This window comes from Tamandua tetradactyla, chromosome 17 (assembly GCF_023851605.1).
Source record: "Tamandua tetradactyla isolate mTamTet1 chromosome 17, mTamTet1.pri, whole genome shotgun sequence".
In the NCBI taxonomy this organism is placed as follows: Eukaryota; Metazoa; Chordata; class Mammalia; order Pilosa; family Myrmecophagidae; genus Tamandua; species Tamandua tetradactyla.
The window spans coordinates 72609213-72753391 of NC_135343.1; the positions used below are offsets into that span (position 1 = coordinate 72609213).

At 37.7% G+C, this 144179-nt stretch overlaps 1 long non-coding RNA gene and 1 pseudogene across 2 annotated transcripts; one reads left to right on the plus strand and one right to left on the minus strand.

Annotated features, from left to right (window-relative positions):
• Window positions 1-3157: 3157 nt before the first annotated feature.
• Window positions 3158-114566, minus strand: LOC143661751 (uncharacterized). Of its 2 annotated transcripts, none has more exons than XR_013164802.1 (5): window positions 114458-114566; window positions 113526-113683; window positions 31397-31568; window positions 29778-29861; window positions 3158-3611 (listed from the first exon to the last, which is right to left on the minus strand). It is a non-coding gene; the product is annotated as an uncharacterized LOC143661751 (long non-coding RNA). The 2 variants fall into 2 exon arrangements; XR_013164801.1 differs by lacking the exon at window positions 3158-3611 and adding an exon at window positions 14786-15866.
• Window positions 114567-131352: 16786 nt separating this feature from the next.
• Window positions 131353-132795, plus strand: LOC143661750 (FAS-associated factor 2 pseudogene; annotated as a pseudogene).
• Window positions 132796-144179: the final 11384 nt, after the last annotated feature.

The following is a 144179-nucleotide window of genomic DNA, read 5'->3' on the forward strand; positions in this document are numbered from 1 at the left end:
AAATTAAAATAATGAAAGAAGGTGAAGTGAAATGAAATGAAAAAAACTTGAGGTGAAATAAATTTAATAAAATAAATGACATTTGAAAAAATTAAAAAGCTAAGTAGCCATTGCAAAAGCTTGCACTCATTGTGTAGTGGATATTCTCAACCCTATTGTATCCAATGTCTCCTTCTTATAATAAATATTGTGTAATGCTCCATTTTACTGCCCAAAATGAAATCCATGGATAATTTAACCTTCCAGAGCTGAGTGTATTAAAACCAAGCAAGAGAGATATTACCTTTACATGTAATACTGCATTAAGTTCCAGGTTCAGATGATTATGAACAGATTCCCATGATGCATTCAAAAGTCCTGTGGAATACAGGAAAACTGTGCAGAACTGCCCTGCCCACTTCAGAGTTTCTAATATGCCAAGCCCACTAAATGCCAGTGGTGCCCACCCCCCTTCATTGTGAACACCAAAGACAACCCTCAAAATGTTCAAAACATCAGGGTTTTGCAGATAGAATCAGGGTTTTGTAGGTAGTAAATGGGAAAGATTTCCAGGTATATTATGAAGACAAGAAAGCAAGCTTCTAAGCAGTATTATGGTATAATACCTTTTTTTTTGCTTTAAAAAGTCCATTTCATTAAGTATGAGGGTTCAAGGAACATGATATATGCAACCTACTCTCAAATGTTTAGAAAACAGATTAATAGATAGATAGATAAATATGATAGATAAATGATTAGATAGATAGATAGATAGATAGATAGATAGAGATAATTACATGGATTGATGGACAGATGGACAGACAGATGGATGGATGATGGTTAGAATGAAATAGCAAATGTGGCAAGATGCAAAATTTAAAAGTAGATGGATGTGGGTATCCAGGTAAGGGTATATCTCTGTATAGGTTTTGTATTATTTTTGCAATTGTCTTTTGTTTGAAATCATTTCAAAATAGACAATTAAAAAAATGAATATGGATCTTATTCTGATACTGAGATGTTCACTGTCTACGGGAAAATACTAAGCATATCTATCACCTTTGATTCAACCACTGTATACTTTCCTAAAGAGGCTTAGTTGATCATCTAAAACATACTTCTAAAGCTTGAATATCATTCTATCAGCACAATATTTTTACTATACCTTTTATCCTCATGAATATTCCAGAGGCACCCACTCCCAAAAGCCCAATTTGGACACCTTTTCTTCTCCTAACCTAACTTTTCTGTCTAGAACTCCCAGTACTTTTTTTTTTCAGTATTGTTCCTTTTTTTCTTTTTTGCATGGCCAGGACTGGGAATCGAACTCAGATCTCCAACATGGCAGGTGAGAATTCTGCCTCTGAAGATTGTGTGGCATTTTTCTTCTTTCTGTTAATGCAAGGTTTTACATTAACTGATTATCTTATGTTGAAACATCCTTGCCTACTTGATCTTGGTGCACAAGTATTTTAATGGGTTGTTGGATTCAGTTTGCTAGTTCTGTATTGAAAATTTTTGCATCTATATTCATAAAAGATATTGTTCTATAATTTTCTTTCCTGTGGTATCCTCATCTGGCTTTGGAATTAGGATGATGTTAGCCTCATAGAACGGTTAGGAAGCACTAACTCTTCTTCAAATTTTTGGAAGAGTTTGAGGAGGATTGGTATTAATTCTTGTTGGAGGGTTGGTAAAATTCACCAGTAAAGTCATCCGGACCTGTTTTTTGTTGGGTGATTTTTATTGTTTATTTATTCCTAATTTCATTTATCTCCACTGTAATGTTTGTTATTTCCTTCCCTCTTCTTGCTTTGGGTTGAGTTTACTCTTCTTTTTCTAGATCCTCCAGTTGTTAAGTTAGTTCTCTGATTTGGGATCTTTCTTCTTTTTTAATGTAAGATTTAGAGTTATAAATTTCCCTCTCAGGATTGTCTTTGCTGCACCCCATAAGTTTGATATCCAATAAGGGTTTAATAGCCAGAATATATAAAGAAATCCTACAAGCCAACAGCAAAAAGACAAGCAACTCAATTAAAAAATGGGCAAAAATCTGAATAGACATTTCTCCAAAGAGGATATACAAAAGCCCAGAAAGCACATGAAAAGATGCTCACCATCATTAGCCATTAGGGAAGTAAAATTAAAACCACATTGAGATGCTATTTTACAACATAGAATGGCTACTATTTTTAAAAAGTGAAAAATAAGTTCTGGAAAGGATGCATAAAAATAGGAATACTCATTCATTATTGGTGGGAATGTAAAATGGTGCACCCTCTGTGGAAAATACTTTGGTAGTTCCTCAGAAAGTTAAGCATAGAATTACCGTATGACTTGGCAATCCCACCTCAAGATATACACCCAAAAGAATTGAAAGGAGGGAATTGAAACAATATTTGCAGATTGATGTTCACCATGACATCATTTGCGGTAGCTAAAAGATGGAAGAAACCTAAGCATCTATTAACAGATGAATGGATAAACAAAATGTGGTATTGCATGCAATGGAGTATTATTCAGCAGTGAAAAGGAATGAAGTTCTGATACATATGATAGCATGGATAAACCTTGAAGACAACATATTGAAGGACATAAGTCAGACACATAAGGACAAATATTGCATGATCTTGCTTATATGAAATAATTAGAATAAGCAAATTTATAGAGTCAGCAACCAGAACACAAGTCACCAGAGGCCAGGGTTGGGGCAGGGTATGGGAGGTTAATGCTTAATTGATACGAAGTTTCAGTTTGGGATGATGGGAAAGTTTTGATAATGGATGATGGTAATAGTAGCACAACAACATAAATGAAATAAATACCACTGAATTATATATTTGAATATGGTTTAAAAAGGGAAAATTTAGGTATATATGTATGTTACATGAATAAAAATGTTTTTTAAAAAACATGGAATTGTACAACAGTGAACCTTAGTGGAAACTATAGTCTAGAGTTAATAGCATAATTATAATACTGTTTCATCAATTGTAACAAAGTACTACACTAAGTAAGTGTTAATAATAGAGAAAGCTACAAGTGTGAGGGGATGGGTATGCAGGAACTCTATACTTCCTATATGATTTTTCTGTATCCCTACATATTTAACAATGTTTTTTTTAAAAAAGAAGCTACCAAAAAGTTTACAATTCTCATCTCAATAACTACTCCCGAATTATCTTTGCCTCAAACAATTTATTTGCCTGACACTACTTCAAAAGGAAAACTATTCACAACCCTAAACTTCTTCCCTTTTCCTGCATATGAACCAAGATTTCAGTTTTTACCTCTGAGATCTGCTGTGAACCATCTTGGCTTGAGCTAACAGAAAGCACACGTGTCATTTTGATTCCTGATCCATTGCCTCCAAGAACAACTGCTAGTATAATTCTGAGTCACCAGGGTTTTAATAACATTCGTGAGATTCTTTTTACTGCTCTTATTCTTCCTGCTCATTTCAAAAGACATTAGGGTTGCTGACGACTGCAATAAAACTCCACTATGAGGACTGGTGCTCTCTGAGATGTGGCTCTTTCTGAGGTGAGCGGCTCACTCGCCCAGCAGCCAGTTTCTTTTATGCTTTATTCCATCTCCTGAAACTGAGCGCCTGGTTGGAGGGAGGCTGTCAGCTGAAAAAATAAACAAACAGCCATTTACCCAGATTGCAAACCTTTCTAAAATGTAAACATCTCACCTGAGTGCCAAGACAGGAAGCTTTTTTTGTTGTTGCTATGTGTTATTTGTGTTTTCCTAATGTATTCCTATCATCAGAAGAAGCACAACTCCCCATGAATTTGCCTGTGGTGATAAAAGGGTTTGAATCTATCCCATGAAATGAGGGCCATATGGACAGCTTCTCTGAAGATAATGAATAGTTATATTTCAGAGAATTTCAAAGAATGTTCCAGCAGGAAAGGATACTAAGGGTTATCTAAGATCACCTGAGCTATTTTACACAAATCTAACTTTGAAATAAATCTTTTCTTCTCCCTTCTTATATACACTATGGCATCAGCATATTCGTGTTGAGATCCACAGTCTTTCTCACCAAGTCTTTGTTCTCTTGATTAAATTGTATGTGGGGCAAGGACTGGGGGGTAGGAGTGGAGGGGTTGGGTGGGTGGCTGGAGGAAAGGGAGGATTGGCTTTGGGAGAAGGAAGCTTTTTGACCTATTGCTGATCAGATGAGTCTCACAAACATCATTGAATAAGATGCTTTTTCTTCTAATTCTATTTTGAACTTTGCTTGGTTTCACCCTTGAATGCCATACATCAATTCATTACTTTAGTCAATTTAATTGGTGTCTCCTTGTTGCTTTTTTAATATCTCATTTCTAAGGTATTTAAATTTAGGACTTTGCTACCTAATAACTAAAGTCAAAAGTTAGTTAATTCAAATAAATTGGCATTATTTTGCCTCAATGACCAGATTTTTGCTTTAACATTTTTCTTTTTCTTGGCTTCAAAGACCTGTAGGCTTGGATTATTTACTTGATTTAATGATTAATTGATCAGAATCATCTTTACATTTGTAAAACATAGTAGAAATTGTTAATGTTGAAAGAAGCCTTTTAGGATAACATTTCAATATTCTCATTTTAAGTTGTATTGGGAACATTTCGATGACTTTACTAAAGGCATTTACTGGCAAACCTTAGACTAGAATCCATTCCTCATATTTTCTAGTTTTGTCCTCCACCAGTTGAAAAGGACTGCTTTCCTAAATACTTGATTCCTTTTTTTAAGTACAATAGTTAGTAGTAGGAGAAATGAGAAAAATCATTTAATGTTGCTGAAAACTGAAACTTATTTTCATTGGTAGTTTCCATAATTCATTAATATTTTGTGACTTAAGAAGTTAATAGTGACTATTTATAATGTTTGCTTTCAGAGCACCTTGTGGTCACAACACCCATTCCTGTGCATCATTTATCTTCAGAATAACCATATCAAAGCCTATATTTTCTATTTAATTTTGACCAAAACACCTTGAGTTTTCACTTCAAAATGCAGATCCTGAGTACTTGTGCCTTCCACGCGACCTGTTTTCCTTAACTGTTTGAAAACAGCAGGGCTCCACCTTTGTCTTCTATCACTTGGTACATAACATATTACAGGCATAGTTTTGGATTATCTGGGGCTCCTTTTTGTATCTGCCAAGATGCTGAGAACAGAAGTGTCCTCATCCTTTCCCTCAAGCCTATTTTCAAATTTCTAAAAAAAAACTTCCTTTTGAGATTCTCTACCAGCTTCAAGTGTTTAAAAATGCTACCTTCTTGGGCGGTGCAACAGTGGCTCAGTGGCCAAATTCTGACCCGCCATGTTTGAGACCCAGGTTTGATTTCCTGTGCCTGTTCTTGGAAAAAGAAAAAAAGGTTATCCTCTCTGAAGAAGCATCTATTAACTGGATAAGCAAGTGGATGCCATTAGAACACCTCACACGAGGTATTTTTTTTTTAAATACCTGGACATTGATTATTTTATTAAAAGCTCCAGGTGCAGCCAGGTTTGAGACTCCCTGAGTTACAGAAAAAGCTCCAACTTTGGTGTTGGAAAAACCTGGGTTTGAAACCCATACCTGCCATTTACCTATGCTATAAATTGGGGTCATTTACTAATTTCTCAGAACCTCAATTTTCTTATTCACAAAAAAATTGAAAAATAATTATCTCACAAAGTTAATGGAAGAATTAAACGAAATAGCATACATGAAGAAACCCAGCACAATAATTGGCAAGTAATAAGTTTTCAATAAATAATAGATCCCTACCTGCCTTACATAACAGTATCAAAAACATAGATACCTGCTTACATTTTCCATATAAGTTCTGAAATTTTCTAGAAAAGAAGGTGACTGCATGTTTTCCATATTACATTCGCAAATGATAAGTTACAAAAACACTTCTCCCAAACAACTAATTTAAAGCATGATTTGCCCAGTGGACAAGCTGATCTATTACTTAAGCACTAATACTTAAGAGCTTTTGGAGCTATATTTATCAGTAGCATAGTCAAATTCTATGATAAGTATCCTTTTGGGAAAGTTCCAGAAATGTACAGTAAGTCCTCATTCTGTGTGAACATGTCACAAAGCATATGAGGCTTAGGAACCAGACTGAAGCCAAATGGAGTTTCTGGGCCAAAGAAAATCTTGAAAAAGCACTTATGTGTCTAACCTAAGAGTCTGCAAAAGGTTTTTTCATCCATCATCTTATTTTTATTTTGTTACTTGATATTTATCATCTATAGCATGAGATGAGACCCATTAAAAGTTCCAGAAGTGGGAATAGACACAGAAATTGAAGACAATGGTAAAGAAAGTGATAAAGTACATTTATTCTGACTATGCTCTGAAAGTATGCAGCTATTATATCCAAGAATGATTGAAGTTACTAAACTGACTGATAGTATAATTGAGAAGACTGAATTTCACTTACTTAATAGGACAAGTTGATTTCAAGACCATGGTATGCATGTATAATTGATTACTTTCTTGGTATTCTAGTGATTATTGCACATTAAAACTGTATTCTGTAAAGTTTCTATGTCTGAGTTTATATAAAGTCAAGCTGGCCTTCTGCACCACCTCATTCAAAATGAGTGTCTTCAGTGCTGGTGATAATTTAGGTCACCCAAATGGGTAAACAATGACACAGGGAGGCAAAAAGTCTGGTGAGAATGCAGGGGAACTATGTAGCTGGTTCCCTCTTCCCCTGCTGATGCTCCTCAATGGAATTAATAGGAGCAATTACTTCTAGTTGGATGTTTCGCTGCCCATTTTAAATTACAACCATAACGTCAATTAATATTGGTCGTATATTACTTGTGATTGCCTGAAACCAGTAAGGAGTGGGGAAGCCTATTGCTTTTATCACTGCGTGTTTCAGACTGAGTTAGCAATTAATCATCCACTCCTATCCTTTTCTAAAGGGCAAGTCATCTATTTTACATGGGACAACAAAGGTACAATTCAGAACTTTTAAGGGAGGAAGCCCAAGAAGGGTTCCACGTCAGATTTTAACATCATTTGTCTTCCAACCTAAGTTTCAACCACCCCATATGCCTAATTTAGTCCCTATAGCAGAGGTTCTCAAAGTGTGTTCCCCTACCAGTGGCATCAGCATTACCTGGTGACTTCCTAGAAATAAAAATTCTCAGACTCAACCCTAAAACTACTAAGCAGTGACTCTGGGGTTCAGGTCAGAAATTTGGGATTTAACAATTCTTCCATGTGATCGTATTCATCTTAAAGGTTGAGAACCATTTCCTTAAGGCAAGATGATACTTAAAGATGTGCATTAACTGCTTTAAGCAATATAGAATGATCACAGAAACTCATAATTATAGACAATTGACTATGTTAATATTCCTTTTAATATTATCTGATATCCAAAGAGAAATAGGCTGTTCCATCATTCATTCAAAAACCATTTTGAAGCACTGGTTAATTGCATTCATATAGAAAAGAGGGCAATTACTACAAGCCCTTACCCTTGAAAGGAATTCACCAGAAATAACTGTAAAGGACAATAAAACATCATATTAATCACTACTGAAATGAGTCTAAATAAATGAACAATTCAGAACCAGCAAACACAATACATCACTTTATAAGAAACCTAGGGATTCATCGGGGTGGTTGCACGCATGATTTAAAGGGTTATGCAAGACGTGGGGATCCACCTTCATCTTCCATTCATTTAGGTCCAAAGGAATGCAGACTCAGTAGCCAAGAAGCCTCCTAGCATAGTGATTAGTTCTGCACCCAGGAGTAGTGGCACATGGGTTTGTATGACAATATCACCACAGGATTAACATGATCTGGACCAACCTGAACATTGCAACAAATTTTATCATCAGGCTCAGCCTCAGCCTCAATACCTTAGAGACTAGTCATAGGTTCTACTGCCACTGCTACTGCTCCTGATCTGTCTTCTGCTATCGGGAAGCCCTGGTGGCTCCATCCTGCTTGCAGGGTAGGACACTATTGGCCCTGCAATTCCCCCTCTCTCCATCACCACCACCCTAGCATTCATGATGTGAACTAAGCCTGCCCTTTATATAATGCAGCTGCGGCTCAGTGCATTTCCCCAGGCCCTGTTCTATTTGAACTTGATTTCATTTCCTTTTCAGCCTGCCCATAATGCTGGAATTTCAAAATGCCCCGTGCCCAAGCCCATCATGGTCTAAATATATCTCCCTTGCAAGCCTTGCCTGGCTATCTGGGATTTCCACATTACCAACTACTTTATTTGCAAGCATTGAAATTCCTTCTTAACCTGAAAATATCAAGTATAACCCAATAAGCCAATTCCAGCCTCTAGAACCTTAATTCAAGTAAAAGTATTGATTTAACAAGCCAGGCATTACGTAGAACAAATTGAACTCTAGACAGTATTCTCTCTGGACTCAACCGGTCAGTCTGGAAGGAGTCCTAAACACTAGAATTTGAAACAAGGGGTGGCGAAAGGTCTGAGAGGGAAGATGAGTAGTTCCTCCATGGACGCTAAGGAAGGGAAAGCTCTCAAGAGTTAGATGTGTTATTTTAAGAGCACTGTGGAAAAAGTTCAGACCTTGGAGTCAGATAAATCTGAGCTTCAATCTTAGTTTGCAGTACAACCTTGGGCTGTTTGAATCTTGGTTTCCTTATCTGCAAAAGTGTATATTATAATATCCACTTTGCAAGATTTCTGTCCAAATTAAATGGAAGAGAATATGGGACAATGTTCAACTTGCCTAGGAGAATAATTTAAGAACAACGAAGAAGTGGTTTCTTTCAACAGCTCTGCTATTACTTTTCCATCTTCTGCAGGCTGTAGACCCCAGTGCAGGTGATAAAATGAAATAATTAAAAATTAAAAAAGGAAAAGAAATAATCTAGCCCTTGAGAATCTTGCTCCCTACACAAGCAAGTCAACACTGTGAAATAACCCGAGTCATTTTAGCATCTCTGGAACCTCACATTGACTAGAAACAGAAACCGGTGAAATTTTCTTCCCCACATTTTCTGTCTCTGGCTAGCAGTGTTAAAGAATGGCCACACTGGGACTGCCAGTGGCTTGTCTGCTGAAATAGATGCTTCAGCAGAATTAACTTTAAAGTAATGCAAGCAAAGAGGAAACGCACATTACAAGTGCCTTAGATGGATTTGATCTATATATATAATATCTCCCTCCAATGCCTTGGTTTTATGACTTGGCAATTGAAGTCATTTTGACACAGGGTCTTAAATGACACTGGTGTTCTTCCGGATTATTCGATACACCCAATTAATATATTTGCAGATGATCTGTCACCCTGTGATGCTGCTAAATGAATCAAACTCATTAAGTGCTCTGCTTTTATTAATAGCACAAATAGCACTTCTGCAATGTAGAAAAGCTATTAGTAGAGCTGGTTTCTGTCTCTAGTAATCTTGTAAATAAGCCAGCACAGAAAGAGCTATGAATCAAGATAACTGGAGCCTGTCATGTAAACCTGAAACAAATGACTCCAGTCCTCATCTGAGGGTGAGTCGATACACAGCCTCAGCTGCTTTTGGCAAAATGGGTAACAGAGGGAGAAGTCCCGATGGAGAAGGACCCGCCGACTATTACATCAGTGTCTCTAAACAGCATCTTAGTATTAAACACCATTACTAAAAACTCCTTTCTAAGAAAAGAAAGCACAGAAGCACAGATGATTAGATTAGGAAAGACCAGAGTTATCTAGTACAGTGGTTCGCAACCCTGACTATAAATTAGAATTACCTGGTATCTTATTTTAAAAATGCCAGTGTCTCTCAAACAAGTGCCAATCAATTTCAAAGGATTGAAATGATAAGGTCTGTTCTATGACCATAATTGAATTAAACCAGAAATCAATAACAGAGAGCTTTTGGAAAGTTCCAAATACTTGTAAACTAATGAATACATTTTTAAAATAACCCACGGTTTAAAGAATAAATTGGAAGTAAATCAGAACATACTCTTAACTGACTGACAATGGATATACAACATATCGACATTCGTGGGATGTAATGAAAACTATGCTTAAAGATAAGTTTATGGATTTAGATGGCTATAATAGAAAAGAAAAAATATTTAAAATTCTACCTTAAGAAATTAAGAAGAGAAATTAAATCTAAAGCAAGTAAAAGAAAAGAAATACTTAATCTGAGTGGAAGTCAATGGAATAGAGCATGGACAAGCGATAGAGGAAATCAATGCAATAAAAAATTGCTTTTTTAGTTCTTTAAAAAAATCAACAAAATTGATAAGCCTCTATAAAGACTAATAAAAAGAGAAAAATTTTGACTCAATTACCACTGGGATTCCATAGATACTAAAAAGAAAACAAGGGAATATTATGACAACTTTATGTAATAAATTCAAAAACTTAGATGAAATTTATAAACTCCTTGAAATATACAAATAGCGAAAATTGATAGAAAGAGAAGTAGAAAACTTAAACATATCTTATCAGTTAAAGAAATTGAATGAGTAATTAAAACATTTCTATAAAGATTACTTCAAGCCAAGCTGGTTTCACTGGTAAATTCTATCAAACATTTAAGGGAAAAATACCAGTATTCTTACACAAGCTCTTTCAGAAAATAGAGGAAGAGTGACCACTACCCATCACAATTTCCAGAGCTTTCAGTATATAATCATAATAAAGTACCATACCCAAGTTCACCTCGTAGTCAGAATAGAGCAGTAAAATCACATGATCTTCTCAGATCATATATTTACTGATTAAAAAAAAAGCAACCAACCACATTCAATATCCATTCATGGTAAAAATTCTCAGCAAACTAGGAATTGATGAGAATTTCGTCGATTTTATAAAGAGCATTTTTGAAACATTCACAGGTAACAACATTTAAATTATGAAAATTAAATGTTTTCCTACTAAATTTGGAAATCTAAGTAGAACATATTAAGCCAACTAGGAAACGGCTTCTTTTGGAAGCCCAAAGGACTATTTAAAATAGCTCAGCCCCATACAGAGAGTAGACAAACTGTCTATAGCCAAACACGTCTCCTAGAGACGGCGCCCATTCAGGCAGAGGCTGGAAGATGAAGCCATCAGGCAAGATACTAAGTACTTTCCACACTTTCCACATGTTACAAATCACCAAGTGGGACAACCAAGCTGCCCCCATCCCTCATAATGCACTGCAAAGAGTCAGAGTGCAGAGTGCAGAGTGCAGGTTCCAAAACTGCATGAAAGGCAGCAATGGAACTGACTATGGGTCTTGTACTCTCCTTATCCCTGGCCCCACCCCCTTAACCCCACCTCAGATAATCTTACACCACACTGTCCTTAGCATAAAGTTTCCTGTAAACAAAGTCAGTGAAGAAGTAGGAGTGGAGGGTGATCCCAAAAGGAAAATTCCCTAAATAAAACCAAAGTCAGCCCCTTAGTCCAAAGGATTGGGCACTTGGCAGTAGTAGGACGTGCCAGATTTCTTACTCTAGAAGGATCAGAACAGAGGCAGAGGTCTCAGAGCCTCTCTGGGTGGAGATGACACAAACCTCACGTGGTGGGGGAAGGAATCCCCAAGGGCAGCTCAGGAGGGTGTTGGGTGCCTCTGAAAAATCATCCCTGAATAGGCAATTGAGTTTCAGGCTTGCGTTTCAATCCTAGGGAGATCGAAGCCAACTTTCAGCTTCGTCTCTACCCCTGACTGCCATGAAACTGTTAAAAGTGGAACTTTAAATGTAGTGGCTGGGGGTGTGGGCAGTGAGGAGAGGGAGGCTGTCTCTCCCTTTGAACTCTTTCTGCCACGTGTGACCCAGCAGTTGGCAGGTGCTTCAGAAAGAAGCTCTGCTGGGTAGCGGCTGCTCAGAGCTCCCTGGGACGATAAGGGAGCCTGAGAAAAAGGTGGATCATCCAACCCAGAGTGGAGGGAGAACCCAAGAGTTCACCTGGGCCTCTCCCTCTCTGTTTCTGGGGAGAACTGGCGAGGGCAGGAAGCTGGGGGAAAGGGGTAGGCCTAGATTCAAGCTGGCAGAATTTTAGATAGCATTTTTTTGGAGCAAGGCATGAGGAAAAAAACCCAGTAACACTGTATCCACCATGTTTGAGGGATTGGATAGATAAAAGCACAGCACAACGTGTAATCAGCCTTATCTCATCGCTCTGCAGAAAGGCTGCTCTGCATCAGTTTCCAAGGGCTTCTGTAACAAACTACCACAAACTTGGTGGCTTAAAACAATAGGAATTTACTATCTCATAGTTTCTGAGGCCTGGAAGGCCAAAATCAAGGTGGGAGCCGGGCTGCACTCCCTCCGAAGGCTCGAGGCAGAATCCTTCCCTGCCTCTTCAGCTTCCAGAGGTCCCAGGCGTTCTTTGGCCTGTGGAGGCATAACTCTAATCTCTGCCTTCACGTGGCCTCCTCCTCCTCTGCTCTATCCTCCTATCCTCTGTGTGTCTCCTGTAAGGACACTTGTCATTGGATTTAGGGCCCACCTAGAAAATACAATTCGATCTCATCTTGATGTCCCTGACTTGATTAGATCTGCAAAGATTCTTTTCCAGATAGGGTCACATTCTTAGGTTTGGGGGGGGGGGCATGGGCATATTTTTTGAGAGGCCACCATTTAACCCACCACAGTCCCTTTAAGTTTCTGAGGCTCATACCTAGAAACTCCTGTACCCTTACAGCAGATCTCCAGTCACAATTTTAGCCTCCTGTCTTTTATAAGAGGTGGATTTGGGGGGGGGGGGGGGGCAGTGTTTTGTTTTGTTTTTTCTGAGTTGCATGGTCCAGGAATTGAACCCGGGTCTCCCTCATGGCTGGCAAGAATTCTACCACTGAACTACCCTTTCACCACCTAGTCTCCTCTCTTTTAAACCCATGTCGCAACTTCTGTGGTCTTCAATGGATTTTACAGAGCAGCACTGTAAAGGAAGACTCCCTGAAGTCTAAAACCAAAGTGCAATCTGAAGCACTACCTTTTTCACCCACCTTCTTTTCAGAAAACTTTATGCTTAGCACAGAGGGTGGTATAAGAATATCTGAGGTAGGGGTTGAAGAGGTGGGGCTGGGGTTCAGGAGGTGTTGAAGTTCCAAGTACTTCTATTTGTTGTCCTGCTCCTCCACTGTGCACTAGGACACAAACGCTCTGCCACACTTTCACAGGAATTCTAAGCCAGATGAAGTGCCAGAAAAATCGGGGGAAAGAGAGAAGGAAAGCGGGGAGTTATTAGAGAAACAGAGACATTGGTAAGAGATTCCCTGGAAAGGGAAAAAAGAGATTTTGCTTTTTGACTATTTTGAAATGTAAAATTACCAAAAAAGAAGTCACAATCAATCACAGCAGAAGTATTAAAAGACCAGAAGAGATTTAGTAATGTGTGCATTAACTTGACACGAAGAAAAATATTATTAACACTGACATAGTGTGGTATGTTTCTTACAGTTGATAAAATAATCCTATTATAATTATGCTATTTACTATCATCCATAGTTTACATTAGGTTTCACTGTGTTGTGTAGTTCCTTTTTTTTCAAACTACTCTAGTAATATATATACAACTTAAAAGTTCTCCTTTTAACCACATTCAAATCTATAATGCAGTGGTCTTAATTACATTCACGATGTTGTCTAACATCACCACCATCCACCACAAACTTTTGCATCGCCCAAAACAGAAACTCTATACCAATCAAGTATTAACTCTCAATTTCCTACTACCACACTGGCCCCCAATCACTTATATTCTAGTTTCTATTTCCATGTATGTGCTTATTCTAATTATTTCATATTAGTGAGATCATGCCATATGTGTTCTCTTATGTCTGGTTTTTTTTACTCAACATGTTGTCCTCAAAGTTCATCCATGTTGTGACATGTATCAGAACTTGGCTCCTTTTTATGGCTGAATAATATCCCACTGGATATTCATGCAACATGTTTATCGACTCATCAGTTGACAGGCATTTGGGTTGCTTCTGTCTTTTTGCAACTGTAAATGTGCTGCTATGAACATTCGTGTACAAATAACAGTTTAATTTTTTGTGTATGTACCTAGATGTGGGACAGTCAGGTCATATGGTAATTCTATACTTAACTTTCTGAGAAAATGCCAAACTGTTTTCTACAGTGGCTGTACATTTTACATTTCCAGTAACAATGAATAAGTGTTCCTATTTCTCCACATACTCTCCAACACTTATTTTCCACCTTTTGTGGAAGCCATTTTAGTGGGTATGAAATGGTATCTCCTTGGGGCTTGGATTTGAATTTCCCTAATAGCTAATGATATTGAGCATCTTTTAATGTGCTATTGGCTATACGTATTTCTTCTTTAGAGAAATGTATATTCACGTTTTGCCCATTTTTACTTAGGTTGTTCGCCTTTTTGTTTTTGAGTTAAGATTTCTTTTATATATTCTGGATTCTAAACCTTTATCAGATAGTGGTTTCCAAATATTTTTTCCCATTCTGTAGACATCTTTTAATTTTCAGGATGAAGTGTGTTGAGGTACGTGCTTTCATAATGCTTAAGAAGTCCTATTTACTTATTTTTCTTTTATTGCTTATGCTTTTTGTGTAAATAAAGTCTAAGCAACCATTGCCTAATACAAGGTCCTGAAGACGCTTCTTTATGTTTCCTTGTAGGAATTTTATAGTTTTGCTTATTATGTTTATATCTTTAATCCATTTTAATTTAATTTTTGTATCTGATATGAGGAATGGGTCAACCTTCATTTATTTGCATACTGGCACCCAGATTTCCCAGCACCATTTGTTGAAGTGACTATTCTTCCCCCAAGAAAGACAAAAATCTTGACAAAAATCAATTAGCCATAAATACAAGCATTTATTTCTAAACTCTCAATGCAATTCCATTGGTCCATATGTCTTCCTTTGTGCCAGTACCAAACTGTTTTGATTACTGTGGTTTTGTAATAAGTCTTAAGATTGGGAAATGTAAATCTTCCAGCTTTGTTTCTCTTTTTCAAAATGGTTTTGGCTATTTGGGGCCTCTTACCCACCATAAAAACTTGATTGGCTTTTCCATTTTTGCAAAGAAGGCTGTTCAAATTTGGATTGGGATTGCGTTGAATCCATAAATTTTTTTGGGCTGAATTCACATCTTAACAATATTTAGTTTCCCAATCCATAGGTCTTCTTTGATTTTTTTGAACAGTTTTGTAGTTGTCAATATTTCAATTCTTTACATCCTTGGTTAAATGTATTCCTAGATAATTGATTCTTTTAGGTTATACTGTAAATGGAATTTTTTTCTTGATTTCTTCTTCAAATTGTTCATTACTGGTGAGTAGAAACACTACTGATTATTGCATGTTGACTTGAACCCTACTATTTTGCCGAATTTATTTATTAGCTATAGTAGCTTTGTTATACCTTTTCAGGATTTTCTATATATACAACCATGTAATCTGCAAATAGGGAAAGTTTTTCTTCTCCCTTTTCTATATGGATGTCTTTTGTTTCTTTTTCTTGCCTATTTTCTCTGGTTAGAACTACCAGTACAGTTTTGAATAACAGTGGTGACAGCAGGCATTCTCGTCTTATTCCTGATCTTAGAGGGGAAGTTTTCAGTATTTCACTATTATGATGTTAGATGTAGCTTCAGGATATATCAAGATGACAAAGTTTTCTTCCATTCCTACTTTCATAAGTGCTTGTATCAAGAAGTTGTGAAGATGATAGCATAGTGAGGTATGGAATTTATTTTATCCCCCAGAGCAGCTAGTAAGAAGCCAGGAATATTACAAAACAACTGCTGGGAGATCATCAGTGACAAGACACATAGCATAAACTAGTCTGGATCAGATGGAGTGGCCGAGATCCCATGCAGAACTGTAAGTCCCTCAAGCCGTGGAGGCCAGCATCCTTCCCCAGCAGGCACAGCAGGCTGGTTCCCTGAGGAGAAAGAAAGCAGACTTCATCAGCAGCAAGGGCTTTTCTCAATTAACCTTCAATTGCAGAATCAATTAACAAATTCTGACTATTGAAAAAAACACCCCAGCACAGATAAACCTGGAATAAGCACTAAATAAACTAGGAGCTTTCACCCTGGCAAAAAGGGGGTGGGCTGATGGAGAAAAAAAAAAACAGAGGCTTTTTTAAGTTAGTTTATCTAGCACAAAATACTGGGAAAGGGCTGGACCCCAAGGAAAGGGGGCACATAGAGCCTGGAGATACATAGAGCAAATACCAACTCAAGCTTTTGATTGACAAACCTGAGGAGCAGAGGTCCAGCTCTGGAAAGGTTTTTTTGCTTTATATATATATATATATATTCCATAAACAGCTCATTAGATAGAATTGGAAACACCTTTAGGATCCAGCACTGCCCCAGGCAAGGGCAGAATTAAGCTTGCCTGAGAGACAAAGCAACTAGTCAGGTGAAAGGAGTTAATTTCCTAAAAGGTATTATCTTCCCCAAGAAAACAGGGTGGATCCCAGCTCAAGTGGAATCCCTCCTTCAATGAATTCAGACCCCAGGGCTGGAAAGCAGAAGTAATAAAAGCCATCTTATTACCCCACCTCTGTCTCAACCATGCAGGGAGAGTCTGCTGAAATTAAAGGCACTATAATCACTTTAAGCTGGTTGGAAGCCATGAGCAGACAAACACCACATGCTGGGCAGGATAGGAAAAGCACAAAGTCTAGAGGCTTCATGGGAAAGTCTTTTGACCTGCTGGGTCTCACCCCCAGGGAAAACTGATGTTGGCTACTCTCTCCTCCTGAGATGTGGGCCTGTCTTGTCTGAGAAAATCTGACTGGGACCTATAATATCTGAGGAGACCCTCCTCAGGAAAAAAAAGTCTCCATATAGGCAGGGCAAGAAATAGGAAAACAAGGACTGAAAAATTCTAATCAGTTAAACAGAACTTATGCTAAAGGTCTAGAATAAATTGAACTAAATGTCAAATAACAGACAGAGAACAAAGCCATGCAACAAGAAAACCCTAGGGAAAACAGTAAAACCTCCAGAATATACTAATTCAGGAATTCAGATGCTTAGATGCCAACAAAAAATAAAGAGTAATACTAGGGAAATCAAAGATATGTCCCAGTCAAAGGAACAAACCAACATTTCAAATAAGATACAGGAGTTGAAACAACTAATTCAGGGTGTTCAAACAGAATGCAAAATCTCATCAAAAATCAAATCAATGAACTGAGAGAGGATATAAAGACAACTTTAGGCAAACAAAAAGAGCATTCAAAACTTTTAAAAACCAAATCAGAAAACTTATGGGACTGAAAGGCACAATAGAAGAGATTAAGAAAACCTACAACAGATTTGAAGAGGCAGAAAAAAGGATTAATAAATTAGAGGACTGGACATCTGAATTCTGACACACAAAAGAAAAGATAAGGAAAAGAACAGAAAAATATGAGAAAGATCTCAGGGAATTGAATGAAAACATGAAGAGCATGAATATGCCTGTTGTGGGTGTCCCAGAAGGAGAAGTGAAGGGAAAGGGAGGAGAAAGACTAGTGGAGGAAATAATCGCTGAAAACCTCCCATCTCTTATGAAAGGCATACAATTACAGATCCAAGAAGTACAGCATAGTCCAAACAGAATAGATCCAAACAGACATACTCTAAGACACTTACTAATCAGATTGCCAAATGTTAAAGACAAAGAGCGAATTCTGAATGCAACAAAAGAAAAGCAATCCATCACCTACAAAGGAAGCTCAATAAGACTATGTGTGGATTTCTCAGCAGAAACCATGGAGGTGAGATTTTTTCACTATAGAGTCAATCCCTTGTTATTGGTCTGTTGAGAGCTTCTATTTCTTCTCAAGTCATTGTAGGAAGATTGTGTATTTCTAGGACTTTATCCATTTGATCCAGTTTATTTGATTTGTTGACTTACAGTTCTTCAGAATATTCTTTTGTAATCTTTTTCATTTTTGAAAGGTCGGTAGTAATGTTTCCCCCTTTGAGTTCTGATTTTACTTATTTGTGTGCTATCGCTTTTTTAACTTCTATCAGTCTAGCTAAAAGTTTGTCTATAGTATTCATGTTTTCAAAGAACCAACTTTTGCTATCATTCATTCTCTCTATTTTTTATTCTCTATTTCATTTATCTCTGCTCCGATCTTCGTTATTTTGATCATTCTACTCACTTTGGATTAAGCTTGCTTTTCTTTTTCTAAATACTCCAGTTGTTAGGTTATGCCTCTGATTTAATAGTGATCTTTCTTTTTAATATAAACATTTAGAGCTATAAATTTTCCTCCTAACTTCTTTGAATGCATCCCCTAACTTTTAGTGTGTTGTGTTTTCATTTACATTCACCTTAAGATATTTCCTAATTTCCTTTGTGATTTCTTCTTCTTCCTTTTCATTAGAGAAGCTGTAGGTTTATAGAAAAAAAATCATTTAGAAAATACAGAATTCCCAATAACTCTCCATTATTAACATATTATATTAATGTAATACAGTTGTTACAACTGATGAAAGACTATTGTCATCATTGTACCATTAATATAGTACATGGTTTACTTTAGGGATTCACTTTTTGTGTTGTACAGTCCTATGTTGTCATTTTTTAAATTTTTATTCTAGTAACATACGTACAACCTAAAATTTCCTTTTTAACCAAGATTCCCATATATAATTCAGTGCTGTTAATTAAGTTCAAAATATTGTGCTACCATCACCACAAATCATTAATAAAACTTTTCTTTATAAAATTCCTTCCAAGTGCTCTTTTGTGTCTTAAAGTCACTAATTCTTTGCCCCAGATAGCTTTAACTTACTTGTTTCCTACACTGCATTAGCTATCAACAAACTGCCTCTACTGGCAGTCAAGTTCTGGGAAGTTGGGCCAGAGAAATTTCCTAGTTTATTCTTTCATGCTGCCACCCAATATAGTGGCACCAACATACAGGCACTCCAGTAAGCATACAGGACTCAATCTTCTCCCTCCAGAACTCAGCCAGAGACCCACAGTAGGTGTCAAGCCACCTCCACACTGCACTGAGGAGGACATGGATGTGGCCAGCAATGACACCATAAGATTATCCTACAGTTTTTAAGGCTGTGTTTTCTTTTTTTTTTCTTTTTTTTTTATTAATTAAAAAAAATTAACTAACACAACATTTAGAAATCATTCCATTCTACATATGCAATCAGTAATTCTTAATATCATCACATAGATGTATGATCATCATTTCTTAGTACATATGTATCGATTTAGAAAAAGAAATAGCAAGACAACAGAAAAAGAAATAAAATGATAATATAGAGAAAAAATAAAAATAAAAAATACAAATATATATAAAAAAATACTATAGCTCAGATGCAGCTTCATTCAGTGTTTTAACATAATTACATTACAATTAGGTAGTATTGTGCTGTCCTTATGCAATCAGTAATTCTTAACACCATCACATAGATGCATGATCATCGTTTCTTAGTACATTTGCATCGGTTTAGAAGAACTAGCAATATAACCGAAAAAGATATAGAATGTTAATATAGAGAAAAAAACTAAAAGTAATAATAGTAAGAACAAACAAAACAAAACAAAAGCCTATAGCTCGGATGCAGCTTCATTCAGTGTTTTAACATGATTACTTTACAATTAGGTATTATTGTGCTATGCATTTTTGAGTTTTTGTATCTAGTCCTATTGCACAGTCTGTATCCCATCAGCTCCAATTACCCATTATCTTACCCTGTTTCTAACTCCTGCTGAACTCTGTTACCAATGACATATTCCAAGTTTATTCTTGAGTGTCGATTCACATCATTGGGACCATACAGTATTTGTCTTTTAGTTTTTGGCTAGACTCACTCAGCATAATGTTCTCTAGGTCCATCCATGTTATTACATGCTTCATAAGTTTATCCTGCCTTAAAGCTGCATAATATTCCATCGTATGTATATACCACAGTTTGTTTAGCCACTCGTCTGTTGATGGACATTTTGGCTGTTTCCATCTCTATGCAATTGTAAATAACGCTGCTATAAACATTGGTGTGCAAATGTCCGTTTGAGTTTTTGCCCTTAAGTCCTTTAAGTAGATACCTAGCAACGGCACTGCTGGGTCATATGGCAATTCTATATTCAGCTTTTTGAGGAACCGCCAAACTGCCTTCCACAGTGGTTGCACCATTTGACATTCCCACCAACAGTGGATAAGTGTGCCTCTTTCTCCGCGTCCTCTCCAGCACTTGTCATTTTCTGTTTTGTTGATCATGGCCATTCTGGTGGGTGTGAGATGATATCTCATTGTTGTTTTGATTTGCATTTCTCTAATGGCCAGGGACATTGAGCATCTCTTCATGTGCCTTTTGGCCATTTGTATTTCCTCCTCTGAGAGGTGTCTATTCAAGTCTTTTTCCCATTTTGTAATTGGGTTGGCTGTCTTTTTGTTGTTGAGTTGAACAATCTCATTATAAATTCTGGATACTAGACATTTATCTGATATGTCGTTTCCAAATATTGATTCCCATTGTGTAGGCTGTCTTTCTAATTTCTTGATGAAGTTCTTTGATGCACAAAAGTGTTTAATTTTGAGGAGTTCCCATTTATTTATTTCCTTCTTCAGTGCTCTTGCTTTAGGTTTAAGGTCCATAAAACTGCCTATAATTGTAAGATTCATAAGATATCTCCCTACATTTTCCTCTAATTGTTTTATGGTCTTAGACCTAATGTTTAGATCTTTGATCCATTTTGAGTTAACTTTTGTGTAGGGTGTGAGATATGGGTCTTCTTTCATTCTTTTGCATATGGATATCCAGTTCTCTAGGCACCATTTGTTGAAGAGACTGTTCTGTCCCAGGTGAGTTGGCTTGACTGCCTTATCAAAGATCAAATGTCCATAGATGAGAGGGTCTATATCTGAGCACTCTATTCGATTCCATTGGTCAATATATCTATCTTTATGCCAATACCATGCTGTTTTGACCACTGTGGCTTCATAATATGCCTTAAATTCAGGTAGTGCAAGACCTCCAGTTTTGTTTTTTTTCCTCAAGATGTTTTTAGCAATTTGGGGCACCCTGCCCTTCCAGATAAATTTGCTTATTGGTTTTTCTATTTCTGAAAAATAAGTTGCTGGGATTTTGATTGGTATTGCATTGAATCTGTAAATCAATTTAGGTAGGATTGACATCTTAACTATATTTAGTCTTCCAATCCATGAACACGGTATGCCCTTCCATCTATTTAGGTCTTCTGTGATTTCTTTTAGCAGTTTTTTGTAGTTTTCTTTATATAGGTTTTTTGTCTCTTTAGTTAAATTTATTCCTAAGTATTTTATTCTTTTAGTTGCAATTGTAAATGGGATTCTTGATTCCCCCTCCACTTGTTCATTGCTAGTGTATAGAAATGCTACAGATTTTTGAACGTTGATCTTGTAACCTGCTAATTTGCTGTACTCATTTATTAGCTCTAGTAGTTTTGTTGTGGATTTTTCCGGGTTTTCGACGTATAGTATCATATCATCTGCAAACAGTGATAGTTTTACTTCTTCCTTTCCTATTTTGATGCCTTGTATTTCTTTTTCTTGTCTAATTGCTCTGACTAGAACATCCAACACAATGTTGAATAATAGTGGTGATAGTGGACATCCTTGTCTTGTTCCTGATCTTAGGGGGAAAGTTTTCAATTTTACCCCATTGAGGATGATATTAGCTGTGGGTTTTTCATATATTCCCTCTATCATTTTAAGGAAGTTCCCTTGTATTCCTATCTTTTGAAGTGTTTTCAACAGGAAAGGATGTTGAATCTTGTCAAATGCCTTCTCTGCATCAATTGAGATGATCATGTTATTTTTCTGCTTTGATTTGTTGATGTGGTGTATTACATTAATTGATTTTCTTTAGTTGAACCATCCTTGCATACCTGGGATGAATCCTACTTGGTCGTGATGTATAATTCTTTTAATGTGTTGTTGGATACGATTTGCTAGAATTTTATTGAGGATTTTTGCATCTATATTCTTTAGAGAGATTGGCCTGTAGTTTTCTTTTTTTGTAATATCTTTGCCTGGTTTTGGTATGAGGGTGATGTTGGCTTCATAGAATGAATTAGGTAGTTTTCCCTCCACTTCAATTTTTTTGAAGAGTTTGAGGAGAGTTGGTACTAATTCTTTCTGGAATGTTTGATAGAATTCAGATGTGAAGCCGTCTGGCCCTGGACTTTTCTTTTTAGGAAGCTTTTGAATGACTGATTCAATTTCTTTACTTGTGATTGGTTTCTTGATGTCATCTATGTCTTCTTGAGTCAAAGTTGGTTGTTCATGTCTTTCCAGGAACCCGTCCATTTCCTCTAAATTGTTGTATTTATTAGCGTAAAGTTGTTCATAGTATCCTGTTATTACCTCCTTTATTTCTGTGAGGTCAGTAGTTATGTCTCCTCTTCCATTTCTGATCTTATTTATTTGCATCCTCTCTCTTCTTCTTTTTGTCAATCTTGCTAAGGGCCCATCAATCTTATTGATTTTCTCATAGAACCAACTTCTGGCCTTATTGATTTTCTCTATTGCTTTCATGTTTTCAATTTCATTTATTTCTGCTCTAATCTTTGTTATTTCTTTCCTTTTGCTTGCTTTGGGATTAGTTTGCTGTTCTTTCTCCAGTTCTTCCAAATGGATAGTTATATCCTGAATTTTTGCCTTTTCTTCTTTTCTGATATAGGCATTTAGGGCAATAAATTTCCCTCTTAGCACTGCCTTTGCTGCGTCCCATAAGTTTTGATATGTTGTGTTTTCCTTTTCATTCACCTCAAGGTATTTGCTAATTTCTCTAGCAATTTCTTCTTTGACCCACTCGTTGTTTAGGAGTGTGCTGTTGAGCCTCCACGTATTTCTGAATTTTCTGGCACTCCGCCTATTATTGATTTCCAACTTCATTCCTTTATGATCCGAGAAAGTGTTGTGTATGATTTCAGTCTTTTTAAATTTGTTAGGACTTGCTTTGTGACCCAGCATATGGTCTATCTTTGAGAATGATCTATGAGCACTTGAGAAAAAGGTGTATCCTGCTGTTGTGGGATGTAATGTCCTACAAAATCTGTTAAGTCTAGCTCATTTATAGTAATATTCAGATTCTCTATTTCTTTATTGATCCTCTGTCTAGATGTTCTGTCCATTGATGAGAGTGGTGAATTGAAGTCTCCAACTATTATGGTATATGAGTCTATTTCCCTTTTCAGTGTTTGCAGTGTATTCCTCACATATTTTGGGGCATTCCGGTTCGGTGCATAAATATTTATGATTGTTATGTCTTCTTGTTTAATTGTTCCTTTTATTAGTATGTAGTGTCCATCTTTGTCTCTTTTAACTGCTTTACATTTGAAGTCTAATTTGTTGGATATTAGTATAGCTACTCCTGCTCTTTTCTTGTTGTTATTTGCATGAAATATCTTTTCCCAACCTTTCACTTTCAACCTATGTTTATCTTTGGGTCTAAGATGTGTTTCCTGTAGACAGCATATAGAAGGATCCTGTTTTTTAATCCATTCTGCCAGTCTATGTCTTTTGATTGGGGAATTCAGTTCATTAACATTTAGTGTTATTACTGTTTGGATAATATTTTCCTCTAACATTTTGCCTTTTGTATTATATATATCATATCTGATTTTCCTTCTTTCTACACTCTTCTCCATACCTCTCTCTTCTGTCTTTTCGGTTCTGACTCTAGTGTTCCCTTTAGTATTTCTTGCAGAGCTGGTCTCTTGGTCACAAATTCTCTCAGTGACTTTTTGTCTGAGAATGTTTTAATTTCTCCCTCATTTTTGAAGGATAATTTTGTTGGATACAGGAGTCTTGGTTGGTAGTTTTTCTCTTTTAGTAATTTAAATATATCATCCCACTGTCTTCTAGCTTCCATGGTTTCTGCTGAGAAATCTGCACATAGTCTTATTGGGTTTCCCTTGTATGTGACAGATTGTTTTTCTCTTGCTGCTTTCAAGATCCTCTCTTTCTCTTTGACCTCTGACATTCTAACTAGTAAGTGTCTTGGAGAATGCCTATTTGGGTCTAATCTCTTTGGGGTGCACTGCACTTCTTGGATCTGTAATTTTAGGTCTTTCATAAGAGTTGGGAAATTTTCAGTGATAATTTCTTCCATTAGTTTTTCTCCTCCTTTTCCCTTCTCTTCTCCTTCTGGGACACCCACAACACGTATATTTGTGCGCTTCATATTGTCCTTGAGTTCCCTGATACCCTGTTCAAATTTTTCCATTCTTTTCCCATTAGTTTCTGTTTCTTTTTGGAATTCAGATGTTCCATCCTCCAAATCACTAATTCTATCTTCTGTCTCTTTAAATCTATCATTGTAGGTATCCATTGTTTTTTCCATCTTTTCTACTTTATCCTTCACTTCCATAAGTTCTGTGATTTGTTTTTTCAGTTTTTCTATTTCTTCTTTATGTTCAGCCCATGTTCTCTTCATGTCCTCCCTCAATTTATCGATTTCATGTTTGAAGAGGTTTTCCATTTCTGTTCGTATATTCAGCATTAGTTGTCTCAGCTCTTGTATCTCATTTGAACTATTGGTTTGTTCCTTTGACTGGGCCATATTCTCAATCTTCTGAGCATGGACAGTTATCTTCTGCTGCTGGTGTCTGGGAATTTAGTCAGATTTCCCTGGGTGTCGGACCCAACAAGGTTGTAAGATTTTTCTGTGAAATCTCTGGGTTCTGTTTTTCTTATCCTGCCCAGTAGGTGGCGCTCGTGTCACACGTTTGTCTGCGGGTCCCACCAGTAAAAGGTGCTGTGGGTCCTTTAACTTTGGAAAACTCTCGCTGTCCGGGAGGTTCGCTAGCCGAAGCGGCTTGGAAGAGTGCCAGCCGGCCCGGGGTCCAAACGCAGGGAGGGTCGCTGGCTGCTGCAGCCCAGGAAAGCGCCCGTCCGAATTTCCTAGTCAGCCCAGGGCGCCAAGCGTGGTGGGAGGGCGCCAGCCGCAGCAGCCCACCCGGGAGAGTGCACGTTCCCGGGGAGTCACGGGTTTGGAAGGGGCCCACCCCCGTCCCCGTTCTCCGCGGCCTGGGGATTTCTGATCCAATTCTCTCGGTTGGTCCGGGGGGCCGCGCGTGGTGTGGGCGCCAGCCACCGCGGTTTGAGGGGACCGCCTGTCCAATTCTCCCAGCCGGCCCGGGAAGGGGGAAGGGAGTGACTCCGGCCACTTGCCGCCCCTCCCGGTGAAGCCCGCGCCCCTCGGCGATCTCACCAGAGCGGGTTCTCTCAGCCAGCCAGCCATTCCAGGATGGGGTACGCTGTCTTTTTTATCTCTGTCATGAATTTGGGAGCTGTTCTGTATCGTTTCTACTCCCCTAGTAGCTGTCCTGGAGGAGAAACTAAGATCCGCACGTCTTACTAAGCCGCCATCTTCTCCGGAAGTCAGGCACCAGGCTCAGGCTGTGTTTTCTTAATCTGACACTTGCCCAGCTACTGCAATTCTTTAACTGTTTTCTTGGGTTTTGAGAAAGATGGCTATTGTGGCCCAATGCCCAGGCCTTCTCCTAAAAGCCCATAACAGACACACTTTAGCCAAGGACAAAGGTCAAGGAGGTAAACAATCTCCCTGGAGGGGGAAGAATGTTAACTATAGATGTAAAAATAAATAAATAAAAGTGGCATTAATTGTATCTTAGTCTTAAACACTAACTTTAGTAAAACATCACATCTTAGGCCCTTTAATGATTATGCTAAAGACCTGATGTCCTCATACTATATGGAATGTCTTTGTTCTGAAATCATGTATTGCCTCGTGCATTTCTGTTACCTTTGCAGAGAGCTAAAGTGTAAATGGCTGCCAGAGGAGAACTTCTGCTGTTTGTAATTCCCAATAAACCCATGTCCACTTTTGTACCTGGTGTGGTTTTCAGTCTTGCAGCTTCACCTTCCTGTGCTCTGTATAAGCTTGGTCTGGGACCAAACAATAGCTTTGCTAGTTTTTGCTAGTTGTTCAAAGATTCTGTGGCACCCTAGAGTATCTTACATGACCGTCTTGGTCAACTTGAAATCTCATGTGCTTTTCATGATTCTTTCTTGTTTTCTCTGGCTTCTTTTTTTAATCACTGGGACAAAGGAAGAAGTTCTGTGCTGCTACCCTTTCCATAGTCTTTCCTTAAACAATTTCAGTGACCTTCTTCTTGAAATCTAAGAAGACAATCCAAATTGCGATCAGCTATTTAAAGACTTGTTTTCATGATAACTGCTAACAAATGACTGAAGATGAAGAGGCTGTGAAAAGTCCTGTTGTTTTTTTATTCATTTTGACCTGTTTGAATTTATTATGTACCCCAGAAAAGCCATATTTTAATCCTGACCTGATCTTCTGTGGGAAGCCACTTCTTTTAATCCTGATTCCATATTGTAGGGTAGAAACTTTTGATTAGATTATCTCTACAGAGATGTGACATGCCCAATTGTGAGTGTAACCCTTTGATTAGATGGAGTTGTGACCCCACCCATTCCAGGTGGGTCTTGATTAGTTTACTAGAGTCTTCAAAAGGGGAAACATTTTGGAGAAAGCTCAGGAATGACAGAGCTGACAGACACTTCAGAACAGAGTTGACACAGATGGCAACATTTGAAGAAGAGAGATATGGATGTTTGGAGATACTTGTAGCCCAGAAGACATTGTCATGAGATGTTAAGCAGACAAGAACCTGGAGAGAGCCAAGGGAAGCCAAGAGATGAAGGCCAGTCCTGGAGAAGCAAAGTGAGGTACCCCATAGGAGCAGAGGCTGAAACAACAAAGCTCAGGAGAAAGGGACCTGCAGATGTGAGCCACATGACTACCCAGATGACAGAGGTATTCCTGACCCCCTTAAATTAAGGTATTTTTACATGGATGCCTTAGTTTGGACATTTTTATAGGCTTAGAACTGTAAGCTTGTATCTTATTAAATTCCCTTTTTTGAATGCCATTCCAGTTCTGGTATAGCACATTCCAGCAGCTTTCAAACTAAATCATCTTTTTACACTGTGTTCCTGCAAATCTGAATCCTCTACTCTTCTCAAGAACGTCAGAGACCTGTTTTTTTTTTCAGTTTTCTGACTGCTAAAACAAAGATCATACAATGCGTAGGCTTAAACAATGGGTATTTATTGATTCATGGTTTTGATGTTAAAAGAACAAAATTAAGGCATCAACAAAGTGATGCTTTTTTTTTCCCCAAGACTGGTATTATGGGGCTGGCTTACAGTGACCCTTGGCCCCTGGCTTTTCTGCCACATGGCAATGCACATGACAGCATCTTTTCATTTCTCTTTCGGATTCGGTTGACTTCCAATTTCTGGTTACTCCATGTGGCTTATTTCTCCATCTAACTTTCACTCTGCCCATAAAGGACTCCAGTAATCCAGGTTAAATCCAAACCTTATTCAGTTTCTCCATTACTTAACTAAAGTAGCATCTTGAAGAGGTCTTATTTACAACAGGTGCACACACACCAGAACGTGGACCAAGAATATGTTCACACTGCACTACCCAAGTTCATCCACCACACCTGCCATTACAGTTCTTCTTTCCCTCTACTTCTCAAGAGTAGAAATTACTTGAAAGCATCAGGAGTATCTACATCCTGAGCAAAAACTTACTGACTAGAGGGAAAATAACTGAAGCTTACCTATAAATCCTAGAAGGCAATGAGCATGCTTACTATGTGCCAGCTCCAGTGGAGTGGCTGTGATTCTCTGGAGTGTCCTGCTGGAAAGGGTTTTGAGGTGGTGTCTGAGTGACATATTGACCAGCAAGTGTTGCGCAGATAAATGGTCACAAGACTGAGAACAGTTATTTGCCAGTCTGCATGAGCATATGCTTAGGAAATGCTGTAAATTATCAAATGAAATCTGTGAACCTAAAGCTTGTCAGAAACAGCATTCACAACAATCCATAGAGAGAATTTGCATTGGGTAGTCCTGGCATCAATTAATTTAAGAAGCAAAGGTGGGATGGGGAGGGAGAATGGAAGAGCTTGTAAGTTCAGCCTTTTCATACAGAAACTGCGCTCCAACATACTACAGCCTTAGAGATTAAAACTCAGATGCCGCCTATCACATTTGCCATATCAACCAAGTTGGTTTCAGAATTTAGTGTATGCAATTATAATTGGGACAAATAATCACAGAGGTCCAGAAGCAGTTTGTCTAGAAATTTAACAAAGTCTCTCCCTCTGAAACTATACCATCTTCATTCTGAAAGTGAAAAGGACCATCAATGTCCAATAACTTTCTCCACAGCTTAATAACCCTAAAATAAATGAGAGTGTGCTATTAAGACTGATTTCATTTAGAGCAAGATTCTCAGCATTTCAAAATCTTTGAAATTGTTTCATTGATTTGATTGGATTATTTATGGAATCTGACAGTTTTCAAAGAAAATAGTATTAAGAAAATAGTTCAGTTGGTTTTTGAACACATGGGAATTATCAGAGACTTTGTCCATTGACTCGTGGTTTGGGGGAAAATGTTATAGTTTCACTGTACTGTATTTTCCTTTTCAGTTATATAAAAGTAATATAAATATAGTCATCTTAAATAAGCACAAGTGATCTTAATAATTTGGAGAGATAACTCTGTGTATATAAAATGGAGAAGTTAGCAGCAGCCACAGATTTTCAGATGCTTCTTAGGTTTACCAGATGCCTGATTAGACATAAGCCAGTTTTTATGTTCCTGCAGCTTCAGGAAGTGTTGGTAATAACAATAATAGCTAATATTCAGTGACCATTATATATGGCCATGTTAAGTGTTTTACATGTTATGAGGTAGGTGCTGTTATTATTTCCATTTTTCAGATGAGGAAACTGATTCTCAGAGAGGTTAGGTAACTTGCCAACCACTGCACAATTTTATGTGGTAGAGTCTTACCCAAGACATCAGGTTTTAGAATCTGTGCTCTTAGGTACCAGGTTCCCTATCTCATTTCAAAGACCCTCTTGGACTGGTATTCTCAATAAACTACAAAAACTGACAATTCAATGGGGGACAATCTTTTGTTATGCCAAGTAGACTCTTATGATGGTCTGAAGATGGTCATCTCATAGAAATACTCAGTAAAGCTGGCTCTCTGAGTCAGTACTTACTGGAAAGACTAGAAAGTTAAAATTATTTCAGTTCAGGGTAGAAAAAATAATTTAAAAATAGCAAAGTGACTATGAATTATTTCATATATTTACTGAAACAAAGCTAAAAATGTATTAGTGGCATTTTATTATTTTTCTAACCTTTATCTCCCCCACCGGAACTGAGCTTCTAAAAATAGAAGAAAGGACTTTATTATTCTTCATATCAGTTATTTCCCCACATAATACAAAACCCATTATTGGCACGTTCTCAAATATTTAGATATGAACTATCCGTTTTTACAATGAATTCTTTAATTTTCTTTCCAATCACCTCAAGAAGGGCTAATACCTTCATATGAAGTACTTGACAATGAATGAATGAATGAATGGTGAATGAATGATCTCTCCAAAATCAGTTTTGATGCTGAGTTATCATAGCTTGTGAAACCAAGCTCAAGCTTTATTGTTCAGATTCACCCTGAAAACTACAAAGTATGAATGGACATAGAAAGCTCAAATGTTTCTTAATCCAGAAAAAATAAACAGACACACAGGGGCAGTCTCTTCAGATCTTAGCTAGCAATGACTTCAGGAAAAACTGTGTCTTCACTGGAAGATGTGAAAGAATTACAACTGAGGTCAGGAAGGCAGCTGCCTGAACCCTTTAACATTTCTCCAGACAGTGGACATTAGATATATTTATGGGCTTTCTGAGCAGAGTAGTCTGTAATGCAATTTTAGCTCATCTAATTGAGAAAGAAAAATGGGAAATGTTTACCAGACATGTCTGCGTAAGCCTTCTTTGGATCCATTCCATTTGTATCAATATGGGAAGTCATGGAGGTAAATTGAATTTATAGACCTGTGAAGAATAAATCAATTTTCCATGGAAAAACCCTAGTACCAGAGCTTGAACATAAGCTTCCTCCTTGGCTATTTTTATTTTATTTGCTTAGAGCATTGTGCAAAACAGAGAGAATTTTGACAATTCTAAATGAGTCATCTTTAGCTAGGAAAGAATTCAAGAGATTTTGCTCTAATGATAGAACTTTCCTATTTCCACATATACATTGACTACACAGAAAGCTAAGGGACTCCCATAACATTTTTTTTTAATCATTCTTAAGAAATGAAAATAGAAGGGAACAAAGGAGAGCATTTTTAACCATTTACCTTCTAATATAAGTTCAAATCCTTCCTTATATGCTTCTAAGGGCATATATCTTTTTATACAAAAGGACATATAAGCAAATGCCAAAATTCATATCTTAAGCAATAAACACTCATTAAATATTATCATGTTGAACCAGGCAAGGTTGCAACAGGAAACAGATGGCACATTTAGATGGCCTAACTCAAGAGAGTATAATGAAGGGAATACTCATAAAAGTGGGGGTTAAGCATTAAAAAAAATGGTGGTGAAATATACCAGAGGTAGCAATACCCTTAGGCCTCAAGGGGTGAAGGAAAAGAGTTGTTTCTGGAAAACGCTTAGCTATTGGCTATGATTATGTAGGCCCTGGCAGGATCTGGGGTTTGGGGGTGAAAAGAAATACCTTCTCCTTTCTGCCCACCCACTCTCTGATCTCTTGCTGTAGCCTTTCATTGTACAAACCCAAATGAAAATAGAGAAGTGAGAAGGAAAAAAGCTGGCCTTCAAAGCATCAGGGAAGCTGGTTACAGCCCAGTTCTTAAGACAGTCAGTACTGGACAGCTACAAGTCTTGGACCCCAGGAGCTGGTAACCCTCATACTCAGACTCTTAGCTGATGGCAAACAGCAAGAGTCAGAGTTTTGCCACATCATGTATTTCAATTGTACAGCCCCAAATCACAGCTAGAGAAGAAACTGGAGCATCCATAATCATGTGGCTTAAAATTCCACAGTGTAAGGCTCTCTTAAGAGAGAGCAAACCTCTGTGTATTGCTCTAGAATGAAAGGGCAGTGAGAAACCCATACTTATACTAATTGATTCCATCTCCTGGGTGATTTTTCCCAGTGATGCAGCATCAGCAGGCCTGCTTTGTGTGCTGTCTGGTCATTTGCTTTTGTTTTACTCTGCAAGGAAGCCAGGCCGATGCAAATTGAAGAGATCAGCCTCCACACAGAGCAAGATGGAAAATTAGAAGATTTGATCAGGAGGAGCAGATTATGTCAGACACCGCATTGGGCTTTGGGATATCTCTTTTTTTGTTTGTTTTCATTTAACCTGTATAATCCTATCCTAACCCCATGTGATACATTAGAAATTGAAGCTGTGAGAAGTTAAACTACACACCCAGTGAGTGCACGTGCTAAGCCACAGGACTCCACCTGGCCATCCTGACTTCCTCCAGTTACTGTGGCCAAATACTGACATGGGAACACTCTTTGCCCAGCCCAGCTCATATTTACAAACCTGAATTGATTTCACTTTTGCCGGGTAGCTGACTGAGACTGAGGGAGATAGCTGCTGAGGAATTTATCTCTGTTCACTGTTGTTGTGTGCAATTTGTTCTTCCATCATCTTTGTATTTAGTGACCAGCAAGGTTTCACGGAATTTTAGCCAGGTGCTCCCTCTTGTTCTAAACTAAACCAGGGGTAGCAAAAATAGCAATTACATAATAGCTTCCATTTATGGATTTTCTTTATGTGCATAGCATTTTTCAATTTCTCATATAAATCTCTCAACAGATATATTTGGCGTTCTAAGTATAGGAAACAGAAGTTCAGAAAAAATAAGTTACTCAACTACATTCATACAGGTAGTAAGAGCAAGGGCTTACTCCAAACCTAGATTCAAACTCAATTATTAAATATGTACTCCAGCATACGATTTTGTTCTTATATTCATGGAGACTGCAAGGTGACCCCAAGAGTGTGAAGCAGGGTGTCAAAGAGGTCATGAGATGTCCAAACCGAAGAAATCTTGTAGAGATACAAAGTGCAATCATTTATTTGAAAAAATTATAGTTTTCAGATTAAAATACATAAAAGTCTAGACTAGAACCTAGAATCCTAACTCCTAAGGCTATCTAGCTGAGCTAGGACAGACCGGCCAAGTACCATATATTAAATAGCCAGGAGACATGTGACACAGGGTACACATGTCAGTGGCATGAACTGCTATCTGCAGAGCTGTTCGTTGTCTCTGAGAAAGGAAGCCTGAAAACAGCATGGACTTTTTTTCTCATTTTCTACTAATAACCAAATCATTTGCCAATTCCCCACCTATTTAAACACAAAGTAAAACCTCTACCACTTCCTTTTATGATTGGCATCAATCCTGAGAAACCATACAGGCTGTGTGTCAAAATCTTCAGTTCTGAAGTTTGTGTTTTATTATTTATGGCTACGTAAATTTATGTATTATTTATATATATAATTCCTCTGTAAGATGGGGATGACAATATGTATCTCATCTCAGGAGTATTAGGAAGATCAAATAAGAGAAGTTCCATAAACTCTAAAGCACGCTAAAATTATATATCTCCAGATCAAATAGCTCAGGCATACTGTGGGTTTACCATGTGCCCAGCATCATATCAAGACAAACAATGGTAGGCTTAGGAGCTTTGAGATTTTTGAAAGTCTTCAAGATCTTTGAAGAGAAAAAAAAGCTTTTTCTCTATAAAAATATACCCTTCCCCTTTTCCTATGCTAAATGAATTTGATTTATTGTATGGCTCCTAGAATACCTCTGTATGGCTGTCCCAGTTTGGAGTGATTTCAGTAGAAGCAGCTATTTAGATCAGGGGTCTGTGTTGTAATATCTCATGGGATCCATAGGCTCCTTACACTTTTAAAAGGATGTCACCACATTTCAAATCTGAGTTTAAGAGGCTGAATTATGATCACAAATTTAGATATCAACAATTACTTAGAGGAATGTCTGAGAAGATGAGATCCATTGAAACAGACCGCATTCTGTAGCTATGAAACTCAATGAGTTTCAATGCCATGCTAGTTCTCAAGAGAGAAATTGCCTAACTCTGCTGATTAAATCCTGCTATTTATTTAAAGATGGACATAAAAAGCTTTGGGAATGAAATAAATGATTAAAAATCACTTTAAGCTTCCAAGCCATTAACAGAAGAGTGATTAACACAGTTATTTCCATCCACTAAGTGTATTTTTTAAGCAACTCATCATTTTAAAATTCATTTAGTCCGGTTTCTTGTGTTTGTGTGTGTGTGTGTGTGTGTTTTAAGGACACCATTGATTGTGTTGCTTTTCCAGACTATAAATCCATACACATTAGAGGAAATACAAAATCGAGTAGCATTCAGGGTTGGTTCTCAATTAACAAGAAACTGGGGGAACTGTTTGTGTTCATTACTGCATTTAACCTAGTAACCTCCAGCAAGTCGCATAACTCCTCCTCACCCAGATTTCCCATTTAAAGAGTGAAGGGAGGGCCAGATGATTTCTCACTTACCTTCCAGCTCCAATGTCCCCAGGTTCTAGGATTCTTCAAGATCAAACTTTTCAGTCAAATGAACTGCTAAGTGAACTGCTTAGATAACCCAGATAGAATCTGTGGAGTAGCAGGTGTCAACTGACTGCTTAGAATGTTTCTGTACACACAGGGCTTTCTTGAAAGATGCTGTAATGAAGGTCCTCTCTAACTATTTTTGCAATTCTTTACATCTACAATGGTTCCTCCACCTCTTCTTGCCCCATTAGCTTAGCTGAGTCCTGACGCATGACAGCCAGTTCTCTCCAGCTGAGGCCTCCGTGGCACAATCACTCAGTGGAAAAAATGCTAGAACGTCTGGGTGATTCCACAGAACCACCTCTCTGGGTTTTGCCCTCATGACACAGGGATATATCAGGTTCAGCTGAACAGCATGTGGTGAAGCACTTGGCACTCATGAGAAGAAAAGCCTTCCCAAGAAAGTAACTGATGCTCTCATCAATTTCCCTCTGGTTTTATTTTCAATTCTGATTAAATTAATCACCCGAATTTCTACCTCTCTTTATTTAATATGTACTTAATGGCTTCTAATTATGTCGTGACTACTGTAAGACTCCTTAGGAGTTTGTGTACTATTGAGGGAAAAGGTTAGGATCTCAGAAAGGAGTGATGTGGAAAGGAAGTGAACTGAGACCTTCAAGGAGAGTGCTTAAGGAAGGGAGTGATGTGTTGGTCCCCAATAGGCTTTTGCTTTGTTTGTGTGAGTTACAAAAGTTATGGGCAGGGCTCAGTTATACTAGAACAACAAAGAAGACATTTTAGAGACCAGGGTTAGGTGGGGGGATGGTATCAAGTGAGAGAAACTTAAAGGAGAATAGAGCCATTCCTTGGAATAATTCATTAAGTTCTTACTATATGGTTGCAGTGTGACTCCTCTTCCCTATGTTCCTATAATATCATTAGTAAAATACTCATTTAGTAATATGTGATGGAGTTGGATCTATTTTTCAGACTTCTTGAAATGCAGAGCCTTGCTTCACAATGCACACAGAACAAACATGGAAGCCACTTATCAAGCATCAGCACATATGGATACAGACATTTTCGTGCCCAAAGTTTCCCCTCATACGTAACCCTTGGAACAGAGGACTGTGTCATCTAGTCAGCTTGGTTTGTTGAAAGGCCATTTTAATGTAAAAGAAAGGAAGAGACCAATTATTCCAGGAACTTGCAACATGATTTGATTAAACAGAAAATTGGCCCAATGAACATTTTGTTGTGGAAATATTCTGACCATGGTATAGACATTCTAATCACAGGGCCAAGGTAAAATAAAACATTTTAAATGGATAACTTGAATCTTTGATAAATATGCCTACGCTAACAATATATTTCAGATTTTTAACAAGATTGAGTATTGTCTTAACTCACTTTCCCAGAAAGACAAGAGCCCAAGTAGATGTAAGTTATTTGGGGGAGTGAGTCGCAGGAAGAAGGAATGAGGGAGTGGGGAGTGAAACATGAAAAGGGGGAAGCCACTACAGGCATAATGGCGTTCGCTCCTGCTATGGGTCGGCTATGTCTTGTGGGACTATATAAACCTGTCTCAGGTTGCCTTTCCCAGGATGAGAAAGGGAAGGAGTTGTCCACTGTATTTGGAGGAACCTGCCCTGTCCCCCAGGTTCCACATGCATAAATGCCCAACGGTTTCCACAGCCACAATGTCAGAGACACTGTAGAGTGAGGAACAGGCTTGAAGCAGGGCACAATCAGCCTGCAGCTGTGACACTGGAGAAATCTGCCAAGTTCACTGTAATGGTAGCTGAAGCATGAGTGAGCCTGAAAGGATTTGGAATAGTGCCATGGGCCAGTTTGAAAGGATGTATGTACCCTAGAAAAAACATGTTTTAATCATAATCCCATTTTGTGAGGGCAGCCGTTTCTTCTTATCCCTATTCAGTACTGTACATTTGAAACTGCAATTACATCATCTCCCTGGAGATGTGACTCAATCAAGAGTGGTTGTTAAACTGGATTAGGTAGAGATGTGTCTCCACCCATTCGGGTGGGTCTTGATTAATTTACTGGAATCCTATAAAACAGAACGACAAGGGAGAAAGCCAGGAGATTCAGAGAGAGCAGGGAATGCTGCAGCACCAGGAAGTAGAGAGTTCATCAGCCAGTGCTTTGGAAATGAAGATGGAAAATGCCTCCAGGGGAGCTTCATGAAACAGGAAGCCAGGAGAGAAAGCTAGCAGATGACGCAGTATTTACCATGTGCCGTTCCAGCTGAGAGAGGAACCCTGACTGTGTTTGCCATGTACCTTCTCACTTGAGAGAGAAACCCTGAACTTGGTTGGCCTTCTTGAATCAAGGTATCTTTCCCTGGATGCCTTTCATTGGACATTTCTATAGACTTGTTTTAACTGGGACATTTTCTCGGCCTTAGAACTGTAAACTAGCAACTTATTAAATTCCTCTTTTTAAAAGCCATTCCATTTCTAGTATATTGCATTCTGGCAGCTAGCAAACTAGAACAGTGCACAAAAGTCAGACAATGAAAGCACTAAAGTCAATATTTGTAACTTTATTTGCATCATTTCTTTTAATATCAAGAACTGGTGAAACACTCCAAGAATCTAATTTTGGTTCTTCCTCATCAGATAAGACAAACCTAAGAGTTCTTCAAACACACCTCCTAAGCTTTGGGTTTAAGTAGGTCTCTGAGACATAGTCATATATTTTGGAATATCTCCTGAGGTTTTGCTTATGTTAAAATATTTCTCATACTTGGCTGGAGAAATTCCCACAGTGTCAAAACATAAGCCAAAGTTTGGGGGTTTCCAGAATACCCTCCTCATCCTCTCTCCACTGAAATTGTTTTAAAATATAAAATGCACTATTTAACTCTAGCTGAAACCAGAAAAAAAATCTACAAACTGACTGGAGACCCAAATAATGGGAAATGTATGCCATCACTTTTAAGGTATTCAATTCAGTTTACAAGTAAACAGATTACAACCTTCCCAACATATCAGTCAACCCATAATCACTTAATGAGGCTATTTCATTTGTTGTTAATACAGTTGTTTTAATTATTAATTTGTGAGTCAAAAGATCTATTTCATAGAATCATTAATCATTAAAGATATTAAAATCATTAAAATCATTAAAGATGATCTACACCAATCTTCCATTTTGCAAGTGCAGAAAGTAAGTCTCAAAGAGCTGAAATAATTCATCAAAAGTCGCCCAATAAAAATTCAAGTTCAGGTCTCCAGGCACCTTGTTTATTTCAACAGAATTACTTTTTCTGCTTGATATTTCATTTCCTGTAGGAGTATTTTCCATTTCCTTCTGCAGTGCTGCCAGCATTATTTCTCTGTAGGACAGCATTATATTTTAAGGCTCATTTAGTTTGTAATGTTCAGGCAAACAAAATGTATATCTTCCCTCAGATGTAATTTTCACTACAAGTCACAAGGGTCATGGCTACCGAAAGAGTTCTACACTTCCCACAGAATATCTCGGGGGCCTAAACCAGGGTCCTTTCTGAACAAGGGGTACATGATGGGGGTGGGTAGTGGGGTGGAGGTGGGGAGCAAGTTCATGTGCAAGGCCTGGAGTCTCGTGTGCCCTCTTCACCTCCACAGCTTCCATGAGCCCATGCAAAAGAGTGGGAATGAAAGTATGATAGCTTGAAGTGTAAGGACCCCACATTTAGGCTACTGGGGTCAGGATTGTCTGTGAGTAGACAAAGAATTCACCTACCAATTGGGCTGGAGAAACCCGTGGAAACCCTCTGGTCACAAATGTCCTCGGTGACCTTTCCTGCCTGAAGTTTCTACATTAAGAACAATCTTTAAAGATCCCTTAAAGCATCATTTGTATTATGACTGACGGAACACTCCACATTCACTTGTCAAATGTAAATTAAGGACTCTCACTGCTGGATTTAAGAGGAGTAGTTAATTAGCAGAGACCCATTAGCTAATAACTACATTCTCACTAACTCCCACCCAGCAGGAACTAGGGCACCTGTGTCTTGAAACCAGTGATAGACTAATAAAATCAAGGAACTGGGTACCAAGAGACCCAAATTCTAGTCCTAAAGCACCAGTCTATGACAACTAGGCAATCACCCTTCTCGAACTCCAGGCCCCCTTCAGTGCTTGCAGATTCTAACCCTGCAAGATTTGATAGAGATGAACAAAAAGGCAACAAAAGGTGCTCTGCCAACTGGATAAGGTAGCATTTGACATAAATGTTTGGTGGCCGAAGATGTACCCCCAAAGAAACTGGGGAAGGAAGGTATCTTCTCTACTCAGAAATTTCAAAGGGAAAGGTAAGAATGGATGATGAAATTTGTTCAGAGACACCAGTCTAATGCTCTCCCATATTTGATTGTGTACATTTGTCAAGGGAGCCTAAGTCTGGGAAGAGACCATGCTGATACCAGGACCACATGAACCACCAAAAAATGTAACACAAATTTGGGAATCAGAACTATACCTTGAAGATTTATTATGTGCCAGCTTCTATGGTACTGATTTAAAAAAAAAAAAAAAAAAAAGGTCAGTTTCCTGCCCTTAAGAGCCCATCATCCCCGAAGGAAGAAAGGTTTTTGCCCAGAACCTAAATTTTCTATAGCACATCATCTAACTCAATTTATCTGGATAGATCATTTAAACAATCCAAACACAGGGAGCACAGAACAAGAACGAAGGCCTTTAATCTGGTATAGCTTAATTTAATGCCTGGATACATCCCACAGTATATTAAGCAGATAATCAAAAAGTCTTGGCAAAGTCACTTGAAGGATGAGAGAAAAAATATGGAACTATTAAACTTTACCACCGGGAAACCCCTGATACTGCATCAAACATTAGGAACACCCAAGTCAATAGACCAAGCCCTTGATCTTGGAGCTTGCTCTTGTGAAGCTTATGTATGTGGTAGAGAAGCTTAGCCTACCTATAGGTATGCCTAAGAGTCACTTCCAGAGGACCTCTTTTGTTGCTCAGATATGGTCTCACTCTCTCTCTAAGCCCAACTCTGCAAATGAAATCATTGCCCCCACCCCCATTCGTGGGACATGACATCCAGGGGTGAAAGTCTCCCTGGAGGCATAGGAGATGACTCCAAGGATGAATCTGGCCCTGGCACTATGGGGCCAACAATGTCATCCTGACCAAAGGAGAAAAAGAAGTGTTACTAATAAGGTATCAGTGGTTGAGATAGTTCAAACAGAGTTGAGAGGCTACTCTGTAGGCCACTCTTATGCAAGCTTCAGTTAGACATTGTTACCTATCATAGCTTGCTAAACCCCAATCAAAACCATTCCTGACAATCTAAAGAACACCTAGGGCAATATATAAGATTCTACAAAGTTTCCATGCACTGGGGTAACTTTCCAGAAACCAACAACCTCCACATGAGTCCCTGGACCAGCTAAGTCCTAACAGAGGGGCCAGCCTCTCCAGAACATCAACTAGTTCCATCCCCCTATCCCATATTATTAACAGCCCCATCCAACATGAAAAAGTTAGAATGGGCATAGTCCAAATACCCCTAAAAAGTAAAAGAAAGATCAAAATTGATGGCGGAGTTATACAGAGGTCCGGTTTAACAAACAAGTATGATTGCTGAATCATTATATTGATATTTTTTTCAGTCTCCAGTATGTTAGAGCAGCTAGAATTAAAAACCTAAAATTATGGAATTATAACCCATTCCAAACTCTGAAATCCGTTCTACCACTAATTGTTGTGACGTGCTTTGAAATTTATTTTTTTTGTATATATGTTATTTTTCACAAAAAAGAAAAAAAGGTCAATTGTGATAATATAAAAATATATGTTCCTTCTACCCTCCAGTGGTCTGGAGCAGCTAGAAAGAAGAATCTGAGATGGTTGAATGATAGCCCCTGACAAAGTCTGGTATCTGTTCTGTAACTACCTGTTGAAGTGTGTATTGAAAACTATTGCTTTTTTTCTTTCTTTGCTTTGTATATATGTTATATTATACAATTAAAAAGTTTTTAAAAAATAAAAAAGTGCCCATCACCCAGAGGAGACTGAGAAGTAAGCAGAGAATTTCAATGCTTATTAAGTGCTGTAATCTAAAAAACTTAAAGTCTTGTGTTGGCCCAGAAGAATGGATTCTCTCAACAGCTATCAAGTGCAATTAACTGGTGCCTACATTTGACTCTGCTACGGAAGGAACTGGAAATGACAGTGATTGTCACACACCTGAGGTCAATAATGCTTATTGAATGAATGAATGCCTCAAACTGCAACCCAGAAACTGAGATGTATGAAAAAGTGAGTGCATTATGAATAATAAGAGTATTCCCAGATTTGATGTCTTAGAAAAGAACCCTTTGTAAATTCTCATAATACGTAAAAAATCTGAATTGAAATGCTTCACCCATATATCAGGATCCTTTAATTTTATTTTACTTTATTATAGCTGAGGTATATTTACATATACCAAAAAAATACAGATCTTAAATATAAAATTTAATAAATTTTTATAAGTGGATACACATACATAACCCATAATCTATCAAGATAACCAACATTTCCTTGACTCCAGAAAGTTCCCTCATGCCTCTCCAAGTCGATCCTACTGAGGCAGCCACTGTTCTGATTTTTTTTTTTTTTTAACATGGGCAGGCACCGGGAATCGAACCCAGGTCCTCCGGCATGGCAGGCAAGCACTCTTACCTGCTGAGCCACCGTGGCCCGCCCAACTGTTCTGATTTTTATCGCCATTAATTTTTCTCTATTATTTGTCCTTTTTCTATTTCATTGCTTTTTTAATTATCTTTATTATTTCCTCCTTTCCACTTATTTTGTGTTTAATTTGATTTTCATCTTCAAAGTTAAGATAAAAGCCTAGATCATTGATCTTAAACGTTTTTCTATTTTCAATATTTAAAGCTACAGATGTGTCTCTATGTACTACTTTAGCTGATTACACAAATTCTGATATGTTGGATTTTTCACTATCTCTCAGGTCAAAATATGTTCTCTTACTCTTGTGAGTTTTCCTTTGGCCCATGGGTTGTTTAGATGCAGGTTTCTTAATTGTCAAGTAGTTGATGATTATTCCAGATATTTTTCTGTTATTGCATTCTATTTAATTGTGTTATGGTCAAAGAAAAATTACTGTGATGTCAGTCTTTTGAAATTTGCTAAATTGTATTTTATGGCCTAGTATATATCTATCCTTGTGAATTTGTTCTATAAATTTCACTTAGGTCAAGGTGGTAGATACTTTGGTTCAGATCTTCTATTCTTACTGAACTTTCTGTCTAACTGTTCTATTAAATCCAGAGAGAGTACTGTGAAAATCTCCCACTATGTTGTTGTATTTGTCTATTTTTCTTTTTGGTTCTGTCAATTCTGTCTTCATATATGTTTGCCTGCCATTATTAGGTGCATAAACTTAAAGGATTGATTTTGTGGGGTTTTTTTTTTTTTTTTTTTTGGTGGTGGTGTTATTCTTATTAACTTATTAATCCTTTTACCATAAGAAAATATCTCTTTATATCCCTGGAAATGTATCTTGTCTTGAATCCTCATTTATTTTACATAAATACAATCTGTTCAACATTTTTATGATGTTTCCATTGTATATCTTTTTATCCTTTTATTTCTAAGGCATCTCCACTTTTACTTAAAGTCTATATTTTTAAATAGCTAGATGAGTCTTGCTTTTTTTTCATCCAGTCTGACAATCACTGCCTTTTAAATTGGACATACTTAGTCCAATTGCATTTAATGTCATTAGCAGTGTGGTTTGTTTTAAGTCTACCATATTGCTCTTTGCCTTTATTGGCTCCAGTTTTATTTATCCCTTTTTCTTTTTCCTGTCTTCTTTAGAATCAATCGAGTAGTTTTCAACATTCCATTTTATTGACCCTGTTGGCTTTCTAGCTATACTTCTTTGCTTTAATTTTTTAGAGCTGTTAACAGATCACAATATGTATATTTAACTTATTACAATTCATCTTGAATTAACATTGTTCCTGCAATTTAAGAATTTTATAACAATGTACTTCCTTTTTCCCCTCATATATTTTGTTCTACTGTTTCAGGGCATGCCAAATGAGGATTAAAGTGGCTTGGAAGTAGCTTTTTTCAAGTGGTAGATAAAAACTTATGCCAGGAATCCAGTAAGGGATATGAATTTCCTTAATTCCATTCTGAGGAATGGGAGAAAGGGGGGAAGACAGGCACTATAAAGGAAAGAGTAGAGGCTGGTTGTTTCTAGGCAAATTCACAAGGCTGAATCAAAGAGCACAAGGAGATAAATTTATGACAGGATTGGACTACTATAAAATTTACAAATACATAGTTAAATCAATAGATCCATAGAGTCATGTTTTTGTCATGTAATTTGTTAATATTACAGACACAATAAGAATATCAAGTATTTCTCTGGCCCTTGACTCCTTTTTTACAGCTGGTGAAACTGTGGATATCATGTTGTAGAAAGCCTGAATTGTTAACTTTCTTAGAAGAATACTGAGACTTGTTTTGACTCACTTACTGGCCAGTCACCTTCATTCTAGCAATGCTTATTTTTAAGCTTTGTTAGGCATGTCTAAAGCAGCCTTCTCTCTACAGTTAGATCAGTCTCTCCAGTGTATCTGGTCAGATCTCCACTGTTTGCCAGAATTTTGTGACCCTCCCATTCTCACAGAAGCTGCTGAGCCTCCAGCCCTCTGGTAGCTGTTCTTTGTCAGGCTTCAGTGATTATCTGATGCAAAACTAGAGGAAACTCCTATTTGGAGTTTTGAAGGTCCTTCTCTTTTATCCCAGTCCCTCCTATTCTAGCTACCTCAGTGGCTCCAAACTTTATTCTGTTTTCACCGCCCATTAGCACCACTCTACTCTGGGCTCCATTTTCCTATATGGTTTGGAAAGTAGCCCTACTACTTTCCTGGCAAGAAAACCAGGAGAAATGTGAAGCTTATCTAATGAATTTCCCTTCTCCCAAGAATACTGAAACGCAGTTTCATGTATTTTGTCTTGGTTTATAGTTGTTTGGAGTGGAAAGAAAAGTTGATACCCATTGACTCCATAATGACTAAAACAAGATCATCAGTATTGTTTTTAATATAATGAAATTAAGATTCTTATATGTTAAGTATTGAATGAATTAAGAAATACTGTGGAATCAACTTGCTAAAACTGAACGAGGCATTTTCTGGGTTCTAGGAGTTTTGGATTAAGTTCCCTGATCTGTGACTTTAATTAATCACTTAATCTCTCTGAGCTTCGACTTCCTCATTTGGAAATAAAGGAAGGAGTGCTATATTATCTGTAAAGAGCTTCTTAGTCTTAACATTTTTTCTACTGTGGAAAAAATGTAAAATAAACTAATATTTCAGTGTCAAGAAAGTCCAAACCATTATCTCTCTTTTATTAGCTTTTATAATAGTTAATAAGTGCTTCAATAAAAGAGGCAGAGTAGTACTCTTTGAGGAGAGTAAAACCAAACACTTAATGTACTGTCAAATTGTCTTTCATATGCTGTGTCCAATGCATAGCACATTATAGGATTTAAATTTCCCATAAGAATAAATGCAACATATCAAATAACTCAGTGAATACTATCAAGGAAATCATTCCTCCCAAGTGGAACAGATTGTATATTTTATTTTAATTTTAAACAATGAGTTGAATAACAGCTGTCAATTGATCAATTTAGTCTTTTTCTCCTTTCCTGTAGACTGTTCTAGTTTAGTTTAGGCCCCTTTAAATAAAATTGTAGTAGTTGGTAGAATTAGAGATTAGAGAATTGCACCCTCTCTCTTCATTTATTCATTAATTCTACAAATACCTATTGAAAATATATTATGAGCCAAGTACTGTACTAGTTTCTGGAGACAAAATAATGAGCAAAATGGACTCAGTTCTTGTTATCATAGTGTAAAGTCTAGTGGAGGAGACAGTTTCAGTAATATCATAAAAATAAATCTCAAGTTTCAATTTTGAGATGCTCTATGAAAGAGAAGAACGTAGTTCTATTTGAAGCTGTAATGTGGATTTGAGCTAGGGAAAAATAAAACAGCATACCAAGAACAAGAAACAGCCTCTGCAAAATCCTTGTGGTTAAAGGGATATAGTTTACATTTCAGGATCTAAAAGAAACTCATGTGGCTAAAGCACAGAGTGAGTGGAGCTAGGTAAAGAATAAGGCTAGGGGAATGATTATTTGGGCTTTTAGAAGTTTGTCTTTTCGCAGAAATAATGGGAATATATTAAAAGATTATCTTAAGCACATGGCGAAGTGATAAGATTTTCATATTGAAAAGCTCACTCTGGCAGAAGTGCATAGAACAGCACATGGGGCAGGCATAGATGCAAATGGACAAGTTAACAGGTTTCAGCCAGCAGTAAAGGCTGGTTGTTTGGAGTGGGAAGTGGTGTTAGTGGTAGTGAGAAGGAATGGACTCAAAAACCAATAGGAAATTGACAGAAATTAATGATGTTTAAGTTACCCTCTACCCTCAAAACATTACTCTTTACACGCCTAAAACAACGTTAACAAGCATTTGTTTGTTTGGGATAAGCAGGGCCATTTTCTTTTTGACACGCAAATATGGTACATTTCCCAGAAGGGAGAGCACTTTTGAGTTGATGTCATCACAGTGTTGAATCAATGTGGCGGCCCAGTGTTCCCCCGAGCAGCGACCCTGCCTTCACCCTCTGGGTGCATAGGGGAGCACAAAAGAGAAGGTGGCAGTGGTTCATGGGAAAACAAATGGACCTACCTGGTAATGCAACTTCTACTCAGCCTTCTCTTAGGCCACTAGCAGCTTACAGAGACCCATAGGCAGATGTTTTCTGTAGTATACTATCATACTTTGACCCAAAATTCACCTCAGAAAAATGTTGCTTTATAACCTTCCACAGAAAATTTATTATTTCAAATTCCATCTTTTTTAACTCCAGAAAATATGTGTTACATATGGACAATCCACTGCAACTTAGCAATACATTTGCTTCTGCATTTCAGGGAAGAAAACTGTAACTTTAGTTCACAGAATTCCTTGCCTTTAGATTTAGCCAATAAGGTATATATGCAATATATGAAAAGCAGAGGGAAAGGAAAATCTGTTACTCCCCAAAGAGAAGAAAACTCATATCATTGGCAGTAGCTTCCCTTGGTTTCCAAGGCTTCCCCTGAGAATCATTCACTTGGTACTACAAAAGCTGGGGTAATTGCCTATATTTGTCCCATGAGTCCCTAAAAAAAAAAAAAACACAACTTTTCTCTTCAAATCCTTCTAACATTTGTATAAGCCTCTAAATTTCTTTAACTGCTGAGTGAACCTGACCTCACTGTTCATTTCCTAGTTGAAATTTTAGTCACGTGTGAGATTGGTTTTTCATGGATCTTATTTAAAAGCCTTATAATTATTTAAATAACTAAATTTATGTAATTACCTTTCAGTTTTATTGCAATCCTAAAATTTCAAAGTGGTCTTCATGAATAATAGAAGAGGAAGAAATATCACAGAGACTTATTTACTAGAGATATTCTGTGACATCACCAATGGTTGCTAAGAAAATTATTTTAATAACATGAGGAGCTGACTTAAAGAGAACAGTGATAAACAGGTAATGGAATTATTTATTAATTAATTGATTTGGTAGAATTTGCTGAATATCTACTATACAACCAGTGCAAGACTGTGTATTAGATAATGATTACGATAAATTGAATAAGAAACGGTCCTTACTCTCAAGTAGTTTGCAATCTGAGAAGGTTATTGATAGAACACATCTTCAACTATATTGCAGTATAAAAATAAAAATGAAATGAAATAACAACACCAACAATAATAATGGTAGTAGGTAACACCAAATACGTACTATGCATCAGGAGCTGGAATAAGCAATCAATATACATTTTCTCATTTAAGCACCACAACAACTCTATAAGGTAGGTATTATTAACCCCATTTCACAGATAAAGAAGACTAGATTAAGGAAGTTTTTGTACATTCCTCAAAATCAAACAGCTAGTAAGTGACAACACAAAGATTCAAATCCTGTCTGTCTAATTCCTGACCTCATATAACACACTGCTCTGTCAGCATGAGAACAACTTGTAAGGGGCATATAGAGAAAGGACAATTAATTCATTTTGGGGAAAATAAAGCAATGCCATGCAAAGAAAGAGGTTTTGTGCGGGGGTGGGGGGGGTAGTGGTGCATGGTCCGGGAATCAAACCCAGGTCTCCTGTGTGCAAGGCAAGCATTCTACCACTGAGCCACCCATGCACCTGGAAAGTGACTTCATTTCAGACTTGAATTTTTCCAGATGGTTAAGAATGTGTAGGTATTCAAGCAAAGAGATCAGAAGAAGCACATGAAATGAAAATTAATAACTTTTCTTAAGGTAGTCATGTATGCCTGGAGTACAGTGTGGAAGATTAGTGACAGATGATGCAGTAAAAAGGAAGAAAAGGTATTTCCTGAATTTAAACTAAGGGCCTTAAATGTCAAAGAGCTAAGAATACAATGTTTTTGTTTTGTTTTTATCCAAGCAGAATTTCACTAATTTTTTATGAAGAAAAGCAATTTTGAATTATCCATAGAGCTACAAAATGTCTACAAGGGGAAATATCATCGGGTAGTTTGCACTCTCTAGTTAAAAGTACAATTTTTAAATTCCATTTTAACAGTGTCAACAAAACAACAAAAAAAATAATGACTGAAAGATTTAAAAACCTCTCCTCTGAAAGCTATAGAACACTGCTGAAAGTTCTATTGTTAATTAACTCTAGCTTACCATATTGATAGGGCTTATAAATATTTGTGTCCACTAATTAGTATATCTAATTGAATGCTCTTTATCAGATGACTTTTGTAGTTTCTCATTACATAGCTCACAGCCTGAGAAAAGGCAAACAAAGTAAGAAACAGTTTCCCATCATTTTCCTCCTCATTCCTTCTACTGGCTTTCTAGAATAGTATGGTTCAGATTTAAAGAGAGAGAGAGAAAGAATAAGCAACATCCCAGGAGTGTTCCGAGAACAGTAAGTACAGTTGTGGTCATTTGGATGCACATAAAAAGACACTAAAGGGCAGTGTGATGGTGGCTCAGCAGGCAGAGTTCTCACCTGCCATGCTGGAGACCCAGGTTCGATTTCCAGTGCCTGCCCATGTCAAAAAAAAAAAAAAGACACTAAAGATGATATTATAAAGTATCCATTACTCCATTTGAAGAAATAGTCAATAGTGGTGTTTTGGAAAGACTCAAGTCAGAAGAATGAAAGAAAAGGGATTTGCTTCAGTGTGAAAACATGCCTGGATGCACACACTCTACTCTCGAACACAATAACACTGATGCAGCCCAGGGGGAATGGAACTCAAATGGCAAAAGAAGACAGGGTTCCATGATACAGCAGCTTTCCAAAAAGCAAGCAACTTTGTTGAAGAAAAGTTTGCTTTTGGAGCTTAGTAAACGTAGGGTCAAGGGTAGAACAAGGGTTTATACAGCCACTTATCACCGCCAATTTGTTCCTGTGAATGGCTGAACAGATTTCCAGTTAACTGGAGGCCCCCCTGGATGAGGTATGGTGGAATTGGGTGTATTCAAGGTGTCCAAAACCAGATTATAGACCACTTGAGCAGTATGGAACACTGATACAGGGATAGAAAATGGTCAGAAGAGTTGTTCTGATTCTAATGCCAAGAGAAATCAGATATACGTTATTTGAGCAAATGTTTCTTGCACATGCAATATTTTCTCCAATATGCTCTACATTTAGGACATTAGTCTGGATACTAGACAAAATACAAATATATTTAGGTACAACTTCTAACTTCAAGCAACTGACCATCTGCTGGGGTTAGTTAACTTTCTATAAAGATAACGAGGCAATTCAATTTAAAAAGTCTTTTTAGAAAATTGTAGAGGAACAACTGGATATCAGAACAATAAAGAAAATGAATGCTTAACTCAGGGCAAACAAAAAAAATTATCTCATGATGGATCAGAGAAATAAATGTAAAAATGTATAAAATATAAAAGAAATGACATATTAGAATAATTATCAAGGTACTAAGGGAAAAACTTCACAAAAATAATATAGTATATAGTATATAATCCAAAAGTGGGTAAAATCACTTCCAGGTGAAGAGAACCTAAAAGACCTCATGGTGAAAGAGTTGCTGTTATATTGGTCTTGAAGTTGGCAGGCAGTAGGGAGTATTTGGATTCATCAGGAATTACTAAAATGGAACAGAGATAAGAGATATGGCCCAGCTAGAAGGTAGACAGATGGGAGAGATCTACTGTCTTGTATGGGGAACCCAAAAGTCTTTACAATTCCAGAAATGGTGGGCACCAGACAGCCAACGGCGGGGCGGGGGGATGTAGACTACAATAATGAGAGACTCAGCGGCATATTATACACATCTTCAAGTGGAAGAATGAGTACCATTTGGAAAACATACCCATAGGTTTCAGAGGCATGGACTAGGATCCAGTACCAGGCAGGAGAATTGACAGAGGTAAGGTATGTCATCAGAGCCCTCCAATGGACGCTGCTTCAGAACAGGACTCTAGTCTCAGAGGAGGCTGGATTGTTCATCAGAGCAAGTGATCAGAGCTGAAGAAAGAAGACCAAGATGGGAACCCAATTCCAAAGCCTGAGATGGAGCATGGTGAAAAGGAGAGTGTGTGGAAACCTGTAATGAAGACAAACGAGCTCAGAAACACAAAAACTCAGAGAATACAGCAGTTTTGGGCAATTTTGGCTGGACCATCATCCGTTCCTATTGATCTATTTCCTCCTCAATCAGGATAGGGACCATTGGATCCGCCTGTGTAAAGCTGGGGCAGGAAGAGACAGCTAGTGGTTATCTCAGGTTGGGTTCCCTTAGAAATACATCCCAAAACAAGGATTTGGGTACAAGTCATTTATTTGGGAGATGAACCCTGTATTCACTAATAGGGCAATGTGGAATGAAAGAGGAAAAGAAATGCCAGATGTACCATTGAACAGATAACCAGTATGATCATCTGGAGCTCAGTCTCATGAAAAACCTCCAGAATATAGTGTAGAATATGCCGAGAGACATTCTTCCCAAAGTGTAATTAACCTAGGATATTAATATACCTACTCCTTTTGTCAATAGTTGAAAGATGATTCTGGGACTATTACCTCCTTGTAATGCTGGCCCTTATGTATTGGCCAAATAATTCCCTTCACAGAAGATCTCAGACAAGGAACTTCCTATGACTGCAGTAATCATTTTTCAAGCATTTATGCTGATTATACATAGGTGGGGCACCAACAATGTCTGGTAAGGTAAACCCTTGCACTGCTCAGACCCACTCATGTCCCAAATTACGTTCACTTTGTCCTATGTCTCGTTCTGCAATATGGTGTCCAGTCTTAGCTTCTGCAATAAAGTTTTACAAGATTTATAATCGAAGTCATAAGTCACAGTCCCTACTATTAGAGTTTATCTGCCAGACCAACATCTCTCTCACTATCTTCCTCATCTACCATCCATTTCACTATATCCTTCCAGGCTTTGAGTGAGGCATCTACCTCATGGTTTCCACTAACAGCAAGAAATTCCCCAATAAATTCCCTGTGTACTGCCATACTCTTGTCCACCCATATTTTGGGGCAACAACCTTATCTATTCATGGTTATCAAAGTCAATTACCCCTGCTGGTAAAACTCTTCATCCTGTTGGTTTAACCCTATGAGAAGCTAAAGATAACCAGCCATAGTGTTAGGTTCCATGAAACCCTCACTTATTCCCTGGTGGAAGCATCCCCTTTCAAACCTTAAACCCGGGTCTCTAATCCTATATAGTCCACAGTCACAGGAAGAGGAAGCACACATTTCCCACAGCCAATTTCAAGTGATGGTAAGGGAACCACTCCTACCTCCATTCCTGGTTCTTGAGTCTATGTACTCTACTTTTTAGGGACATAACACCGTATAATGGTCACTGGTTCAAAGTACAGACTGTATTAAAAGCCCCAAACCCAGATGGTATCACTTCTCAAATGACACCTTAGCTGCACCTGGAAGAGACAATTTCAACACTTAAGCAGGCCAGCAGCTTTTTTATAGTGCAGTAAATGGCATAACCAGCGGATCCTATGATCACACACCTACGTTTCTGTGGAATCCTATGTTGGTGAATCAAAAATCCTATAAACTCTCAGGTAGTGTAAGCCACAGCACTACAGGAAGGAAGGCAAATCCAGATCTCATATATATATATATATCTCAATATGAACAAACCACCATGCCCTCCAAAATGGAAATAAACTTGTCACCAAGTGGCTGGTTGATTTCCTTGAAGGATATGAAGGATGGTAATATTTTAAGACCTCTCAGTGTTAATTCTGTTGGTAACAATTCAGAAATTCAGTTGTGCCAGCATCTACACTAATCTGGGTGAGAAGGAGCTAATACTGCCACCATTTCTGCCCCTATGACAGAATTGCATGCAGAGCTCCATTGTGTCAGCACTGGCATGCCCAATTACAGAAGCTGGCTTTCATACATTGGACAAGCCATCCATCCGCTTAGTTGTTTAGTACCTCCTCTGAGTTGGATGCTCTCTAGAAAGCTTTGAAATAAGAAACAAATATTTTCACACTTTGTGCCTGCATCCATTGGTTCATCCACATGCTTTTCCCCAGGCTTCCCTATCTCTATTCTTCCAATATTACTCCTTCTAGATCCCTGACCAACAAGTCAAGTCATCTACCATTGCCCAAGAACCTTCATATGCCTAATTTCAGGCCACATCTCTCCCCACATCAAGTTGATGATCAGGTTTCCTGCTCAAAGTTCTGTGCATTGGTAAATTTACCCTAATCAGTGCCTTTCAGAGCTACCCTAGCAGGGATAATGTGAGAGAAGTCCTTGTCCTCCTCACAAAAATATACCAAATTGATTCATCCATGAACTAAGCATGAACTTTGTATCCTTTATCAGCTGAATAAAGGGGATCTTCCTTGAGACCACAGGTGTGAGCTGACGGAGAAGTGTTAATGCTGCTTAGGCAGTGACATGGAGTTCTAAGACACCTAGTCAGGTGACTAATGTGTCCCTTGGATCTGCTTAGACCTGATCCACAAAATATCTTTCTACCATATGTGGATTGCTGCTGTGCTCACCCAGTTATGTCTTGGTGGACAGCAGCACCCTCTTCACAATGGACCATTCAAGTAACAAGGTCGCTTAATGTCTGGTACCAGGCATTTCATCTCGACCAGTATCTTGTTGCATTTCTGGAACTATTTTTCACACAGTTAATTCTGACATGATATAAGCAGGGGATGGACAGATCCAGCTATAGTGATGCTGTGAAGCATTATGTCAGAGGCAGAATTCACACACAGTAGTGGGTACCTTAAGACTTAAATGTCCATCATTTTAGCTTCCTCGTGACTGACCTTCCTCCACATTCCCTGGGAGCATAAACTGTAGTTAGTCACTTTCCCCAGCACAAACAGAAAAACTAAAACTCCACAGTCGAGAAATCAGAAAAAAATAGTAGGGAAAGAGAGCTGTTGCTAGTCACCAAGCTTGCCGTTTTTGTGCATTTTACTGAATTGAAATAGTAATTAAAGTTCTCCAGATGCTGTTGTTTCAGGGGAGCACTAAAGTAGAAAACACAAAATTGCTTTAATTGCCTTGAGGTGATTAAATCTGGAAGTAATGGGCTCTCCATCAATCTAGCCTCCTTTTTTCAGAAGAGAAAACGCTAACCAGGTCGCATTTTCAAGAATATCGATCGGTATGAACTGCACACATTTTTAAATAACTGTAGGCAGGTTATAAATCCAATCTAGTTTTGGATTCTTAGTAAAGTGCCCCCAAGCTTTTCTAATCATCCTACAAAAATATGTCTACTTCCCTAGTTCGGCCTCACTGGCTTAGAAACTTGTTCTCACCTGGGTGCACGCACAATAGCAAAACTATAAAGATAGACTCTCTGGAGTAGAAATTCTTATGGTTTCTCTAGTGTAAAAATAGAGTAGATTGATGGGGTCAGTATTAAAGTGGCTGCCTCTAATGAGTTGAAGACTCCCATGTGTGCTGTCTCCTAAGGTGGAGGAAGCCAGGGAGAACAGAATCAATAAGATCTGATGGCCTCTTCATCAACATTAAAGCAACCGGAGGGTAAGCAGAGATGGGATAAAGAGAAAGCCCTAAGGCATTGAGGTTTAGCCTGATAAGTAAAAGCAAACAAACAAAATTAAAGTGTTAATTCAGACATTCAGTGACAAATTTAGCTATAACAAATGAACTCCCTTGAATCTATAAACAGTAACCAAACCAACAAATTCTACTTCTCTAAGGGAAGGTGTAGATCAATTGGCAAGTTAATGCTTCTTTGGAAAATGAGACACACCATGTAGTCTTCCCAGTAATGGCACAGCGCTCAGTGATCCATCATGTTCTCCAAATGCTGGGAGACTTGGCTTCTGATTCTGCAGTTTGCTAATGTGGTGTATGTGTGTTGTCTCCTCCCAAAGCCAAGGCTTGGATGGAGCCAAGAAAATTGGATTTAGATTAAAGAGTCCAATAGAAAGTGAATGATCATAATGAAATGTTTATGTTTCCAGATTGAATCTCACTTGTAAAATCTATGCTGGAGCAATATTTATACACCCGTGGAGCATTTTTTTTTGTTCTTTTTCAGGTAAGAAATAAACCAGAATCCAAACTACTTTTCTATATGTATCACTGGCATAAATACTTTGAGGCACATGCTTCATTTTGCTGGCTCATGTTCAGGATTTATTTGTTCCATCCAAGTTACAGAACTGAGAAGAAAATGGTTCTCAGAGCTCAAAAGAAATGGCATCCTTGAATTTCCTGCAATTTTTCCTTTGGAAGTCCAACTAGAAAAGGCTAACCCCACTCTCCAATACTATCTAATGAACTGTTCCACTGAACATTAACACTGCTGCAAACTGATTAAGTTCAAAATAGAGAGCCCTGGGCAATGGTTAATAAGGAGAAAATGTTCATTGTCAGGGCAGAAACAAAAGATTCTTCTGAGGCTCTGCCTCCACACGTCAGGTTCAATAGCAGTTGTTCTTGGGATGGAATAAAGGCACAGCCCATTAAAAGAGAGAACAAGAATAATAATTTAATAAGAATTCCATACCTGTGGGAAGCACCATGCTTGCAGAGAAGGGCACCTTCTTCATCACCCTGGGAGATTAATAATATTTAAATTAAATATTAAATTTCGTTATTAAAATGGTTTCCATTCATCACAATTAAACATTTATACAAAAGAGCATTTTTATAATTGAGCTGCAGCAATATTAATGTTTGTTTTAATAAAAAAAACTGCAAGCCAGTCACATATTTTTGAGGCTTTGTTTTTCAAATCACATGAAACAGTGATTGCACTTTTTCCTTGAGAAACTAATCATCAAATGGCTTTGTCACATCCCCACTTGATAAATGGAAATATCTCCATCTACTCAAGGTCACAGCAAGACAAACAAACCTGTGGAGGCAGTGAGGATGAAATTTGTTCAGTGCTAAAATAAATTGTTCATAGTTTTCTGGTTTAGCTCAATTCAGTAAAGCATCAGAGAAAAAGAACAATGAATACCCGTAAACAGAGAGGGCAAAAGGCTGAACCCAATGTCAGTCAAATGTCCTAGATTCATAAATATTTATTATACTGTCTCCAAATATAAGTTTAAAAATCATCCGTACTGATTTCTTTGGCATACATCTTCTCAAGGGAATAAATCTGGTGACCTGATACCACAAAGATCACGTCAGTTGTTTTGAAGGAAAGAATGCCAAAACATGACTAGTCTGGTCTTTCCTTGCTCCAACTCTTCTGTAACATTTTTGAAGGAACATAGTCATTGAATAAACACTGCCCTTCTTTTGCACCTCATCTGTCTTCAAAACAGCAGAATGTATGGTTATCGTGTGTTTATGATACCTAAAGATCTTTTTTAAGATTTTATGGTATCTAGTAGAATTCTGTTATAAACTATATTAGAAAATATGGGGTGATAAAAGTAGACAAGTGTTCTGGGAGTCAGACACACCTATATCTGAAACCTGGTCTCTCACAAGCCACAATCGAGGTGTTCTCCAATCTCATCTGAAAGCTTGACTCTGGAAGGATCTGTTTTGAGATCATGGAATTATGAGCAGAATTTTATTCTTCAAGGGCTGTACTACTCTGTTCCTAGCTGCATTTTGGGTACAGGTCACCCTCAGTCCCTTAACACATGTGTGTTTCAAAAAAGGCAGTTTATTTCATCAAAGGGTATAAGCTGAGAAGGGAAGGAGACAGTCTGTAAGCAACACCAAGGTCAGAGTCTCACATAGCCTAATCACGGGGGTCACATTGCATCACCTTTGCCGTATTTCTTTGGTTGGAAGCAAAACACAGGTCCTACCCATACTCAAGGGGAAGGGATTACACAGGGCATAAATACCAGTTGATGGGGATCATCCAGGGCCATTTTAGAGACTACCTGCCACAAATGGTTTCTTCCTTCATGGGTTTGCCATAGAGATTAAATCATTTGGTTCATAGCAAGCACTTGATAAATATTAATTCCTGTCCAATGTCAGCACATTGACTGTTCCTTAATTGCTTTGTTACCAATGCTCCTGTTGGGACATTGTACCTGAATTGCCTTAATCATGTAAGCTTCCATGAATTATGCTTCAAAGAACATTCTGGTCAATTGCTGAGATCCCTTTCCTAAAGGGAACTATTTGCCCTGATGCTTTCCTAGTAGGAAAATCGTAAATGGATTTCCTTAGTGGCATGGAGGAAAGACACTGGAGAGAACATGAAGAAGGAAGAACAGAAAACATATAGTATGGAGGGGCAGGGCTCATGCACTGGAGAAGAATATTTTTGGAAGTTAAAGACTGTAAATGAGGTAGAATACAAAAACAATTAAAAGGATAAACTTTGAAATTATATCTGGATTTAGACCTAAATCCACTACTTACTAACCGTGTGCTCTGGGAAAAATTATTATTTAACTTATTTGAGCCTCGGTTTCCTTATCTGAAAAATAGATATAATAATCATTACCAAATTAGGGCTGTTGTGGAACTCAGATGAGATAACGTTTGTAAAGGGCTTTGCATAGTTCTTGAAAATAGAAAATACTTGAAAAACTTTATCGTTATTATTGTCATTATCATTAGTAGTAAAGTGTAAAAAGCCAGACTGGAACCAGATTTTAGAGACCCGAAAATGCTGGACCAAGGAAGAACTTGTATTTTTATTATCTGAGTAATTTGGAGCTGCTATAATGTTTCCTGGGTGCCTAGTGTCAGTACTCATCAAAACTCACACTCTAAATTCACTATTATAGGGAAAATCATGGCTATTGCTAAAAGATTGGGGGACTGCGGGGGACGGGGGTGAGAAACCATTATAATATTTGAATCAGGAAACGATTCTCCCCTGACATAACTGACCTGTTCTTTTGCCTTCCTTATAGATCTTTGTGGAAACTAAAATGACCTGGAAAGTGCCATTCATGAAGCGGGTCAAAAGGTTGGTTCAGTTATGCAGATAAGAAAGTGAGTAAATATGGAGTCAAACTCACTTCAGTAATCTTAGTGTAAAAAAAAATTGATAAACAGAACAAATGAACAAAAATACCATGCTCACGTGTCTCCCAGTCTGTGGATGGTAGTGGCGGTGGAAATAAGAAGTCAGAAGAAACTTAGAACCCTCAATATGCTATTGGAAATGCCCTTCCAGGACATAGACCTCGCAAAGCTTGTGTGATCAGATCAGCACTGAAACAAACAATAAGCTCATCTTACCCATTCTTGTCTCTTATCACTGAACTGTCATCCTAATAATGAAATCAGATTTTTTTGTTCTGACTATCCGATAACATTCTCAAGGCAAGGAGAGGCAGGTTATTATTCTCTCATAATTGATCCTTTTTTTTTTTATCTTCTATCTTTTAATTTTATTCTAATGGCCTATATATGATTGTTTTGGTTTGTTAAGACTGCTGGAATGCAATGTACTAGAAACAGGTTGGCTTTTATAAAAGGAATTTTTGCTACAAGATTACAGTTCTAAGGCCACAAAAATGTCCAAATGAAGGCATTCAGAGACAGATACCTTGACTCAAGAAAGGGCAATGACTTTAGGGGTTTCTCCGTCAGCTGGAAAGGCACATGGCGACATCTGCTAGCTTTCTCTACTGGTTTCTCATTTCAAAAGGCTTTCCTGGGGGGCCGTGGTGGCTCAGCAGGCAGAGGTTTCCTCTGCCATGCCGGAGACCCAGGTTCATTTGCGATGCCTGCCCATATAAAAAAAAAAACTTTCCTGGGGGTATTTTCTTTCTGTATCTCCAAAGGCCTCTTGTTTGTGTCAGCTCCAAAGCTTTTTCCAAAATGGTTCCCTCTTAAAGGCCTCCAGTATGGGACCCACCTTGGACGGTTGGAGACACATCTCCATGGAAACCACCTAACCAAGAGGTACCACCCACAATTGAGTGAGTACAATTCCATGGAAACAATAGAAAAGATCCCACCCACCAATATTGAATTAGGATTAAGGAACAGGGCTTTCCTGGGGTACACAACAGTTTCAAACCAGCACAATGACCTTAAATTCACCTTTTCAACCATATTCATATTTATAAATCAGTGTGGTTGAGTACACACACAATGTTGTCCTATCATAACCACCATCTATTTCCAAAACTTCACAATCAACTCAAAAAAATATTCTGTACAAGTTTAGCATTAATTCCTCATTCCCTACCCTTAACTCAGCCCCAGATAATCTATATTTTAGATGCTAATCTATAAAATTGCTTATTCTAATTATTTCATATCAGTGGAATCATACAATATCCATCCCTTTGCGCCTGACTTATTTCATGCAATATGATGTCTTCAAGGTTCATTAACGTTGCAGCATATATCCGAACCTCATTCCTTTTTAATACTGAACAATATTCCATTATATGTTTACACCACATTTTGTTTATTCATCTGATCCTTCTTAGAAGAATCTTTAGAAAACAAAACACACTCCTAGATAGAAATATAAAGATAAATGATAGAGATATGGATGTAGATAAACAGATATATAGATATAGGTGTAGATTGTATATATATATGCAGATGCACACACACGTGTGTGTATGTGTGTGTATATAAAACTATATTTCAGGGCCACGGTGGCTCAGCAGGCAGAGATCCTGCCTACCATGCCCGAAACCTGGGTTCATTTCCTGGTGCCTGCCATTGCAAAAAAAAAAAAAAAAAACTATATTTCAGAATTGACTATGAGCCCATATTAACTCTCTTGAAACAAGCATGTATATGGAAATGGTCAAACATAAGGAAATTGAGAATCAATACTGAATAGTTTAACTCAGTTATTAACTTTATTACCTTAGCAGTAGCACATTCATTTCAATTATTGATCTGGCCTATATCATTGGACTGGGAAAAGCTTCTTTTATTGGCAATCAACCTAAACAGGGAGAAGGAAGAGGTAGGGAAAGCAAAGCATTCTTTACATCAGTCTAATGCCCTACAGGCTTTGAATTAGAGGATTTTATTTCCTGGAACCATCAGAAGCTCCATCCATTTTTCACATTCACGTTATCAGCATTATTTTCCCCACTTAGAGAGTACTCCCAAGGTAACAGGGTTTCTTATCATCAGAATTTTATCATTAGAGTATTCATAAATAAGACATTATGATACCGAAGCTATAAATACTGACACTAATTAAATACAGGTTGTGTTATATGACTATTAGGGCAAGACCTCAAAAATGTGAAAGCCGCACACAGTCCACCTAAAGTATATAAGTGGCCTACATTTTCCTGCCCATTCCTCACCTCCAGGCCCCAATGCAGTTCCAATAGTGGAACTTCTAAAACAGCAGCATCCATATTGCTTCAAGCCCCAGTCCCTTTCCAGGCCCCAGACTTCAACAGAGCTACTGAGCTAATGAAGCACAAGACACAGGCTGCTGCATAGCCAGATTCTGGAGGCAGGAAGGAGATGACAGAACACAAGTGCACATGTGTACACATGAGAACACCCTTCCCCCACCATCACCCCGCACATTAACAGTGATACCTGCTAAATCCTTAGGGTTGAACAGGACTGATGTTTCATTTAATGCTTTAATCTTTTTAAAAAGAAGATTCAAGGTCAATACTCATACCTGGTATGGTGAAGTAAGAACAGAGCAAACCAATCTTTCCACAAATAACAGTTGTAGATTTTGGGCAAAGTGTAAAACAATTACCTGAAATACATTTTTGGAAATAAACAAATATGTAGAAATTAAACAAACACTCCTAAGTAACCAATGGCTCAAAGAAGAAAGTACAAGAGTAATGAGGAAAGACTCCGAGTTGAATGAAAATGAGGCACATCATACCATAACTTAACAGATGCAGCTAAAGTAATGCTTAGAGGGAAATTTATAGCTATAAACTGCATATATTACAAACGAAGACAGAACTCAAATTAATAATCTAATCTTCTACAGAAACAAAGTGAAAATAAAGTACAGTAAACTAAACCTAAAGGAATAGAAGGAAGGAAACAATAAAGATTGCAGCAGAAATTAATAAAATGATAATTTTTTTAAAATAGCAAAAATCAAGACCAAAACTTGGTTCTTTGAAAAGAGCAACAAAATTCTGAAACTTTTAGCTACACTTACCAAGTGACAAAAGAATAAAATTACCAAATTCAGGAATTAAAAGAGAAAATTGCTACTAAACTTATAGAATTATAAAGGATCATAACAGAATACTATGAAAAACTCAATGGCAACAAATCAGATAATCTACATGAAGTGGAAAAATTCCACAAAAGACAGAAACTACCAAAATTGACTCAAGAAGAATAAGTTAAAGATACTTAAATTAATTATAAAAATAAATAAACCTCAAAGAAAAAGCCCAGAACCAAATGGATTTACTGGTTAATTCCACCAAACATTTAAAGAAGAATTCATAGAAATTCTTCACAAATTATTTCAAAAAAGAGGAGCAATAATTTCTCAACTCATTCGTGAGGCCAGTCTTACCTTAACATCAAAACCAAAGACCTCATAAGCAAAGAAAACTACTGACCAATAATTCTTATGAACGTAAACACAAAAATCCTCAACAAAACTAGTAAACTGAATACAGCAACATATAAAAAGATTAAATACCAGAAATGACAAGGTGATAATCCTAAAATTCATCTGGAAATTCAAAGGACCCAGAATAGTCAAACAATCTTCAAAAAGAAGAATGAAGTTAGAAGACTCTTCACAATTGCAAAACTTATTGCAAAGCCAAGGTAATCAAGAGTGTGGTACTGGCATATAAATACATCGATCAATGGAATAGAATTGAGAGTCCATTAATAAACTGAATAACCATTTATGGTCAGTTGATTTTCAACAAGAGTGCCAAGACCATTCAGTAGGAAAAGAATAGTCTTTTCAACAAATAGTGCTGGATGAACTGGATATTCATGTGCAAAATAATGTCTTGAACCCAAGTATAAAAATTAACTCCAAATGGATCAAGACCTAAAAATAAGAGCTAAAACTATGAAAATCTTAGGAAAAAACACATACATGAACCTTTCTGACTGTGGATTAGAAAATGGTTTCTTTGATATAGCACCGAAGCACAAGCAATGAAAGAGAAAAATAAATGGGACTTAGCAAAAATTTAAAATGTTTCTACATCAAAGGACTTTATCACAAAAGAAAAAGACAACCCCCAGAATGAGAGATAGTATCTGGAAATCAAATATCTTATAAAGGTTTACTATCCATTATATATGAAAAACTCCTGCATTCAACAACAAAAAGTAAAAAATGGAATAAAGACTTGAATAGAGATAACTCCATAGAAGATCAATCTACAAAGGTCAATAAGTACATGAAACAATGTTCAACATTAGCCATTAGGGAAATGCAAATAAAAACCACAATATGATACAATTTCACACTCATTAGAACAGCTATTATTAAAATAATGGAAAATATGTGTTGGAGAGTATGCAGAGAAATAGATATTCTTAGTTGTTTGGAAAGTAAAACAGTGCAGTCACTGTGGAAATCAGTCTGACAATTCCCCAGAAGATTAAGTATAGAATTACCATATGACCCAGCACCCCCATTTCTAGGTATAAACCCAAAAGAATTGGAAGCAGGGATTCGAACAGGTATTTGCAAACCAATGTTCATAGTGGCATTATTCGCAGTTGCCAAAAAAAGTAGAAACAACCCAAATGTCCAGCAGCAGATGGATGGATAAACAAAATATGGCATATACATACAATGGAATATCATCCAGCCATAAAAATGGAATGAAGTTCTGATACATGTAACAACATGATCGACTTTAAAGATATTATGTTGTATGAAATAAAAGAAATAAAAGGACAAATATTGTATGATCTCACTCAGATGAAATCATAAGAATATGAAAATTAATAGTCAGAAACTACAACTCAGTTCACTGGGGACCAGATAGAGGTGGTGAATTCATGCTTAATCGATACGATTTTCTGTTTGGTGCAATGGAAAAATTTTGGTAATGTATGGTGGTGATGGTAGCACAACATTGCAATTATATATTTATATAGTTAAAGAGGGAAGTTTTCGGGTGTATATTTTAACAGAATAAAAATTTAAAAGAAAACATAGACCTGTAAACCACAAAGAATGAACCCTAATATAAACTATGGGACATAATTTGTAATACAATTATAATATTAGTGTTTCATCAATTGTGGCAAAGGTACCCCACTAATGTAATATGTTCATAGGGAAAACTGAGTGGGAAGGGGTATATGGGAACACTCTACTTTCTGCATCAACCTACAACTGCATTGATAGAAAATAATCAGGGGGAGGAGCAATGCCAGATGATAGATAGGTAGATAGATACATAGATACATAGCTAGAGAGAGAGAGATAGACAGAAAGAGAAAAAATTCATAAGGTGGCAGTAATGATTCAGAATCTCAGAAAGACTTTTTTGAAAAGTTTGGATCACATAAAGTTTCTATTCAGAATGTGAAACTCTCTCTGGTCCATCCTCACATGAGCCCCTGGGAGCTCTCTCTCCATCAGGTCCATGGGTTAAGCAGGCATGGGAAAGCCCTATTGATTCAAGTCCTCCAAACTCCCACCATCATTGTAGCCTGACTTCCATGAACACCAGACAAATGAAAAGAGAAAGAATTCAGAAAATATAAACAAAGTGCTTTTTGGTCAATGCTTGCTTTCCTTAGAGGTTCTTTCTTTGCTAGAGGCAGGGACTGGCTTTGTGCTTATAGAAATACATCAAATTCCTTTAGAGTTTACAACTTCTGTAATAATTACAGAAAAAAAATTAAGTCTACAGATCAACTTTTCACTGTCAGACTAAATACTATCAACCTTAGAGTTTTTTCAAATGCTTTGAGGTAGAACCAAGAAACCTGCATTTTTAACTAGTCCTCCAAAGGCTCCTTAAGATTATAGTAATTCTACATCAATGACACTTGCCTGTACCATTACTGGCAGGTTCAGCACAAACATCTAGAACAAAAAATGACTCATGTTGCTGGCATTTGCTCAGGCTCTCAGAGAAACAGACTTCAAAGTCTGAAAGTTGTAAGCCACAGAGGTCCATATGGGGTTGGAGTGTGCCAAAAGAAATAGTGGAAATGTACCACTACAAGACATCCCTGAGGGACAATCACAGGGACCCACCACCTAGACCATGAGCCCATCACTGCTGCAAGTCTGAAGGTGCAGGGTCCAACATCTTCCCATCAGAAAAGTCAATACTGTTTACATCAAATCCAAGCACCCAGACACAGCTCATTTAGTGGGCCCTCATCAGGGTATGTAGAGGGCAAAGCAGGAGCCATCTCAATAACAGAATGATTTTATAAAACATGATGCATTCACAAGGTAGAAGACTATGTGGTCATTAAAAAGAAGGAGGTAACTCTATACTAGAATTTGACAAGCTTTTTTTGTAAAGGGCCAAAGTTTTCAAATTTTATGCTTTGAGGAATATACAGTCTCTGTTACAACTTTTCAACTCTGTCTTGTAGCACCAAAGCAGTCATAGACAAGACACAACACAGTTGTGCTCCAAAAAAAAAAAAAATTCCTTTAAAAGGAGGCAGAAAATAAATTATGAAATAATTAACTGAATGGACACCCCCTGAATAGTGTGATTTATAGAGTAAAGTCCCCTAACTTTGGTTACTATGAAGATTAAATGAGATAATTTATGTCTGGCACCCAGGAGTTCTCAATAAACATTGATTTGTATCAGAAAAGACATATAGGAAAGGGGAAAGGGTGCTGTTGGGGTTTTTCTCCACTTTCCCAATCTCAGATAGTGCTAAAGACATCCCTAGACACCCACTGTAGGCAACACAATCCATCGGAATATCCATCTTTCTCTGAAGGGAGACCCAGCTCAATCAGGACACTTTTCCTAAAACTTTATGGAGCATATCCTTTGTGGGGGCTGGATTTATGATAAATATTTCATTTCTTAAGGATTACCTACATGTGCTTCTTAGGTAATGATATGAATAAAGGTTTAAAATAGAAAAATTAAAGAAAAATGACACTGTTTTAATGAAATAAGTTGCAATTTGGAGGAAGACCAAGACCCTTTTTGACCCTTGCTCAAAGAAACCAAAAAAGGAGCAGACTGTGATGAATAATTTCTTTTGGAACTAAGGATGGAGCCATTACACAATGATAAATCAAGATAAGAGTCTTTTCCAGTAATGTGATTAGTAATTCCATAGTTAGAGGTAGTGCAGAGAAGAGAAGCTGATGATGTAAGCTTGTAACCTTCATGACTTAATTGTGTCTGGTACTAAAGTAGCTCAAATGGTATAATTTTTATTATAATAGCAACCAATCAGCTGGGTTAAAGCAGGCAGAAGAGGGCAAACCTGAGGCAATATAAGCCACAAAGTTCCTTCTTTGGTTTGGTAACAATTGAATAACAAGATCTCTTGTGAGCTGCTAATGAAATCCTCTTCTCTTAGCATCCAATTAAAATTCACAGCCAAAAGCAACATGGAATAAGTGTCCCGGCTAAAGCATTAATTATTCCAGTGATAAAACTGTCTCAACAGTGGGCTTCAAGCAGACACAGTTTGTGACTAGAAATGCTTAAAGCATCATCTTTGCCCTTTGATGTTTGAACACTTCAAATTATATAGGAGGGAGTGCAAATAAGCTCTCCATCCCCCAGCAGGTCTCAACGGGCACTATGAGAATCAAAGAAGAAAATGTGAATTTGAAGCTTTTGTCCTTCAAATTCTGGAAAATGACATTTAATTTCCAAAAGTCATGAGCATAGGAACTAAGCCAAATGAAGGAGTTTGATTGCTTCAGTCCCATTTGGTTAACAATCAGGAGACTATGGTTGCTAAACTGCTGCAGAATTCATCTGGCAGACTGCTTACTAGTTCTTGTTAACATTAGAACAACCTTTGGACGTACTCATCCGTTGTAATATTTTTCTCTAAATGTGCAAGTGCCATTGGAGATCACAGACACCATCATCATCAGAAATGAAACATTTTTACATACTTGGCAATTCCAGAGCTCTGGGCATAGTGATCTGGAGCGAAGTCAAATACAATGTACCCACCATATGGCCTGTTTTCTGCTTGTTTTCTTATGGCAAATGTATATGGCATTCAACTGTAATTTTGTAAGCAATCATATCATATAACTCAAGGATAAAAGGTAATAGTAGATGCTCAGACATGGTTGAGAAAGAGTTAGTATAATGATGCTGATGATGTTAATAATAATAATGACAATGATAATAATTAGTAATCATGTATTAAGTGCCAGATGCTGTAGTATTCACTTAATATGGATAATATCATTCAATCCTATTAAATATACAAGCTATATTACCATACTTATTTTATACATAAAGAAACTTTATGCCTAGAGAAGTTTTACAATGTACTTAAGCTCACACAGCTAGAAAGTTAAACAGCAAAGTTAATAACCCGTGGCCATATGACTTCATAGTTCACATAACTTCTACCACCTTGGCAGAAAAAAAAAAAAACAGCATCAGAAACAGGTCTTATAGGCATTGAGCATAACTGTTCAGGCACTCTTCCAAGTAGCTTATAAGTAACTTAATTCTCACAACCCCATAAATTAAGTAGAATTTTTATTATCATTGTCTTGATTATGTACATTTTACTGAACGGAGGAAGCTGAAAAACAGAGAGACTTAGTTATGTGGCCAGCATCACACTGCTATCTACTGGTGGATCTGGGGTTTGAAAACTTGACTTACTCTGGAGCCCAAAGTCTTAACCACTTGGTGCACCATTCAGAGACCATTATTCCTTACTTCCTTCTGAAACTTCCCTTGACTTTCTAGACAACTGGAAGATGTAGTTACCTTTTACTGTGCTATGAAATTCATGCTAGCCAACAATTAGTTTTTAGGAAAAAAAATATTGAACTGAAAGTTAGACTGATTCTAATTTAGGTAAAGTTAGTTATAATTAGTTTGTGAACTTGGAACAGTCTACTGATATCTCTTAGGCTTGATCTCCTTCTTTACAAAATGAAGAGGTTTGACTGCCTTCTAAGGTCCTATCAGTAAAAACTTATAACAGCCTTAGTCATTCTTATAAAACCCAATTAGTCAACCTTATACAAGCATTCACACTGTTATGGATCTTCTATTATTTTGTCTAAAAATAAGGTATGATTTTCCAATTTTCTTCTTGAGCTTTCTTTACCTATATTTGGGGCCTAACTTAATGGTTTACTTCTGAGTAGCTAAAGCTTTAATTCCTCCAGGGAAAGTCTTAGCACAAAAACATGCTTAACTTTTCTTGGAAGCAGTGAAAGTTTTAAAATATTCGCAATAATAGTAAAGTCAAATACAGGTGTGAAAGTTTGCCTGGAGGTATGGGAGATGAGCTCCAGGAATGAGTCTGGCCCTGATATGTGGGAACAATAATGTCATCCTAACCAAAAAAGGAAAAACAAATAAGGTATTAGTGACTGAGAGTTCAAATAGAGTTGAGAGGTTACTCTGGAGGTTGCTTTTACACAGCTGCAGTTAGACTTTGCTACCTACCATAACTTGCCAAACCCCAACCAAAACCATTCCTGCCAATTCTAAAGAACACCTAGGGCAATATATAAAATTCTACAAAAGTTCCATACACTAGGGTAACTTTCCAGAAACCTACAACCTCCAGATGGGTTCATGGACCAGATAAGTCCTAGAGGGGCCAGCCTCTCCAGAACGTCAACTGGTTGCATTCCCTATCTCATATTATTGACAGCCCCTTCCAACATGAAAAACTTAGAATGAGCATAGCCCAAATACTGCTAAAAAGCTGGAGAAAGAACAAAGGTATGGTGGAGTTATGCAGAAAAGGTAAGGTTTCACAAACAAGTATCATGCTGAATCATTATACCGATATTTCTTTTCTCCAGTATCTTACAACAGCTAGAAGTAAAAACCTAAAATGGGGAATTGTAACCCATATTAAACTCTGAAATCTGTTCTACAACTGACTGTTGTGATGTGCTTTGAAACTTATTGCTTTTTTTGGTATACATGTTATTTTTCACAAAAAAGAAAAAAGGTTGGTTGTAATGAAAATTTTTTTAAAAATTTAAAAACAGGGAAGTTAATAAACCTTTCCCTCCATAAACCTTGGAGGAAACCATTAGCCTTCATTAGCCATAAGAAAAATGGACATCCCCACATTGATTTCTAAAATCATCTGAGGATATAAAGTGCTTCTATTCAAGCAAGCCCTTATTTAGCATACATCTTTAAGTTTTCTTCTTCTAAAAGCTAATTCTCCGGGAGGCTTGGGAGACATTCCCCAGAATGGGTTCAAACAGCAAGTCATAATTACTACATTTCATAGGTGTAGGTAGAAAAATGAATCTCAGAAAAGGAATATGTAGGAATATATCTGGGTCAATGAAGTTATAAAAGATGTATTTCCCATAGTGGAAGAAGAGGGAATTAAAGGCACTTGAACTAAAGTATCATCACTGTTTAATGAATAGAAATGCAAAAGTTACCAAGGGTAACTAATTAAAAAAAGCATATTTCTATTCTAAAACCACTCCTGGGATGAAATAGGGTTTTCCTTTTCAAAAGCAGTACAACAAAAGAACGAAAAGATACAAAAACAGTGCACTAAGTTGTCACACATCTATACAACAGAATGGTGCACAGTTATCAAAAATAATATTCTATAAACATGATATTAATTATGTATTTTGGAAAAAGCATGTTCCAACACAACAATGCAGTATGATATCATTTTGATGTGTGTGTATCTCTGTGTATAAACCAATGTGATATCTGATAACTTTTGAATATTGTAATAATTTTTATCTTTTTTACTTTATCTATATTTGCTGATGTTTTCTACAATGAACAGATATTTTTAAGTAGCTTAGGAGAGCAGACCCTGTGCGCGATCAACAAAACACAATATATCTCAAATGGCAGCATTGCATAGACTGGGGATTTGTTGTTATACATTTGGCCTATCCAAGGAAAGCTCTCCTGAGCTCCAAGCCACTGCTGCTATGCTGCCAATAAAGAACCCTCAATTGTTAAGCTTAATGTGATTTACCTTCAGGCACCTGCACAAAAGCTGAGCGGAACCAAGTATTAATTGATTAGGTAGGCAGCGAGTCTTCTACTGACTATAGCTGACCCTAGAATAGCATTGTAGCAGCTCTGGGAGTGAAGAACTGGTAATTCATGGGATTTTCAAAACAGCAACAATAAAATAACTCAACTTGGGCTCACTCGTGTAATTTAACCCTGTCACTAGAAAGATCAGATTTACAGCTAGGGCCAAAGAGTCTGTTGTTTCTCTCCTTGAATCACTACGAAAGAGAAGAAAGCATATTAAACAGATTAAGATGAGTAACTCAGGAAAAATATATCTATTAAATATCTCATTCTATTAGTGGCCTAAGAATTAGAAACAAGCTTAAGAAAAGAAGCCAAGACAGAAACCCACCAAGCCAATAATCATCCTGAAACAGCTTTGAGACTTTCGGAATAGGCTCCCAGGAGAAAAAATGTTGGCCTGATTAACTCCTCTCATTCATCTTTCTGTAAATTATTTTTCTAAAGTGTTTCCTTGTTTTCAAATTAAAAATAGAATGAATTAGATATATTAATTGCTAAAGCTATACCTTCATTCAAGCTAGTCTTAGGATACAATGCAACTCAATGGTCAAGTCTGCTGGATTGCACAAATGCAGGGATGCATTATCAACATAGTCTAATTAAAGATAACCTCTGGAATTGAACAACACAGCCTTGAGTACCATGTGTATTCATAGAGCACATTACAAAGCAATTTCCTCCACTGCATAGATGTCATTCCAGCTTTAAAAATACAGTCAGTTCAGTAGAGCAGGCATTATTATTTTTATTCCCATTTTTCAGGTGAGGATACTGAATTATCCTCAACAGGAAATATCCAGAACTTGAAAGCAAGACTTCTGTCTCCAAAGTGATACAACACCAACTCTCAAAAACACTGAAGCAGCTGTTTAGTAAATCATAGCTCTTCTGCTCTATTGGACAATAATTTTTTTTTCAAATTAAGCTCTAAAATATTTCTTCTTTTCCAAAATACCCACTTACCCCTTTCTGGAAAGCAGTTCCTGTATTCTGACTTAATTAGAGCATCACATTTGAGAATGCATGCAATAGTATGGAGGCAAGTTTGGAAAGATTGGTTTCTTGAAGATGCAGTCAGTTTGTGTAGCTGAAAGTTATGTTACATTGACCCGGGAACCAGCAGGAAATGTCAATATGTGCCAGAAACCATTGAGATAACTATTTCTCTAATCAGGCACAGATATGAGGAGTGTTTCCACTCCTGGTTTAGCTTTAAACCAGATGGCCTGGGCCAAGAAGAGATCACAGTCTGCCTCTCCTCTACCACGGAGAGAGCAGAGCTGAGCAACAATTAAATGTATGAGGCACCTCTCAAGGAATTACCTTAGGACACTCACAATCAATACAAATCTATGTAGAGGTAAATTTACCCAAGCTTCCACTATTTACCTGAATTCCCTTTGCAGAATCACCAACAAGTTGAAAGTCAGTTTCTCTGTGAATGCCTCTAGAGGTAAGAAACTCATTTGCTTCCTAAGCAGCCAACTCCATTTTCTGACAATTTAACTGTTAAGCAGTACTGCCTGGTACTGAGCTGAGATCAGCCCACCTGTAACTTTTACACCCTACTTGTCCTAGTTATGTCTCTCAGATTCAAACAGGACAAACCCATGCCATTTCTGTGTCACAGCACAGCCTGCTGTATTCTTTTTTTCACTGACATATTTTCCATTTGTCATTTTTCCACTTTCATATTTTCCATTTCCATTTTACATTTGGTATACCATCCATATTTCTTTTTTTTTTTTAATGCTGTATGGCAGGGGTCATATTTCATTCTTTTTCCATGTGAGTATCCCATTACTGCAGCACAATTTGTTGAATTTTTGTTTGTTCTTTCTTTCTTTTGTTTGCTTGTTTTTGGGAAGTGCATGGGCCGGGAATCAAACCCAGGTCTCTCACATGGCAAGCAACTATTCTACCACTCAACTACCCTTGCACCCTGCATCTGTATTTCTTTTGACTCACTACACATAATGTGTTTAAGCTCATTTACCTCTGAGGACAAGACAAATGTCGAAAACTGGCCCTGGAAGCTAGCATCTAGCAGGTAGACCATAGTCAAGAGGAACCTTCCATATTCATACAGCATATCACAAAGCTCTGGAATTGAGAATGGGGACAGTGCCCTACTCCTTTTGGCATGTCACCCCTGCTTTAAGAGAAGGGCACTGGTCAGAGGGCAGTTGCCTCTGGTCTTCTCAGCTTACTTTCCCCCATGTGTAACCTGTACCTAACAGGTGAGCTGGAGTGAGGACATTTGGGTCCAGAGCTCTCAGTGTGCCACACCTGAGGTAAATCTGCCACTCTATGAGCAGGAGCTGGGTGAGGGATGGACCCCTCAGCTACTTGTTACATTTGCCTAGAATTTAGCTCTCCAGCGTATTTCTGGGGGGATGGTGTCTTGCCTTTTCTGGGGAGATACTGCAGCCCTTGACCACTGGGAGCTGAGGGGAAAGGGATCCCTGTGTTCCTGGCTACCCTGCCTGGAGTGGAGTTTCTGTCATGCCGAGTTGGGAGAGAAGATGCCTCCAATTCTCACTATTACCAAGTTTTAGTAGATTTTCTTAAATAAACATTTCTTCATTTGCTATATACCCTGAGGACCATTTCTAGAGACTTTAAGTGGTTACTTTTAAAATAATTTTCTCCAGTTATGCTTGTTTCACTGGAGAATGGATGCACAGAGTTCTGTTCTTGGATAATTTAATGCTAGAGATGATTCCTGAGCTGGCCCAGATGAGAAAGAGTATTATAAAATGTTTGAAGTTGGCAAGAACTTGAAAGATCAGCTAATATGATAACAGCTAATATAATAATGCAACCCCCTTACATAGCATTTCACAGATGTTTTCAAAATGAAAACTCAGAAGTAGTAGGGCGTACCTGTCCACACAGCCAGGTTATGTCAGATGGAGGAGGCAAGAGGTAGTTTGTTACAGGAAAATTTGCAGGTTCCACCTTAGAAGAGTGTCAGTTTGTCATATTCAATAAGATTATTTCTTGTCCTCTTAGGCTGGATGTGACTCTCTAGTCTCAATTTCCCTACACAGATCCTTGGTAGCAGACTGTTTTTCTCTTTATTAGCTGCACTGCATGAGTCATAACTGAAATTAAATTGTTCAACATATCAAAGAAAATGTACAACAGTACTTTAGAGCTGTGTCTTTCATCAGTAATCACACTATGTGCACATATTTGCATATGCATTTGAAATACAGCAAGTTATATTCATATGCAGGTATACTTGTAAGTATGGATATGTAAAAATAAGGGTTTTTCCCCCTTTCATTTCTAAGAGGTACAGAAAAAGCAACACATATAAGGAATGCTTAAATTCAATAAAGAAAAAGATCTTAAAAAGTTGTTTTCTTATAGGATAAATTAAGAATTTAATATTAGACTATGAAACCCAGTTTAATACTGCAAAACACTTTTATTACAGTCTGTAAAGTACTGATTATCACAATATCTAATATGTCAAAGAAGAATTTTTAAATGTAATAATCCTTTGAAAAGAAGCACAGATATTACATTCAATGCTATCATGATATTTATGAAATAGGATAAGTAAGAAAAATGAAATACGGCAAAATGTCTAACAAAATGGACTCTGGCTACTGCAGATTAACTTGCATGCTTGGTGAATGCTTCCAATCAGAAGGATTAAAAAGTTAAGGGAGATAGCCAAAGGATTTGGGGTTCCTCTTCAGACTAAGCCATAGTGAGCCGTGAGATTTCTTCTCTGCCAAATTTGTAGAACTGTGATAAATTCAGGAAGGTTTTTTGCCTTCCTTCAGTTGAAGATTTATGTACAGGGCTTCTGACCATGGCATTACCCAATTCAATAAAATAAAAAACTAACTGTTTTTCCTTGCATTCACATAATCCAGTGAAATATATGCCTTATTGAGATCTCCCATGAAAAGGAAGAAATGTTTCAAATGTTACCAGACATTTATTATAACAATAAAACCACGACCACAAAATTTTAAGTAAAGGCTCTTTTTTACTGTATACAGGAGAGAAAGAGAGAGAGGAAATAAGATCATGCAGATGAAAAGCTCCAGTCAGTCATCTGTTAAGGTCTTGAAGTCATAAATACTCTTTAACACACATTTATGCAAACAAATGTGAGCAAACTACCTACTAATTTGACAAAACTGCTTCTACTGTCATTTTCTGTTGCCATTTATCTGGTTTTCAAAGAACCGTATATTTTCTTTTTCATGATCAGGGATCCTTTGTTTCTCAGGAAAGTTTTAGGACATAGGTAAGCTTGTAGGTATGTGTTCTAGTTTGCTAGCTGCTGGAATGCAACACACCAGAGACAGATTGGCTTTTAATAAAAGGGGATTTATTTTGTTAGTTCTTCAGAGGAAAGGCAGCTAACTTTCCCCTGAGGTTCTTTCTTACATAGGAAGGCTCAGGGTAATCTCTGCTGGCCTTCTCTCCAGGCCTCTGGGTGTCAACAACTTTCCCCGGGGTGATTTCTTTCTGCATCTCCAAAGGCCTGAGCTGAGCTGTGAGTGCTGAAATGAGGTATGCTGAGCTGCTTGGGCTGTGCTACATTGAGCTCTCTCCTTTAAACACCAGCCAATTAAGTCAAACATCATTCATTTGTTTGAATGATGTTTGACTTAAGGAGGAGCAGGCATACCTGCTAGGCTAGGAGCAGGCATACCTCCTAGCCGACTGCAGATGCAATTAGCAACAGATGAGGGTCACGTACCATTGGCTCATGTCCAACAGCAACAAAACTAGGCACCTTCATCTGGCCAAGTTGACAACTGAATCTAACTACCACAGCATGCATAAAATTTGACATAGCAGAGGTAGAAACAGAGATACAGTGTGATATGGCAGATGCAGGGTGGATGGGATACAACTTGCAGAGAAGAAATAAGTGGAGTGACTTTTTCATTAGTATTTAATTATGAAAAGAAAGAATTGAAGAACATCCAAAGGGTAAAATCTGAACAATGACTCTAGGATGGGGGGTCAAATCATACGATAGTTTACAGTCCAGCACTTGTTCCAGTCAAGGTCATGGGTCTAGTACGCAAGCTGCCAAATGTGATACACCAGAAACAGAATGGCTTTTAAAGGGGGGAATTTATTAAGTTGCTAGTTTACAGTTCTAAGGCCATGAAAATGTCCAAAGTAAGTCATCAATAAGAGATTACCTTCACTCAAAAAAAGGGCAATGAAGTTCAGAGCTTTTTCTCTCAGCTAGGAGGGCCCATGAGACGTCTGCTAGATTTCTCTCCCAGCTTCTTGTTTCATGAAGCTCCCCCAGGGGCATTTTCCTTCTTTATCTCCCAAGGTCTCTGGCTGCATGGACTCTAAAGCTTTTTCCAAAATGGTTCCCTCTTAAAGGGCTCTGGTAAGCAATCCCACTTTAAATGGATGGAGACACATCTCCATGGAAACCATCTCATCAAAAGTTACCACCCACAATTTAGGTGGGTCACATGTCCATGGGAACAGTCAAAAAGCTCCTACCCAGCAATATTGAATGAGGATTAATGGACATGACTTTTCTGTGATGCACAACAGATTCGAACCAGTACAGCTATCAAGCACTTGTTTGGATTTGATGGAAAGGCCCAGGTGGTCTATGACTTCCCTAATATCTTATGCAAAATTCTGTGTCTGTTGCATGTTCATCTTTCTAAGGAGAGTATCCACGGCTTCTATAATATTCAATCCAGAGAGTTCCATACTCTGTTCAGTAGTCAGTCCCAACTCTGTACCATCCTATGAGCCAGGTGTAGTTGTAACAATTAGTTATAGCTATATGAAAAACCACCCCTGAACTCGTCGGCTTACAGCAATAAGCATTTGTTTTCACCCCAATTCTGTGGGTCAGCTAGGTAGTACTGCTTTGGGCCGGGCTTGGCTGACTGTCGCAGGACCTTCCTATGCATTTGTGGACAGCTGGGCAGGTCAGCTTGCGACTGGCAGTTCCAAGACTGCCTCATGTATATGTCTGGCAGTAATGGTAGTGACTGAGTAACATGGCCTTTATCATCCAGTAAGCTAGCTCAGGCTGATTGACAGGAGAGTGGCAAGGTTCCATGAAGGAGTAACTGAATTTGGCTAAGGCATGTGGGAGAAAGTTACAATGCGCTATTCTGAACCTATAACTTAAGTTTTGTGTGTTCCACTTGCCCTCTCATGCCTTGACATTTCCATAAGAAAAACAAGTCCTGGAAGGATACTGAGAGATATGGGGAGCAATATCTGGGCATGCAGACTTGTGCTATGAAGGCCACCCCAATGACCAGAGGCTGAAGAAGAGACACCCTAACTGATCCACAGGTCTGTGAGAATAAATGGCTATGGCTTAAGCTAGTGAGTTTTGTGATTGTCTATTACACAGCATTATTAGCACTATTGGCAGTGGCCAAATGTTATGCCAAGGATAGCAAAGTGCAAAACACAGACAAGCTCTCTTCCCTCATAGAACTTAAAAATTCAATAAGGAGAGAAACACAATAAACAAATAAACAAAATTATAAGATATGTAATCACTGCTATGAATAAAATGAAATGAATAAAGTCAATGACTGGTATTCTAGTTTGCTAGCTGCTAGAATGCAATATACCAGAGATAGAGGGCTTTTCAAAAGGGGAATTTAATAAGTTCCAAGTTAACAGTTTTTAGGCTGTGGAAATGTCCCAATTAAGGCAATCTATAGAAACGTCCAATCGAAGGTATCCATGGAAAGATTCCTTGATTCAAGAAGGCTGATGAAGTTTAGGGTTTCTCTCTCAAGTGGAAAGGCACATGGCGAACACAGTCAGGGTATCTCTCTTAGCTGGAAGGGCACATGGAGAACACAGTATCATCTGCTAGCTTCCTCTCCAGCTCCCTGGAGGTGTTTTCCTTCTTCATCTCCAAAATTCGCTGGCCAGTGGACTCTCGGCTTTGTGGTTCTGTGGCATTCTTTCATCCTTCTCTGCTCTCTCTGAATCTCTCTTTTATAGGATTTCAGTAAAGTAATCAAGACCCATCTAATCCAGCTTAACAATCACTCTTGATTGAGTCTCATCTCCAGGGAGATTAAAGTTTCAAACATACAGTACTGAATAGGGATTAGAAAAAAACATCTGCCTTTACAAAATGGGATTAGGATTAAAACATGGCTTTTCTAGGGTACATACATCCTTTCAAACTAGCATAGCTGGTAAAAGACTTCATTTATTAGGGTGAATAAGGACTGTTGAAACAAACTACCACTTCCATTTTTAAATGCATGTGGACAGTATCAAAAGAACATCAGTCAAAGAAATCTGTGCTATAAAAAAATGGTTGTAACTTTACTACAATTTCTTTCTTTAAAATGTCTTGTTTCCTAAACTGTAACTATGACTCTGCAATTGTGGCTTTGGCAATTCTCAATAAAGAAGTCTAGCCCTAGATGCCTAAAGTGACTAATGTATGGCAGGGAACCCAAAAAATCCAATAAAACATTATAGTGGATTTTAGGTGAAATATTGCTTCTAATTTTACTTTTGTTAGGAATGAAGCAGAATACATGTATGCCAATGTTTTACTTGTTTTGTCTCTGGTATGTTTGTACAAATTGAATTTTATGCACCACTGTGCCAAACTTGAACACACCATTAGGTTCTACTGAAAAATGAGTAATCACTGCTTCTCAGCTAGAAGTACAATTCCAAAATGATCCAAAGACTAGTCATACCACTCATGACCTTGGCCTAGGAAGGGTGAGCACATTTGGTCCCATCTGTGTTTCCAGCCTTCAGACTCTGAACAACTTCATTAAACGTTCCTATGAAAAAAGTTCCTGATTTCATTAGTTCCCTTGCCCACAGAGACCAACTGCTTCTACCAGAAAGAAACAATATCTTAAAAATTCACTAATTTCTGAAAAAACATTTGGGAAACTACTTTATTTACAAAGAAGTCTCTGTTGGCATCAACTAAGCTTTTTATTTCCCATCTCAAAATCTTCTGGATTAAGGACATCTGCTGGAAAATAAATTTACAGCTCCTTAAGACACCATTTATTGCAATTGCTATTTCATACTGGTCTTGAAGTCATGCTCTTTTCTTTGGGTGTAATCTTATTGCCATTGCACATCCTAATATCCTACTGACAATAATTTTTTCAGAAGCAAAATCAGTAACTAGTTCTGTTTCAAATGGTTCAAAAAGCATCTGTTACAAAGAGCTGAGGAAAGCACCTTAATAGCTGCAGCACCCAGGAGCAACAGGTGGGCAATCAAATTTTATTACTCTTTGCCAGGTGGAAAATCATATTTTATTTGAAAATTTTTATGACTCAGACTGTTTCGATGATTCCCAAATGGAAAATATGTCCCCTCTAGACCTAAGCTGTGATCATGACCTAGCGTTATGTTATGCTTTCCTAATAGGCATGGTCCCACAGTGTTCACATGAAAGTTGCAGCTTGATGGGCTGGCTTTTAAATATGTCTGGCTCTGCTGTAGGGAAGAGGTAGGAATATGCTAGCCCTGAGTTATAAATAAACATAGATGTGAAGAAAAGCTTAATCACCAAAGGGAAGCAAAAAATATATATATGAGTGGCAGCTCTTGAAATCATAATTGAGTTGAGAGGTCTGGATAATGGTGGTGAGAAGGAGGAAAGCAGGAAGATGAAAAGAGGGAGAGGAAAGCAATGAGAGAAAAAGAGAAAGTCATCTCTGCCATGAATTTGTTATAATAGTTTCAGAACTGTGAGTTACTTTAAGTCATTGCTCCCATCATAAAATCTCAAATGGTTCTTTAAAGCTTCTGAGAATAAATCCACATCTCTCAATCATATTCTGGCTGTTTCTCAAGGCGTCCTTTTCCATGACCAGTGATCTCTCAGGGCTCCATCCTATCGAAGTGGAAATCAAACCCTACATGATTAAAAACTTACAAGTCCTGCTCCCTTTCCTTGTATAGAGTCAAGAATTCCAGCCATTGCTGTCTCAAATAAAAAACCCTGAAGTTGACACTAGGACTTTCCTATTCACCAGATAAAAGCCAAGCACCTGCTAATTTGGGGCCAGGATTTAATGCTTTCATTTACTCCAGTTTTATTAGATATTAAGCAATGTCTGCTTCTACTGCTTCATTCTAGGATTTTACTTTGGAGAAAAAAGGGGTGTAGGAGGGGGCATGCGAGAATTAAATACACTGTATCTCTACAGAACTGTTTTCAGAACCATGGACAGTTTTACCTTGAGCCTAGTCATCCAGTAACATTGAAAACAATATTCACAAAAACTGTCAGCTACCAATTCCTTTAAAATTCTTTTTAAAAAATCCTTCAGCCCTTGCTACTTTCAAGGATCCTTGTAAAGGTCATATGTTCAAGCAACACATATGGCTAGTTTGAGTTCCTGTTTAGTAAATCACTTTAACTTATTTAATCAATGAAAAGAATGCTGTTTTTGAGTACAACATTCTTTTCAATGTAATCAAATGATCTCTGTAACCTTGTTAACTATACAACTTGCTTTATATAAGGTAATGTTTAAATATCCTTCTTACACTTATACTCCATTTTCATAATTAATGAAACACCAGTGGAACAATAGGTACTTTACATGCTCTGGCCCACTGATTCTTAAACCTAGCTTCACATTAACTACTTAAAAGTAGAGATTATAGGGTATTACCCTTGACATTCTATATCCAAAGTCTGAGGCTGAATCCTAGGGCCAAGGATGTTTTTAGAAGTAATACAGAGGGTTCTGAAAATCATCACTCTGCACAATGACCCTTTATAGCTTCTAGTGGATTTTCATTACAAATATGGCCATTAGTCACATTGTCATCAGTTAAGGTAGAAGAAAATGTGATATAGAACAAAGAACAGTGGACCAGGGAAAAGGAGTCTTGGGTTTTAATCTTGAAACTATTACCAAATAACAATGGGACCTTGGCAAGTCATTTCATTCTTTGGGCCTCAATTTCCTTATCTCAATTTTTTTTTATATGCTATATAACAGGGTCACATTTCATTATTTTTCCATGTAAGTATCCCGTTATTGCAACACCATTTGTTGAATTTTTGTTTGCTTGTTTGTTTTTTGTTTGTTTTGCTTATTTGTTTGGGAAGTGCATGGACTGGGAATCGAATGCGGGTCTCCTGCATGGCAGGCGAGAATTCTACCTCTGAACCACCCTTGCACCCCTAGTCTCCTTATATATTGAATTAGGGTATTTTAAATTAAATTTCTAAGTTATCTTCCAGTTGAAAATTGGTGTGTATGTGTTTATATCTATTTTATACTAGCCAAACCATGTGAAAATTAATCACACTCATGATTTCAAGTAATTCTATCATCAATTGGAATTCAGTAACACCATGGTTTTCTGTAGATAGTTTAATATTCCAGTCTTAATATGAATTGTAGTCAAGTCAAATTTCAATCCAGATAGTTCTATTTCCTGTAATGAAAACCTAGTCCCAGTTAATAACTTCTATGAACAGAAAGGAAGGAGAAGAAATTTTGTGTGCAACCTAAGGATTACACCTGCAAAATAATGGAGAGATGAGACACAATTAATCAGAGATGGGCATCCCAAAACAAAAATATCAAACACAGTTTCCAAAAGGCATTCATCTAATTATCTTTTATACTAAATGAGGTTTTTTTCCTGTCTTCTGGTATTGTGCCTCTCTCTTTCATTTCCTCCAAGTATCTTTCCGTTTGTATCATGTCAGGTCTTTAAGATTATGGCCCAGAGGCCACTGAAAAAGTAGCTGGCCTGGCATTTTCACTCTGTTCTTTTTTTTCTCAAATAGGTATTAAGTGTAGCAACAGAGGAGACATTTGGGAATAAATATTACAGAACCCCTTCCTTATGCTTAGTAAAATAATTTTTGCTATACTTTAAGTTGCTTTGTAACACTAGTTCTTCCTGTGGCTTCTATACCCAGGTGAAAAAGGTCTTGAACAAAGGGAGAAAGGGGAATCGAAACCATGTCTATAGAATCCAGGGGATGCATCTGCACTTTGGGTTGAGAGCTGGACTTACACAGAGTAGGTGCTCAATTCATGGCTGTGGAATTATAAAATCTTACTCAAATTGAAAACACAATTTGATATGCGAAGAAGCCAGTTTGCAAGTTCTACTAAAAATCTTGATGCACATGGAAAGGTACTGTTAATGCCTGCTGAGAATCTGTGGTATTTTCATCATTTCCTAATGAAACTTGGAGATTTAATTTGCTCGTTTTCATAACTGCTTGAACGTTTCGTAAATTTAACCCATGGCCTATTCTACTAAAATTAATTATGAGCTATTCTGATACTACATTACGTTTATTTGGGGATAAGTAAAAAAGGTAGGTGATGTGCCCTAAAGCAAAAAGATGCAGCACTAAATTGGAAACCAAATTTAAGCAGTAAAGTGATACCTTAAATCTACTCCAGCTTCTTATTCTTGAAGGTTACTACTTTGATGGTCTAATGTTTATTAGTCTTTAGAACACTATTTTGACACCTGTTTAGGTTTTATTTTCAGTGTTACTAAAATCAACATTAAAATGTCTTTAAGTAAATTAATAGACAAAATCTTAACAGTAAGAACACTGGAGTAGAACAATAGCATATCTATTCAAACATTTCTATTTTTATATTGTCTTGACAGAGTCATATTTCTTCATTAGCTTTTTGTCCATAGGTTTCCGAATTAAAGTGTAATTACTTAAAGGAATCAATAACACAACTAAGCAGCTTGAACCACAGTTGGTTCCTAAAATAATTCTTGATCTTTTTACCAGTACAATGTTTAGTTGAGTTTGAAGAATATTTTAAGAGGCCCTAAATCAGATTAAGTGCTGGCTTTCTTATCTCGGAATGCTGCCAGATAGCAATCTCTGCGATTGAGTCATTTTGCATTAGGAGAGCTTGTTCAGATGATGCCCAAATGACTCATGGCTTCTAATTCTCTTAAAAAGAGCCATGAGACCTGCAATGTTAATTACGTTATAGAATCAAGTGGAGGAATATTTAATGGAGATGGATCCAAATTATGCATCTCTGGCTCCTGCCTGCAGAGTCATTTTTATGTTAAGAATTAGAATGCAGAGTCATTTTTGAATGCAGGTTTGTTATACAAGGAAGTCTTCTTGGTCTCATGGCATGAAAGTTGTTAGGTTTTTACTCTGTAAATATGTCTTAAACAAATGAAATTGTTCTAATATGACCAGAGTATTAGAACATGTGTAATGCGGCCTCGACTGGCCCAGCCTGCAGAAGAAAACCAATTTTGTTGAGCAGCAGCTGCTGGATGCTTAACTGGTGTATTGTGTGTAGATTTCATTCTGAAATGAACTTATTATAAGAAACAGCCATCTCCCCTGTGTATGAGTGATAAGTCCGGCGCGTGGTCTGCTCCAAATGACATTCATTTGATGGGAGGGGATTTTGTTACGACTTAACCAGACACACACCAACCACATCAGTCAAGGACTCTGATTTCTGTGTTCATGAAGGAATGAAACAAAGGATCTGTGTCTGGTGAGCTTTGTCTGGAAACACTGAGCTTCACCTACAAGAAAATCTCACCTACTTCCCATTTTTTTGGATCTGTCTTGGTGGGACATGTGTCCTTGCTGAAACAAAAGCAATCAGATTACGACAATTGAAGTCCTATATTCCTAGTTGCTAGGCAGGTTACACAGATGTTAGGCTTTATTCTCAACCTACCCAGAGCATGCTTGGATCAGATGTTTTCAGATGGCTTTAGCTTTTTTCAGGCCACAAAAGATTTATTCCATTTAATTCTGTTAAATCAGAAGAACCCCTGTCAGCTAATCTGACCTCCAAGAGCATTCTGTAGACAGGAAAATATATAAATCGTAACAACTACTCAATCTGCAGACTTAGAAGGCAAAAGCCTACTTTGTACCAGTTACAAACCTGTGAAGCCAGAGCTGGGGGGTACCAGGATCTGTTGAATTCATAGCCAGGAGGAAATTGACATCTCGAGTAATAAAAGACAGGGTGAGAGCACTATAGGAAAGGGTTTTGCTGAGCACAGGAGGCCAATTACCCTGGGAGAGAAAAGCCTAACTGAGATAAATACACAAAGGAGAAAGGCAGAAAGAAGTGGAGGGAAAGGAAAAAGATAGTGGTAGAAAAAAGCCTCTCTTCAGCCTGTTTCAGATTCCCCTAGTTCTTTGGGAATATAATATCACTTTGGTTTTATTGTATTTTATTTCAATTACATGTATAATTGGTGAACATGTTCAAATAGCAGAGTTAAAAGTGCTCCTTAATTTTCATCTGTCAAATTCCAGCACTGTCCCCTGAGAACCCCATGGCAATCAGCAGAAAACTTTCCCAAGCCTCTGCATATTCTTGGGGCTTAGGGGATAAATGGGGCCAAAACCCAGTTTCTGCCCTACACAGTGAGCCCTACATCCTGGAATGAAAATGCAGCTGCCCAGAGGGAGCAGCCGTACCTTTTTCCAAGATTGTGGAAGCTTCAGATCTTCCATGATCTTTTATATATGTACAATATATATATTTATACATACATAGCTCAGACACACACACACACACATACACTTAGACATATAATTTTGTTTTGCTTTTTAAAATTACATAAGTGGTGACACACTGCACATATTATGATATAACCTTTTGTATTTCCTTTTTAGGAAACATAACACTTCCTAGAACTTTTTCCAGGTCAGTAAAACATAGGTTTACATCATTCTTTTTACCTGCATTTCTGATACTGACTATAACAGACCCCCTACTAAATCAGTTTAGGCTATTTCCAGCATTTTGCTAGTAGACTTGATAGACTAAACATCCTTCTACATTAAACTATTTCTATGAGGTGTGTGGGGGAGTGGCTAATTCATGTGTAGGTTTGGAACATCTCAAAGACAGCAATATGGGTGATTTGCAGCATTTTAGTATACAGGATGGTGTACACAGAGAGATTCTACACCAGTGTTAGACCCTGAACCCATCTGAGACCCAGGCAAAAGGGGTGACCCTGCTAGAGGCTCCACACTTTAGAGGTCCTCATATAGGACAGCATCAAGGAAAAAATGTAAGAACAGTAAAAATGTACAGAACAAACATGTGCATATCTGTCACTTGGGGAACGGTGCTCTAGATCAGCATCACTAGTCATAACCCTACAGCCTACCCTCACAGCATCGTTCAGGCCCCAGGGAAATGTGTCTCCATGTCACTTGTCCTGTGACTTTGGAAAGGCTACCGGTCTGCATGCGGAGGGTTGTCCACTGTGCCACTGCCACCCTCTGGGACAAATGCTACTTCCCAGTGCCAGCAAGGGTGAGTGGGGGCAGGTAAGAAGAAAGAAAGCTTTAATCAAGTTGTCAAACCTCCTTCTCAGATAGCGCAAAGCCATAGAGTCTTTCATAATAATGATATTCCAGTAAAGTCAAACACCCATTTTCTTGCTTCTCTCTATGTTCAAATTTGTACTCCCAGAAATACAAATTGTGTGGTATTCATGAGAGTTACTGACAACTTAGAAAAATTTTGCAATATTTAAATAAGTGATATAACACTCAAATATATGTGTGTATATGTGTATAGGTCTAGACATATCATTCAAGAAATAATATTGATTCTTTATATTGGCAACTAAAGGAACATGAGAACTAAATAGTGATTAGTTTACTTTTATGCATATATATATATATATAGAGAGAGAGAGAGAGAGAGAGAGAAACCTATAAAAATCTAATAAACTAATAAGTTTTATTTAAAATTTCCAAAAAATTAAATATAAGATTTCTAAGATAATCTTGATTTAAATTTTTGGTACATCTTCAATGTAATTTATATTTTAACTTTAATTTTAATTTTAATTTTAATCACCATTGTGAATGATTTAAAATATTTTTGAAAGCATATACAAAACTATTTTTTACTTTCACATTTATTTTAATTTACATTTTTATGAAAATATTCAAGTATATATTTTCAAACTGTATTTTATTTATAATCTATTACTTTTAGGAAGTTCTGTGAAAATCTTAATTATTACAATAGTGATTTTTCTAAAATAAATATATATTATAAACATAATAGCCCATGATTTGTGTATGTCTTTGTTTTATTACTCATCTGAGCATTGCTGGCCCATCAAATGAACACCCAGGTGTATGCAATAACATTTAAATTAAGTTATCTTTGGTATTTGTGGACTTTCTGTCCAAGGCACATGTTTCGTTGTTATGAAATATACTGTTAAGGTAGAATATTATACATGTGTGTATACATATGTATATATACACACACACACAGATACTTATACATATATATATGTTTATTAGCTTGATTTATAATTTTTAAATATGTACTCTTGTCCTATACCTTGCAAATAATGGGTTGGACATGGTTGGCACTGATCATTTCCTACATTAAATTTGGTTTTATTTTTCATGTAATTATTTGTATCTCACATATTTTCAAAAAGTTTCACAATAAAAACATGCTCAAGTATATATTAAAGTTATCAAAAACTATATAGCCTGTTTGCCAGAAATACCTACTGTGAAATAATATTATAATATAAAAATAAACTAAAATATAACAACATAGGAAAGTCCGGCCCAAAGAAAAGAATAATTTAAATGAGTAACTTTTAACTTTGCTACCAAACTTCCTGGTAGCTTATGGCTTAATAGAAGCCATAATTTAGATGCTCGTCCTTAATGGGAAGTGGGAAATATATAAATTTCTCAAGGAAATCAATATTCTAAAAGAAACTTCTCATGTTGCGGTACACAGTAACATTTTATGACAAATGCAACAGCGAATTATTTGTGATTTTTTTATTTAATATGGAGTTCCAATAAAAGTTGACATAAGTTAAAATGTAAGTTAATGAAAATGATTTTACTATCCAACAAGTGACCTGGTGATCCATCTGTGTTAGAGAAAGCAGGAGTATGCCATCACCCACACATCTGATGGTGTTTTCCTAAGTTTCTGATGAGTAGGGCAAGTCATATATAAGTAGCTGTTAGCTAATCAATATTTGGACTGTCCTTAGCTCTGTACAAAGAGATAAGGAACTAGAAATTGCTAGATGCATAGTAAATTCGCAGTGAACTTCTTCAGAGCTGAATCTGATCAGTCCCTCCAGGACACTGAGTGGTGACCCTCACTGGGCGGTGGCTGTTGGGTAGTTTTCTGGAGGAAGCCATAGAGATCCCTTTGCCAGAATGTCCTTCTCCCCCAACCTGAAATTCTGGGAATGTTCCTGGCTGATGTCAAAGATTAGAAGTTTTGTGCCATTGCTTTCCTCTTTAATTTCCCCCAAAACCTTTGATTTGTGTCCTGGAGCAGAAGAGCTTTGTGACAAACTGACCTTAATTAGAATAGTGTATGGGCTAAGTTAAATTGAAAGAGCATGCAGTTGCCAACAGATCCATTAGGAGATTTTTCATATTATACCTCTTGCTGAATATGGCAGGATCTGCATGTTTAGTCAGAATGATGAAGTTTTCTCAAAGAGTCACAATCAGGTTCAACTGGAGTAATTTCCATAGTATGAAATATGACAATATTAGTAAAAAGGAGAAAATTATGAAGCATTTATCATTCCCTCCCTGACATCCTCACCTTCACCAATAAAAATAAAAAAACTCTTTTCCTGAATCTGGCTCACAACACAGGACCCACATCAATCCTTACATAAACTTTCTGACATTCTTTGCCATCTTCTTTCAGCAGGGACTAACTATGCTGCACACTTTAAGAATTTTGATTGAAATGCTGCCTTTTTATACATCTCATTTTTCATGAATAACAAATATAAGAATTCATTTTGGGATCAAAATAGAATATTTCAATGCTAGACTTGACAGTATCATTGTCTGTAACTGTCAAAATAAAACTGATGAGACGACGGATCTTGTTAAAGAGCCTTGCTTCAGTGGTTTGGAATTTACAGGCAATTTAGTCACACTGGCCTCAAGCCCCAGCTAATACCAGAGCATCATTCAAAACCATATGTATGCACTAAATACCTTTTTATTGATGAAATAAACACCAGGAACTCATTAAGTACACAGACATTGGGTTTCACATAAGTGAGATCATTTTTAATGTTAAACTTATAGACATATAAAATAGTTATTGAGCAAAGCTATTTATTTCCGAGATTAAAGAATCTTGTATAGGATGCATATAAGGTACTTTTTAATTTCATCATTGCAAATCTACAGTTACTTTAAAGAAATTTTAATTCAAATGTTTCATCTTCTTTATAACTGTTGCAATAAAACCAAGCAAATATTTCACAACAAAACATTATATGCATAGACCATCTTCTCTTTTCACAGACAACAAGGGAAAATAAAAACATAGTACCATTCCAAGTTAGTGATTCCTCATAATTTAATAATATAGTAGCACTAGGCATTAGCATTTCCACTGAGCAGAACTACAAGAATGTCTACTCATTCCTTCATTCATTCCACATACATTGTGTACTTATTTTCTTATAGTAAAAATGGCCATGTTCCATTAAACTGATCAGGACAATATTATGGAATAGGTATCACTTTGCTGCAAAATCCTTTAACCACTCTTTTTTCTATCTTTCCACCTTTCTTCTCCCACAACGCAAGCCTCCTCCTATGTTTCCAGTAGAAAAGGAAGATATCGATGATGCTTAAGAAACCATGATTTAAGACTTTTGTCTCTTGTCATCTATATTGGCATTTATTTAAAAGGACTATAGTAGAGAATTCCAAGAGAATAAAACTTTGATGGCGAAATTCCAGACTCTACTTCACCAAGGACTAAAACTTTTCAGAAACTTTACTAGTGTCTTTCACATCACTGTGCAAAGATCATTTGACAAAAGTTCTCCCAGGATAGTCAACTTCATTAAGTTAATAAAGTAATCTAAATCAATCCCACTATTTTCTATATGATGGTGTTTAAAAAGGTTTACCAAATCCTTTATTCTCCACTTGGATTTGGAACCAATTGAGAGGTATACATAATGTTAGACAGAGGAGATCAAAATAGTAGGTTTATTAATGATAAAACTTGGAATAGGAGATGTGGCTTAGATGTGCAGTCACTATGGGCATTAAATGTATGCTCACAAACTGCAGGCAAAGGAGAGCAGACCAACCGTTCCTGCGGGCAGGTCCTCCCCAAGAGAGAAGTGGAAACTGAGAGCAGCATGCTCAGTTCTTTGGCCTAATCACCATGCAGAAAAGTCACTCTTCCTTCTCCCAGGAGGAATATGCAGAGTGAGCAAAGAGATCCGGAGTTTAGTCTAGCTCATAAGATTAACAACCAAAGAGAAGAGAAATAACGTTTAATGAGCACTAAGATTATTATCCACCCTGATTATTTTAATTCATTTTTGTTATACTCCTATGAGGTGCACATTATTATTCACTATTACACATTAAGAAAAAAGGCTCAGAGAAAATGGTAACTTGCCAAATTGCAGAGCTGGAATTCAAAGTCATATGTCTCCCAATCAAAAGCCAGGATACTTCCCATCTCCATATGCTGACTTCCAGTAACTTTGTCAAAAGAAAATAAAACCATTCCCTCACTCAAGACATGCTCTATTTGGGTTTTTAATTGGATGAAATGTTTAAGTGTATCATTTTCAGTATTTCAATATGGGCATCTCTAGATTGAATAAAGACTCTTGATTAAATGGATTTTCCATCAAGAAACAAAAGGAAGAACATTAATAACGGCATTTGGTTATCATAGTGATATGTTGTTCATGCTTCCAAATACCTACCACAAAAAGGTAACAGAAAATAATCAACATAAGATCAATCAGTGTAATTTAGGATCACTATATTGTATTAGAGTTAGTTGCATCACATAGCTATTAATTCTCTTCAGTTGAAAAAAATGAGAGCAAACAGAAACAGTACTACAGTATCTACTTTATAAACTAGAGCAAACATGCATGCATTTCAGAAAACAGTAAGTCATAAAAAATGAATAAAGGAATTTTATAGCAATAAGTCTCTTATTCTCATGGGTTAAAAAAAAAAAAAAAACTCTCGAAAACCAGAGGCCTAAAACCTAGAAAAAGAAAGGATTCTTTGATTCAGGATATCAAGCTATGATAATTACATTTTAAAATTTAAAAGATAGCTCAAATTCAGGGCCAGGCCCAAACTTTTAAAAAAAAAAAAAAAAGAAAAAAGCTTAATTTGCCTTCAGCGACTCTTTTGTGAGGTCCCAGTCCACTCAGACCTGACCTGAATCCCACCAGAACCTGCTTTTATTTCCCTGTTTGGGGAAACCCTTAATAAATGGTTTGGTCTCTTTAAGAAAGAATATTTGGTGCCAAAGTGTCCAAGAAAATTTAAAAACTGCTGAAACATCATCCTTAATTTAAAAATGAAATTTCTCAAGGGTAATAAAGAATTTATTAGAGAATATGTCAGTAACTTAGACGAATTTAAAAATGTACATGACAGCAATCTGGCTATCATAAAATATCTAACTAACTTGAAGGAAGATGACACTAAAGAAGCAGCTGATAGGCATGTTCTGTCGTATTTTTCTACTTTGGTCAGATATCAAAATATTAGTCAACAGTCACAAGATTACAGACAGTAGAAAGAGCTGTGATTCTGGAATCCAAAAGACCTGGATCAAAGCCTGATTTTACCCTGGTTCTTCCACTTTTTATAATTAGGAAATTAAGTCCTACATTCACCAGACTGTTTGGAATAAGACAGTCAATTTGTTGCCTAACACATTGCTGAGATACTGAAAATGTACCTCCATCCCTTTCCCCCCTAAGGGCTAAAACTAAGAAGACACAGATTGCCACAGTAGGGTCCACTCCCCCTAGCACAGAGTGAACAGAGGACCAAATGTAGAGTCTTCTAATGTACTTCTGGAAATTTTACTTCCAATTTAAGGAAATAAAATGTAAGCTTATGTAGATAGAAATGACATTATTTAGCAGGCACTGTTTCAAACCTCTTACATGCATTGTCTCACTGGTTTCTAACAGCATTCCTATTAAGAAGATACTCTAATTATGCCCAGATGAGGAAACTGAGGCACAAAGACTTGTCCAAGGTCATAGGGAGAGGAATTCTGAACTGGAGGGTGAGGAGTGTTGCATCTATTCTTAGTGGAAGAATAGTAAAGCTTTTGTTAAAGAGAAAAGTTAATATTAAGTACATCAGAGATTGACAAAAATCGAGTTCATTAATAAAGGAACAGTTCTTACCAAATAGCAACACTTCTCAAAATCTTGAACCAATAGTTTTTATTCAAATCATATAGAGAGAAGCTAATTTAACATTATATTTACATAAAAGTAACATGTAATTTTTAATAATTCCCAATTGACTAGACCAGGCTTGTTTTCCTGTTTTATTCTCAGTGGTTTAACTTCTCCAGCATCTAGCAGCATCAAGGCTGGTCTGACCAGACAAGGGGTGGAGCTGGGGTTGACTGCAGAAATTTCCCAGCTAAGGCAGAAGATACCTATCGCCAAATGGATGAACCAAACTTAAGCCTTTAGAAAGAGACTCAGGCCCTTAAGTGAGCATGTAAAAACACCAAATCAGAGGTAGAACAAGAAGTGGGAACAGAGTGAGAGGCTCTGGACCAAAATTTCAAAGCAAGATGTGGCATTTTGAAAGGATTATGTGCCCTAGAAAAGCCATGGTTTAATCCTGATCTATCTTGTGGAGGCAGCCCTTTCTGTTATTCCCTGTTCAGAACTGTAGGTTGTAAACTTGATTAAATTATCTCAGGGAGACATGACACGCCCAATTGTGGGTATTAACTTTTGATTAGAGGGAGTTGTGACTCCACCCATTCTAGGTGGGCCTTGATTACTTTACTGGACTCCTTTAAAAGAGGAAACATTTTGGAGAACCACAAGAGCCATGAGAGAGCACAAGAACTATGAGAGCCCAGCAGCCAGTGACCTTTGGAGATGAAGAAGGAAAACACCCCTGGGGAGCTTCATGAAGCAAGCCTAGAGAGAAAGCTAGCAGACATTGTCATGTTTGCCATGTGCCTTTCCAGTTGAGAGAGAAACCCTGAACCTCATCAGCCTTTCTCGAGTGAAGGTGACCTCTTCTTGGTACCTTAATTACATTTTTATAGATTTTCTTTAATTTCGACATTTCTATAGCTTTAGATCTGTAGCTTGCAACTTAATAAATTCCCCTTTTTAAAAGCTGTTCTGTTTCTGGCATATCACATTCCAGCAGCTAGCAAACTGGAACAGATTTTGGTACCAGAGAAGTGGTTTGCAAATACCACACATGTTGGAACAGCTTTTTTAATGGATAAGGGGAAGATTTTGGAGGAGTTGTGAGGAGCTTGATCAAGAAAGCCTAGAATGCTTTGAAGAGACTCTTGGTAGAAATATGGATTCTAAAGGTACCTCTGATGAGACTCTAGACAGAAATGAGGCCTGTGTCATTGCAACCTGGAAGGAAGGTGATCCGTATTTTAAAATGGCAGATAATCTGGCAAATTTGACTAGTGTCTTTGGGTGGAAGGTAGATTTCAAAAGCCATGAAGTTGGGTATTTAGCAGCCAATTTAGATTTCCAAATTAGATATGGAAAGTACAGCCTGGTTTCTCTTCGCAGCTCATAGTGAAATATGACAGGAAATAGATAAACTGAGAACTGAACTCTTCAGTACAAAGAAACCAGAAACTGATATTCTGGGAAATTCTGGGCTTCCAGGAAGGGAGACCCCAGAGAACAGTGCCTCATGTGAAGATGTAACCAAATGTGGAACCAGTTAGCCATTTAAGAGAAAGCCAGAATTGGAGATGGAGTTATCCAGAAAAGATTTGTGGTAATTCCTTCTGCCTAATGGGCATGATACTTGCTTACTACATAGAAAGCCAATAAGAGTGCTGTGGAAACTGTATAAATGGAATCACTGCCAGTCTTCACTGGAGGCTAAGGAAAGGGAAAAAGTGAAGATAAAATGTCTTCAGTGGCAGAACTATGGAGACTGGGGTCTCAAATCAAGAAGTCTTGGGTCACGAGCATGGACCCACCCAAGCAATTGGAGAGGGTGAGTTTGCCCTGAAGGCAGAGAATGGGCCTTCCACCTCATTGCAGTGGAAAACCTGTGTTGCCTCAGGCCTTGGAGAGGGTGAAGCATATTCCTTGGGGTTGGGGAAAGCCTGGCTGCCACCACATGGAGGGGTTGAGTGTTTGCCCCAGAGATGGCAGAGAACCTGGGTGTAGCTCTAATGCTTGGAGAGGGTGGAGCCAAGAAAAAAGGTGGCCTCCTCAATGTCCTCTAGGGTTACATTCAGAGAGACGTGGGCCACTGCATAGTCCCTTGGAAAGAGCAGGACTGCCCTTTTCTAAAGCCCCGAAGATAAATGACTCTCAGACATTAAAATCTAATGGAGTTGACCCTATAGTTTTTCGAGACTGCTTGGATCCAGTGACCACTGTGTTCCTTCCAATTTCTCCCTATGGAAATGGTAAGATGTATTCTATGACTGTCCCTCCTTTGTATGCTGGCAGCAAATAACTTGTTCTGAATTTTACAGGTCCAGAGCCAAAGGAGAATTTTGCCTTAGCTGATTTTGAGATTTGATACTGTTTCTGACTTTGTATTGCATTTGTATTGTTACTGAAATGCTTTAAGACTCTCTAATATTGTGATGGAATGAATGCATTTTGTATAAAGGAAAAACATGTCTTTTTAGGGTCCAGAGGATGAAATGTGCCAATTTGAAAGGATTATGTACCCTAGAATAGTCATATTTTAATCCTGGTCCATCTTGTGGAGGCAGCCCTTTCTTTCATTTCCCCAACTTGATTAGATTATATCCAGGGAGCTGTGACACACCCAATTGTGGTCATTAACCTTTGATTAGAGGGAGTTGTGACTGCACTCGTGGGTCTTGATTATTTACTGGAATCCTTTAAAAGAGAAAACATTTTGGAGAACCATGAGAGCCAGGAGAAAGCACAAGAACCATGAAAACCCAGGTGGCCAGAGACCTTTAGAGATGAAGAAGGAAAGGTTGCCCCCAGGCAATCTTCATGAAACAAGAAACCTGGAGAGGAAGCTAGTAGACATTGCCACGTTCTCCATGTGCCTTTCCACTTGAAAGAGAAACCCTGAACTTCATCAGCCTTTCTTGAGTGAAGATAATGTCTTGTTGGTGCCTTAATTCCATTTTTATACGCTTGCTTTAATTTGGACATGCCCACAGCTTTAGAACTGCAACTTGCAACTTGATAAATTCCTCCTTTTAAAAGCCTTTCTGTTTCTGGTATATTGCATTCTGGAAGCTAGCAAACTAGAACACAAGGTAAAGATAAGAAAGGAGGAAAAATAAAAACAAGAGGAAAGGGAAAGGCTAAGCGTTGCCCAAAATAATCACAGTGAACACAGCTGGTCTTTAAGGTTCAAATGCAAATTTCCTGACACATGAATGAGGCATTTTGGGGAAGGGTGGAAAGTTATCTGGGCTAGAACTGGTCTCTCGATCTGATATGCAGAAACTAATATGGAACTAGTACTCAGCTGGTGGCAGTTATTCTTTTGTACACTTCAAACACTGTAGGAAAATCTCAGCCTCTGCATATCCAGGCTTCCAAATTCAATCCATACTAAGTGTCTATAAGTATCACACCCTCTTACCCATTTCAAATTTATTTTCTCATATTCCATTTCCCCATGTCTTCAAGAAAGGATTTGATTGAAGAAAATAATTTTCACTGAAGTACTAATATATTATGCTCAAGCATATAAAAATAATTTACTTTAAGATATCAAGGTCTTAATACTCCCTTTACTTTTCCTACCTGGTGGGTCACAGAAAACAATAACTCAAATAATGGGTAAGAAAGGGCATACCAGAAACCAGAATCAAAAAGCCCTGTGAGGCCCAGAGATTTCACAGAAAAACCTTTCAACCAGCCGGGTCCCACACCCAGGGAAATCTGATCAAATGCCCAGACACCAGCAGAAAATAACGGATCACGCTCGGAAAATTGAAGATATGGCCCAGTCAAAGGAACAAACCATTAGTTCAAATGAGATACAGGAGCTGAGACAACTAATGCTAAATATACGAACAGAAATGGAAAACCTCTTCAAAAACCAAATCAATAAATTGAGGGAGGACATGAAGAAGACATGGCTGAACAAAAAGAAGAAATAGAAAATCTGAAAAAACAAATCACAGAACTTATGGGAGTGAAGGACAAAGTAGAAAAGATGGAGAAAACAATGGATACCTACAATGGTAGATTTAAAGAGACAGAAGCTACAATTGGTGAACTGGAGGATGGAACATCTGAATTCCAAAAAGAAACAGAAACTATAGGGAAAATAATGGAAAAACTTGAGCAGGGGATCAGGGAACTGAATGACAATATGAAGCGCACAAATATACGTGTTTTGGGTGTCCCAGAAGGAGAAGAGAAGGGAAAAGGAGGAGAAAAACTAATGGAAGAAATTATCACTGAAAATTTCCCAACTCTTATGAAAGACCTAAATTTACAGATCCAAAAAGTGCAACGCACCCCAAAGAGAATAGATCCAAATAGGCATTCTCCAAGACACTTACTAGTTAGAATGTCAGAGGTCAAAGAGAAAGAGAGGATCTTGAAAGCAGCAAGAGAAAAACAATCTGTCACATACAAGGGAAACCCAATAAGACTATGTGTAGATTTCTCAGCAGAAACCATGGAAGCTAGAAGACAGTGGGATGATATATTTAAATTACTAAAAGAGAAAAACTGCCAACCAAGACTTCTATATCCAGCAAAATTGTCCTTCAAAAATGAAGGAGAAATTAAAACATTTATAGACAAAAAGTCACTGAGAGAATTTGTGACCAAGAGACCAGCTCTGCAAGAAATACTAAAGGGAGCACTAGAGTCAGATACGAAAAGACAGAAGAGAGAGGTATGTAGTAAAGTGTAGAAAGAAGGAAAATCAGATATGATATATATAATACAAAAGCCAAAAATGTAGAGGAAAATATTATCCAGACAGTAATGACACTAAAAGTTAATGGACTGAATTCCCCAATCAAAAGACATAGAATGGCAGAATGGATTACGACCCAGCAATACCACGGCTAGGTATCTACTCAAAGGACTTAAGGGCAAAGACACAGATGGACATTTGCACACCAGTGTTTATAGAAGCGTTATTTACAATTGCAAAGAGATGGAAACAGCCAAAATGTCCATCAACAGACAAGTGGCTAAACAAACTGTGGCATATACCTACAATGGAATATTATGCAGCTTTAAGACAGAATAAACTTATGAAGCATGTAATAACATGGATGGACCTAGAGAACATTATGCTGAGTGAGTCTAGCCAAAAACTAAAGGACAAATACTGTATGGTCCCACTGATGTGAACCGACATTCGAGAATCAACTTGGAATATATCATTGGTAACAGAGACCAGCAGGAGTTAGAAACAGGGTAAGATAATGGGTAATTGGAGCTGAAGGGATACAGACTGTGCAACAGGACTAGATACAAAAACTCAAAAATGGACAGCACAATAATACCTAAGTGTAATGTAACTATGTTAAAACACTGAATGAAGCTGCACCTGAACTATAGTTTTTTGTTTGTTTGTTTGTTTGTATCTTTTGTTTTTGTTTTTTTCTTTTTCCTTTATATATATATATATTTTTTATTATTATTATTATTTTAATTCTCTTCTCTATATTAACACTCTATATCTTTTTCTTCTGTTTTGCTAGTTCTTTTCCTAAATCGATGCAAATGTACTAAGAAATGATGATCATACATCTATGTGATGATACTAAGAATTACTGAGTGCATATGTAGAATGGAATGATTTCTAAATGTTGTGTTAATTTCTTTTCTCTTTTTTGATTAATAAAAAAAAGAAAAAGAAATCATTAAAAAAAAAAAAAAAAAAAGCCCTGTGAGCCTGGCAAGACCCATTGCCTTCATCTAGGACCTCCTTTCCCAGGAGAGGATGGCTTTCACTGAGGATATATTTTATCAGTAAAAAGTACAAGAGTCTAATTTCAAACTGAAGTAACCCTTGAAGAAGCTGGAATACTTTAAGTAGTATCTCATTCTTACTGGTAATGTTAACTACCCTTTATTGAGATCTGAAGTACACGCCAGATACTGGGCTTCACATACACACACACACACTTTCACACTTAATCCTCAAAAGAACCTTAATGGACTGATAATCTTTCCCTAATTCTGCTGAAGAAGGAAACTGAGCCTCAGAATTATTGAGTAATCTGCTCACTATGCACAACTAGTAGATTCAAGATTTGAAGCCAGGTCTCAAAAGTTCTATCCTTTCAGCCATTATGTTGTACTGCATCTGGACAGAGAGACCATCTCTGGGTGTGTTTCAGCATGCTTTTGTACTCCATGCCTTTATATCAACCAGAAACCAGACTGACCCCAGGTTCCTGTCAATCCAAGCTGTGCTATTTGCTCTCACATGAATAGCAGTGGTAGGAGATACCATCCTCAAGTCAGGTTATGTTGGAAGCCTCAAACTCAGTGTGTGTGTGTGTGTGTGTGTGTGTGTGTGTGTGTGTGTGTGTGTATGCATACATACCCATATATATTCTCAGTCTTTTCAATATTCACACACACACACACACAAAAAAAAAAAAACTCCTTGAATGTACCACAGGGAAACCTACAAGGACTCAGCAACGAAGCAGTTAAGTTTAATATGTTACATCTGAGAGGAGTCCTCAGGTCATACTTTTATGGATGCTTCTTTATTTTCGTTTTCAGCCTTTGTAATCAATCACCAGTAGAGCTTATTCTTGACACACAGCAAACACATCACATTCACATTGCCATTTCCACTGCCTGAACAATAAGCCTCCAAAGCATAATATCCAGTGGACAGCTAACCAGGGTTCAATAAGTTTTAGCATTGCAGGAACCATTTCTTTGCAGGCTCTGAGTAAAGCAAGCTGTCATTCCTGGCACCATCTATTTTGTCTGGATCAACATTGCAGTGCTAAAAATTTTAAATAATCCAGTTAATGTAAAATATTTCCTGTGCCCCTAACTGAGCCTACTTTGAATTTGTGCCAAAATAGCTATTAGCAATGATTAAAAGTGTGAGATGACTGAGAATAAATTCTCTCAAGAATAAAAAGAGAGCACCTTTCCACCCTAGACTCATAAGCTCTAATGAACGATCAGCAAGGAACCCAGTCACGCACAGGATAAAGGAAGAAAATTTCTTCTGATTAATTTGTCAGTTTCCTGTGGCATGGCAGACCCAAGCAGAGTCTTATTTTTCCACCTTGTTTTTTGGTAAGGGGCGAGAATCAAAACTAAGAAAAATTCTAATTCCATCTATTACAAGTAAACTTCATCTCATTCTGAAGCAAAGCCAGTTCACGCTAATCTGATTTTCATCTGAACAATCCTAGATTCACCCAGTTCTGGGGAGCAAGCTATACTCAGTGCAATACAACCCTAGTAAGAATTATCCCACCATGTGCTGCCTTGGCTTACATTGGAAGTATGCTGAGCTCTGCAGTCATAGAGTTGTAACTAGATGACAGCTAGAACAAGGTATATCCCATTGTCCTACATAGCTTTGGTTAGGTCCTGACTCTGCCTTTGGAATGAAATCTGGGCTAATGTTCCTAGAGTAGCCAATATAATTTTGGGAGAAGGGTTATCATCAGGTCTAGTTGACTCACACATTCAGAAGGGTCTGTCCTATCAAGGTAATTCCTTTGAAAACTATAGAATTAAGAGAAATAAGTAATGTTGTGTCTGCCTAATTTTCTATAAGTTTTTGAACTTATGGAGCTGTACATTGATAGGTAGTCCTTGGGCCTGTGTTTGTTATAGAATAATAAGATAGGGGAATTCAGCTGCAGTTTTTCTCTGTCAAAGTGATGCACATACTTTGTCTCTCAGTTGAAGCAGGTACACTTGTCCCCATGTGGGTGAGGAGGCTAAAGAAGCAAGGTGTTTAGTAACTACTTGCAACCCAATGTATCAGTGATGCTGCATGGAATGTATTTCCTCCATATAACATATTGTGGGCTTGATACCATAAATGAAATACATGACAATGATAGCTAAAATGCTGGAAGGCGGAAATGGGAAGTATAGAATTGTAAGGTATTTTATTATTCATGAAGTCATCAACAGTCAATTAGGTAGACTTTGATGAGTAAATACATATATATTTATATACATATTTATACCATAAACTCTAAAGCAACCATTAAAATTATGAAACAATGAGTTATAGCTAAAAGGCTATCAAAAGAGATCAAGTGTAATCATTAAAAAGTATTCAATTTAGCCAAAAGAAAACAGACACAGGAACAGAGAACAAGTGGGACATGTGAAACAAACAGCAAGACTTAAACCTAATCCTATCAATAACCACATTAACATAAATGCCCTATATACACCAAATAAAAGGCAGAGATTGTTAGATAGGATAAAGCAAGACCCAACTATATGTAGCCTGCAAGAAATGCACTTTAAATAGAAAACCAGAGTGTCTATAGGAATATCAGATAAAGTAGGCAAGGTAAAAGGGAAGTATGTCCAATCTCATCACTTCTATTCAACGTTGTACTAGTAGTTCTAGAAAAGGCAATAAGACAACAAAAATAATCTAAGTGAAAGGGAAAAAATAAAATTGTCCTTATCCATTGATGACCTAATCAGCTATATAGATAAATCCAATAGACACTACAAACATGCTAGAAATATTAAATGAGTTTAGTAAAGTTTAATATACAAAAATTCATTGTACTTCTATATATTAACAATAACTAATGAGAAGCTGAATTTACCAAACAAAACCATTTACAATAGCATCAAAAATATGAAAAAACTAAAGATAAATCTAACAAAGGTTGTGTAAGATGTGTTCACAGAAACTGCAAATCAATGCTGTAAAATATTTCTAAAAATTCAAACTGAGAGAAACTCTGTTTCATGGGTCTAAAAACTCAATTATGTTAAGATGTTCAAATTGAATTATATATATTATACAATCTGAAAAATTTCTAACTAGCATTTTTTGTATAAATTGGCAGGATGACTCTAAAATTTACTTGGAAATACAGAAGACCTCAAGGAGTCAAAAAAAGAACTATAAAAAAGAAAAAGTTGAAGAATTACCACTAACTGATCTCAAGACTTATAAAGCTATATTAATCAAGACTATAAGGCATTTGTATCAAGATAGATAGAAAGAATAATGGAATATTTGCGGTGTTCAGAAATAGGCCTGCACACATATAGACTATTAATTTTTGACAAAATATAAAGACAATTCAGTAGAGAAAGAAGAGTCTTTCAACAAATTGTGCTGAAAAAATTGAACATGCATATGCAAGGGAAAAAAATGAACCTGAAACCATACCTTTCATCTTATTTTAAAAATTAATAGAAAATGAATCATAGACTTAAATGTAAAAGCTAAAACAAAAAAACTGCTAGAAGAAAATATAAAAGAAAATGGTTGTAACATTTGGTTATGCAAAGATTTCTTAGCTAGGACACCAAAAACAAAATCCATTTGAAAATTTAGAAAAGTAGAATTCCTCAAAATTAAAATTGTTCTTCAAAACACACAATTTTGAGAATGAAAAGAGAAGCCACAGAAATACTTGCAAATCGTATAACACATTAAAACTTTAATCCAAAATATATAAAGAATTCCCAAAACTCAAAAGGAAAACCACAATTTTTAAATGGGCAAAAAAATTTGAAAAGTCATTTCACCAAAGAAAATATAGGATGCCATATAAGCACATGCAAACATACATAACATCATTAGTTATTGTTTTAGTCTCAAAAAAAAAAAAGTATCACAAACTGGATGGCTAACAACAATAGAATGTTTTATTGTCTCACAGCTCTGGAGACTACAGGCCTAAATTGTGCTGGCAAGGGCATCTTCCTCTGAATCCTATAGGAATCTGGTGGTGGCTTGCCAGCCAGCCATGCCCTTCTTTGGCTTGCTGCAGGATGTAATCTCTGCCTCCATCCTCTGGCTGACTTCCATGTCTGTCTGTCTACCTCATCCAAATTTCTGCTCCTTAAAGGGACACCAGTTTGGCCTCATCTTGACCAATATCACCTTCAAAACTCGTATCTCCAAATAGGAACATATTCACTAGAATAGGGGTTAGGACTTGAAGATATCTTTTGGTAAGACACTATTCAGTCTATTACACTTATTATGGAAATGCACGCTTGAAACCACAAGCAGATACTACTACATCCCTATTAGAATGGCCAAAACTAAATGACCACACCAAGCACTGACAAGAATTTGTAAGAACAGGGACTCATATAATTCTGGTGGGAATGCAAAATGGTACCACCACTTTGTTTTAATTTCTCCCTCATTTTTGAAGGACAATTTTGCTGGATATAGAATTCTTGGTTGGCAGTTTTACTCTTTTAATAATTTAAGTATATTATCCCACTGTCTTCTTGCCTCCATGGTTTCTGGTGAAAGATCTGCACATAGTCTTATTGGGCTTCCCTTGTATGTGATAGATTGCTTTTCTCTTGCTGCTTTCAAGATCCTCTCTTTCTCTTTGACCTCTAACATTCTGATTAGCAAATGTCTTGGAGCATGTCTATTTGGATCTATTCTCTTTGGGGTACGCTGCACTTCTTGGATCTGTAATTTTAAGTCTTTCATAAGAGTTGGGAAATTTTCAGTGATAATTTCTTCCATTAGTTTTTCTCCTCCTTTTCCCTTCTCTTCTCCTTCTGGGATACCCACAACACGTATATTCGTGCGCTTCATATTGTCTTTCAATTCCCTGAGTCCCTGCTCATATTTTTCCATTTTTTTCCCTATAGTTTCTGTTTCTTGTCAGATTTCAGATGTTCCATCCTCCAGTTCAGAAATCCTGTGTTCTGTCTCTCAAAATCTACCATTGTAGGTTTCCATTGTTTTTTCCATCTCTTCTACTGTGTCTTTCATTCCCATAAGTTCTGTGATTTGTTTTTTCAGACTTTCAGTTTCTTCTTTTTGTTCTTTCCTTGCCTTCTTTATATCCTCCCTCAATTCATTAATTTGGTTTTTGATGAGGTTTTCCATGTCTGTTCGTACATTCTGAATTAATTGTTTCAGCTCCTGTATGTCATTTGAATTGTTGGTTTGCTCCTTTGACTGGGCCATATCTTCAATTTTTCTAGTGTGATTTGTTATTTTTTGCTGGCATCTAGGCATTTAATTACCTTAATTAGTTTATTCTGGAGATTGCTTTCACTTCTTTTATCTAGGGTTTTCTTGCTGGATGAATTTGTTGTCTATCTGTTCTTTGACATTCTGTTCAGCTTTATCTGGACCTTTAGCTTAAGTTTTGTTTAACAGAGGAGAATTTTTCAGTTCTTGTTTCTTGTCCTGCTTGTGTGGTGCCTTTCCACCACACACACTTAGGAGGGTCTAGTTAGATATTATAGACCCCAGCCAGATTTTCCCAGACCAAACTGGCCTCCTATCAGGAGGAAAGAGTCACCTGCGTTGGTTTTCCCCGAGGGTGAAATCCAGCAGGTTGAAAGACTTTCCTATGAAGTCTCTGGACTCTGTTTTTCTTGTCCTGCCCAGTATGTGGTGCTTGTCTGCCTGCAGGTCCCACCAGCATAAGATGATGCGGTACCTTTACCTTTGGCAGACTCTCCCTTCTGGGGCATGGTGGAGACAGAGAAGAGGTTGTAGGCTGGTTTTAATGGCTTCAAATTAACAGGCCCTGGGGTCTGAATTCCTTGATGGAGGGATTCTACCTGGGTGGGGCTTCACCCCTCCCCTGGGGAAGGCACAACCTCCAGATAAGCCCCCAAAAGAGCTTGTTTCTGCCTATGCCTGGGGCAGTTGCAGCCTGAAAAGTCCTGCCACTGTATCCAGAGGCAGTCAAGCCTTTGTAGATACACAGCCACAAAAACCTCTGTTTCCTTCTTTTTTTTCCCCCCTTTTTCTGTCAGTCCTGCCCCCTTGGCGCCGGGGCAAAAATGAGCAACCTCCACTTTGATCAGGTTCACCTAAGCTGGGGGCCTATTTTTAGTAGTCAGAATTTGTTAATTAGTTCCACAATTGGCGTTTGATTGTGCCCAGTCCCTGCTGCTGGTAAAGTCCTTTCCTTTCCCCTCTGGGAAGCGGCCTGTGGGGGAGGGGCGCCGGCTGCCGTGGCTTTGGGAACTCACGGTTCTGGGGAGTGCTCGCAGCCAGTCCAGCTGGTCCAGACTGGGGTACGCTGTGTGTCCGGTCACTATCGTGGCTCCGGGAGCTGTTCTGTACTGTTTCTGGTTATTTAGTAGTTGTTCTGGAGGATGAACTAAAACACGCGCATTGTTAAGCCACTATCTTGAGCAGGGAGTCCCCGGTACCACCACTTTGAAAAACAGTTGGGAAGTCTCTTAAAGTTAATTTATAAAGTTAAATATAAATATACCATATAATCTAGCCACTCCACCCTTAGGAAATTAACCAAGAGAAAAGGAAATATAGGTACAAACAAAGCTTTGATATAGCTGCTCAGAGCAGCTTTGTTTTTAATAGCCAAAATCCACAAACAACACATATATCAACACATTGATAAACAAAGTGCAATTTATCCATACCTAGAATATTTTTCAGAAAAAAATACACCTATTGATACATGCAACAAAGGGAATTAATCCCAAATCCACTGTCTAAAAAAAATTAGGAAATAAATACAAACTAATTTATAATGAAAGAAAGTAAAAACGTTGGCTAGGAAATCAGAAAGGCTGAGGGTCGGGGAACAGGAGGAATGGATTATAAAGTATATAAGGAAATTTGGGAACTAACTGGCATGTTTGTTATGAGTCAGAAAGTTGTATTTCTTTTAAAGGCTCTAGGGGAGAATGTGTTCCTCTGCTTTTTCTAGCTTCTAAAGGACATCCTCATTCCGTGGTTCATGATTGAACCACTATGACTTCTGCTTCCATTATCACATCATATTCTCTGATTCTAAATTTCCAGTCTTCCTCTTTCCCTTCTAAGGACCCTTGTGATTACATTTGGCCCATTAAAATCACCCAGGAAAATTAATCCACTTCAAAATCCTTTACTTAGTCACACCAGCAAAATCCCTTTTGCCATGTAAGGTAACATATTCAAAAATTCTAGCAGCTGAAAGTTGTATAGAGGTTGCATTGAATTTGTAGATTGCTCTGGGTAATATTGACATCTTAATATATTGAGATTTCCAATCCATAAATATGGGGTGTCTGCCATTTATTTAGATCTTCTTTAATTTCTTTAGGAGTGCTTTGCAGTTTTCATTGTGCACAAATTTCAGATCCTTTGTTAAATTCATTCTAGATAAAATCGGGACCTAGTTGTCAGCTTTTATGAAAGTCACATCTATTCATGAGCTTTAAGTGTTATTTCTAGATTCTGAGATGCTGAGCTATATGTGTATCACCTCGTATTTTTCTGAAACTTTGGGTACCTGTGTGACAACTAAGACTAGAGTTGGAGTTCTGCAGCTCTGAAAGTCAACACTGCTACATATAAACACTGTCAAAGAAACAAACAAACAAACAAAATACAAGATCAGCCTTCAATTAGAGATAAGCTGATCTGGTTGGGACTAAGGTAAATCAAAACACAGGGTAAAGGATGACAGTGTCTATATTTTAGAATGTCACCTACTTATGAGACCAAAGGAAGAGAGATTTTATTTTCTCCAAAACAAATTTTCTGTAGCACACAATCTATTTTAACCTGTCTGAATAGTTCATTTAAACAACCCAAACACAGGCAGCCCAGAATGGGAATGAAGGTTTATAATTCTGTATAGCTTAAAGCAATATCTGGATACATCCCAGATTAGATGAGGCAGATACTTTAAAAGTATTGGCTAAGTCCCTTGGGAGACTGGACAAAAAAACATGGAACTATTAAACTTTCATACCTGGGAAACTCCTGATACTCTCTCAAACACTTCCAAGTTAATAGGCCAAACCCCTGATCTTGATGCTTGCTCTTACAAACGTATTCCTGTATTGTAGAAGCTAAACCTAACTATGATTACACCTAAGAGTTACTTCCAGAGAACTTCTTTCATTGCTTAAATGTGGCTTCTCTCTCTAAGCCCAACTCTGCAAGTAAAATCATTAACCTCCTCACTACAAGGGACATGAGGTCCAGAGGTGTGAGTCTCCCTGGCAATGTTGGACATGACTCCCAGGGATGAGCCTAGTCCTGGCACCATGGGACTGACAATGTCTGCCTGGCCTAAAGAGGGAGAAGAAATGAACCAAAATAAAGTGTCAGTTGTTATGAGAGTTCAAATAGAGGCTAGAGACTATTCTGGAAGCTACTCTTGTACAAGCTTCAACTAGATATTGCTAATTGTCATGGTTTGCCAAACCCCAATCAACATCATTCCTGTTAACCCTGAAGAACACCTAGGGCTCCATCTAGGTGCTACAAAAGTTGCACACACTAAGTTTACTTTTCAGAAACCTAAAACCTTCAGAAAGAAGGAGAGGGCCAAGATGGCAGCTTAGTAAGGTACGCGCATCTTAGTTCCTCCTCCAGAGCAACTACTAGGTGACCAGAAACAGTGCAGAACAGCTCCTGGGGCCACGGCAGGGAATGGACACACAGCGTACCCCAGTCTGGACTGGCTGGAACGGCTGCAAGACTCCGCTGCGGTGAGCTCCCCGAGCGGCGCGCGCTTCCCCAGGCTGCAGCGGCTGGTGGCCGGCGTCCCTCCCTCCCTTCTTCCCGGACCGGCTGAGAGTCTCAGAGAGGCAAGTTCCCCAAGCCGCGGTGGTCGGCGGCCAGCATCCCTCCCCCGTGGGTGGCTTCCCGGTTCGGCGGCGGGTCTCGGATCGGTGAGTTCCCCAGGCCGTGGCGGCCAGCGACCGGAGCCCCTGCCTGACAGGCGGCTGCCCGTAGGGAGAGGCGGGAGTTTCCGAGAGTGGCAGGGACTGTGTACAACCAAACACCAATAGTGGCATTAATAAAGGAGCCACAACATCTTTTGCTAGTGGGACCCGCAGACAGACAAGCGCCACCTACTGGGCAGGATAAAAAAAACAGAGTCCAGAGACTTCACAGGAAAATCTTTCAACCTGCTGGGTCTCACACTCAGGGAAATCTGATTAAATGTCCAGACGCCAGCAAAAAATAACAAATCACACCAGGAAAATTGAAGATATAGCCCAGTCAAAGGCACAAACCAATAGTTCAGATGAGATACAGGAGCTGAGACAACTAATTCTGAATATACGAATAGAAATGGAAAACCTTTACAAAAACCAAATCAGTCAATTGAGGGAGGACATGAATAAGGCAAGGGATGAACAAAAAGAAGAAATAGAAAGTCTGAAAAAACAAATCACAGAACTTATGGGAATGAAAGATACAGTAGAAGAGATGAAAAAAACAATGGAAACCTACAATGGTAGATTTCAAGAGACAGAGGTTAGAATTACTGAACTGGAGGATGGAACATCTGAAACCCAAAAAGAAACAGAAACTATAGGGAAAAGAATGGAAAAATTTGAGCAGGAGCGCAGGAAATTGAATGATAATATGAAGCGCACAAATATATGTGTTGTGGGTGTCCCAGAAGGAGAAGAGAAGGGAAAAGGAGGAGAAAAACTAATGGAAGAAATTATCACTGAAAATTTCCCAACTCTTATGAAAGACCTAAATTTACAGATCCAAGAAGTGCAGCGCACCCCAAACAGAATAGATCCAAATAGGCATTCTCCAAGACACTTACCTGTTAGAATGTCAGAGGTCAAAGAGAAAGAGAGGATCTTGAAAGCAACAAGAGAAAAACAATCCATCACATACAAGGGAAACCCAATAAGACTATGTGTCGATTTCTCAGCAGAAACCATGGAGGCAAGAAGACAGTGGGATGATATATTTAAGTTACTAAAAGAGAAAAACTGCCAACCAAGAATTCGATATCCAGCAAAATTGTCCTTCAAAAATGAGAGAGAAATTAAAACATTTTCAGACAAAAAGTCACTGAGAGAATTTGTGACCAAGAGACCAGCTCTGCAAGAAATACTAAAGGGAGCACTAGAGTCAGATACGAAAAGACAGAAGAGAGAGGAGTGGAGAAGAGTGTAGAAAGAAGGAAAATTAGATATGATATACATAATACAAAAGGCAAAATGGTAGAGGAAAGTATTACCCAAACAGTAATAACACTAAATGTTAATGGACTGAATTCCCCAATCAAAAGACATAGACTGGGACTTCCTGGAAGATGGTGGCTTAGTAAGATGCGTGGATCTTAGTTTCTTCTCCAGGACAGCTACTAGGGGAGTAGAAACGATACAGAAAGCGCCCAAAGCCACAACAGAGATAAAAAAGACAGCATACACCATCCTGGAACGGCTGGCTGGCTGAGAGAAGCAGCTCGGGTGAGATCGCCGAGGCGCACGGGCCTCACCAGGCGGGGGGGCAAGCGGCCGGAGTTACTCCCTTCCCCCTTCCCGGGCCGGCTGGGAGAATTGGAGAGGCAGTCCCCTGAAAACAAGGCGGCTGGCGCCCACACCACGAACAGCCCCCCGGACCAACTGAGAGAATTGGATCGGAAATCCCCAGGCCACGGAGAACGGTGACGGGTTGGGGAGGCCCCTTCCAAACCCGTGACTCCCGGGGAACGTGCACTCTCTCGGGGGGGCCGCTGCCGCTGGTGCCCTCCCGCCACGCTTGTCGCCCAGGGCCGACTAGGAAATTCGGACGGGCTCTTTCCCGGGCTGCGGCAACCAGCAACCCTCCCTGCGTTCGGACCCCGGGCCGGCTCAAGCCGCTTCGGCTAGTGAACCCCCTGGACGGCGAGAGTTTTCCAAAGTTTAAGGTCCCACAGCACCTTTTACTGGTGGGACCCACAGACAAACGTGTGCCACGAGTGCCACCTACTGGGCAGGATAAGAAAAACAGAACCCAGAGATTTCACAGAAAAATCTTCCAAACTTTTGGATCGAATACCCAGGGAAATCTGTCTAAATGCGCAGACGTCAAAAGAAGATAACGGATCATGCTCAAATAATTGAAGATATGGCCCAGTCAAAGGAACAAACCAATAGTTCAAATGAGATACAGGAGCTGAGAAAACTAATGCTAAATATACGAACAGAAATGGAAAACCTCTTCAAAAACGAAATCAATAAATTGAGGGAGGACATGAAGAAGACATGGGCTGAACATAAAGAAGAAATAGAAAAACTGAAAAAACAAATCACAGAACTTATGGAAGTGAAGGACAAAGTAGAAAAGATAGAAAAAACAATGGATACCTACAATGATAGATTCAAAGAGACAGAAGATAGAATTAGTGATTTGGAGGATGGAACATCTGAATTCCAAAAACAAACAGAAACTATCGGGAAAAGAATGGAAAAATTTGAACAGGGTATCAGGGAACTCAAGGACAATATGAACCGCACAAATATACGTGTTGTGGGTGTCCCAGAAGGAGAAGAGAAGGGAAAAGGAGGAGAAAAACTAATGGAAGAAATTTTCACTGAAAATTTCCCAACTCTTATGAAAGACCTAAAACTACAGATCCAAGAAGTGCAGCGCCCAAAGAGATTAGACCCAAATAGGCGTTCTCCAAGACACTTACTAGTTAGAATGTCAGAGGTTAATGGACTGAATTCCCCAATCAAAAGACATAGATTGGCAGAATGGATTAAAAAACAGGATCCTTCTATATGCTGTCTACAGGAAACACATCTTAGATCAAAAGATAAACATAGGTTGAAAGTGAAAGGTTGGGAAAAGATATTTCATGCAAAATCAACCAGAAAAGAGCAAGAGTGGCTATACTAATATCCAACAAGTTAGACTTCAAATGTAAAACAGTTAAAAGAGACAAAGAAGGACACTATATACTAATAAAAGGAACAATTAAACAAGAACACATAACAATCATAAATATTTACGCACCAAACCAGAATGCCCCAAAATACGTGAGGAATACACTGCAAACACTGAAAAGGGAAATAGACACATATACCATAATAGTTGGAGACTTCAATTCCCCACTCTCATCAATGGACAGAACATCTAGACAGAGGATCAACAAAGAAATAGAGAATCTGAATATTACTATAAAGGAGCTAGACTTAACAGATATTTATAGGACATTACATCCCACAACAGCAGTATACACCTTTTTCTCGGATCATAAAGGAATGAAGTGGGAAATCAATAATAGGCGGAATGCCAGAAAATTCACAAATACCTGGAGGCTCAACAACACACTCTTAAACAACGAGTGGGTCAAAGAAGAAATTGCAAGAGAAATTAGTAAATACCTCGAGGCAAATGAAAATGAAAACACAACATATCAAAACTTATGGGATGCAGCAAAGGCAGTGCTAAGAGGGAAATTTATTGCCCTAAATGTCTATATCAGAAAAGAAGAAAAGGCAAAAATGCAGGAATTAACTGTTCAATTGGAAGAACTGGAGAAAGAACAGCAAACTAATCCCAAAGCAAGCAAAAGGAAAGAAATAACAAAGATCAGAGCAGAAATAAATGAAATTGAAAATATGAAAACAGTAGAGAAAATCAATAAGACCAGAAGTTGGTTCTATGAGAAAATCAATAACATTGCTGGGCCCCTATCAAGATTGACAAAAAGAAGAAGAGAGAGGATGCAAATAAATAAGATCAGAAATGGAAGAGGAGACATAACTACTGACCTCACAGAAATAACGGAGGTAATAACAGGATACTATGAACAACTTTACGCTAATAAATACAACAATTTACATGAAATGGACGGGTTCCTGGAAAGACATGAACAACAAACTTTGACTCAAGAAGACATAGATGACCTCAACAAACCAATCACAAGTAAAGAAATTGAATTAGTCATTCAAAAGCTTCCTAAAAAGAAAAGTTCAGGACCAGATGGCTTCACATGTGAATTCTACCAAACGTTCCAGAAAGAATTAGTACCAATTCTCCTCAAACTCTTCAAAAAAATCGAAGTGGAGGGAAAACTGCCTAATTCATTCTATGAAGCCAACATCACCCTCATACCAAAACCAGGCAAAGATATTACAAAAAAAGAAAACTACAGACCAATCTCTCTAATGAATACAGAATGGCCATTATCAACAAAACAGAAAATGACAAGTGCTGGAGAGGATGCGGAGAAAGAGGCACACTTATCCACTGTTGGTGGGAATGTCAAAGGGTGCAACCACTGTGGAAGGCAGTTTGGCGGTTCCTCAAAAAGCTGAATATAGAATTGCCATATGACCCAGCAATACCATGGCTGGGAATATACTCAAAGGACTTAAGGGCAAAGACACAAACGGACATTTGCACACCAATGTTTATAGCAGCATTATTTACAATTGCAAAGAGATGGAAACAGCCGAAATCTCCATCAACAGAAGAGTGGCTAAACAAACTGTGGTATATACATACGATGGAATACTATGCAGCTTTAAGACAGGATAAACTTATGAAGCATGTAATAACATGGATGGACCTAGAGAACATTATGCTGAGTGAGTCTAGCCAAAAACTAAAGGACAAATACTGTATGGTCCCACTGATGTGAACAGACATTCGAGAATAAATTTGGAATATGTCCTTGATAACAGAGTCCAGCAGGAGGTAGAAACAGGGTAAGATAATGGCCAATTGGAGTTGAAGGGATACAGACGGTGTAACAGGACTAGATACAAAAACTCAAAAATGGACAGCACAATAATACCTAATTGTAAAGTAATCATGTTAAAACACTGAATGAAGCTGCATCTGAGCTATAGGTTTTTGTTTTGTTTTGTTTTGTTTTGTTTTGATTTTACTATTATTACTTTTATTTTTTCTCTATATTAACATTCTATATCTTTTTCGGTTATGTTGCTAGTTCTTCTAAACCAATGCAAATGTACTAAGAAATGATGATCATGCATCTATGTGATGATGTTAAGAATTAATGATTGCATATGTAGAATGGTATGATCTCTATATGTTAGGTTAATTTCTTTTTTTCCGTTAATTAAAAAAAAAAAAGAGAGAGAAGGGATAATTGGAGCTGAAGGGATACAGACTGTACAACGGGACTGGATATAAAAACTCAGAAATGGACAGCACAATACTACCCAATTGTAATGCAATTATGTTAAAACACTGAATGAAGCTGCATGTGAGATATAGGTTTTTTTTGTTTGTTTGTTTGTTTGTTTTTGTCTTTCTATTATTGTTTTAATTCTTATTCTGTTGTCTTTTTATTTCTTTTTCTAAATCGATGCAAATGTACTAAGAAATGATGAATATGCAACTATGTGATGTTATTAAGAATTACTGATTGTACATGTAGATTGGAATGATTTCTAATTGTTTTGTTAATTCTTTTTTTAATTAATAAAAAAAAAAAGACATAGACTGGCAGAATGGATTAAAAAACAGGATCCTTCTATATGCTGTCTACAGGAAACACATCTTAGACCCAAAGATAAACAGGTTGAAAGTGAAAGGTTGGGAAAAGATATTTCATGCAAATAACAACCAGAAAAGAGCAGGAGTAGCTATACTAATATCCAACAAATTAGACTTCAAATGTAAAACAGTTAAAAGAGACAAAGAAGGACACTATCTACTAATAAAAGGAACAATTAAACAAGAAGACATAACAATCAAAAATATTTACGCACCAAACCAGAATGTCCCAAAATACGTGAGGAATACACTGCAAATACTAAAAAGGGAAATAGACACATATACCATAATAGTTGGAGACTTCAATTCCCCACCCTCATCAATGGACAGAACATCTAGACAGAGGATCAATAAAGAAACACAGAATCTGAATATTACAATAATTGAGCTAGACTTAACAGACATTTATAGGACATCACACCCCACAACAGCAGGATACACCTTTTTCTCAAGTGCTCATGGATCATTCTCAAAGATAGACCAATGCTGGGTCACAAAGCAAGTCTCAACAAATTTAAAAATATTGAAATCATACACAACATTTTCTCAGATCATAAAGGAATGAAGTTGAAAATCAACAATAGGCAGAGTGCCAGAAAATTCACAAATACGTGGAGGCTCAACAACACACTCTTAAACAACCAGTGGGTCAAGGAAGAAATTACAAGAGAAATTAGTAAATATCTCGAGGTGAATGAAAATGAAAACACAACATATCAAAACTTATGGGACACAGCAAAGGCAGTGCTAAGAGGGAAATTTATTGCCCTAAATGCCTATATCAAAAAAGAAGAAAGGGCAAAAATTCGGGAATTAACTGTCCACTTGGAAGAACTGGAGAAAGAACAGCAAACTAACCCCAAAGCAAGCAAAAGGAAAGAAATAACAAAGATTAGAGCATAAATAAATGAAATTGAGAACATGAAAACAATAGAGAAAATCAATAAGATCAGAAGTTGGTTCTATGAGAAAATCAACAAGATTGATGGGCCCTTAGCAAGATTGACAAAAAGAAGAAGAGAGAGGATGCAAATAAATAGGATAAGAAATGGAAGAGGGGACATAACCACTGACCTCACAGAAATAAAGGAGGTAATAATAGGATACTATGAACAACTTTATACTAATAAATACAACAATGTAGATGAAATGGACAAGTTCCTAGAAAGGCATGAACAACCACTTTGACTCAAGAAGAAATAGATGACCTCAACAAACCAATCACAAGCAAAGAAATTGAATCAGTCATTCAAAAACTTCCCAAAAAGAAAAGTCCAGGACCAGACGGCTTCACATGTGAATTCTACCAAACATTTCAGAAAGAATTAGTACCAACCCTGCTCAAACTCTTCAAAAAAATTGAAGTGGAGGGAAAGCTACCTAATTCATTCTAAGAAGCCAACATCACCCTCATACCTAAACCAGGCAAAGATATTACAAAAAAAGAAAACTACAGACCAATCTCTCTAATGAATATAGATGCAAAAATCCTCAACAAAATTCTAGCAAATTGAATCCAGCAACACATTAAAAGAATTATACATCATGACCAAGTAGGATTCATCCCAGCTATGCAAGGATGGTTCAACATAAGAAAATCAATTAATGTAATACACCATATCAACAAATCAAGGAAGAAAAATCACATGATCATCTCAATTGATGCAGAGAAGGCATTTGACAAGATTCAACATCCTTTCCTGTTGAAAACACTTCAAAGGATAGGAATACAAGGGAACCTCCTTAAAATGATAGAGGGAATATATGAAAAACCCGCAGCTACTATCATCCTCAATGGGGAAAAATTGAAAACTTTCCCCCTAAGATCAGGAACAAGACAAGGATGTCCCTTATCACCACTGTTATTCAACATCGTGTTGGAGGTTCTAGCCAGAGCAATTAGACAAGAAAAAGAAATACAAGGCATCAAAATTGGAAAGGAAGAAGTAAAACTATCACTGTTTGCAGATGATATGATACTATATGTCGAAAACCCTGAAAAATCCACAGCAAAATTACTAGAGCTAATAAATGAGTACAGCAAAGTAACAGGTTACAAGATCAACATTCAAAAATCTGTAGTGTTTCTATACACTAGCAATGAACAAGCTGAGGGGGAAATCAAGAAATGAATTCCATTTACAATTGCAACTAGAAGAATAAAATACTTAGGAATAAATTTACTAAAGAGACAAAAGACCTATACAAAGAAAACTACAAAAAGCTGTTAAAAGAAATCACAGAAGACCTAAATAGATGGAAGGGCATACTGTGTTCATGGATTGGAAGACTAAATATAGTTAAGATGTCAATTCTACCTAAATTGATTTACAGATTCAACGCAATACCAATCAAAATCCCAACAACTTATTTTTCAGAAATAGAAAAACCAATAAGCAAATTTATCTGGAAGGGCAGGGTGCCCCGAATTGCTAAAAGTATCTTGAGGAAAAAAAATGAAGCTGGAGGGCTCACGTTACCTGACTTTAAGGCATATTATGAAGCCACAGTGGTCAAAACAGCATGGTATTGGCATAAAGATAGATATATCGACCAATGGAATCGAATAGAGTGCTCAGATATAGACCCTCTCATCTATGGACATTTGATCTTTGATAAGGCAGTCAAGCCAACTCACCTGGGACAGAACAGTCTCTTCAATAAATGGTGCCTAGAGAACTGGATATCCATATGCAAAAGAATGAAAGAGGACCCGTCTCTCACACCCTATACAAAAGTTACCTCAAAATGGATCAAAGATCTAAACATTAGGTCTAAGACCATAAAACAGTTAGAGGAAAATGTAGGGAGATATCTTATGAAACTTACAATTGGAGGCAGTTTTATGGACCTTAAACCTAAAGCAAGAGCACTGAAGAAAGTAATAAATAAATGGGAGCTCCTCAAAATTAAACACTTTTGTGCATCAAAGAACTTCATCAAGAAAGTAGAAAGACAGCCTACACGATGGGAGACAATATTTAGAAACAACATACCAGGTCTAGTATCCAGAATTTATAAAGAGATTGTTCATCTCAACAACAAAAAGACAGCCAATCCAATTACAAAATGGGAAAAAGACTTGAACAGACACTTCTCAGAAGAGGAAATACAAATGGCCAAAAGGCACATGAAGAGATGCTCAATGTCCCTGGCCATTAGAGAAATGCAAATCAAAACCACAATGAGATATCATCTCACACCCGCCAGAATGGCCATTATCAACAAAACAGAAAATGACAAGTGCTGGAGAGGATGTGGAGAAAGAGGCACACTTATTCACTGTTGGTGGGAATGTCAAATGGTGCAACCACTGTGGAAGGCAGTTTGGCGGTTCCTCAGAAAGCTGAATATAGAATTGCCATACGACCCAGCAATACCATTGCTAGGTATCTACTCTGAGGACATAAGGGCAAAGACACAAATGGACATTTGCACACCAATGTTTACAGCAGCATTATTTACAATTGCAAAGAGATGGAAACAGCCAAAATGTCCATCAACAGACGAGTGGCTAAACAAACTGTGGTATATACATACGATGGAATACTATGCAGCTTTAAGACAGGATAAACTTATGAAGCATGTAATAACATGGATGGACCTAGAGAACATTATGCTGAGTGAGAGTAGCCAAAAACTAAAGGACAAATACTGTATGGTCCCACTGATGTGAACCGACATTGGAGAATAAACTTGGAATATGTCATTGTTAACAGAGACCCTCAGGAGATAGAAATAGGGTAAGATAATGGGCAATTGGAGCTGAAGGGATACAGACTGTGCAACAAGACTGGATACAAAAACTCAGAAATGGACAGCACAATACTACCTAATTGTAATGTAAGTATGTTAAAACACTGATTGAAGCTGCATCTGAGGTATAGTTTGATTTTTTTCTTCTTTTTTTTCTTTTTTCTTTTTTCTTTTTTTTATTTTTTTCTCTCTTATCGTTTTATTTCTTTTTCTGTTGTCTTTCTATTTCTTTTTCTAAATCAATGCAAATGTACTAAGAAACAATGACTATACATCTATGTGATGATATTAAGAATTACTGATTGTATATGTAGAATGGAATGATTTCTAAATGTTGTGTTAGTTAATTTTTTAAATTAGTAATAATTATTTTAAAAAAACACCTTCAGAAGGCTCCTAGGACAGCTAAGTCTTAAAACCCAGAGGTGGCAGTCTCTTCAAGAACATCCACCAGTTTCAGCCCCCATTCCATATTGTTGATGCTCCTTTTCAACATGAAAAAAGTGAGAATGGGCATAATCTAAATATCCCTAAAGATTGGGAGAAAGATTAAAGGAGAAGGTAGAGTTATGACAGAGAAGTTAGAATTTTAAAAATGAGTGTGAGTACTGAATGTCAATTACATAGAATTTAACAAACAAGTATGACTACTGAATATCAATTATATTAATATTCTTTTTAGTCTCCAATGTCTTAGAGCAACTAGAAGGAAAACCTGAAATTGTGGAACTGTAACCCATTACCAAACTTTGAAATCTGTTCTATAACTACCTGTTGAAATGTAATTTAAAATTTATTGCTTTTTATATGCTTTATTTCACAATAAAAAATACCAAAAAATTTATTCAGATATATTTTTCCTTTAGATGCTACTATAAATATACCCTTCCAATTGTTTATTGCTGATATATGGAAATATAACTGGTTTTGTACATTGATCTTGTTTCCTGCCAGATTGCTTAATTTTTCTATCAGCTCTATTAGTTTTCTTGAGGATTCCTTTGAATTTCCTTTATATGACATCATGTCATCCACAAATAAAGGAGTTTTGCTACTTTCTTTCCAATTTAGATAACTTTCATTACTTTTTCTTGCCTAATTGCTCTGGCAGGAACTTATAGTACAATATTAAATAGCAGTGGTGAAAGTGGTCCTTCTTGTCTTTTTCCTGATCTCAGAGGGAGAACTTCCAGTTATTCACCATTGAGTATGATAGTTGTGAGTTTCTCATGAATGACCATTCTCATGTTGAGAAAATTCCCTTGTAACACTAGTTTCTGAGCGTGTTTTTTTTTTTTTTTTAAAGAAAACATGTTGAATTTTCTCAAATGCCTTTTCGGTGTCTGTGGAGATCATTTTTTTCCTTTGTTCTATTCGTGTCTATATGACACATTGATTTTTTGTATGTTGAACCATCCTTGCATTCCTGGGATAAATACCAATTTGGTCATAGTGAAAAATCTAAATATGCTGTTGGATTGTTTTTACTTCTAGTATTTTGTTAAGAATTTTGTGCCTACAACACAAAGACAGTTATTTGTAATTTTCTTTTCTTGTAATGTCTTTATTAGGCTTTGGAGTCATTGTAATGCTGGCCTCATAGAATGAACTAAGATTTCCCACCTCCAAATTTTTCAGAGACATTTAAGAAGGATTGGTGTTAATTCTACCATAAATTCTTGGCAAAAATCATCAGTGAAGCTATCTCTTAGACTTTTCTTTAGTGAAAGGTTTTTGATTATTCATGAGTCTCTGTACTTACTATAATCTGTTTTTTCTATTAATTCTATGTCAGTTTAGGTATTTTGTGTGTTTGTTTATTTATAAGAATAAATAAATAAGTTTAGGTATTTTGTTTATTTGTTTATTTATAAGAATTTTTCCATTTCATCTAGTGTTTCAGTTTTTCTAAAGCTGCCAAAACATAATATACCAGAACTGGACTGACTTTTTCATTGAAGATTTACTAATTACAAATTTACAGTTCTACGGCATGAAAATTTCCACATTAAGGCATTAAGGGGAAGATATTTTTTGGAGGAAAAGCTACTGGCATCCAAGCTTCCTTTGCGACATGGGAAGGCACATGGCAATGTCTACTAGTCCTTTTCTCCAAAATATCTTTGAGTTTCTGTGGGCACTTTTCTCTCTTACGTCTCACCAAAATGTCTTTGCCTTTTATTCTCTCATAAAGAGGATTAAAAGCCACCTTGAATGGACTGGATCACGTCTATATGGAAACAACCTAAACAAAAGTCCTAGCTACAATATGTCTATACCTACAGGGATGGATTAAAAAAACATAGGCTTTCCTGAGGCACATAATAGATTCAAACAGCACACTACACCCTCTGGACCCCAAAAAGACATATTCGTTCTATATGCAAAATGCATTCATTCCATCACAGTATCACAAATGCTAAAATTATTTCAGTAACAATACTAAGTACAAAGCTTTATCAAAATCAGTTACCAGCATGGTTTGTCCTAAGACAAAATTCTCCTCTCATTGCAGATCTGTGAAATTCAGAGCAAGTTATCTGCTTCCAGTGTACATAGGAGGAACAGGATAAATGTTCCCATTTCCATAAGGAGAAATTGGAAGGAAAATAGGGGGTCAATGTTCCCAAACAGTTCCAAAAGCCTGCAGATCAAACTTCATTAGATTTCAAAGTCTGAGAGTCATCTACAGAAAGACCTTTTATCCTCAGAGCTTGGGATAGTAGCAGACCCACACTTTTCAAGAGTTTACCCAGTAGCCCTGTTCTCTCCAAACATTGGGGTGAGGGTCCAGTATCTCCAAGCTTTGGGAAGACTGTCATGCTCTTTGTGCCATCCTCTTCAAGCCATCAGGGTAGCACCCAGACTGTTTATCATCTTTGAGGCCCACTCTCAACTCCGTTAGAACAGTGGGGCGGTGGCCAAGCTCTCCCCAATCTCCAGAGAATGTGCTCCACTTTCTCTGAGGCCTGAGCAGCAGACTCTCCCTGATCAATGAGGCAGCTAAGCTCCACTCAAATCCCCAGGCATCTGAGAGCCCCGAGGTGGCAGCACTCTTCTTGAATAACAGGGTAGAAGCCCACCCCCACCACACCACCTCCACAAACTCTAGGAAAAACTCACCCTCTCCATGTACATGGGTGGGTCCACTCTCCTGTGCCAAGGTTTCTTGGCTCCAGATCTTAACTTACATATTTCTGCCTTTGAAGTCATTTTCCCTTCAATCTGTCCCTTTTCTATGCCTTTTAGTCCAGGCTGGCAGTGGCTCCATTTATACAGATCTTGCAAAAAAAAAAAACTTGTTAGTTTGGCATAGAGCATACAGAGATCTCATCCATAAGACAATTGGATTTATTTCCAATCCTGACTCCCATTGACACAGCAGATTTGTTCTTCCATATTCGGTTAAATCCTCACATGGGGCATTAGCTTCTGACATCTCACTTTCTGGAAGCCCAGAATTTTCCAGACCATCCATTTTTTATTCCTTTGTACCCAAGAGTTCAATTCTCAGCTTTTCCCCTCCCTCTCACATTTTACTAAAATCTGCAAGGAGAAGCCAGGCTGCATTTTATACATTTAGTTATAAATCTCCTCAGCTAAATATTCAAGCTCATCACTTTCAGATTATACCTTTCATCCAACACCAGAACTCAATTTTGTCAAATTCTCTGCCATTTTCAAACAAGGGTCACTTTCTTCAAGTTTGCAATGGCACATTAACCATTTCTGTCTAAGACTTCATTGGAAGTATCTTTCGAGTCCTTAGTTCTACCAACATTCTCTTCAAAGCAATCTAGGCCTTTCCTAACAAGCTTCTCAAAAATCTTCCAGAATATCCCCTTATCCATTTATAAAGCTATTCCAGCATTTTTGGCATTTACAAATTGCAGTACCCCACTTATCAGGTACCAAAATCTGTTTTGGTTTGCTAACACTGCTGACATGTAATACACCAGAAATGGGTTGGCCTTTTTGATGGGGATTTATTAGTTACAAATTTACAGTTCTAAGGCCATAAAAACATCCAAATTAATTTATCAAGAGGAAGATACCTTCTTGGAGGAAAGGCTGCTGGCATCCAGGGTTCCTCTGTCACATGGGAAGGCACATGGCGAAGTCTGCTGATCTTTCTCCCCAAAACATCTCTGAGCTTCTGTGGGCATTTTTCTCTCTCATCTCTCCAAAATGTCTCTGCCTTTTATTCTCTCATAAAGGAATTCAGTAAGGGGATTAAGACCCACCTTGAATGGGCTGGGTTACATCTCCATGGAAACAGCCTGACCAAGAGTTCCCACCCACAACAGGTCTGCAGTCACAGGGATGGATTAAAAGAACATAGGCTTCTCTGGGTACATAGCAGATTCAAACCAGCACAATCCAAATTATCTATTTTTTTTTTGCAAACAACTGATAATACCTTTCTCAATCTTTTTTTTTATTTCTGTATGTCATAGCAATGCCACTATTTTCATCTCTGATTTTAGTTATTTGCCTCTTTTCTGTTTTTTCTTTTGTCAGTCTAACTAAAGATTTGTCAATTTTATTGATTTTTTTCTTTTAGAAACTACCTTTAGTTTTATTGATTCTCTCAATAGTTTTCCTATTCTTTATTTCATGTATTTCCACTCTAATCTTAACTATTTCTCTCTTCTGCTAACTTTACATTTAGTTTGCTCTTCTTATTCTGGTTAGCTTATTTCACTGAGAATTTTCTTCTTTCTTAGTATATGTGTTCACAGCTATAATTTTCCCTCTGAGCACTACCTTTGCCACATTCCATAAATTTTGTCATCTTGTGTTTTCCTATTTATTGATCTCTAAGTATTTTCTAGTGATTTCTTCTTTAATCCATTGGTTAAAATGCAATGTTTGATTTCCACATATTCGTAAATTTTCTAGTTTTTCTTTTATTATTGATTTCTCGCTTTGTTCTATTGTGATTAGAGATGTTACTTTGCATGACATCAATATTTTTTAATTTATTCAGACTTTCTTATGTCCTAATACATGGTCTATCTATGAGAATCATCCATGCGCACTTGACTATCTATTCTATTGTGGTTGGGTGAAGTGTTCTGTATATGTCTGTGAGATCCAGTTGGCTTATAATGTTGCTCAAGTCATCTATTTCCTTGTTGATCATCTGTCTGGATCCAGGATTTAAAATGGCCTATTGAAATCTCCAACTATGAGTGTAGAACTATCTTTCTCTTCAATTCTGTCAATGTTTGATTCATATAGGTTGGGGCGCTGTTGTTAGATGAATATATGCTTATGATATTTATATCTTCTTGTTTAATTGACCTCTTTATCAATATATAATATCCTTCTTTTTTCCTTATAAAAAAATGTTCACTCTATTTTTTCTGATGTTAGCATAACCATCCCAGCTCTCTTTTCATTGCTGTATGTGTGGATACTTTTTTTCATTCTTTGACTTACAAACTGTTTGCGCCTTTGGATTTAAGATGTCTATTGTAAACAGAATAGTTGGACCATGCTTTTTTATCCATCTTGCCAATCTCTGTCTTTTTCACAGACCACTGCAATAAAGTGAATGTTGCAATAAAGTGAGTCACATGATCTTTTGTTGTTGCTTTCCAGTGCATATAAAAGTTATGTTTACACAATACTGCAGTCTATTAAGTGTATTTCTTAAAAAATAATGTCCATACCTTAATTAAAATATGACAGAGACAAAAAGTGAGTACTTGCTGTTGGAAAAATGGTGCCAATAGATCATTTGATGCAGGATTGCCACATATTTTTAATTTGAAAAAAATGCAGTATCTCTGACATGCAATAATATGAAGTGAAATAAAATGAGGTATACCTTCATGTTGTATCCATTTTGTCCCTCCTTTCCTCCATTAATGCCTTTGTTTCTGTACAAATGAGCTTTTATAAGAGTCATATGAATTATTTCTCTTTTTATTTTTTTGTGAATTTCTTAGGTATTTGTGGTTTTCATGGGGATTACCTTTACCACCCTAAATCTACGAAAACTTGGCTTGTAGTTTGGATTTAAGATGTCTGTTGCAAACAGAATAGTTAGGCCATGCTTTTTTTATCCATTTTGCCAATCTCTGTCTTTTTCACAGACCACCGCAATAAAGTGACTATTGCAATAAAGTGAGTCACATGATTTTTTGTTGTTGCTTTCCAGTGCATATAAAAGTTATGTTTACACAATACTGCAGTCTATTAAGTGTATTTCTTAAAAAATAATGTCCATATCTTAATTAAAATATGACACAGAGACAAAAAGTGAGTACATGCTGTTGGAAAAATGGTGCCAATAGATCGTTTGATGCAGGATTGCCACATATTTTTAATTTGAAAAAACGCAATATCTCTGAAGTGCAATAATATGAAGTGAAATAAAATGAGGTATACCTTCATGTTGTATCCTTTTTTGTCCCTCCTTTCCTCCATTAATGCCTTTCTTCCTGTACAAATGATCGTTTATAAGTCATATGAATTATTTCTCTTTTTTGTTGTGAATTTCTTAGGTATTTGTGGTTTTCATAGGGATTACCTTTACCACCCTAAACCTACAAAAATTTGGTTTGTAGTCAACCTAACTCAACAGCCTACACACACAGTATTTCTAAATCCCTTTCTTCTCTCAGAGAAATAGAACCAGTGGGAGATATATATTCAGAAATTCATTGCAAGGAATTGAGTTATGCAATTGTTGGTACTGGCAAGGCACATCTGAAACCTATGTGGGAGATAGTGAGGGCAGCAGGCTGGAGCTCTTTGCCAGCAGCTGAAGCTACAGCGCATGGGTGGGATTTCTTCTCGTTGAGGGAAGTTTCAGCTCTGCTTTTAATGCCTTTCAGCTGATTCAAACAGCCCAGCCAGATTATCTGGGCTAATCTCTTTTACTTAAAATCAACTGATTATGTACTTTAATCACATCTGCAAAATACCTTCACAGCAGCATCTACATAAGTATTTAACTAAATAACTGGGGAATTTAGTTAAATTGATACATAAAACTGACCTTCAGTGATCAAAATTAGTATCACCCAGTAAGGCGACCGATAGATATCATGGGGTTCAAGGTGGATACAACTTTGCAGTAGTCATGCTAAAAATCAAAAATATGTATCTAATTCTGAAGAAATATCTGACAAACTCATAGTGAGAATAGTTTTATTTTTAAAAGCTGGGTTTTTAAAAGGGAGGATTCTATGTTCTTCAAAAAATATTAATATTTTAAAAGACAAAGACTACGGTAATTTTCCTGATTCAAGGAAGCCAAAGAGATATAACTAAATGCATGACCCAATTCTGGACTGGATCAGAGTAATAAGGTGGGGGGGGGGTACTGTGAATTTTATCATTACATAAACTGACAGTATTGGAATAAGAATGGCAGGTAAGACAAAAGATAATGTAAAATTTACTAAAATTAATAACTGAACTATTTTTACATAAGATAATATCCCTATTGTTAGGAAAAACACCCTGAAGAATTTCAGGTAGGTAAAGCCTATTTATACACACATTACAGTCAAATGGAGGCAGAAAGACATTTATCTGTGCGTGCTGTGTGTGGGCACACAGAAAGAGGCGCGCTTAATAATTATTTACTGCATAAATGGAAATACTCATTTCAAAAGGAATAGTTGACAACTTGGGTGATGAAAAGAAAGAAGAAAAATCATGTAATTGACAGGCATGAGGTAGAGATTAAGAATAAAACATACAGCTCATGCAAAATTAATACAGATTTATAGTTTCTACAATTTTTCTAAATAGTATTTCTGAATTCTTTGCCCTATATTTGGTGACTCTTGGGTCTTCCAAGAGTAATTACAAATAGAATTCTAGATTCTGCTATTTTGACAACACAACAAATTGAATTTGCTAATAACCCAAATACAGAGTTATAATTTTGGTATTATAAAGTACATCCAAATTTATACTAAGGATATGCTTTATATATGCATAGATTTGACAAATTCTAAGAAAGGCAAATTTCCTCAAAGACTTGAATACTCTGAAACCATAATTACCAAGAATATGGCTCTTTTTCTTTGAGGTATGAATTGCTCACTCTAGTTTTTTCATATGTAAACCTTGCACTGTAAAGTCAATGTATGAGATGGAAATAATTGCCTTAATGACACACTCATGGATGGATGAGCAACTTTTACTTTTGTAATGATCCACTTATAGTAGTTTCAGTAAGAAACATAGGTAGCAGGAGATAAAACAGTAAAACCTAAAGCACAACAAAATGCAGTATCATCTACCACTGTATTTTCCATTTCCCACCTTAGTTTTTTATTCATCATATTTCAAACTACTAGACTACACAGTACTAGATGTTCACCAGGTAAAGTCACATTGTCTCCACCCAAAACTTCCTTTTCCAAATGATATATACATACTCCTCATGTCCAAATATTCTCAAATTCTGACTGACTCTGCTTGTACTTGGACTCTGAAGTGACTTCATAACTTCCCTTATCCTAAAGCAGGTGTGAAAAAATCTCCATTTATCACTTAGAAGTGTTTTAAGAAATAGGACCACAATCCTGGCATGCTTCTCTAAGGCCTTCTCTGATGGTCCATAATGTCCTTCCATCATTTAATCCTAACAGTCTTGAATTTTTCAATAAAAAGAACCTGGGCCATTGGCTCAAGAGAAAAACTGCCTTCCATATTACTCCAAAATGTCAAATTACATCTAATTGAATCAATGCATCCTACTTCCAAGTGCATTTCAACCCAATGCTTTAAGACAAAGCCTTTGAGAATATCGTATTAGCTTTCTGTGGCTGTGTAACAATTGACCACAAACTTAGCAGTGTAAAACCACACCCATTCATCAGCTCACATTTTGTGGGGGCAGAAGTCCAGCATGGCAGGACTGGGTTCTTTCTTCAGGATCTCACACAGCCAATACCAAAGTGTCAGCCAGACTGAGTTCTCCCTGGAGGTCCTGAAGGAAAACCTACTTCCAGTCTTCTTCAGCACATTAGAAGACTTTCCTTTCCCTGAAGTCTGTCAGTGGGGCCCTTGTCAACTCCTAAGGCTGCACTCGTTTCTTCTCACACAGCCCCTGCTACCTTCAAGGGGTTCTCACATGTCGGATCCCCCTCAAGCTTCAAATCTCTCTGACTTCCATTCCTGCCACCAGACACTGAAAACTGTCTTTAAAAGGGAATGATGTCATTAGATTAGGCCAAGCCAGATCATCTCCCTATTTTAAGGCCTACAAGGCATTTTGACAGACAAAGAAAAAAAAAAAAGATAAGCTCCAATGACTTCCAAGATGGAATTTTTCATACATAATTCCATGTAAGTTAATACAATCTAACAAAACCTTCTACTCCTATGATTTTGTGTACTGACCTGAACAAGGTAGGAGATAAGCAAGCCAAAACCTTTCAATCAATAGTAACACCACATATATACAGTTTATTTTGTCATTTTAAGTGGAATTTCCATGGTCTTGTTTATATTTTCTTCCCAACTTCAAAAAAGCTACCTCTGTTCCAGGAAAAGATTTTGACTTCCTTCCAGTTTTAAGCAATTCAGGAGGCATGAACAATGTTCATAAAGTATTTATAAATAGAAATATGACACAGAAATTTTAAACAAAAGGGTTCTAATCAAATCATAGGAAACTAAAAAGTTTTCAAAATGGTGAAGAAATAATAAAATTATGTGAATTATTTGATCCACATAAAGGTTAAATGTATCCCAAGGGTAGTTAAGAGCAAGATTCTCTGTTTCCCAGGCTTACCTTATGCTTAGGTAGTTTTATAAAAATAGTCTACACTCTGTTATCATTCCATCAAACCCAGCATTTTCCTTTCCTCTGTGAAGGACACTAGTTCTGTGGTTTTTCACTGTCGAAATTGAAGGACTATATGCAGTGATAAGACAGGCTAAATTATATTTTAGAACTCCTTCACTCACACATTGGACTGATCATCATGTCTCAATTTAATAAAGGACTTCAGAGAACATTAAGCAAGCTAGAATCATTAAACAAAATACTTTGAATTATTCAAGATGGCACAGCTGGTAAGTAAGGAAGAGGATCTTAAACTTGGTCTTCTAACTTCCTTTATTTGTGCTTACTTAGATGTATGCTTACTTTTTAACTGAAGAAAAAAATATGAATTATCATTCAGTGACACAGAATTGGCTAAAGCTTTATTCTTAAGGTTAAAATCATTCATTTGGCTTAGATAAGGGAAGAATGATTGAACATATCCAAAAAGATGACATCAGCTACCATTTACCCTGGGATTTATTGTACCCATACAGAGGGATATCTAAAATCCTCTTGGCAAGTAAGAATTTCAACACCTTTCATTCTATAGTTTAAAATTTATAGTGGGACTAATGTTTCTGAGCTCTGGCAGCTAGATTCTTAAATCTGGTTAAAGTACTTTGAAGTCTCCAGGGTATACTTATTTCACATGCACAAATGTTTTTTCCCCAAAAGGCAACATCTGCTCAGAAATAAAGAGATGAATTCATCTTATATTTAAGACCTGTGAATGAGTAGAAACCTAAATATTCAGATAGCATTTTTTAAACCTGTGGTGTATTGCCATGGTGTAGCTAAATTAACTCAAAATTATTTTTATGGTTTCTTCTCATAAACAGAATTAAAATCTTAAGGACTATCATAATGAACAAAGAAGACTTAAATACATGTTGGATGCCTAAAATGGAAAAGAATTATGGAAAAACAGTTTAGAAATGGTTTTTGCTTAAGAAAAATTATCAGAATATGAAGTTTAAGGTAGATAGCGTTAACCAGCAGAACCTTTATCAGTAGCATTAAGGTTTAAAAAGTACATTTATTTTTAGGCATTTAATTTCTTTATAACTTTTGTTCTGATGCCCGGAAAAACTCAGAAGCACAACTACATGACTGTTCAGTGGAAAACTCAAAAATACAACTGATTAAAAATGTAAAGGGGAGAAAGCACAATTCTTCTGGCTTCAGAAATATTTTTCACTCATTTCACAATACTAATCTCATCTTAATTGAAGCCATAATTCCCATCATTCTAAATAGCAATGGAGACAGTTCAGGGAGCTGTTGATTTTATCATCATCATCTCACCACCCACAAGTGGAAAATACTAACAATCTGGCTGTGAGAAGTTGTGCTTTTAGACTTTCTTCCCTTTTTTTTACAGGAACTTCCCTGATTTTCTTCCCTTCCACATTTTTCATTTTCTTCTCTTCAGTCCCCCAACTTCTCTCCCAGAGAGCTATTAAGGTTTTGCTTGGGATGCAGGTTCCGCAGATGCATGGCAATTGTCACCATTGCCCACACCTGCCCCCACTCAAATTAAAGAACACTTAAAATCATTGGGGTAGAGCAGAACTTGAGCTGTCGGGAGACCCTGTTTTCCATCTAGCACTGCTCTTTTTATGGGGTGACTTCGGACCATCTAAAAGACACCTTACAGTTCTAACACCTCAAATTCCAGTGGTTCTAAAATGAAAAGATTTTAAAATACAGAGACTTTGAACTAATGTTAAGGTTCCCAGGGCCAAATAAAATCTGAGGCTGCACTATTCCAGAAAGTAAAGAAAGAACTCAAAAAAGACGTGGAGAGAAGTGGAGAGGGATCTAACTAAGACATGAACAGCTGTAACCATTTCAAAAGAGAGGTGCTGGGGGGAAGAGGGAGAAGAAGGGAGAAGACACAGAGGGAAGCAGGCAATTAGAGGCATCTTGGAAAATCTGAGAAATTGGCAATGTGATGAAAAGCTTTGACACCGGGTCTAGAGGAAACATTTCTAGTGCAAAGAGGGAAACTAGTATGAGATGTTATCAAAATGTAGATCCATCACCCACATGGCATTATAAATGTCCTGCAGTTGGTTATGTATTTAAAAACGATATAATATATTCTGTGCCCATTCTGTGCCTGGTGTTGTACAATGGCTCAGGACCACAATGGTGTGTAGAGACGCACATGAAGCCTGCTTATCCTGATACTGTTTCTTAACGTCTTCAGATCACAGCTCAATCCCCACTTCTGTAAGGACCTCAGCAAATGCTGATTTCACAACTGGTCAAAACGAATTATTACTAGCTAATGGGTATCATGACTAGAAAGGCAATTTCTTCCCTACTCTGAGCCTTGCACTTCATAATTGTGGGGGGCGAGAGGTGTGCGGCGAAATTCATTATTGCAGTGAAGTCAGTTTTAACTGGGCTGAATTCAAGTATGAGTATGCCAGCAGGCTTTTCCACAGAAAACAAGGCTACCCAACACTATAAGCTAAGATTTCTGGCATTAGAATCTTCCAGTGAGAACAACTGCATTGGAGCACAATCATAGACATTTATGATTCTCTTATTACTTTCAGAACTACACAGAGGCCACTTGAGTAGATGTTAAAGAGGAGAAAAGAATTATGGATGGCTCCTTGGCATTTATATATTTGACACAGGAAACTTTAATAACATAAGCTACTTTGGTGTAAAACTGTCAGGCTGAGCTGCATCAAATTTAGAAATTTTAATTCCCCTTCCAAAATAAAAGGAAAATACTTTTCCTGAACTGTATTGCAGTGAAAAAAAATTCTCCCAACTCCCTACCCCTGTTATTCATTATTCACTCTTGCTGTTAGAAAAAGAAAAACAAATGTTCAGTTATTTCCATCAGCCATCCCCACCTCTTGAGTTGGTTACATACACACAATTCTCTCTTAAATCAATTTCTTTTCAATTACAAGGAGCGTCTATGTTAACACTGTACAGTTGGTGGTGGAAGTTTCCTAGCAGCACACCTTCTCACTAGTCTCTTAGGCCATCTTTATCATCATAACCTTACTAAGCCCAATGGGTAAAAAATAAATTAAAGAACAACAACCACCTCTGCCAATTCTCTACCTTAACATAGGTAACTATATTGAAATATGGCTCATGTGTTTACACTTCAGACAAATAGTGCAGCTGCATCTTTCCATAATAAATATCCAGAAATACAGAGAATTTCATTTTAATCAACGTTGCCTTGAAAAATCTACAGAGGAGATTAATAGCATGCAGCTGCAAACTTGCAGTTATTAATGGTTCTCATGGGTTAAAATAAAAAGTGACTCACGACGAGAACCTACAGTGGAGTTGAGTTTACAGGAAACTCTACAAAATTAAGAAAAAAAGAAATGCAGCATCAATAATTCAACAACCTGCTAGATTAAATGTGCAACTCATGCCAGCAAAAAAAAATCACACTCAGTTTCCCTAAAGCTTTAGGGAAGTGATTTTGATTTTTTTCTTTTTTTAATTGGAAAGGAATATGTCTAACTTAATCTTTTTCTTTTTGCCCTGGAATGAAAGCAAAAAAGAAGGGAGAAGCAGTTAATTCAAAAGGCACAGAGAAGTCATTTTAACCCTCAAGAGGGCACTGGCTTTGTTAAGCATCAGAGAGGAAGGTAAAAAATATACAGGAAATTCTGACTTTCTATCCAGAAATAGCCATAGTGATTTCATTAGAAATAATGCAAATACTTTCAGATCCTTTAAGAAGAGTGAGTTATGGACAGAAAGTGTGAGAAGGGGTCACTATGGGCCCCTAAGTGTAAATATTAAATATAAATGTGAACATTCCTTGTGGATGGCCAAGACTAAGAAGTCCTTATGATGTCCTTCTCCACCCTTTTGTTAAACTGAGCTCTGGGATCTGACACTGCCTAGGGGCAATATCAGAAGTGGAGCAGCCTTGCTGTATGGTTTCCAGCTAAGTGGGCTATCCCACTCCTGAGCACTTCACTTTATTTCTCCCAGTATTTCCAGTGATGCCCAGGTCACTTTCTTCTTCCTTCTGTGGCAGAGCTTTGGAAAATGAGTTTTTCAGTGGAAATATTTTATCCTACCTTTTGCAACTGTAGGCTGGCTAAATATACATACATACATACATATATATATATATATATAGCAATTTTGTATTGATATGCAGCACAGCTGGACTTGGGGCCCCTTCTGAACTCATCAGGCCCCTGTCATCAGCCCTGCTCATGCTGCAGGAAGGTCAGTGGCTTCATGTCACCTGTTAGGAATTCTGCTCCAGCCCCTTCTCACTTATATTCTTCTCAGAGATGTCCTACATCTTCTACAAGATTGTAAACTCATTAAGGGCAGACATTATATCAGAGCCATTGGGATTGGATTCTTATAAAACAAATGCTGAATGAATGACTATATCCCCTTCAGCAGCCGTGGACTTGTGTCTGGAATATTGACCTGCCATGTGAGGGGCAGAAATAGGAAAGGAGATTGATAGTGGCTTACCCACTCTGGACTTCAACTTCCTCTTCTGTAACATGAGAGATGTTGAATTAGACACTCTCCAAGTCCTTCCTGAGCTACGAGGCAATGTTACAATGCCTTGGGGGCATTCTGGAATGATTTTGGTCCCTGTGATCAGAGGTCCAGATATCTAAGAGCATATTTTCCTAATCTCTTACATGAAATCTACATAACACATTTAATGTTGGCTCTATCCAGCCCTTATTTAGCACTTATGATGAGCCAGACAATGTCCTAAATACTTAACGAATTAAATTCATTTGAATTTTTATTTTCAGGGGCTGAAGACAAAAGGATTAAAAGAAGTCCCAAACCAGATCTGGCCAGTTGTGTTTGCTCCAAATAGTCCTCTAAGAGGTTTAAGTTTGAATGATCTCCAGTACCACCACTTAATACTGATTTTGTTGTGGGTTTTCATGACATTAACACATCATGCTGGGCCCATGAACTTCCCAAAAAACTAATGAACAAGCAAAACAAAAAGTCAACAAATGGTGCTGCAATAACGGGATACTCACATGGAAAAAGAATGAAATGCGACCCTCCCATACAGCATACAAAAAAAAAAAGAAAAAAGAAAAAAAAATGTCATGCTGGGCACCTAGAAAGGAATAGTGTCAGAAGGCCCTGGGATTTAGGAACCTATAAGAAGAAAAGGGCCTCAGAAAAGACAGAACTCCTTGCTAAGGCCTGGAAGAGATCTTTTGTTGTTGTTTTAATGATGTGGGGAATGCATCTGAGAGATTATAAGATTGGTTACACAAAAGAGTGACCAGTTATAACAATTTAAAAGTCCACCTGCTTGGGAGATAACTCCCAGGGATGAGTCTGGCCCTGGCACCATGGGATCATCCTGACCAAAAGGGGGAAAAGAAGTGTAACTAATAAAATATCGGTGGCAGAGAGAGTTCAAATAGATTTGAGAGGCTACTCTAGAGGTTGCTCTTACCCAAGCTTCAGTTAGACCTTGCTACCTATCATACCTGCCAAGCCCCAACCAGGGCCATTCCAGCCAATCCTAAAGAACACATGGAGCAATATACATGATTCCACAAGGGTTCCATGCAATAGAGTAACTTTCCGGAAACCTACAACCTTCAGATGGGTCCCTGGACCAGATGAGTCCTGAAACCTGGAGGGCCCAGCATCTCCAGAACATCAGATACTTCTAGCTCCCTACCCCATATTAGTGACAGACCCTTCCAACATGAGTTGGAAGTTAGAATGGCCATAGCCCAAACACCCCTAAAAAGTGGAATAGAAAGATCAAAGGTAATGGTGGAGTTATACAGAGAAGATGGGATTTATCAAATGAATATAATTGCTGAATCATTTAATTGATATTTCTTTTAGTCTTCAGTATCTTAAAGCAGCTAGAAGTAAAAACCTAAAAATTTGTGGAATTGTAACCTATGTCAAACTCTGAAATATATTCTACAACTAATTGTGGTGCTTTCTCTTTAAAATTTATTGCTTTTTTGTATATAAGTTATTTTTCACAAAAAAAGAAGAAAAAAGTTGTGATGGTAAAAAAAAAAATATTTATTCCTTCTAGCCTCCTACATTTTGGAGAAGCTAGAAGGAAAAATCTGTGAGGATTATATGGTAGCCCATGACAAACTCAGGGATCTGTCCAGTAACTGCTTATTGAAGAGTGCTTTGAAAATTATTACTTTTTCCTTTCTTTGCTTTGTATTTATGTTATACTATACAATAAAAAAAATTTTTTTTAAAGTCCACCTGTTTGGATCAGGCTGGAGACAGAAATCAGACTTCCAACAAAATATGTTAAGACTTCATGAGCCTGAACAATTTCTGTTTTCTCTATTTCTGTTGTTACATGTCAGCTAGAGTGGAAGTGAGGTCACTGCCTTTAAGAAAACAGTAGAATTATGAAAATAATATAGTTTATCCCCATGGAGACCAAAGATATTTAGGATGATAACATAAGGAAGGCGTTAACATCTTTAATGAATATGGAGTTATGACCAGGAGTATGTAAATAGCATTTAGCAATGAGGAGGGGTAGGTTTCATATCCAAATGGCAAGAAAAGGGAAGGCTTTAATGAGTATGAGTATTTTCTTTCTCCCATCCCTGAATACTGGTCATCTCCAAGATGTGTCAGCACACTTTTCATTTTACTCTATGTTGAGTGACACCATCTATTCCCATAGTTTCACCTACCACAGAGCATGACACCCTATTCTGACACCCACATGGCACCCACAACTAGCAACTCTCTCCTGAGTTTCAGACCCATGCACCCAGCATTTTACCTAAATGCTCTACAGATCTCCCCAAAATAAGACCAGAACGGAACCCATAATTCCCACCGTCCCATTAGTCTTCTCCTTCTTCTATATTCTACATCTCTGTGAACTACACCACTGTCCAAACACTGGTTCTAACCAGATACATAAGAGCAAGTGCAGATTTATCATTAAACTGTGGCTTAAGTTTCAGAGCTTCTAACTTGGACATGGTCCTTCAATGGCCCTCAGAGGAGTCTGAGCATTTTAAATCTGTAATTTTCTATTATTTTTCTGGAAGATGCAAAATCCCATCAAACTATAAAAGCTTCAGGACCTACAAAGTCCAGACTGGTCCCACCTGAGAGTTATTCTTGCTTCTTTTTTTCTTTCTTTTGCCATCATGTCTCCCTGTCATGTAATATCTCACCCATTCGTATTGACGCTAATCCCACATCTGTTAAAAATAACTCTTAATTCATTCCCATGACCACTGCCCTAGGTCAGGCTCTCACCATTCATATTTTAGTTGTCCTAAAAGACCAGAAACTGCTTTGCTCTGCCTTGTCCTACTCCTCTCAATCCATTCTCCATGCTGACATTAGACTGAGTTTTCTAAAATGGAAGTCTACCCATACATTCCCCCTCATTAGGATTCTTTGTTCCTTCTTTTGGCCTTCAAATCTGGATTCAGATTCCTTAGCATGGAATATAAAAACTTAAATAATTTGGATATTGTTCAGCTCCTGCCACTCTATATGCAACCCTAAAACCAGAAAATCTGAATTACATATAATTCTCCAAACACGTCACACTCTCTCCTGCCTCTGAGTGAATGCTTTCGCTAGCCCTCTGCCTGACCCATCTACTGAAGATGCCATCTTTCAACTCTTCTAGACCTAACATCCTTTTTTGGCTAGGCTTGACCCCAACCCCTTCCTGCTTCCTTTCCTCCATCATAAGCACACCAAACTCAATAAGTGTTAATTGAATGAACTGAATGGAGAGTGATGGAAAGAGAAAGCTGCAGTTCAGACTGTGTCTATTCAAACATCTTGCTTCATGCCAGCCCTGTTTAGAAATACAAGGATTACTCTTAACTACCAGAACAGCACATGTTACAGAGACTCAATAAATGTTCGTTGAATGAATAACAGAGAACTTTCTAGTAATTTGGATACTGGTATTGCAGTCTTCTATAGAGGAAGAGAAAGTGTCTTGGGTATACTTACGTACATGTGTCTTTTGAGTAGATGGGACCCTAATTTGGCAAGGGTTAAATTCAACACAATTTTATTCTAAAGAAAACAAAAGCAGGCCTGTTTAGGCTAGTCGCTCTGGGAAATCACCCCTTTTTCTGAAGAAAAGGGATAAAAAGGGACATAATCAGACGGTTTGCATAGAAGCCATTATTTACTGGCTATTGAGGACTTGCGATGTTGACAATCTGAATGCAAATTATCTCATTAATAATATTGTATTGACATGCTAAAATAACATTTGGGACATATTGGCTTAAACAAAACATACTATTAAAATTAATTTCACCTTCTTTTACTTTTTTTCAATGTTACTCCTAGAAAGTTTAAAAATACATATGTGGCTAGCATTATATTTCTATAATATGAGAGCTGATCTAGGACTTAGAAAACATTATTTTGGCACTATACTAGTTCCATCTTCAGTAGAAAAAAAAATTGGAGTTTATGATGAAATCCTCTTCATTCAAAGAAACTACTCTCCCACTTGTCCAATCTAATTTAGCCAAAACCTTTTCATTCAAAACAGTGCCATCTGCTGAGAGAAAATAATAATAGCTTTGCAAATAATTTTACTCTTTGTGTCCTGGCACCGATGTTTCTGTACTGTTCATATCTACAATTAAACATATAATTAGCCACAAGTAAGATCACTGTAGTAGGAACTGCTGCACTTTAGCCCCTGACTGCTGCACACATCTGGCTGGTCTCTCTTCCTCTGTCCATAGATCAGGCAGCACAAGTGTCCCACCAAGAGCATGGCCAGGCCAGGCTCAGCAGGCCAGCGGGTGAGGAGGGCAGCACGTCAGACCTGGCATTTCTCCTAAGAAGCACTATTTACTAGTGGAAACTTCTCGGTCCTCGCAGACCCTTCTTCGGCATGCTACAGCATTTAGGTTCTGCCCCTGTGACTGAAACATTTTGATATGCTTCCAGATGAAGTCTCTGAATCAGCTCTTACTCTTGGGCATATCTGAACCTCCTTAACCTTCACCCCACATTTTTTAGCAATCCTGTATGAGCCTTTTTCCACAGCCACAGTAGCCATACATGCCCACCATGGGGGCCAGGGGTAGACAGAGCAATGGAGAGGTCAAAGATGACACAAAATGATCCTTCGACAGAATATTGGAAGGCCTGCCTACCTACCCTCAATCTGAAATATTTAAAACAGAAAAGAGACTGCAAATAACTCTACGGAACTATATTTTCAGAAAGTGTGTCAATAATTTTTTTAAATGACACTAGCACTCCCTGTTGGCTAGAACTTAAAAGAGAGAATCACTAGTTAAGAAAAATCTGCTTAATTTTTCTTGTCATCAAGTGTTCATGCTGGCCATCTTGGTTAATTATATATTACATGTAAGTGTGTGCATGTGTGTATAGGCATGACCAATACACACATAGACATACTCCAAATGTTAGCCATTCTTCCTGCAAAGTGGAATTGCAGACGATTTTGATAATTTCCATCTTTGTGGTTTTCTCTATTTTCCAAATTTACCACAATTAACGTGTATTACTTTGGTAGTAAAAACATAATTTAAAAATGTATTTAAATAAAATAAAGGAGGAAATAGAGACAAATGACAGAGAAAAAGGGAGGAAAAAAGAGAGAAGGAAAAGGAGTGAAGAAATGGACAGAGAGGGGAAGGGGGTGGGGAAAAAGGTATGTGGTAGTTAGATTCAGTTGTCAACTTGGCCAGGTGAAGGCACCTAGTTTTGTTGCTGCGGACATGAGCCAATTGTACGTGAGCCTCATCTGTTGCTCATTACATCTGCAGTCGGCTAGGAGGCGTGCCTGCTGCAGTGAATGATGTTTGAGTTAATTGGCTGGTGCTTAAATGAGAGAGCGCAAGGTAGCACAGCCCAAGCAACTCAGCACACCTCATCTCAGCACTTGCAGCTCAGCCCAGGCCTTTGGAGATACAGAAAGAAAACACCCCGGGGAAAGTTGTTGGAATGCAGAGGCCTGGAGAAAAGGCCAGCAGAGATCACCCTGTGCCTTCCCACGTAAGAAAGAACCTCCGATGAAAGTTAGCTGCCTTTCCTCTGAAGAACTAATGAAATAAATCCCCTTTATTAAAAGCCAGTCCATCTCTGGTGTGTTGCATTCTGGCAGCTAGCTAACTAGAACGGGGGTAAGAACTGCTATCTCATAGCTACCCCTTATATAAAAGGAAGTGGCCATAAAAGTCCTCTTAGATGGCTTATAGAAAGCATATGGAAAACCCAATAATGAACTCACATGGTCATACAACCCCTCTCCTACACTGAAGATATTTTCCCCCGGAAGGAATCTAGCACTGCATGCAATAAGGTCATTTCTGCTCTACATTCAGTCACAAAAAATGCTGTGTAGATTCTTCTAATGCTGTCTGACTAAGGTTCAGCTGGAGACTTTTCTCGACAATGATTTTAGTTCTGCTTTTCCAGCTCAAATGAGAAGGTCAAAGGTAATCATTGTAAAAAGAACAAAATTAATAATCAAGCTCTACATCTTTTCTCCCTACCAGGATGGCACATGGGGAATATTCTGAGGCCCCTGGAAATAGATTCTTGAAATGACATGACCTTGATCAGCTGACTAAGACACAACATTGCTAGGAGAAAACAGAACGCTCTGAAAATCCAATTCAGAGATATGTTCTTCAGGTTTAAAAAACACACATTTATTTATTGTTAGAACCCCCATTCTGTGTCATGACCTTCTGCTTCCGGACTAGCTACCTCCACATAACAGACAGATTTACATTCCGAGGAAATGGCATGGACAGACTCACCACTCCCCAAAACCAGACCCCAGGGCTGAGCGCCGTGTTACGTTGATTTGATGGCCTTGGTCACTCTGTCGTACAGGTTGTGACCATTCAAAACTTCAAAGTGAGTGACGTCAAACACGATGGGCTGTCCTGGTCAATGAAGCAAAGAGACAGACTGGGAAACCAACCATCTGTCAAAAGAAGAAAATGTTCTGCCTAAACTAATCTGTCAGGTTTTCAAACCTTCTGACACATTTCATATTTCATATCCAGTGTGTGAGAGAGTAGCTGTGATGAATGCAGACAAAACATTTGATGATGTTTTTTTCTACCTCCAAAAACATGACTTAAAAAATAATCTATGTAGCGGACGGGTCAGAAGCGTAGAGGCGGCGGCAAAATGGCGGCGCCTGAGCAGCGGGATCTAACCCAGGAGCAGACAGAGAAGCTGCTGCAGTTTCAGGACCTGACTGGCATAGAATCTATGGACCAATGTCGCCATACCTTGGAACAGCATAACTGGAACATAGAGGCTGCTGTACAGGACAGATTGAATGAGCAAGAGGGTGTACCAAGTGTTTTCAACCCACCTCCATCCCGACCCCTGCAGGTTAATACAGCAGACCACAGAATCTACAGCTATGTTGTCTCAAGACCACAACCAAGGGGGCTGCTTGGATGGGGTTATTACTTGATAATGCTTCCATTCCGGTTTACCTATTACACGATACTTGATATATTTAGGTTTGCTCTTCGTTTTATACGGCCCGACCCTCGCAGCCGGGTTAGCGACCCTGTTGGGGACATTGTTTCATTTATGCACTCTTTTGAAGAGAAATATGGGAGGGCACACACCCTGTCTTCTACCAGGGAACGTACAGCCAGGCACTTAATGATGCTAAGAGAGAGCTTCGCTTTCTTTTGGTTTACCTTCATGGAGATGATCACCAGGACTCTGATGAGTTCTGTCGCAACACACTCTGTGCACCTGAAGTTATTTTATTAATAAACACGAGGATGCTCTTCTGGGCATGCTCCACAAACAAACCTGAGGGATACAGGGTATCCCAGGCTTTGCGAGAGAACACATATCCATTGCTGGCTATGATTATGCTAAAGGATCGGAGGATGACTGTGGTAGGACGGTTAGAAGGTCTCATTCAACCTGACGACCTTATTAACCAACTGACGTTTATCATGGATGCAAACCAGACTTACTTGGTGTCAGAACGTCTAGAAAGGGAAGAAAGAAACCAGACGCAGGTGCTAAGACAACAGCAGGATGAGGCACACCTGGCCTCTCTCAGGGCTGACCAGGAGAAAGAAAGGAAGAAACGGGAGGAGCGGGAACAGAAGCGGCGGAAGGAAGAGGAGGTACAACAGCAAAAGCTGGCAGAGGAGAGACGGCGACGGAATTTACAGGAGGAAAAGGAAAGGAAGTTGGAGTGCCTGCCGCCTGAGCCTTCACCGGATGACCCTGAGAGTGTCAAGATCATCTTCAAATTACCCAATGATTCTCGAGTAGAGAGAGAGTTCCACTTTTCACAGTCTCTAACAGTAATCCATGACTTCTTATTCTCCTTGAAGGAAAGCCCTGAAAAATTTCAAATTGAAGCCAACTTCCCCCGCCGGGTGTTGCCCTGCGTCCCCTCAGAGGAGTGGCCCAACCCCCCCACGCTGCAGGAAGCTGGACTCAGCCACACAGAAGTTCTCTTTGTTCAGGACCTAACAGATGAATGACACTTTCTTCCTCTCCCCTCCCACCCCAATTCCTAAAAGAAATGGATAAAACAAACAAAAAAAAGAGAAATTCATATTATTATTATTATTATTATAATACAATATTTTTTTTAAAAGACTGCTGCATCCTAAGGAAGGATCAGAAACCACGCTGCCTGCAAGAGTCACAACCTGGTGTGTGTGCGAGAGAGGTTAGCTATGAACGTATCCGCTCGGCAAGCCCACCCTTCCCTCCACACACCTTCCAACGAAAGGAGACTCTTCACCTCCAATCCATCCGTTGTCTTGACTGGGGAAGGGGACATTCCCACTAGTTCTCATTCATTCTGCTTTTATGAAAAAGAAAAGTGAAAAACCTCCATCAACCAGCTCCTATAGCATCTCCTGAGAACTTGTTTCTCCCACCTCTGGAGAAGAGAAGGAAGAGAAGGGACAGAAAAAAGATGTTCCTTGAACTTTCCACAATTTATGAATAACTTTTTAACTTTTTCTGTTGCTTTGTATTGACCAAAGGAATGAGGCTGACATAGGTGTATTTTATTTCCTTAACTTTATTTGATAAAGAGCCAGTTCTTAAACCCATGAGTTCATGCCCTGGGCTCCTTAGCCCACAGCAGTGTAATAAAGGTGCCCGGGCTGGTTTGTGCTTAAAAAATAAATAAATAAATAATCTATGTATATAACACTTTAACTCAGTAATTGCATGTCTTGAGTGTTTATTCTAAGGATACAATCATTAAGGGACTTGTTAGAGCACATTTATAATTTTTAAAATAGGAAATTAGTTAATAAATTCTGACTAGTTCAAACAATGGAATGTCATGAAATCATTAAAAGTTACATTTTAGAAGATTATCATATTGGCTTGTCAGTGATACCGGAATGCACTATACCAGAAATGAGTTGACTTTTTTAAAGGGAATTTATTATGTTGCAAGTTTACAGTTTTGTGGCTGTAAAAATGTTCAACTAAGGCATCCAGAGAAAGATACCTTGACTCAAGAAAGAGCCAACGACATTTGAGATTTCTCTATCAAATGGGAAAGCACATAGCAACACCTACTAGGTTTCTCTCCTGGCTTCTGGTTTCAAAAGGCTTCCCTGGGGGCGCTTTCTTTCTGCATCTCCAAATTTCTCTGTTTGTGTCGGCTCTGAAGATCTATCCAAAATGGTTTCCTCTTAAAGGGCTCCAGTAAACAGCGCCACCTTGGAATGGGTGGAGGCACAACTCCATGGAAACCATCTAATTAAAAGGTCCCACCCACAATTGAGTGGGTCACATCTCCCTGGAAACAATGTAATCAAAAAGATCTCATCCAGAAATATTGAATCAGGATTAAAACGTATGGCTTTCTTGCGGTACACAATAGTTTCAAACTGGCACAATATTTTAGAAGAAAATATTGATAAAATTATTATTACATGGAAAAATATTTCCACATTGTATGATAAAACTTTGTATATTGAAAGATATTATCAATACAGATAAGAGATATTTAGATTTTATTACACTACAGATACAGGTATAAGTGTATATATAGTTACATAGAGAAAAAACACAGAAATCATATCATGCAGAACTGTTAATAATAAATGTCCCAACAGTGAAATTATGATTGAGTTAATAGTGTGGCAATATATTTTTCTGTTTTCCCAAACATTCCTAAATTAATCTGTAGGATTTAAATAAGAAAAAATATTCAAAATTATAGTCCATGTAAATGTGTATTTCTGCTTATTGGGTGTCAGCTTGGTCTAAGTCTTAAGAAATACAACACTTTTTTCATGTCCGTGGTGGCTCAAGTTCCAATGGACTGTGAAATCAGGGTCCTATATAGATAAAATATTAGCAGCCATCTACCTGGAGTTACAAAGCAGGTAAGAGAGGAAGCCATCAGTAATTTAAAGGTGTCACATAAAAATTCCTTGGGCTGAAAGTTTTTCTGAAAATTACAATGCTCAAATAAATCTAAACTGTCAGTTGCTATTAACAATCAAATACCTCTTATCATTTTTTTATTAAAGATGGAATCAACTTCCAGGAGGATGATTTCCAGCAGGCATGGATTTAAAGGGACAGAAAAGGGAAAAATTAAAGTGTGGAGATGGAAATTTCCTCAGTGCTCAGAGAATCCATCTTTACTCCTACAGCTCAATGAGCCCTGTCAGAAACTGAAATGGATGAAAAAGCTCAGAGTAATGTTTTCCCAATATATCTGAGGGTAAACTGGAAAATGTACAGCTATGGGAATAACTTGTCCTACCTTTAATTATAACCATGAAGCAATAAAGATTTTCCTTGGCCAGAGAACAACTTTAAAAGCCTTTGACAAAAGCCAAAGAAATTCTCATGTTCTGCTAATGAGAACTGTATTTATAAGCCTCTAAAATTTAGACTCTGGATTTCTTTATGTTGACTTTTTTTTTAAGAATTACCAGTTATTCTCCATTCATGTACCCTATTCCAGACCTTTCTCCTCCTTGTTCTATCTTCCTCTGTTTCTTGGGAAGCTGATCCATATATAAGACAGTGCCAGGGCTCTCTTACTGCCAAGTTGTTCCCAGCTGGTTTCAGTCAATGAATGGCATCACCAGAAGAAAAGAAGACAGAAGGAGAAAGAGATCAGAGTATTTATGCCTGTTCCCCCTTGTACTGTCTCTGAAGTACCACGATTACATCCTCCTCTATCATGGCCCTTCATCTACAGCATCAACTCTTTTTGGGTTCCAGTAAAACTAGGTCTTCCCTTTGCCTTTGTGTTTTAAGATTGTTAATAGTCGTATTTTAGTGCCAGCCTCTGGGGGTCTAGACACATCTCCAGGGAGAGAAAATGTGTGTGCAAAGTAACTGGAAGACCTTGATAATTTATATCTGTAGAAATATTAGAAACACTGAGGAAATAGATTCTAAGAATATTAGATTAAGGAGGACACTGCATAAATTCAGATAGGAATAATACAATACTATCACAAGAACTGGGATTTATTATATTACTCAAATAGCGGGGAGTTGTTATCATAGTTTGTTTGGCTGATTAATTGAAGCCTAGATTCAATGGTGGCCGGAGTTGAGATGTGGGTTTTTTTTGTTGTTGTTATATTATAAATAAACGAATCAGGGGGCTAAAGTGTGTCTCTCAAGGACAACGTGCTTAGCTATCTCCGAAACTTAATCCACAGCAAAGCAAAAAGAAATACATTGGTGAGGGAACCTCCAGCATCCCTGAAGAGTTTCAAATGGCTGTCCCATGTAGACTTCAGATGATGATGAGAGATTTTTCCATTGACTTGTGCTTTCTGATTTCAAGGGGAATAATGAGATCCCAAAGTAGCAAAGACCCTATTGTGAGGCTTAACTTTCAGAGACAATGTTGTCCAATTACCATAATACAGCACAGAAATGGAGTGGCAATCAGACTGTATTGACACTTAGAAATCTGTAGAGGTTGATTAGTGGCCCTCTATGAAAGAAGAAAATGAGTGGCCTACCAAGGTATTGCTTGATTAATACAATCCAGAAATCACTGTCTGGAGGCAAGAAAAAAGAAACTGACTGAGGTGCTGATATGAATTCACAGCCTCTCAGAAAACTCCTAGACTTAAGCCAGTCCACAGATCCTGAGCCCTTGAGTGAGGAGATAGGCAGGGAACATTTAGAGAAGGATCCTAAAACATGGCCTCAATCTTCCCCACTTCTTTCCCAGAAAAACCTATGGCCATTTAAAAGGGTAACTCTGAGAAGAAGAGATCCTCACATCTTCAAAAGGTTATTAGGTATTGGCTCTGAATTAACACAAATCCCTAAGGACATAAATGACACTGGTGGAATGGTTAGAGTTGGGGGGTTATGGAAGGGTAGTCAATAAATAGAGTCTTGGTCTGAATTAGTCTCATCATGTGTCCTGTAGGTTCACAAGTCCATCCTATTTTCCTGTGTTCTTCATGTATAAGTGAAATAAACAGACTCGGTGATTGGCATAATTCTCACACTGCTCCCCTTATCTACAGAACAAGGGTTACTGTAATAGGAAGGGCCAAGGGGAAGCCTCCCACCTCTGGACAAAATGGTCAACTAAAAGCAATACCGCATTTCTGGGAAAATAGCAGAGCTTAGTTTTACCACAAAGAACTTTAAAGATGCAAGAGTACTGAGGCCAAGTAGCAGTTTGAGAACGTGTATGAATTATAAGCTTGATTAATTAAGTGGTGAGACCAATCACAGCCAAGGTGATGAATACAGTGTATTTATTAAGAAGACCAACACAACTCCTAGTACTGGGTATGCAACTGTTGACTTGGAAAACATTTTTTCCAATCCTAATTAGTCAGAACAATTACAAGCAGTTTGCCTTCAACTAGTAGGAAGAACAGTACATCTTTATTGGCCAAGCAGAAGACTATGACAACTCTCCTCTTTGGTCGATATATATAGTTGGCAGAGACTTGATCACCCGACCCATTATGTTGATGAAACTATATGAATAGCAACAGGAAATACCAAGTAGCCTAGTTACATTGGTGTAAGAATGAGAAAGATTAATCCCATGAAATTCAAGAGAATGCCTCATTGGTTAAGTCTCTAGGGATGCAGGGATGCAGTGGTCCGAGTCATAGCAGATTATATCTCATAAAGTGGAAGAGAGTTACTGCACCTAACACTAAAGTCAATGACAACAAAAAGAAGTAAAATGCTTGGAATGCCCCTTGGGATTCTGGAGGCAGCATACACAACATTTAGGTATGATGCATTTTCTGTATAATCCATAAGGTTGAAGTTTCAAATGGAGTTCAGAGCAAGATAGGTTTCCCCAACAGGTCTAGGCTGTGGAACAAGCTACCCTGCCATTTATTCTTTATGATCCAGGGCAATCAATGATAACTGAAGGATCTGTAGCCAGAAGCAATGTTCTAAAAGGCTGTAGAGAACCCCAGTGTTAGAATCAGGGCCAAGACATTTGGGTTTTGAAAGAGTCTCACTCTTCTGCTGGCAACTATTCTTCATTTCAGAAGCATCTCTGTGCTTATTAAATTCAGAACATGGAATATCATCATACATGAGGTATGGTCTGTCTACCAAATCATGATCTTGGATGTGCATAGAATAATTTCCCACCAGTAAGAAGCGGAGAGAATAGTGAAATGTCCATAATCAAAGACTCAGTTAAGGTGCCAGCCAAGAGACCACATTCTGTAAGTTCGGGGGTGCTCTCAACAAGAATGTGATATATTCCTTAAATCAGTGAGTGAAAATATATTTTCTCTTCCTTTCATAGTCAGAATACACAAATCTAGAAACCAATGGGTAGAGCTAGAATCTTGATTTTCACTAGTGGTTCTAACTCTTTGAAGGATTTTTTGCTTTCCACCCCTGGAATCTTTTAGTTCAACCAATCTGGAAGTCCTAATTCCCAAAGGAGTAGTTCCCAAAGGGGACAAAGACATTATTACACTGAACTGGAAACTGCGGTTGCCACTTAACTATTTTGGGATCTTAATACCACCAAACTGACATATGGAGATGAGAGTTACTAAAGTGGTTAGGGAGGAGGGGTGAGTGATTGATCCTGATTATTAAGGGTGAATTGAGTTGTTGCTATAAAATAGTGGCCATAGGATTGGGCACATGTTCATACTCTTATGTTTACCTGTACCTAAGGTCAGTGGAGAAGTGCCGCATCCAATAATTATAGAACCACTAGGGACGTAGATCTTCTGGAATGATCTTTATCTACAGATAAAGAATATTTGTCAGTTAAGGTTCAGTCAGAAGATAAGGGGAATATGAACATGTGTTGAAACAAGGAAGTTATGTCTATCAAGTCTAGCCTCTTGTTAACAAAACAGGTGGGAAATAAAGCAACATAAATATCGTTAAATTACTTCTCCTCCTTTTCTTTATATGAATTGTACTAATGGTAGCAGTTATTTAAGGTCCAAGGTGCAAGCATGGCTGAATAATATCACCTTGCAATGCTTATTTCTGAATAAGATGATAATTTCATTATCTAAATGAAGGGCAAAAATAGAAACTGAGGATAAATAGAGTGGAATATGCTGATTATCCTCTGTTTGCTCCAAAACCACACCACTGAATTCATTGTCCATCTTTCTCTTCCCTGCTCAGTGTCCAAGGATTCTGGAATCTACAGACAATTTCACTGGGCTCCCTTGCAGTTCGACTTCCAGTTGGGTTTGGCTAGGGAGGCACCAGCAGGAGAAGGGAGAGTAGGAAGAAAATGAGATCAGGTTATACTTGCCAGCTTAATTCCTGCTCTCACATCAGAGCTCCACAATAGCTATGCCTGCTCACAGATAAAGATTCACCTATGACCCTTCTCTATGAGCCCAGATCTCACCAGGTGTTTATAACACTAACAGTCTCCCATTGTCCCTTTAGTCCAAGAATGATAATGGCTCCACGCTATTGCTAGACTCTAAATTCCTCAACATCACTTGTCTATTCCCATAATCTGCCACAATTCTGTAAGTAGCTTCCTCATTAAAGCCTCTTAATTTGAACCATTAGGGGTGACTCTGGTTTCTTTGGGACTCTAACTTACCCAGATGGCTTCCAAAATGAAACCAATCTTTAACTCAAATGTAGATGTTGTTGATATCTGACATCCAAAAATACTGAGTGAACACTCACATTGATCTTGCAGCTTTAAAAAGCTAACATAAAACTTCAGTTGTTCAGGTATGCTTATAAACTTTCTAACAGCTGTTTAAAAGTGGGGGTGGAGGTGGGGACCAATTATCTGGACTTTTCATCTACACAGTACCAAGCAATTGATCAAGCTGAATTTATTCCTGGATTGATTGTTCATTTTTAGTTGTAAATGGACACAACATAGTATTTATCTTTAAGTTTCATTTATGTATCTAAAGCCTAAAAGTCTACTCCACAGGGTAAATATTCTGAATGTGGATAAACAGCTTAAACATTGGGAAAAACACACTTTGCAGAAGATTGAAAGAGAGTAATATGAAATCCCTGCTCTTAAAGAACTCACAGTTTCATAGCAGGCAATAAACAATTGATCAAAGACTATATAAAAATGACCTAGAGCAAATGCAGATCAAGACTGTACAAATTGGGGCGGGCCGCGGTGGCTCAGCGGGCAAGAGTGCTTGCCTGCCATGCCGGAGGACCCCGGTTCGATTCCCGGCCCCAGCCCATGTAAAAAACAAACAAACAAACAAAATATAATAAAAAACAAGAAAATGTTTAAAGATGTTTCCCTTTCTTCCTCCCTTCCTTCCTTTCCTCCCTAAAAAAAAAAAAAAAAAAAAAAAAAAAAGACTGTACAAATTGTTAAGAGACATGGACTAATATTATTAGTGACTAAAACTACTATGTCCCAGAGACTGTTTTAGACAGTTTATCACTGATGGGGACAAAACAAAGTCCTTGTCCTCATGGAACTTGCCTCCTTATAGAGGAGAAAAGAAACGTCTAAAAATCAATCAGCCAATCAATAAAATAGTTACTGTTGTGGTAAATGCTATGAAAGAAAATAAACATCTGCCATGGTAGAGAAAAATCAGAGAAAGTTACTTTAGATGGTGTGGTTAGGAAGAAAACATCTCTGAGAAAGTTTTGCCTGTGTAAACATATACATACATATATATAGTGTCTAGAGACCCCAAGATCACTGTGAGGTTCATTGACTCACTAGATGGACTCAGAGCTCAGAAAAGCTGTTATACTCATGGTTGCAGTTTATTCCACTGAAAAGATGCAAATTAAAATCAGCAAAGGAAACAGGGTCATAGGGCAGAGTCTAGGAGAGATCAGGCACAAACTTTTGGTTGTCTTCTCCCAGTGGAACTGCACAGGTAGCTCTTAATTCTCCTAGCAATGGTATGGGACAATATGTATGACGTACTGCCAACCAGGGAGACCCAATGAGCCTTGGTGTCCAGAGTTTTTATTTAGGATCAGTCGTGTAGACATATGAGATCAGGTTATACTTGCCGGGTTAATTCCTGCTCGGAATCAGTGTGACTGATTTTTAGCTACTCAGTTTCCAGAGCCCCTGTCACAGACCCTGCCGGAAGTCAAACTGATACAATAGGCTCAGAACCCCAGAAGAATAAAGATCCTCTGATCAAGCAGGATGTTCAAGGGCTAAGAGGAGTCAAGGGCCAGTCCTTTCTCTGAGATGTGCAGATAATTTGATACAAGTCTGCTGAGTTAACCCAATTAGACACACACACATATATATACACACATATACCTTAAAGGAATAAATAGATGGCAGCTATTCAAAGAGCCAGGAAAGAATGTTCTCAGGAGACAAAAGAGTCACTGAAATGACCCTGAGGCAATATGAGGAAAGGAGAGAACACTGGGATAACCACAGATCTTAAAGAGTAGGAGGGGAGGCTGGTGTGAGATGAGGTTGGAGGGGTGGGATGGGGCCAGAAGACAAGGCTTCAGAAGTCACAGTAAGGATGGTGGACATGATTCCAGGTGTAACTGAAGAGTTTTCAACTGGGGTTGGGAGTAAAAGGGCACTGCTTTGATTTATGTTTGTAAATAGTGACTATGGCTAGTCAGGGAATGCCATTTATAATGTGCTCAGATAGTCTTCTTGATCATTTCTATTTTACTACAGTGCTATCTTGTTAGAACTAATAAAACTGTCATTGACTTTATCACATAACATGGCTGACAAGTAGCTCACACCAAGATGAATAGCTTGCAAGCTGCTGGAATGCGATATACCAGAACTAGAATAGCTTTTAAAAAGGGGAATTTAATAAAATTACAAGTTTACAATCCTAAGGAAGTGAAAGTGTCCAAATTAAGGCACCAGCAAAAGGTTACCTTCACTTAAGAAAGGATGATGGGTCAGGAACATCTATGTCAGCTGGGAAGTCACGTGGCTGGCACCTACTGGTTCCTTGCTTCTGGACTCCGTTGCTTTCAGTTTCTGTTCCTGTGGGGGTTTTGCACTTTGCTTCTCTGGGGCTGACTTTCGTCTCTTGGCTTTCCTTGACTCTCTCCAGGTTCTGACTTGCTTAACATCTCATGGTGATGTCTGCTGAACTCCAAGCATCTCCAAACATCCGTGTCTCTGTTCTCTGAAACAACTGCTCTCTAAGCATCTACAGCTGCTCTCTCTGTCAGCTCTGAGGTTTCTGTCATTTCTCTCTCCCTCCAAAATGTTTTCCCTTTTAAAGGACTTTAGTAAACTAATCAAGACCCACCCATTCTAGGTCACATCTCCATCTAATCAAAGGATCACACACACAACTGCGTATGCCACATCTCCATGGAGATAATCTAATCAAGGGTTTCCAACCTCCAGTGTTGAATCAGGAAAAGAAATGGTTGCTCCCAAAAGATTGGATCAGGATTAAAACACGGCTTTTCTAGGGTACATAATACTTTCAAACCATCACAAAAAGGAAAATTGACTTTGCCATTTTTCTTTTTTGCTTGATCTTGAACTATTTGTGTAGGTCTTCAACTATTATTTTTGTGGGATTTTTTAGACATCTGCATATTTTGTGAGGGTTAATTTAGATAAAAGTAATTAATATAACTGGCAAATCCATGTGATGGGTCCTAAGTAAATCACCATAAATCTCTATTTACCAAAAACAAATGGAATGACAGCTTGTGACAAACCTAACATTCAGGCTATAAGGAAGAATGTCAGTACCATTTCCTATACATGCTCTTAATAATGGTTAATTTAATTTTGCTTAAATAAAACAATTAGAAATAGAAATTCCCATATTTCTACCCCTTACTCAATGGATCATCTCACATGCCCATAGAGTGTACACACCCCACTTGAGAGAAGACTGGCTTGGAAGAGAAGATTCCTCAGTGGCAGGGATTTAATAAGCAGGTTGAAAAATTGAACCCCCTGGGTTCTATTTCCAAATCTCCTAGGAAAAAGCCAGGAATCCTGGAGAAACTGAGTAATAAACTCCCTTCACCAATCATCCTAAACCTTTTCCAGATCCTCAGAGTTTAGGGCACAAAATAAAAAGCCCACCTTCCATCTCTGTCTTTTCCAGGTGGTAACACAAATCCATGCTAAAGCAAAAATGTAATACGATGTTCAGCTAACAATTCTTTATTTATCAGAGCTGCACTGGAGGGCCAAAGGAACAAAATCTCACTTTCTGAGTCACCTAGCTAATGAAAAGGAAAGATGGCTTATGACTGGGTTCAGTAATCTATGAATTAAACCCTAGAGAGTTAAATTTATGTGCATGAACATTCTCTTAAATGCAGTCCTTGCATTCAAAGATGAGTCACTGGATGGCCCATACTCCAAAGTAATCAGTTCCCTATAGCTACACCATTTTTATAACAAAAATAGTGGTGTTTTATGATGACCTCTCAGGTAATAAGCCCTGAGCTTGCTGGGATCTCCCTGGGGAACAGGGGAGAAGAAGGAGCGCCGCGCAGGATTAAGAAATGACAGACACAAGAAGTTAGTTAAGTGGGGTCTGGGGACTCAAGCTCATCAGGAGCAAGAGTACCGAATAAACTGACATCCATGTATTTATTCAAATAAACCGACATCCACATATTTGTTGTGTTCTCACAAGGGAACTGCTTTGGGGAGTATAATCAAAGCAAGATTATTGTTGACTATCTGTCATGCCTGCAAAACTACAAAATTTGGTTCACAGTTCCTGTCCCAGGAACTGTTTATTATTTATCAGACTGCTTTCTGTTCAGGTCTCTTCGGGCTCTAGAGTCAGCATCCTTGAGAGCATTTGCTTCAGCAGTTGACCACAATGTGCAGGTATGCCCGGTGTCCTCAGTCAGCCCTGAGAACACTAGTTTCTGCAGTTCCCTGCTTGAAACTGCTCAGGCAGAATGTTTCTACAGTAAGGCCAGATTAGATAAGGTGCAGCCCAGGACTCACCTCATTCCACAGATACCAGGGGGCTTTGCCTATACGGGTACTCTGACATGGCTTTGCCAGCCATCGGAGGCCTGTTTCATGAAAACCTGACCTGGGCTCTAACATAAGCTCATGCTTTAGATAAACAATCTCTAATTCTCATTATACTCCTGCAAGTTATGATTATCTTATTTTATACTGATTAGGGAGTCAAGGTTCAAAGAGTTGAAGTGAATGGTCCAAGGTCATTATAGAATTAAATATATACTTCTGAATATTTATCAGTTGTTAATATTTAGTATTATTTTTAATGAAAAAAAGGAATATCAAAAGTGTATATCATGGGTGCACAGTTGGTTCAGTGGTAGAATGCTTACCTTCCATGTGGGAGACCCAGGTTCAATTCCTGGACAAGGCACCCCCCAAAAAAATTTTTTAAGTGTATCTCCTGTCAAACATTACAAATTCAAGCAAAGATTGGTTTAAGGACCAGTCTGATATCAAACAGAAATAGACAGCAAGAATTCCCACTGGAATTGAGCCTTCTATTCCCCATGGAGCGCCATTC